Raw genomic sequence first — 144179 nt, 5'->3', positions numbered from 1 at the left:
CTCAGAAAGCTTCTTTCTCTTTGTTATCGGAGGATATTTCCTTTGGCCCTATAGTCTCAAAGGGATCCGAAATACCTGTTCTCAGATTCCACAGAAATAAGGCTAGCAAAGAGATCCACGAAATACAGATGTAACTCTGTGAGATGAATTAACCGAAAACTAAGCATTTTCTCAGAAAGCTTCTTTCCAGATTTCATCTGAGGATATTTCCTTTTTCACCATAGCCCTCTATGGGCTTCCAAATATCACTTTGCCAATTCCACAAGAACTGTCTTAGCGAAAGGCTTCTTGAGGGGAAAGCTGTAACTCTCTGAGATGATTTCACAGAACACAAAGAAGTTTCTCAGAAAGCTTCTTTCTCTTTGTAATCAGAGGACATTTCCTTTGGCTCTATAGTCTTCTGAGGGATCCGAAATATCTGTTCTCAGATTTCACAGAAATAAGGCTAGCAAAGAGATCCACGAAATACAGATGTAACTCTCTGAGATGAATTAACAGAACACCAAGCAGTTTCTCAGAAAGCTTCTTTCCAGATTTCATCTGAGGATATTTCCTTTTTCACCATAGCCCTCTATGGGCTTCCAAATATCACTTTGCCAATTCCACAAGAACTGTCTTAGCGAAAGACTTCTTGAGGGGAACGCTGTAACTCTGTGAGTTGATTTCACAGAACACAAAGTAGTTTCTCAGAAAGTTTCTTTCTCTTTGTCATCGGAGAATATTTCCTTTGGCCCTATAGTCTTCAAAGGGATCCGAAATATCTGTTCTCAGATTCCACAGAAATAAGGCTAGCAAAGAGGTCCACGAAATACAGATATAACACTGTGATATGAAATAACAGAACACCAAGCAGTTTCTCAGAAAGCTTCTTTCCAGATTTCATCTGAGGATATTTCCTTTTTCACCCTAGCCCTCTATGGGCTTCCATATATCACTTTGCCAATTCCACAAGAACTGTCTTATCGAAAGTCTTCTGGAAGGGAAAGCTGTAACTCTGTGAGATGATTTCACAGAACACAAAGAAGTTTCTCAGAAAGTTTCTTTCTCGTTGTTATCGAAGGATATTACCTTTGGCACTATAAACTTCAATGGGATCCGTAATATCTCTTCTCACATTCCACAGAAATAAGGCTAGCAAAGAGATCCACGAAACACAGATGTAACTCTGTGAGATGAATTAAAGAACACTAAGCAGTTTCTCAGAAAGCTTCTTTCCAGATTTCATCTGAGGATATTTCCTTTTTCACCATAGCAATCTAAGGGCTTCCAAATATCACTTTGTAAATAACACAAGAACTGTCGTAGCGAAAGGCTTCTTGAGGGGAAAGCTGTAACTCTGTGAGATGATTTCACAGAACACAAAGAAGTTTCTCAGATAGCTTCTTTCTCTTTGTTATCGAAGGATATTACCTTTGGCACTATAGTCTTCAATGGGATCCGAAATATCTGTTCTCAGATTCCACAGAAATAAGGCTAGCAAAGAGATTACGAAACACAGATGTAACTCTGTGAGATGAATTAACGAACACTAAGCAGTTTCTCAGAAAGCTTCTTTCCAGATTTCATCTGAGGATATTTCCTTTTTCACCATAGCAATCTAAGGGCTTCCAAATATCACTTTGTAAATAACACAAGAACTGTCGTAGCGAAAGGCTTCTTGAGGGGAAAGCAGTAACTCTGTGAGATGATTTCACAGAACACAAAGAAGTTTCCCAGAAAGCTTCTTTCTCTTTGTAATCGGAGGATATTTCCTTTGGACCTATAGTTTTCAAAGGGATCCGAAATATCTGTTCTCAGATTCCACAGAAATAAGGCTAGCAAAGAGATCCACGAAATACAGATGTAACACTGTGAGATGAATTAACAGAACACCAAGCAGTTTCTCAGAAAGCTTCTTTCCAGATTTCATCTGAGGATATTTCCTTTCTCACCGCAGCCCTCTATGGACTTCCAAATATCACTTTGCAAATTCCACAAGAACTGTCTTAGTGAAAGACCTCTTTAGGGGTAAATTGTAACTCTGTGTGATGATTTCACAGAACACAAAGAAATTTCTCAGAAAGCTTCTTTCTCTTTGTTATCGGAGGATATTTCCTTTGGCCCTATAATCTTCAAAGGGATCCGAAATATCTGTTCTGAGATTCCACAGAAATAAGGCTAGCAAAGAGATCCACGAAATACAGATCAAATTTTTTGAGGTGAATTATCCGAACACTAAGCAGTTTCTCAGAAAGCTTCTTTCCAGATTTCATCTGAGGATATTTCCTTTTTCATCATAGCCCTCTACGGGCTTCCAAATATCACTTTGCCAATTCCACAAGAACTGTCTTAGCGAAAGGCTTCTTGAGGGGAAAGCTGTAACTCTGTGAGATGATTTAACAGAACGCCAGGAAGTTTCTCAGAAAGCTTCTTTCTCTTTGTTATCGGAGGATATTTCCTTTGGCCTTATAGTTTTCAAAGGAATCCGAAATATCTGTTCTCAGATTCCACAGAAATAAGGCTAGCAAAGAGATCCACGAAATACAGATGTGACCCTGTGACATGAATTAACAGAACACTATGCAGTTTCTCAGAAAGCTTCTTTCCAGATTTCATCTGAGGATATTTCCTTTTTCACCATAGCCCTCTATGGGCTTCCAAATATCACTTTGCCAATTCCACAAGAACTGTCTTAGCGAAAGGCTTCCTGAGGGGAAAGCTGTAACTCTGTGAGATGATTTCACAGAACGCAAAGAAGTTTCTCAGAAAGCTTCTTTCTCTTTGTTATCGGAGGATATTTCCTTTGGCGCTATTGTCTTCAAAGGGATCCGAAATATCTGTTCTCAGATTCCACAGATATAAGGCTAGGAAAGAGATCCACGAAATACAGATGTAACTCTGTGAGATGAATTAATAGAACACCAAGCAGTTTTTCAGAAATCTTCTTTCCAGATTTCATCTGAGGATATTTCCTTTTTCACCCTAGCCCTCTATGGGCTTCCAAATATCACTTTGCCAATTCCACAAGAACTGTCTTAGCGAAAGGCTTCTTGAGGGGAAAGCTGTAACTCTGTGAGATGATTTCACAGAATGCAAAGAAGTTTCTCAGAAAGCTTCTTTCTCTTTGTTATCGGAGGATATTTCCTTTGGCCCTATAGTCTTCAAAGGGATCCAAAATATCAGTTCTCAGATTCCACAGAAATAAAGCTAGCAAAGAGACCCACGAAATACAGATGTAACTCTGTGAGATGAATTAACCGAAAACTAAGCATTTTCTCAGAAAGCTTCTTTCCAGATTTCATCTGAGGATATTTCCTTTTTGACCATAGCCCTCTATGGGCTTCCAAATATCACTTTGCCAATTCCACAAGAACTGTCTTAGCGAAAGCCTTCTTGAGTGGAAAGCTGTAACTCTGTGAGATGATTTCACAGAACACAAAGAAATTTCTCAGAAAGCTTCTTTCTCTTTGTTATCGTAGGATATTTCCTTTGGCCCTATAGTCTTCAAAGGGATCCGAAATATCTGTTCTCAGATTCCACAGAAATAAGGCTAGCAAAGAGATCCACGAAATACAGATATAACTCTGTGATATGAAATAACAGAACACCAAGCAGTTTCTCAGAAAGCTTCTTTCCAGATTTCATCTGAGGATATTTCCTTTTTCACCCTAGCCCTCTATGGGCTTCCATATATCACTTTCCCAATTCCACAAGAACTGTCTTAGCGAAAGTCTTCTTGAGGGGAAAGCTGTAACTCTGTGAGATGATTTCACAGAACACAAAAAAGTTTCTCAGAAAGTTTCTTTCTCGTTGTTATCGAAGGATATTACCTTTGGCACTATAATCTTCAATGGGATCCGAAATATCTGTTCTCACATTCCACAGAAATAAGGCTAGCAAAGACATCCACGAAACACAGATGTAACTCTGTGAGATGAATTAAAGAACACTAAGCAGTTTCTCAGAAAGCTTCTTTCCAGATTTCATCTGAGGATATTTCCTTTTTCATCATAGCCCTCTACGGGCTTCCAAATATCACTTTGCCAATTCCACAAGAACTGTCTTAGCGAAAGGCTTCTTGAGGGGAAAGCTGTAACTCTGTGAGATGATTTAACAGAACGCCAGGAAGTTTCTCAGAAAGCTTCTTTCTCTTTGTTATCGGAGGATATTTCCTTTGGCCTTATAGTTTTCAAAGGGATCCGAAATATCTGTTCTCAGATTCCACAGAAATAAGGCTAGCAAAGAGATCCACGAAATACAGATGTAACCCTGTGACATGAATTAACAGAACACTATGCAGTTTCTCAGAAAGCTTCTTTCCAGATTTCATCTGAGGATATTTCCTTTTTCACCATAGCCCTCTATGGGCTTCCAAATATCACTTTGCCAATTCCACAAGAACTGTCTTAGCGAAAGGCTTCCTGAGGGGAAAGCTGTAACTCTGTGAGATGATTTCACAGAACGCAAAGAAGTTTCTCAGAAAGCTTCTTTCTCTTTGTTATCGGAGGATATTTCCTTTGGCGCTATTGTCTTCAAAGGGATCCGAAATATCTGTTCTCAGATTCCACAGAAATAAGGCTAGCAAAGAGATCCACGAAATACAGATGAAATTTTTTGAGGTGAATTATCCGAACACTAAGCAGTTTCTCAGAAAGCTTCTTTCCACATTTCATCTGAGGATATTTCCTTTTTCATCATAGCCCTCTACGGGCTTCCAAATATCACTTTGCCAATTCCACAAGAACTGTCTTAGCGAAAGGCTTCTTGAGGGGAAAGCTGTAACTCTGTGCGATGATTTAACAGAACGCCAGGAAGTTTCTCAGAAAGCTTCTTTCTCTTTGTTATCGGAGGATATTTCCTTTGGCCTTATAGTTTTCAAAGGAATCCGAAATATCTGTTCTCAGATTCCACAGAAATAAGGCTAGCAAAGAGATCCACGAAATACAGATGTGACCCTGTGACATGAATTAACAGAACACTATGCAGTTTCTCAGAAAGCTTCTTTCCAGATTTCATCTGAGGATATTTCCTTTTTCACCATAGCCCTCTATGGGCTTCCAAATATCACTTTGCCAATTCCACAAGAACTGTCTTAGCGAAAGGCTTCCTGAGGGGAAAGCTGTAACTCTGTGAGATGATTTCACAGAACGCAAAGAAGTTTCTCAGAAAGCTTCTTTCTCTTTGTTATCGGAGGATATTTCCTTTGGCGCTATTGTCTTAAAAGGGATCCGAAATATCTGTTCTCAGATTCCACAGATATAAGGCTAGGAAAGAGATCCACGAAATACAGATGTAACTCTGTGAGATGAATTAATAGAACACCAAGCAGTTTTTCAGAAATCTTCTTTCCAGATTTCATCTGAGGATATTTCCTTTTTCACCCTAGCCCTCTATGGGCTTCCAAATATCACTTTGCCAATTCCACAAGAACTGTCTTAGCGAAAGGCTTCTTGAGGGGAAAGCTGTAACTCTGTGTGATGATTTCACAGAACACAAAAAAGTTTCTCAGAAAGTTTCTTTCTCGTTGTTATCGAAGGATATTACCTTTGGCACTATAATCTTCAATGGGATCCGAAATATCTGTTCTCACATTCCACAGAAATAAGGCTAGCAAAGACATCCACGAAACACAGATGTAACTCTGTGAGATGAATTAAAGAACACTAAGCAGTTTCTCAGAAAGCTTCTTTCCAGATTTCATCTGAGGATATTTCCTTTTTCATCATAGCCCTCTACGGGCTTCCAAATATCACTTTGCCAATTCCACAAGAACTGTCTTAGCGAAAGGCTTCTTGAGGGGAAAGCTGTAACTCTGTGAGATGATTTAACAGAACGCCAGGAAGTTTCTCAGAAAGCTTCTTTCTCTTTGTTATCGGAGGATATTTCCTTTGGCCTTATAGTTTTCAAAGGGATCCGAAATATCTGTTCTCAGATTCCACAGAAATAAGGCTAGCAAAGAGATCCACGAAATACAGATGTAACCCTGTGACATGAATTAACAGAACACTATGCAGTTTCTCAGAAAGCTTCTTTCCAGATTTCATCTGAGGATATTTCCTTTTTCACCATAGCCCTCTATGGGCTTCCAAATATCACTTTGCCAATTCCACAAGAACTGTCTTAGCGAAAGGCTTCTTGAGGGGAAAGCTGTAACTCTGTGAGATGATTTCACAGAACGCAAAGAAGTTTCTCAGAAAGCTTCTTTCTCTTTGTTATCGGAGGATATTTCCTTTGGCGCTATTGTCTTCAAAGGGATCCGAAATATCTGTTCTCAGATTCCACAGAAATAAGGCTAGGAAAGAGATCCACGAAATACAGATGTAACTCTGTGAGATGAATTAATAGAACACCAAGCAGTTTTTCAGAAATCTTCTTTCCAGATTTCATCTGAGGATATTTCCTTTTTCACCCTAGCCCTCTATGGGCTTCCAAATATCACTTTGCCAATTCCACAAGAACTGTCTTAGCGAAAGGCTTCTTGAGGGGAAAGCTGTAACTCTGTGAGATGATTTCACAGAATGCAAAGAAGTTTCTCAGAAAGCTTCTTTCTCTTTGTTATCGGAGGATATTTCCTTTGGCCCTATAGTCTAAAAAAGGGATCCAAAATATCTGTTCTCAGATTCCACAGAAATAAAGCTAGCAAAGAGACCCACGAAATACAGATGTAACTCTGTGAGATGAATTAACCGAAAACTAAGCATTTTCTCAGAAAGCTTCTTTACAGATTTCATCTGAGGATATTTCCTTTTTCACCATAGCCCTCTATGGGCTTCCAAATATCACTTTGCCAATTCCACAAGAACTGTCTTAGCGAAAGCCTTCTTGAGGGGAAAGCTGTAACTCTGTGAGATGATTTCACAGAACACAAAGAAATTTCTCAGAAAGCTTCTTTCTCTTTTTTATTGGAGGATATTTCCTTTGGCCCTATAGTCTTCAAAGGGATCCGAAATATCTGTTCTCAGATTCCACAGAAATAAGGCTAGCAAAGAGATCCACGAAATACAGATATAACTCTGTGATATGAAATAAGAGAACACCAAGCAGTTTCTCAGAAAGCTTCTTTCCAGATTTCATCTGAGGATATTTCCTTTTTCACCCTAGCCCTCTATGGGCTTCCATATATCACTTTCCCAATTCCACAAGAACTGTCTTAGCGAAAGTCTTCTTGAGGGGAAAGCTGTAACTCTGTGAGATGATTTCACAGAACACAAAAAAGTTTCTCAGAAAGTTTCTTTCTCGTTGTTATCGAAGGATATTACCTTTGGCACTATAATCTTCAATGGGATCCGAAATATCTGTTCTCACATTCCACAGAAATAAGGCTAGCAAAGACATCCACGAAACACAGATGTAACTCTGTGAGATGAATTAAAGAACACTAAGCAGTTTCTCAGAAAGCTTCTTTCCAGATTTCATCTGAGGATAATTCCTTTTTCACCATAGCAATCTAAGGGCTTCCAAATATCACTTTGTAAATAACACAAGATCTGTCTTAGTGAAAGGCTTCTTGAGGGGAAAGCTGTAACTCTGTGAGATGATTTCACAGAACACAAAGAAGTTTCTCAGAAAGCTTCTTTCTCTTTGTTATCGAAGGATATTACCTTTGGCACTATAGTCTTCAATGGGATCCGAAATATCTGTTCTCAGATTCCACAGAAATAAGGCTAGCAAAGAGATCCACCAAACACAGATGTAACTCTGTGAGATGAATTAACGAACACTAAGCAGTTTCCCAGAAAGCTTCTTTCCAGATTTCATCTGAGGATATTTCCTTTTTCACCATAGCAATCTAAGGGCTTCCAAATATCACTTTGTAAATAACACAAGAACTGTCGTAGCGAAAGGCTTCTTGAGGGGAAAGCAGTAACTCTGTGAGATGATTTCACAGAACCCAAAGAAGTTTCTCAGAAAGCTTCTTTCTCTTTGTAATCGGAGGATATTTCCTTTGGACCTATAGTCTTCAAAGGGATCCGAAATATCTGTTCTCAGATTCCACAGAAATAAGGCTAGCAAAGAGATCCACGAAATACAGATGTAACTCTGTGAGATGAATTAACAGAACACCAAGCAGTTTCTCAGAAAGCTTCTTTCCAGATTTCATCTGAGGATATTTCCTTTCTCACCGCAGCCCTCTATGGACTTCCAAATATCACTTTGCAAATTCCACAAGAACTGTCTTAGCGAAAGGCTTCTTTAGGGGTAAATTGTAACTCTGTGTGATGATTTCACAGAACACAAAGAAATTTCTCAGAAAGCTTCTTTCTCTTTTTTATCGGAGGATATTTCCTTTGGCCCTATAATCTTCAAAGGGATCCGAAATATCTGTTCTGAGATTCCACGGAAATAAGGCTAGCAAAGAGATCCACGAAATACAGATGAAATTTTTTGAGGTGAATTATCCGAACACTAAGCAGTTTCTCAGAAAGCTTCTTTCCAGATTTCATCTGAGGATATTTCCTTTTTCATCATAGTCCTCTACGGGCTTCCAAATATCACTTTGCCAATTCCACAAGAACTGTCTTAGCGAAAGGCTTCTTGAGGGGAAAGCTGTAACTCTGTGAGATGATTTAACAGAACGCCAAGAAGTTTCTCAGAAAGCTTCTTTCTCTTTGTTATCGGAGGATATTTCCTTTGGCCTTATAGTCTTCAAAGGGATCCGAAATATCTGTTCTCAGATTCCACAGAAATAAGGCTAGCAAAGAGATCCACGAAATACAGATGTAACCCTGTGACATGAATTAACAGAACACTATGCAGTTTCTCAGAAAGCTTCTTTCCAGATTTCATCTGAGGATATTTCCTTTTTCACCATAGCCCTCTATGGGCTTCCAAATATCACTTTGCCAATTCCACAAGAACTGTCTTAGCGAAAGGCTTCTTGAGGGGAAAGCTGTAACTCTGTGAGATGATTTCACATAACGCAAAGAAGATTCTCAGAAAGCTTCTTTCTCTTTGTTATCGGAGGATATTTCCTTTGGCGCTATTGTCTTCAAAGGGATCCGAAATATCTGTTCTCAGATTCCACAGAAATAAGGCTAGCAAAGAGATCCACGAAATACAGATGTAACTCTGTGAGATGAATTATTAGAACACCAAGCAGTTTTTCAGAAATCTTCTTTCCAGATTTCATCTGAGGATATTTCCTTTTTCACCCTAGCCCTCTATGGGCTTCCAAATATCACTTTGCCAATTCCACAAGAACTGTCTTAGCGAAAGGCTTCTTGAGGGGAAAGCTGTAACTCTGTGAGATGATTTCACGGAATGCAAAGAAGTTTCTCAGAAAGCTTCTTTCTCTTTGTTATCGGAGGATATTTCCTTTGGCCCTATAGTCTTCAAAGGGATCCGAAATATCTGTTCTCAGATTCCACAGAAATAAGGCTAGCAAAGAGATCCACGAAATACAGATGTAACTCTGTGAGATGAATTAACCGAAAACTAAGCATTTTCTCAGAAAGCTTCTTTCCAGATTTCATCTGAGGATATTTCCTTTTTGACCATAGCCCTCTATGGGCTTCCAAATATCACTTTGCCAATTCCACAAGAACTGTCTTAGCGAAAGCCTTCTTGAGGGGAAAGCTGTAACTCTGTGAGATGAATTCAAAGAACACAAAGAAGTTTCTCAGAAAGCTTCTTTCTCTTTGTTATCGGAGGATATTTCCTTTGGCCCTATAGTCTTCAAAGGGATCCGAAATATCTGTTCTCAGATTTCACAGAAATAAGGCTAGCAAAGAGATCCACGAAATACAGATGTAACTCTGTGAGATGAATTAATAGAACACCAAGCAGTTTTTTAGAAATCTTCTTTCCAGATTTCATCTGAGGATATTTCCTTTTTCACCCTAGCCCTCTATGGGCTTCCAAATATCACTTTGCCAATTCCACAAGAACTGTCTTAGCGAAAGGCTTCTTGAGGGGAAAGCTGTAACTCTGTGAGATGATTTCACAGAATGCAAAGAAGTTTCTCAGAAAGCTTCTTTCTCTTTGTTATCGGAGGATATTTCCTTTGGCCCTATAGTCTTCAAAGGGATCCGAAATATCTGTTCTCAGATTCCACAGAAATAAGGCTAGCAAAGAGTTCCACGAAATACAGATGTAACTCTGTGAGATGAATTAACCGAAAACTAAACATTTTCTCAAAAAGCTTCTTTCCAGATTTCATCTGAGGATATTTCCTTTTTGACCATAGCCCTCTATGGGCTTCCAAATATCACTTTGCCAATTCCACAAGAACTGTCTTAGCGAAAGCCTTCTTGAGGGGAAAGCTGTAACTCTGTGAGATGATTTCACAGAACACAAAGAAGTTTCTCAGAAAGCTTCTTTCTCTTTGTAATCAGAGGATATTTCCTTTGGCTCTATAGTCTTCTAAGGGATCCGAAATATCTGTTCTCAGATTTCACAGAAATAAGGCTAGCAAAGAGATCCACGAAACACAGATGTAACTCTGTGAGATGAATTAACAGAACACCAAGCAGTTTCTCAGAAAGCTTCTTTCCAGATTTCATCTGAGGATATTTCCTTTTTCACCATAGCCCTCTATGGGCTTCCAAATATCACTTTGCCAATTCCACAAGAACTGTCTTAGCGAAAGACTTCTTGAGGGGAACGCTGTAACTCTGTGAGATGATTTCACAGAACACAAAGTAGTTTCTCAGAAAGCTTCTTTCTCTTTGTCATCGGAGAATATTTCCTTTGGCACTATAGTCTTCAAAGGGATCCGAAATATCTGTTCTCAGATTCCACAGAAATAAGGCTAGCAAAGAGATCCACGAAATACAGATGTAACTCTGTGACATGAATTAACAGAACACTAAGCAGTTTCTCAGAAAGCTTCTTTCCAGATTTCATCTGAGGATATTTCCTTTTTCACCCTAGCCCTCTATGGGCTTCCATATATCACTTTGCCAATTCCACAAGAACTGTCTTAGCGAAAGTCTTCTTGAGGGGAAAGCTGTAACTCTGTGAGATGATTTCACAGAACACAAAGAAGTTTCTCAGAAAGTTTCTTTCTCTTTTTTATCGAAGGATATTTCCTTTGGCACTATAGTCTTCAATGGGATCCGAAATATCTGTTCTCAGATTCCACAGAAATAAGGCTAGCAAAGAGATCCACGAAACACAGATGTAACTCTGTGAGATGAATTAAAGAACACTAAGCAGTTTCTCAGAAAGCTTCTTTCCAGATTTCATCTGAGGATATTTCCTTTTTCACCATAGCAATCAAAGGTCTTCCAAATATCACTTTGTAAATAACACAAGAACTGTCGTAGTGAAAGGCTTCTTGAGGGGAAAGCTGTAACTCTGTGAGATGATTTCACAGAACACAAAGAAGTTTCTGAGAAAGCTTCTTTCTCTTTGTTATCGAAGTATATTACCTTTGGCACTATAGTCTTCAATGGGATCCGAAATATCTGTTCTCAGATTCCACAGAAATAAGGCTAGCAAAGAGATCCACGAAATACAGATGTAACTCTGTGAGATGAATTAAAGAACACTAAGCAGTTTCTCAGAAAGCTTCTTTCCAGATTTCATCTGAGGATATTTCCTTTTTCACCATAGCAATCTAAGGGCTTCCAAATATCACTTTGTAAATAACACATGAACTGTCGTAGCGAAAGGCTTCTTGAGGGGAAAGCTGTAACTCTGTGAGATGATTTCCCAGAACGCCAAGAAGTTTCTCAGAAAGCTTCTTTCTCTTTGTTATAGTAAGTTATTTCCCCTGGCCTTATAGTCTTAAAAGGGATCAGAAATATCTGTTTTCAGATTCCACAGAAATAAGGCTACAAAGAGATCCACGAAAAACAGATGTAACTCTTTGACATGAATTAACAGAACACTAAGCAGTTACTCAGAAAGATTCTTTCCAGATTTCATTGAGGATATTTCCTTTTTCAACATAGACCACTATGGGCTTCCAAGTATCACTTTGCCAATTCCACAAGAACTGTCTTAGCGAAAGGCTTCTTGAGGGGAAAGCTGTAACTCTGTGAGATGATTTCACAGAACACAAAGAAGTTTCTCAGAAAGCTTCTTTCTCTTTGTTATCAAAGGATATTTCCTTTGGCTCTATAGTCTTCAAAGGGATCCGAAATATCTATTCTCAGATTCCACATAAAAAAGGCTAGCAAAGAGATCCACGAAATACAGATGTAACTCTGTGAGATGAATTAACAGAACACTAAGCAGTTTCTCAGAAAGCTTCTTTACAGATTTCATCTGAGGATATTTCCTTTTCACCATAGCCCTCTATGGGCTTCCAAATATCACTTTGCCAATTCCACAAGAACTGTCTTAGCGAAAGGCTTCTTGAGGGGAAAGCTGTAACTCTGTGAGATGATTTCACAGAACGAAAAGAAGTTTCTCAGAAAGCTTCTTTCTCTTTGTTATCGGAGGATATTACCTTTGGCGCTATTGTCTTCAAAGGGATCCGAAATATCTGTTCTCAGATTCCACAGAAATAAGGCTAGCAAAGAGATCCACGAAATACAGATGTAACTCTGTGAGATGAATTAATAGATCACCAAGCAGTTTTTCAGAAATCTTCTTTCCAGATTTCATCTGAGGATATTTCCTTTTTCACCATAGCCCTCTATGGGCTTCCAAGTATCACTTTGCCAATTCCACAAGAACTGTCTTAGCGAAAGACTTCTTGAGGGGAACGCTGTAACTCTGTGAGTTGATTTCACAGAACACAAAGTAGTTTCTCAGAAAGTTTCTTTCTCTTTGTCATCGGAGAATATTTCCTTTGGCCCTATAGTCTTCAAAGGGATCCGAAATATCTGTTCTCAGATTCCACAGAAATAAGGCTAGCAAAGAGGTCCACGAAATACAGATATAACACTGTGATATGAAATAACAGAACACCAAGCAGTTTCTCAGAAAGCTTCTTTCCAGATTTCATCTGAGGATATTTCCTTTTTCACCCTAGCCCTCTATGGGCTTCCATATATCACTTTGCCAATTCCACAAGAACTGTCTTATCGAAAGTCTTCTGGAAGGGAAAGCTGTAACTCTGTGAGATGATTTCACAGAACACAAAGAAGTTTCTCAGAAAGTTTCTTTCTCGTTGTTATCGAAGGATATTACCTTTGGCACTATAAACTTCAATGGGATCCGTAATATCTCTTCTCACATTCCACAGAAATAAGGCTAGCAAAGACATCCACGAAACACAGATGTAACTCTGTGAGATGAATTAAAGAACACTAAGCAGTTTCTCAGAAAGCTTCTTTCCAGATTTCATCTGAGGATATTTCCTTTTTCACCATAGCAATCTAAGGGCTTCCAAATATCACTTTGTAAATAACACAAGAACTGTCGTAGCGAAAGGCTTCTTGAGGGGAAAGCAGTAACTCTGTGAGATGATTTCACAGAACACAAAGAAGTTTCTCAGAAAGCTTCTTTCTCTTTGTAATCGGAGGATATTTCCTTGGACCTATAGTTTTCAAAGGGATCCGAAATATCTGTTCTCAGATTCCACAGAAATAAGGCTAGCAAAGAGATCCACGAAATACAGATGTAACTCTGTGAGATGAATTAACAGAACACCAAGCAGTTTCTCAGAAAGCTTCTTTCCAGATTTCATCTGAGGATATTTCCTTTCTCACCACAGCCCTCTATGGACTTCCAAATATCACTTTGCAAATTCCACAAGAACTGTCTTAGTGAAAGACTTCTTTAGGGGTAAATTGTAACTCTGTGTGATGATTTCACAGAACACAAAGAAATTTCTCAGAAAGCTTCTTTCTCTTTGTTATCGGAGGATATTTCCTTTGGCCCTATAATCTTCAAAGGGATCCGAAATATCTGTTCTGAGATTCCACAGAAATAAGGCTAGCAAAGAGATCCACGAAATACAGATGAAATTTTTTGAGGTGAATTATCCGAACACTAAGCAGTTTCTCAGAAAGCTTCTTTCCAGATTTCATCTGAGGATATTTCCTTTTTCATCATAGCCCTCTACGGGCTTCCAAATATCACTTTGCCAATTCCACAAGAACTGTCTTAGCGAAAGGCTTCTTGAGGGGAAAGCTGTAACTCTGTGAGATGATTTAACAGAACGCCAGGAAGTTTCTCAGAAAGCTTCTTTCTCTTTGTTATCGGAGGAAATTTCCTTTGGCCTTATAGTCTTCAAAGGGATCCGAAATATCTGTTCTCAGATTCCACAGAAATAAGGCTAGCAAAGAGATCCACGAAATACAGATGTAACCCTGTGACATGAATTAACAGAACACTATGCAGTTTCTCAGAAAGCTTCTTTCCAGATTTCATCTGAGGATATTTCCTTTTTCACCATAGCCCTCTATGGGCTTCCAAATATCACTTTGCCAATTCCACAAGAACTGTCTTAGCGAAAGGTTTCTTGAGGGGAAAGCTGTAACTCTGTGAGATGATTTCACAGAACGCAAAGAAGTTTCTCAGAAAGCTTCTTTCTCTTTGTTATCGGAGGATATTTCCTTTGGCGCTATTGTCTTCAAAGGGATCCGAAATATCTGTTCTCAGATTCCACAGAAATAAGGCTAGGAAAGAGATCCACGAAATACAGATGTAACTCTGTGAGATGAATTAATAGAACACCAAGCAGTTTTTCAGAAATCTTCTTTCCAGATTTCATCTGAGGATATTTCCTTTTTCACCCTAGCCCTCTATGGGCTTCCAAATATCACTTTGCCAATTCCACAAGAACTGTCTTAGCGAAAGGCTTCTTGAGGGGAAAGCTGTAACTCTGTGAGATGATTTCACAGAATGCAAAGAAGTTTCTCAGAAAGCTTCTTTCTCTTTGTTATCGGAGGATATTTCCTTTGGCCCTATAGTCTAAAAAAGGGATCCAAAATATCTGTTCTCAGATTCCACAGAAATAAAGCTAGCAAAGAGACCCACGAAATACAGATGTAACTCTGTGAGATGAATTAACCGAAAACTAAGCATTTTCTCAGAAAGCTTCTTTCCAGATTTCATCTGAGGATATTTCCTTTTTCACCATAGCCCTCTATGGGCTTCCAAATATCACTTTGCCAATTCCACAAGAACTGTCTTAGCGAAAGCCTTCTTGAGGGGAAAGCTGTAACTCTGTGAGATGATTTCACAGAACACAAAGAAATTTCTCAGAAAGCTTCTTTCTCTTTTTTATCGGAGGATATTTCCTTTGGCCCTATAGTCTTCAAAGGGATCCGAAATATCTGTTCTCAGATTCCACAGAAATAAGGCTTGCAAAGAGATCCACGAAATACAGATATAACTCTGTGATATGAAATAACAGAACACCAAGCAGTTTCTCAGAAAGCTTCTTTCCAGATTTCATCTGAGGATATTTCCTTTTTCACCCTAGCCCTCTATGGGCTTCCATATATCACTTTCCCAATTCCACAAGAACTGTCTTAGCGAAAGTCTTCTTGAGGGGAAAGCTGTAACTCTGTGAGATGATTTCACAGAACACAAAAAAGTTTCTCAGAAAGTTTCTTTCTCGTTGTTATCGAAGGATATTACCTTTGGCACTATAATCTTCAAAGGGATCCGAAATATCTGTTCTCACATTCCACAGAAATAAGGCTAGCAAAGACATCCACGAAACACAGATGTAACTCTGTGAGATGAATTAAAGAACACTAAGCAGTTTCTCAGAAAGCTTCTTTCCAGATTTCATCTGAGGATAATTCCTTTTTCACCATAGCAATCTAAGGGCTTCCAAATATCACTTTGTAAATAACACAAGAACTGTCTTAGCGAAAGGCTTCTTGAGGGGAAAGCTGTAACTCTGTGAGATGATTTCACAGAACACAAAGAAGTTTCTCAGAAAGCTTCTTTCTCTTTGTTATCGAAGGATATTACCTTTGGCACTATAGTCTTCAATGGGATCCGAAATATCTGTTCTCAGATTCCACAGAAATAAGGCTAGCAAAGAGATCCACCAAACACAGATGTAACTCTGTGAGATGAATTAACGAACACTAAGCAGTTTCCCAGAAAGCTTCTTTCCAGATTTCATCTGAGGATATTTCCTTTTTCACCATAGCAATCTAAGGGCTTCCAAATATCACTTTGTAAATAACACAAGAACTGTCGTAGCGAAAGGCTTCTTGAGGGGAAAGCAGTAACTCTGTGAGATGATTTCACAGAACACAAAGAAGTTTCTCAGAAAGCTTCTTTCTCTTTGTAATCGGAGGATATTTCCTTTGGACCTATAGTCTTCAAAGGGATCCGAAATATCTGTTCTCAGATTCCACAGAAATAAGGCTAGCAAAGAGATCCACGAAATACAGATGTAACTCTGTGAGATGAATTAACAGAACACCAAGCAGTTTCTCAGAAAGCTTCTTTCCAGATTTCATCTGAGGATATTTCCTTTCTCACCGCAGCCCTCTATGGACTTCCAAATATCACTTTGCAAATTCCACAAGAACTGTCTTAGCGAAAGACTTCTTTAGGGGTAAATTGTAACTCTGTGAGATGAATTAACAGAACACTAAGCAGTTTCTCATAAAGCTTCTTTCCAGATTTCATCTGAGGATATTTCCTTTTTCACCATAGCCCTCTATGGGCTTCCAAATATCACTTTGCCAATTCCACAAGAACTGTCTTAGCGAAAGACTTCTTGAGGGGAACGCTGTAACTCTGTGAAATGATTTCACAGAACACAAAGTAGTTTCTCAGAAAGCTTCTTTCTCTTTGTCATCGGAGAATATTTCCTTTGGCACTATAGTCTTCAAAGGGATCCGAAATATCTGTTCTCAGATTCCACAGAAATAAGGCTAGCAAAGAGATCCAAGAAATACAGATGTAACTCTGTGACATGAATTAACAGAACACTAAGCAGTTTCTCAGAAAGCTTCTTTCCAGATTTCATCTGAGGATATTTCCTTTTTCACCCTAGCCCTCTATGGGCTTCCATATATCACTTTGCCAATTCCACAAGAACTGTCTTAGCGAAAGTCTTCTTGAGGGGAAAGCTGTAACTCTGTGAGATGATTTCACAGAACACAAAGAAGTTTCTCAGAAAGTTTCTTTCTCTTTTTTATCGAAGGATATTTCCTTTGGCACTATAGTCTTCAGTGGGATCCGAAATATCTGTTCTCAGATTCCACAGAAATAAGGCTAGCAAAGAGATCCACGAAACACAGATGTAACTCTGTGAGATGAATTAAAGAACACTAAGCAGTTTCTCAGAAAGCTTCTTTCCAGATTTCATCTGAGGATATTTCCTTTTTCACCATAGCAATCAAAGGTCTTCCAAATATCACTTTGTAAATAACACAAGAACTGTCGTAGTGAAAGGCTTCTTGAGGGGAAAGCTGTAACTCTGTGAGATGATTTCACAGAATACAAAGAAGTTTCTGAGAAAGCTTCTTTCTCTTTGTTATAGAAGTATATTACCTTTGGCACTATAGTCTTCAATGGGATCCGAAATATCTGTTCTCAGATTCCACAGAAATAAGGCTAGCAAAGAGATCCACGAAATACAGATGTAACTCTGTGAGATGAATTAAAGAACACTAAGCAGTTTCTCAGAAAGCTTCTTTCCAGATTTCATCTGAGGATATTTCCTTTTTCACCATAGCAATCTAAGGGCTTCCAAATATCACTTTGTAAATAACACATGAACTGTCGTAGCGAAAGGCTTCTTGAGGGGAAAGCTGTAACTCTGTGAGATGATTTCCCAGAACGCCAAGAAGTTTCTCAGAAAGCTTCTTTCTCTTTGTTATAGTAAGTTATTTCCCCTGGCCTTATAGTCTTAAAAGGGATCCGAAATATCTGTTTTCAGATTCCACAGAAATAAGGCTACAAAGAGATCCACGAAAAACAGATGTAACTCTTTGACATGAATTAACAGAACTCTAAGGAGTTACTCAGAAAGATTCTTTCCAGATTTCATTGAGGATATTTCCTTTTTCAACATAGACCACTATGGGCTTCCAAGTATCACTTTGCCAATTCCACAAGAACTGTCTTAGCGAAAGGCTTCTTGAGGGGAAAGCTGTAACTCTGTGAGATGATTTCTCAGAACGCAAAGAAGTTTCTCAGAAAGCTTCTTTCTCTTTGTTATCAAAGGATATTTCCTTTGGCTCTATAGTCTTCAAAGGGATCCGAAATATCTATTCTCAGATTCCACATAAAAAAGGCTAGAAAAGAGATCCACGAAATACAGATGTAACTCTGTGAGATGAATTAACAGAACACTAAGCAGTTTCTCAGAAAGCTTCTTTCCAGATTTCATCTGAGGATATTTCCTTTTTCACCATAGCCCTCTATGAACTTCCAAATATCACTTTGCAAATTCCACAAGAACTGTCTTAGCGAAAGACTTCTTTAGGGGAAAATTGTAACTCTGTGAGATGATTTCACAGAACACAAAGAAATTTCTCAGAAAGCTTCTTTCTCTTTGTTATCGGAGGATATTTCCTTTGGCCCTATAATCTTCAAAGGGATCCGAAATATCTGTTCTGAGATTCCACAGAAATAAGGCTAGCAAAGAGATCCACGAAATACAGATGTAATTTTTTGGGGTGAATTACCGAACACTAAGCAGTTTCTCAGAAAGCTTCTTTCCAGATTTCATCTGAGGATATTTCCTTTTTCGTCATAGCCCTCTACGGGCTTCCAAATATCACTTTGCCAATTCCTCAAGAAGTGTCTTAGCGAAAGTCTTCTTGAGGGGAAAGCTGTAACTCTGTGAGATGATTTAACAGAACGCCAAGAAGTTTCTAAGAAAGCTTCTTTCTCTTTGTTATCGGAGGATATTTCCTTTGGCCTTATAGTTTTCAAAGGGATCCGAAATATCTGTTCTCAGATTCCACAGAAATAAGGCTAGCAACGAGATCCACGAAATACAGATGTAACCCTGTGACATGAATTAACAGAATACTATGCAGTTTCTCAGAAAGCTTCTTTCCAGATTTCATCTGAGGATATTTCCTTTTTCACCATAGCCCTCTATGGTCTTCCAAATATCACTTTGCCAATTCCACAAGAACTGTCTTAGCGAAAGGCTTCTTGAGGGGAAAGCTGTAACTCTGTGAGATGATTTCACAGAATGCAAAGAAGTTTCTCAGAAAGCTTCTTTCTCTTTGTTATCGGAGGATATTTACTTTGGCCCTATAGTCTTCAAAGGGATCCGAAATATCTGTTCTCAGATTCCACAGAAATAAGGCTAGTAAAGAGATCCACGAAATACAGATGTAACTCTGTGAGATGAATTAAACAAAAACTAAGCAGTTTCTCAGAAAGCTTCTTCCCAGATTTCGTCTGAGGATATTTCCTTTTTCACCATAGCCCTCTATGGGCTTCCAAATATCACTTTGCCAATTCCACAAGAACTGTCTTAGCGAAAGACTTCTTTAGGGGAAAATTGTAACTCTGTGAGATGATTTCACAGAACACAAAGAAATTTCTCAGAAAGCTTCTTTCTCTTTGTTATCGGAGGATATTTCCTTTGGCCCTATAATCTTCAAAGGGATCCGAAATATCTGTTCTGAGATTCCACAGAAATAAGACTAGCAAAGAGATCCACGAAATACAGATGTAATTTTGTGAGATGAATTAACCGAACACTAAGCAGTTTCTCAGAAAGCTTCTTTCCAGATTTCATCTGAGGATATTTCCTTTTTCATCATAGCCCTCTATGGGCTTCCAAATATCACTTTGCCAATTCCACAAGAACTGTCTAAGCGAAAGGCTTCTTGAGGGGAAAGCAGTAAATCTGTGAGATGATTTCACAGAACGCCAAGAAGTTTCTCAGAAAGCTTCTCTCTCTTTTTTATTGGAGGATATTTCCTTTGGCCTTATAGTCTTCAAAGGGATCCGAAATATCTGTTCCCAGATTCCACAGAAATAAGGCTAGCAAAGAGATCCACGAAATACAGATGTAACTCTGTGACATGAATTAACAGAACACTAAGCAGTTTCTCAGAAAGATTCTTTCCAGATTTCATCTGAGGATAGTTCCTTTTTCAACATAGCTCTCTATGGGCTTCCAAATATCACTTTGCCAATTACACAAGAACTGTCTTATCGAAAGGCTTTTGAGGGGAAAGCTGTAACTCTGTGAGATGATTTCACAGAACACAAAGAAGTTCCTCAGAAAGCTTCTTTCTCTTTGTTATCGGAGGATATTTCCTTTGGCCTTATAGTCTTCAAAGGGATCCGAAATATCTGTTCTCAGATTCCACAGAAATAAGACTAGCAACGAGATCCACGAAATACAGATGTAACACTGTGACATGAATTAACAGAACACTATGCAGTTTCTCAGAAAGCTTCTTTCCAGATTTCATCTGAGGATATTTCCTTTTCACCATAGCCCTCTATGGGCTTCCAAATATCACTTTGCCAATTCCTCAAGAAGTGTCTTAGCGAAAGGCTTCTTGAGGGGAAAGCTGTAACTCTGTGAGATGATTTCACAGAACGAAAAGAAGTTTCTCAGAAAGCTTCTTTCTCTTTGTTATCGGAGGATATTACCTTTGGCGCTATTGTCTTCAAAGGGATCCGAAATATCTGTTCTCAGATTCCACAGAAATAAGGCTAGCAAAGAGATCCACGAAATACAGATGTAACTCTGTGAGATGAATTAATAGATCACCAAGCAGTTTTTCAGAAATCTTCTTTCCAGATTTCATCTGAGGATATTTCCTTTTTCACCATAGCCCTCTATGGGCTTCCAAATATCACTTTGCCAATTCCACAAGAACTGTCTTAGCGAAAGGCATCTTGAGGGGAAAGCTGTAACTCTCTGAGATGATTTCACAGAACACAAAGAAGTTTCTCAGAAAGCCTCTTTCTCTTTGTAATCAGAGGATATTTCCTTTGGCTCTATAGTCTTCTAAGGGATCCGAAATATCTGTTCTCAGATTTCACAGAAATAAGGCTAGCAAAGAGATCCACGAAATACAGATGTAACTCTGTGAGATGAATTAACAGAACACTTAGCAGTTTCTCAGAAAGCTTCTTTCCAGATTACATCTGAGGATATTTCCTTTTTCACCATAGCCCTCTATGGGCTTCCAAATATCACTTTGCCAATTCCACAAGAACGGTCTTAGCGAAAGACTTCTTGAGGGGAACGCTGTAACTCTGTGAGATGATTTCACAGAACACAAAGTAGTTTCTCAGAAAGCTTCTTTCTCTTTGTCATCGGAGAATATTTCCTTTGGCACTATAGTCTTCAAAGGGATCCAAAATATCTCTTCTCAGGTTCCACAGAAATAAGGATAGCAAAGAGATCCTCGAAATACAGATGTAACTCTGTGAGATGAATTAACCGAACACTAAGCAGTTTCTCAGAAAGCTTCTTTCCAGATTTCATCTGAGGATATTTCCTTTTTCAACATAGCCCTCTATGGGCTTCCAAATATCACTTTGCCAATTCCACAAGAACTGTCTTAGCGAAAGGCATCTTGAGGGGAAAGCTGTAACTCTCTGAGATGATTTCACAGAACACAAAGAAGTTTCTCAGAAAGCCTCTTTCTCTTTGTAATCAGAGGATATTTCCTTTGGCTCTATAGTCTTCTAAGGGATCCGAAATATCTGTTCTCAGATTTCACAGAAATAAGGCTAGCAAAGAGATCCACGAAATACAGATGTAACTCTGTGAGATGAATTAACAGAACACTTAGCAGTTTCTCAGAAAGCTTCTTTCCAGATTTCATCTGAGGATATTTCCTTTTTCACCATAGCAATCTAAGGGCTTCCAAATATCACTTTGTAAATAACACAAGAACTGTCGTAGCGAAAGGCTTCTTGAGGGGAAAGCTGTAACTCTGTGAGATGATTTCCCAGAACGCCAAGAAGTTTCTCAGAAAGCTTCTTTCTCTTTTTTATCGTAAGTTATTTCCCCTGGCCTTATAGTCTTAAAAGGGATCCGAAATATCTGTTTTCAGATTCCACAGAAAGAAGGCTACAAAGAGATCCACGAAATACAGATGTAACTCTGTGAGATGAATTAACAGAACACTAAGCAGTTACTCAGAAAGATTCTTTCCAGATTTCATTGAGGATATTTCCTTTTTCAACATAGCCCTCTATGGGCTTCCAAATATCACTTTGCCAATTCCACAAGAACTGTCTTAGCGAAAGGCTTCTTGAGGGGAAAGCTGTAACTCTGTGAGATGATTTCACAGAACAAAAAGAAGTTTCTCAGAAAGCTTCTTTCTCTTTGTTATCAGAGGATATTTCCTTTGGCTCTATAGTAATCAAAAAGATCCGAAATATCTATTCTCAGATTCCACATAAAAAAGACTAGAAAAGAGATCCACGAAATACAGATGTAACTCTGTGAGATGAATTAACAGAACACTAAGCAGTTTCTCATAAAGCTTCTTTCCAGATTTCATCTGAGGATATTTCCTTTTTCACCATAGCCCTCTATGGGCTTCCAAATATCACTTTGCCAATTCCACAAGAACCGTCTTAGCGAAAGGCTTCTTGAGGGGAAAGCTGTAACTCTGTGAGATGATTTCACAGAACGCAAAGAAGTTTCTCAGAATGCTTCTTTCTCTTTGTTATCGGAGGATATTATCTTTGGCGCTATTGTATTCAAAGGGATCCGAAATATCTGTTCTCAGATTCCACAGAAATAAGGCTAGCAAAGAGATCCAAGAAATACAGATGTAACTCTGTGAGATGAATTAACAGAACACCAAGCTGTTTTTCAGAAATCTTCTTTCCAGATTTCATCTGAGCATATTTCCTTTTTCACCGTAGCCCTCTATGGGCTTCCAAATATCACTTTGCCAATTCCACAAGAACTGTCTTAGCGAAAGGCTTCTTGAGGGGAAAGCTGTAACTCTGTGAGATGATTTCACAGAATGCAAAGAAGTTTCTCAGAAAGCTTCTTTCTCTTTGTTATCGGAGGATATTTCCTTTGGCCCTATAGTCTTCAAAGGGATCCGAAATATCTGTTCTCAGATTCCACAGAAAGATGGCTAGCAAAGAGATCCATGAAATACAGATGTAATTTTGTGAGATGAATTAACCGAACACTAAGCAGTTTCTCAGAAAGCTTCTTTCCAGATTTCATCTGAGGATATTTCCTTTTTCATCATAGCCCTCTATGGGCTTCCAAATATCACTTTGCCAATTCCACAAGAACTGTCTAAGCGAAAGGCTTCTTGAGGGGATAGCAGTAACTCTGTGAGATGATTTCACAGAACGCCAAGAAGTTTCTCAGAAAGCTTCTCTCTCTTTTTTATTGGAGGATATTTCCTTTGGCCTTATAGTCTTCAAAGGGATCCGAAATATCTGTTCTCAGATTCCACAGAAATAAGGCTAGCAAAGAGATCCACGATATACAGATGTAACTCTGTGACATGAATTAACAGAACACTAAGCAGTTTCTCAGAAAGATTCTTTCCAGATTTCATCTGAGGATAGTTCCTTTTTCAACATAGCTCTCTATGGGCTTCCAAATATCACTTTGCCAATTCCACAAGAACTGTCTTAGCGAAAGCCTTCTCGAGGGGAAAGCTGTAACTCTCTGAGATGATTTCACAGAACACAAAGAAGTTTCTCAGAAAGCTTCTTTCTCTTTGTTATCTGAGGATATTTCCTTTGGCCTTATAGTCTTCAAAGGGATCCGATATATCTGTTCTCAGATTCCACAGAAATAAGGCTAGCAATGAGATCCACGAAATACAGATGTAACCCTGTGACATGAATGAACAGAACACTATGCAGTTTCTCAGAAAGCTTCTTTCCAGATTTCATCTGAGGATATTTCCTTTTTCACCATAGCCCTCTACGGGCTTCCAAATATCACTTTGCCAATTCCACAAGAACTGTCTTAGCGAAAGGCTTCTTGAGGGGAAAGCTGTAACTCTGTGAGATGATTTCACAGAACGCAAAGAAGTTTCTCAGAAAGCTTCTTTCTCTTTGTTATCGGAGGATATTTCCTTTGGCGCTACTGCCTTCAAAGGGATCCGAAATATCTGTTCTCAGATTCCACAGAAATAAGGCTAGCAAAGAGATCCACGAAATACAGATGTAACTCTGTGAGATGAATTAACCAAAAACTAAGCAGTTTCTCAGTAAGCTTCTTTCTAGATTTCGTCTGAGGATATTTCCTTTTTCACCGTAGCCCTCTATGGGCTTCCAAATATCACTTTGCCAATTCCACAAGAACTGTCTTAGCGAAAGACTTCTTTAGGGGAAAATTGTAACTCTGTGAGATGATTTCACAGAACACAAAGAAATTTCTCAGAAAGATTCTTTCTCTTTGTTATCGGAGGATATTTCCTTTGGCCCTATAATCTTCAAAGGCATCCGAAATATCTGTTCTGAGATTCCACAGAAATAAGGCTAGCAAAGTGATCCACGAAATACAGATGTAATTTTGTGAGATGAATTAACGGAAGACTAAGCAGTTTCTCAGAAAGCTTCTTTCCAGATTTCATCCGAGGATATTTCCTTTTTCATCATAGCTCGCTATGGACTTCCAAATATCACTTTGCCAATTCCACAAGAACTGTCTAAGCGAAAGGCTTCTTGAGGGGAAAGCAGTAACTCTGTGAGATGATTTCACAGAACGCCAAGAAGTTTCTCAGAAAGCTTCTCTCTCTTTTTTATTGGAGGATATTTCCTTTGGCCTTATAGTCTTCAAAGGGATCCGAAATATCTGTTCTCAGATTCCACAGAAATAAGGCTAGCAAAGAGATCCACGAAATACAGATGTAACTCCGTGACATGAATTAACAGAACACTAAGCAGTTTCTCAGAAAGATTCTTTCCAGATTTCATCTGAGGATAGTTCCTTTTTCAACATAGCTCTCTATGGGCTTCCAAATATCACTTTGCCAATTCACAAGAACTGTCTTAGCGAAAGCCTTCTCGAGGGGAAAGCTGTAACTCTCTGAGATGATTTCACAGAACACAAAGAAGTTTCTCAGAAAGCTTCTTTGTCTTTGTAATCAGAGGATATTTCCTTTGGCTCTATAGTCTTCTAAGGGATCCGAAATATCTGTTCTCAGATTTCACAGAAATAAGGCTAGCAAAGAGATCCACGAAATACAGATGTAACTCTGTGAGATGAATTAACAGAACACCAAGCAGTTTCTCAGAAAGCTTCTTTCCAGATTTCATCTGAGGTTATTTCCTTTTTCACCATAGCCCTCTATGGGCTTCCAAATATCACTTTGCCAATTCCACAAGAACTGTCTTAGCGAAAGACTTCTTGAGGGGAACGCTGTAACTCTGTGAGATGATTTCACAGAACACAAAGTAGTTTCTCAGAAAGCTTCTTTCTCTTTGTCATCGGAGAATATTTCCTTTGGAACTATAGTCTTCAAAGGGATCCGAAATATCTCTTCTCAGATTCCACAGACATAAGGCTAGCAAAGAGATCCACGAAATACAGATGTAACTCTGTGACATGAATTAACAGAACACTAAGCAGTTTCTCAGAAAGCTTCTTTCCAGATTTCATCTGAGGATATTTCCTTTTTCACCCTAGCCCTCTATGGGCTTCCATATATCACTTTGCCAATTCCACAAGAACTGTCTTAGCGAAAGTCTTCTGGAGGGGAAAGCTGTAACTCTGTGAGATGATTTCACAGAACACAAAGAAGTTTCTCAGAAAGTTTCTTTCTCTTTTTTATCGAAGGATATTACCTTTGGCACTATAGTCTTCAATGGGATCCGAAATATCTGTTCTCAGATTCCACAGAAATAAGGCTAGCAAAGAGATCCACGAAACACAGATGTAACTCTGTGAGATGAATTAAAGAACACTAAGCAGTTTCTCAGAAAGCTTCTTTACAGATTTCATCTGAGGATATTTCCTTTTTCACCATAGCAATCAAAGGGCTTCCAAATATCACTTTGTAAATAACACAAGAACTGTCGAAGCGAAAGGCTTCTTGAGGGGAAAGCTGTAACTCTGTGAGATGATTTCCCAGAACGCCAAGAAGTTTCTCAGAAAGCTTCTTTCTCTTTTTTATCGTAAGTTATTTCCCCTGGCCTTATAGTCTTAAAAGGGATCCGAAATATCTGTTTTCAGATTCCACAGAAAGAAGGCTACAAAGAGATCCACGAAATACAGATGTAACGCTTTGACATGAATTAACAGAACACTAAGCAGTTTCTCAGAAAGATTCTTTCCAGATTTCATTGAGGATATTTCCTTTTTCATCATACACCTCTATGGGCTTCCAAATATCACTTTGCCAATTCCACAAGAACTGTCTTAGCGAAAGGCTTCTTGAGGGGAAAGCTGTAACTCTGTGAGATGATTTCACAGAACACAAATAAGTTTCTCAGAAAGCTTCTTTCTCTTTGTTATCAGAGGATATTTCCTTTGGCTCTATAGTCTTCAAAGGGATCCGAAATATCTATTCTCAGATTCCACATAAAAAAGGCTAGCAAAGAGATCCACGAAATACAGATGTAACTCTGTGAGATGAATTAACAGAACACTAAGCAGTTTCTCAGAAAGCTTCTTTCCAGATTTCATCTGAGGATATTTCCTTTTTCACCATAGCCCTCTATGGGCTTCCAAATATCACTTTGCCAATTCCACAAGAACCGTCTTAGCGAAAGGCTTCTTGAGGGGAAAGCTGTAACTCTCTGAGATGATTTCACAGAACACAAAGAAGTTTCTCAGAAAGCTTCTTTCTCTTTGTTATCTGAGGATATTTCCTTTGGCCTTATAGTCTTCAAAGGGATCCGAAATATCTGTTCTCAGATTCCACAGAAATAAGGCTAGCAACGAGATCCACGAAATACAGATGTAACCCTGTGACATGAATTAACAGAACACTATGCAGTTTCTCAGAAAGCTTCTTTCCAGATTTCATCTGAGGATATTTCCTTTTTCACCATAGCCCTCTATGGGCTTCCAAATATCACTTTGCCAATTCCACAAGAACTGTCTTAGCGAAAGGCTTCTTGAGGGGAAAGCTGTAACTCTGTGAGATGATTTCACAGAACGCAAAGAAGTTTCTCAGAAAGCTTCTTTCTCTTTGTTATCGGAGGATATTTCCTTTGGCGCTATTGTCTTCAAAGGGATCCGAAATATCTGTTCTCAGATTCCACAGAAATAAGGCTAGCAAAGAGATCCACGAAATACAGATGTAACTCTCTGAGAAGAATTAATCGAACACTAAGCAGTTTCTCAGAAAGCTTCTTTCCAGATTTCATCTGAGGATATTTCCTTTTTCACCATAGCCCTCTGTGGGCTTCCAAATATCACTTTACCAATTCCACAAGAACTGTCTTAGCGAAAGGCTTCTTGAGGGGAAAGCTGTAACTCTGTGAGATGATTACACAGAACACAAAGAAGTTTCTCCGAAAGCTTCTTTCTCTGTGTTATCGTAGGATATTTCCTTTGGCCCACTATCTTCAAAGGGATCCGAAATATCTGTTCTCAGATTCCACAGAAATAAGGCTAGCAAAGAGATCCACGAAATACAAATGTAACTCGCTGAGATGAATTAACCGAACACTAAGCAGTTTCTCAGAAAGCTTCTTTGAAGATTTCATCTGAGGATATTTCCTTTTTCACCTTAGCCCTCTAGGGGCTTCCAAATATCACTTTGCCAATTCCACAAGAACAGTCTTAGCGAAAGGCTTCTTGTGGGGAAAGCTGTAACTCTGTGAGATGATTTCACAGAACGCAAAGAGGTTTGTCTGAAAGCTTCTTTCTCTTTGTTATCGGAGGATATTTCCTTTGGCCCTATGGTCTTCAATGGGATCCGAAATATCTGTTCTCAGATTCCACAGAAATAAGGCTAGCAAAGAGATCCACGAAATACAGATGTAACTCTGTGAGATGAATTAACAGAACACTAAGCAGTTTCTCAGAAAGCTTCTTTCCAGATTTCATCTGAGGATATTTCCTTTTTCACCATAGCCCTCTAAGGGCTTCCAAATATCACTTTGCTAATTCCACAAGAACTGAATTAGCGAAAGGCTTCTTGAGGGGAAAGCTGTAACTCTGTGAGATGATTTCACAGAACCCAAAGAAATTTCTCAGAAAGCTTCTTTCTCTTTGTTATCGGAGGATATTTCCTTTGGCCCTATAATCTTCAAAGGGATCCGAAATATCTGTTCTGAGATTCCACAGAAATAAGGCTAGCAAAGAGATCCACGAAATACAGATGAAATTTTTTGAGGTGAATTATCCGAACACTAAGCAGTTTCTCAGAAAGCTTCTTTCCAGATTTCATCTGAGGATATTTCCTTTTTCATCATAGCCCTCTACGGGCTTCCAAATATCACTTTGCCAATTCCACAAGAACTGTCTTAGCGAAAGGCTTCTTGAGGGGAAAGCTGTAACTCTGTGAGATGATTTAACAGAACGCCAAGAAGTTTCTCAGAAAGCTTCTTTCTCTTTGTTATCGGAGGATATTTCCTTTGGCCTTATAGTCTTCAAAGGGATCCGAAATATCTGTTCTCAGATTCCACAGAAATAAGGCTAGCAAAGAGATCCACGAAATACAGATGTAACTCTGTGAGATGAATTATTAGAACACCAAGCAGTTTTTCAGAAATCTTCTTTCCAGATTTCATCTGAGGATATTTCCTTTTTCACCCTAGCCCTCTATGGGCTTCCAAATATCACTTTGCCAATTCCACAAGAACTGTCTTAGCGAAAGGCTTCTTGAGGGGAAAGCTGTAACTCTGTGAGATGATTTCACGGAATGCAAAGAAGTTTCTCAGAAAGCTTCTTTCTCTTTGTTATCGGAGGATATTTCCTTTGGCCCTATAGTCTTCAAAGGGATCCGAAATATCTGTTCTCAGATTCCACAGAAATAAGGCTAGCAACGAGATCCACGAAATACAGATGTAACCCTGTGACATGAATTAACAGAATACTATGCAGTTTCTCAGAAAGCTTCTTTCCAGATTTCATCTGAGGATATTTCCTTTTTCACCATAGCCCTCTATGGTCTTCCAAATATCACTTTGCCAATTCCACAAGAACTGTCTTAGCGAAAGGCTTCTTGAGGGGAAAGCTGTAACTCTGTGAGATGATTTCACAGAATGCAAAGAAGTTTCTCAGAAAGCTTCTTTCTCTTTGTTATCGGAGGATATTTACTTTGGCCCTATAGTCTTCAAAGGGATCCGAAATATCTGTTCTCAGATTCCACAGAAATAAGGCTAGTAAAGAGATCCACGAAATACAGATGTAACTCTGTGAGATGAATTAACCAAAAACTAAGCAGTTTCTCAGAAAGCTTCTTTCCACATTTCGTCTGAGGATATTTCCTTTTTCACCATAGCCCTCTATGGGCTTCCAAATATCACTTTGCCAATTCCACAAGAACTGTCTTAGCGAAAGACTTCTTTAGGGGAAAATTGTAACTCTGTGAGATGATTTCACAGAACACAAAGAAATTTCTCAGAAAGCTTCTTTCTCTTTGTTATCGGAGGATATTTCCTTTGGCCCTATAATCTTCAAAGGGATCCGAAATATCTGTTCTGAGATTCCACAGAAATAAGGCTAGCAAAGAGATCCACGAAATACAGATGTAATTTTGTGAGATGAATTAACCGAACACTAAGCAGTTTCTCAGAAAGCTTCTTTCCAGATTTCATCTGAGGATATTTCCTTTTTCATCATAGCCCTCTATGGGCTTCCAAATATCACTTTGCCAATTCCACAAGAACTGTCTAAGCGAAAGGCTTCTTGAGGGGAAAGCAGTAAATCTGTGAGATGATTTCACAGAACGCCAAGAAGTTTCTCAGAAAGCTTCTCTCTCTTTTTTATTGGAGGATATTTCCTTTGGCCTTATAGTCTTCAAAGGGATCCGAAATATCTGTTCTCAGATTCCACAGAAATAAGGCTAGCAAAGAGATCCACGAAATACAGATGTAACTCTGTGACATGAATTAACAGAACACTAAGCAGTTTCTCAGAAAGATTCTTTCCAGATTTCATCTGAGGATAGTTCCTTTTTCAACATAGCTCTCTATGGGCTTCCAAATATCACTTTGCCAATTCCACAAGAACTGTCTTAGCGAAAGCCTTCTCGAGGGGAAAGCTGTAACTCTCTGAGATGATTTCACAGAACGCCAAGAAGTTTCTAAGAAAGCTTCTTTCTCTTTGTTATCGGAGGATATTTCCTTTGGCCTTATAGTTTTCAAAGGGATCCGAAATATCTGTTCTCAGATTCCACAGAAATAAGGCTAGCAACGAGATCCACGAAATACAGATGTAACCCTGTGACATGAATTAACAGAACACTATGCAGTTTCTCAGAAAGCTTCTTTCCAGATTTCATCTGAGGATATTTTCTTTTTCACAATAGCCCTCTATGGGCTTCCAAATATCACTTTGCCAATTCCACAAGAACTGTCTTAGCGAAAGGCTTCTTGAGGGGAAAGCTTTAACTCTGTGCGATGATTTCACAGAATGCAAAGAAGTTTCTCAGAAAGCTTCTTTCTCTTTGTTAACGGAGGATATTTCCTTTGGCCCTATAGTCTTCAAAGGGATCCGAAATATCTCTTCTCAGATTCCACAGAAATAAGGCTAGTAAAGAGATCCACGAAATACAGATGTAACTCTGTGAGATGAATTAACCAAAAACTAAGCAGTTTCTCAGAAAGATTCTTTCCAGATTTCATCTGAGGATAGTTCCTTTTTCAACATAGCTCTCTATGGGCTTCCAAATATCACTTTGCCAATTCCACAAGAACTGTCTTAGCGAAAGCCTTCTCGAGGGGAACGCTGTAACTCTCTGAGATGATTTCACAGAAGACAAAGAAGTTTCTCAGAAAGCTTCTTTCTCTTTGTAATCAGAGGATATTTCCTTTGGCTCTACAGTCTTCTAAGGGATCCGAAATATCTGTTCTCAGATTTCACAGAAATAAGGCTAGCAAAGAGATCCACGAAACACAGATGTAACTCTGTGAGATGAATTAACAGAACACCAATCAGTTTCTCAGAAAGCTTCTTTCCAGATTTCATCTGAGGATATTTCCTTTTCCACCATAGCCCTCTATGGTCTTCCAAATATCACTTTGCCAATTCCACAAGAACTGTCTTAGCGAAAGGCTTCTTGAGGGGAAAGCTGTAACTCTGTGAGATGATTTCACAGAATGCAAAGAAGTTTCTCAGAAAGCTTCTTTCTCTTTGTTATCGGAGGATATTTACTTTGGCCCTATAGTCTTCAAAGGGATCCGAAATATCTGTTCTCAGATTCCACAGAAATAAGGCTAGTAAAGAGATCCACGAAATACAGATGTAACTCTGTGAGATGAATTAACCAAAAACTAAGCAGTTTCTCAGAAAGCTTCTTTCCAGATTTCGTCTGAGGATATTTCCTTTTTCACCATAGCCCTCTATGGGCTTCCAAATATCACTTTGCCAATTCCACAAGAACTGTCTTAGCGAAAGACTTCTTTAGGGGAAAATTGTAACTCTGTGAGATGATTTCACAGAACACAAAGAAATTTCTCAGAAAGCTTCTTTCTCTTTGTTATCGGAGGATATTTCCTTTGGCCCTATAATCTTCAAAGGGATCCGAAATATCTGTTCTGAGATTCCACAGAAATAAGGCTAGCAAAGAGATCCACGAAATACAGATGTAATTTTGTGAGATGAATTAACCGAACACTAAGCAGTTTCTCAGAAAGCTTCTTTCCAGATTTCATCTGAGGATATTTCCTTTTTCATCATAGCCCTCTATGGGCTTCCAAATATCACTTTGCCAATTCCACAAGAACTGTCTAAGCGAAAGGCTTCTTGAGGGGAAAGCAGTAAATCTGTGAGATGATTTCACAGAACGCCAAGAAGTTTCTCAGAAAGCTTCTCTCTCTTTTTTATTGGAGGATATTTCCTTTGGCCTTATAGCCTTCAAAGGGATCCGAAATATCTGTTCTCAGATTCCACAGAAATAAGGCTAGCAAAGAGATCCACGAAATACAGATGTAACTCTGTGACATGAATTAACAGAACACTAAGCAGTTTCTCAGAAAGATTCTTTCCAGATTTCATCTGAGGATAGTTCCTTTTTCAACATACCTCTCTATGGGCTTCCAAATATCACTTTGCCAATTCCACAAGAACTGTCTTAGCGAAAGGCTTCTTGAGGGGAAAGCTGTAACTCTGTGAGATGATTTCACAGAACGCCAAGAAGTTTCTAAGAAAGCTTCTTTCTCTTTGTTATCGGAGGATATTTCCTTTGGCCTTATAGTTTTCAAAGGGATCCGAAATATCTGTTCTCAGATTCCACAGAAATAAGGCTAGCAACGAGATCCACGAAATACAGATGTAACCCTGTGACATGAATTAACAGAACACTATGCAGTTTCTCAGAAAGCTTCTTTCCAGATTTCATCTGAGGATATTTTCTTTTTCACAATAGCCCTCTATGGGCTTCCAAATATCACTTTGCCAATTCCACAAGAACTGTCTTAGCGAAAGGCTTCTTGAGGGGAAAGCTTTAACTCTGTGCGATGATTTCACAGAATGCAAAGAAGTTTCTCAGAAAGCTTCTTTCTCTTTGTTATCGGAGGATATTTCCTTTGGCCCTATAGTCTTCAAAGGGATCCGAAATATCTCTTCTCAGATTCCACAGAAATAAGGCTAGTAAAGAGATCCACGAAATACAGATGTAACTCTGTGAGATGAATTAACCAAAAACTAAGCAGTTTCTCAGAAAGATTCTTTCCAGATTTCATATGAGGATAGTTCCTTTTTCAACATAGCTCTCTATGGGCTTCCAAATATCACTTTGCCAATTCCACAAGAACTGTCTTAGCGAAAGCCTTCTCGAGGGGAACGCTGTAACTCTCTGAGATGATTTCACAGAAGACAAAGAAGTTTCTCAGAAAGCTTCTTTCTCTTTGTAATCAGAGGATATTTCCTTTGGCTCTATAGTCTTCTAAGGGATCCGAAATATCTGTTCTCAGATTTCACAGAAATAAGGCTAGCAAAGAGATCCACGAAACACAGATGTAACTCTGTGAGATGAATTAACAGAACACCAAGCAGTTTCTCAGAAAGCTTCTTTCCAGATTTCATCTGAGGATATTTCCTTTTTCACCATAGCCCTCTATGGGCTTCCAAATATCACTTTGCCAATTCCACAAGAACTGTCTTAGCGAAAGCCTTCTTGAGGGGAACGCTGTAACTCTGTGAGATGATTTCACAGAACACAAAGTAGTTTCTCAGAAAGCTTCTTTCTCTTTGTCATCGGAGAATATTTCCTTTGGCACTATAGTCTTCAAAGGGATCCGAAATATCTGTTCTCAGATTCCACAGAAATAAGGCTAGCAAAGAGATCCACGAAATACAGATGTAACTCTGTGACATGAATTAACAGAACACTAAGCAGTTTCTCAGAAAGCTTCTTTCCAGATTTCATCTGAGGATATTTCCTTTTTCACCCTAGCCCTCTATGGGCTTCCATATATCACTTTGCCAATTCCACAAGAACTCTCTTAGCGAAAGTCTTCTTGAGGGGAAAGCTGTAACTCTGTGAGATGATTTCACAGAACACAAAGAAGTTTCTCAGAAAGTTTCTTTCTCTTTTTTATCGAAGGATATTTCCTTTGGCACTATAGTCTTCAATGGGATCCGAAATATCTGTTCTCAGATTCCACAGAAATAAGGCTAGCAAAGAGATCCACGAAACACAGATGTAACTCTGTGAGATGAATTAAAGAACACTAAGCAGTTTCTCAGAAAGCTTCTTTCCAGATTTCATCTGAGGATATTTCCTTTTTCACCATAGCAATCAAAGGTCTTCCAAATATCACTTTGTAAATAACACAAGAACTGTCGTAGTGAAAGGCTTCTTGAGGGGAAAGCTGTAACTCTGTGAGATGATTTCACAGAACACAAAGAAGTTTCTGAGAAAGCTTCTTTCTCTTTGTTATCGAAGTATATTACCTTTGGCACTATAGTCTTCAATGGGATCCGAAATATCTGTTCTCAGATTCCACAGAAATAAGGCTAGCAAAGAGATCCACGAAATATAGATGTAACTCTGTGAGATGAATTAAAGAACACTAAGCAGTTTCTCAGAAAGCTTCTTTCCAGATTTCATCTGAGGATATTTCCTTTTTCACCATAGCAATCTAAGGGCTTCCAAATATCACTTTGTAAATAACACATGAACTGTCGTAGCGAAAGGCTTCTTGAGGGGAAAGCTGTAACTCTGTGAGATGATTTCCCAGAACGCCAAGAAGTTTCTCAGAAAGCTTCTTTCTCTTTGTTATAGTAAGTTATTTCCCCTGGCCTTATAGTCTTAAAAGGGTTCCGAAATATCTGTTTTCAGATTCCACAGAAATAAGGCTACAAAGAGATCCACGAAAAACAGATGTAACTCTTTGACATGAATTAACAGAACACTAAGCAGTTACTCAGAAAGATTCTTTCCAGATTTCATTGAGGATATTTCCTTTTTCAACATAGACCACTATGGGCTTCCAAGTATCACTTTGCCAATTCCACAAGAACTGTCTTAGCGAAAGGCTTCTTGAGGGGAAAGCTGTAACTCTGTGAGATGATTTCACAGAACACAAAGAAGTTTCTCAGAAAGCTTCTTTCTCTTTGTTATCAAAGGATATTTCCTTTGGCTCTATAGTCTTCAAAGGGATCCGAAATATCTATTCTCAGATTCCACATAAAAAAGGCTAGCAAAGAGATCCACGAAATACAGATGTAACTCTGTGAGATGAATTAACAGAACACTAAGCAGTTTCTCAGAAAGCTTCTTTCCAGATTTCATCTGAGGATATTTCCTTTTCACCATAGCCCTCTATGGGCTTCCAAATATCACTTTGCCAATTCCACAAGAACTGTCTTAGCGAAAGGCTTCTTGAGGGGAAAGCTGTAACTCTGTGAGATGATTTCACAGAACGAAAAGAAGTTTCTCAGAAAGCTTCTTTCTCTTTGTTATCGGAGGATATTACTTTGGCGCTATTGTCTTCAAAGGGATCCGAAATATCTGTTCTCAGATTCCACAGAAATAAGGCTAGCAAAGAGATCCACGAAATACAGATGTAACTCTGTGAGATGAATTAATAGATCACCAAGCAGTTTTTCAGAAATCTTCTTTCCAGATTTCATCTGAGGATATTTCCTTTTTCACCATAGCCCTCTATGGGCTTCCAAATATCACTTTGCCAATTCCACAAGAACTGTCTTAGCGAAAGGCATCTTGAGGGGAAAGCTGTAACTCTCTGAGATGATTTCACAGAACACAAAGAAGTTTCTCAGAAAGCCTCTTTCTCTTTGTAATCAGAGGATATTTCCTTTGGCTCTATAGTCTTCTAAGGGATCCGAAATATCTGTTCTCAGATTTCACAGAAATAAGGCTAGCAAAGAGATCCACGAAATACAGATGTAACTCTGTGAGATGAATTAACAGAACACTTTGCGGTTTCTCAGAAAGCTTCTTTCCAGATTTCATCTGAGGATATTTCCTTTTTCACCATAGCCCTCTATGGGCTTCCAAATATCACTTTGCCAATTCCACAAGAACTGTCTTAGCGAAAGGCTTCTTGAGGGGAAAGCTGTAACTCTGTGAGATGATTTCACAGAACGCAAAGAAGTTTCTCAGAATGCTTCTTTCTCTTTGTTATCGGAGGATATTATCTTTGGCGCTATTGTCTTCAAAGGCATCCGAAATATCTGTTCTCAGATTCCACAGAACTAAGGCTAGCAAAGAGATCCACGAAATACAGATGTAACTCTGTGAGATGAATTAACAGAACACCAAGCAGTATCTCAGAAAGCTTCTTTCCAGATTTCATCTGAGGATATTTCCTTTCTCACCGCAGCCCTCTATGAACTTCCAAATATCACTTTGCAAATTCCACAAGAACTGTCTTAGCGAAAGACTTCTTTAGGGGAAAATTGTAACTCTGTGAGATGATTTCACAGAACACAAAGAAATTTCTCAGAAAGCTTCTTTCTCTTTGTTATCGGAGGATATTTCCTTTGGCCCTATAATCTTCAAAGGGATCCGAAATATCTGTTCTGAGATTCCACAGAAATAAGGCTAGCAAAGAGATCCACGAAATACAGATGTAATTTTTTGAGGTGAATTACCGAACACTAAGCAGTTTCTCAGAAAGCTTCTTTCCAGATTTCACCTGAGGATATTTCCTTTTTCATCATAGCCCTCTACGGGCTTCCAAATATCACTTTGCCAATTCCTCAAGAAGTGTCTTAGCGAAAGGCTTCTTGAGGGGAAAGCTGTAACTCTGTGAGATGATTTAACAGAACGCCAAGAAGTTTCTAAGAAAGCTTCTTTCTCTTTGTTATCGGAGGATATTTCCTTTGGCCTTATAGTTTTCAAAGGGATCCGAAATATCTGTTCTCAGATTCCACAGAAATAAGGCTAGCAACGAGATCCACGAAATACAGATGTAACCCTGTGACATGAATTAACAGAATACTATGCAGTTTCTCAGAAAGCTTCTTTCCAGATTTCATCTGAGGATATTTCCTTTTTCACCATAGCCCTCTATGGTCTTCCAAATATCACTTTGCCAATTCCACAAGAACTGACTTAGCGAAAGGCTTCTTGAGGGGAAAGCTGTAACTCTGTGAGATGATTTCACAGAATGCAAAGAAGTTTCTCAGAAAGCTTCTTTCTCTTTGTTATCGGAGGATATTTACTTTGGCCCTATAGTCTTCAAAGGGATCCGAAATATCTGTTCTCAGATTCCACAGAAATAAGGCTAGTAAAGAGATCCACGAAATACAGATGTAACTCTGTGAGATGAATTAACCAAAAACTAAGCAGTTTCTCAGAAAGCTTCTTTCCAGATTTCGTCTGAGGATATTTCCTTTTTCACCATAGCCCTCTATGGGCTTCCAAATATCACTTTGCCAATTCCACAAGAACTGTCTTAGCGAAAGACTTCTTTAGGGGAAAATTGTAACTCTGTGAGATGATTTCACAGAACACAAAGAAATTTCTCAGAAAGCTTCTTTCTCTTTGTTATCGGAGGATATTTCCTTTGGCCCTATAATCTTCAAAGGGATCCGAAATATCTGTTCTGAGATTCCACAGAAATAAGGCTAGCAAAGAGATCCACGAAATACAGATGTAATTTTGTGAGATGAATTAACCGAACACTAAGCAGTTTCTCAGAAAGCTTCTTTCCAGATTTCATCTGAGGATATTTCCTTTTTCATCATAGCCCTCTATGGGCTTCCAAATATCACTTTGCCAATTCCACAAGAACTGTCTAAGCGAAAGGCTTCTTGAGGGGAAAGCAGTAAATCTGTGAGATGATTTCACAGAACGCCAAGAAGTTTCTCAGAAAGCTTCTCTCTCTTTTTTATTGGAGGATATTTCCTTTGGCCTTATAGTCTTCAAAGGGATCCGAAATATCTGTTCTCAGATTCCACAGAAATAAGGCTAGCAAAGAGATCCACGAAATACAGATGTAACTCTGTGACATGAATTAACAGAACACTAAGCAGTTTCTCAGAAAGATTCTTTCCAGATTTCATCTGAGGATAGTTCCTTTTTCAACATAGCTCTCTATGGGCTTCCAAATATCACTTTGCCAATTCCACAAGAACTGTCTTAGCGAAAGCCTTCTCGAGGGGAAAGCTGTAACTCTCTGAGATGATTTCACAGAACGAAAAGAAGTTTCTCAGAAAGCTTCTTTCTCTTTGTTATCGGAGGATATTACCTTTGGCGCTATTGTCTTCAAAGGGATCCGAAATATCTGTTCTCAGATTCCACAGAAATAAGGCTAGCAAAGATATCCACGAAATACAGATGTAACTCTGTGAGATGAATTAATAGATCACCAAGCAGTTTTTCAGAAATCTTCTTTCCAGATTTCATCTGAGGATATTTCCTTTTTCACCATAGCCCTCTATGGTCTTCCAAATATCACTTTGCCAATTCCACAAGAACTGACTTAGCGAAAGGCTTCTTGAGGGGAAAGCTGTAACTCTGTGAGATGATTTCACAGAATGCAAAGAAGTTTCTCAGAATGCTTCTTTCTCTTTGTTATCGGAGGATATTATCTTTGGCGCTATTGTCTTCAAAGGCATCCGAAATATCTGTTCTCAGATTCCACAGAACTAAGGCTAGCAAAGAGATCCACGAAATACAGATGTAACTCTGTGAGATGAATTAACAGAACACCAAGCAGTATCTCAGAAAGCTTCTTTCCAGATTTCATCTGAGGATATTTCCTTTCTCACCGCAGCCCTCTATGAACTTCCAAATATCACTTTGCAAATTCCACAAGAGCTGTCTTAGCGAAAGACTTCTTTAGGGGAAAATTGTAACTCTGTGAGATGATTTCACAGAACACAAAGAAATTTCTCAGAAAGCTTCTTTCTCTTTGTTATCGGAGGATATTTCCTTTGGCCCTATAATCTTCAAAGGGATCCGAAATATCTGTTCTGAGATTCCACAGAAATAAGGCTAGCAAAGAGATCCACGAAATACAGATGTAATTTTTTGAGGTGAATTACCGAACACTAAGCAGTTTCTCAGAAAGCTTCTTTCCAGATTTCATCTGAGGATATTTCCTTTTTCATCATAGCCCTCTACGGGCTTCCAAATATCACTTTGCCAATTCCTCAAGAAGTGTCTTAGCGAAAGGCTTCTTGAGGGGAAAGCTGTAACTCTGTGAGATGATTTAACAGAACGCCAAGAAGTTTCTAAGAAAGCTTCTTTCTCTTTGTTATCGGAGGATATTTCCTTTGGCCTTATAGTTTTCAAAGGGATCCGAAATATCTGTTCTCAGATTCCACAGAAATGAGGCTAGCAACGAGATCCACGAAATACAGATGTAACCCTGTGACATGAATTAACAGAATACTATGCAGTTTCTCAGAAAGCTTCTTTCCAGATTTCATCTGAGGATATTTCCTTTTTCACCATAGCCCTCTATGGTCTTCCAAATATCACTTTGCCAATTCCACAAGAACTGACTTAGCGAAAGGCTTCTTGAGGGGAAAGCTGTAACTCTGTGAGATGATTTCACAGAATGCAAAGAAGTTTCTCAGAAAGCTTCTTTCTCTTTGTTATCGGAGGATATTTACTTTGGCCCTATAGTCTTCAAAGGGATCCGAAATATCTGTTCTCAGATTCCACAGAAATAAGGCTAGTAAAGAGATCCACGAAATACAGATGTAACTCTGTGAGATGAATTAACCAAAAACTAAGCAGTTTCTCAGAAAGCTTCTTTCCAGATTTCGTCTGAGGATATTTCCTTTTTCACCATAGCCCTCTATGGGCTTCCAAATATCACTTTGCCAATTCCACAAGAACTGTCTTAGCGAAAGACTTCTTTAGGGGAAAATTGTAACTCTGTGAGATGATTTCACAGAACACAAAGAAATTTCTCAGAAAGCTTCTTTCTCTTTGTTATCGGAGGATATTTCCTTTGGCCCTATAATCTTCAAAGGGATCCGAAATATCTGTTCTGAGATTCCACAGAAATAAGGCTAGCAAAGAGATCCACGAAATACAGATGTAATTTTGTGAGATGAATTAACCGAACACTAAGCAGTTTCTCAGAAAGCTTCTTTCCAGATTTCATCTGAGGATATTTCCTTTTTCATCATAGCCCTCTATGGGCTTCCAAATATCACTTTGCCAATTCCACAAGAACTGTCTAAGCGAAAGGCTTCTTGAGGGGAAAGCAGTAAATCTGTGAGATGATTTCACAGAACGCCAAGAAGTTTCTCAGAAAGCTTCTCTCTCTTTTTTATTGGAGGATATTTCCTTTGGCCTTATAGTCTTCAAAGGGATCCGAAATATCTGTTCTCAGATTCCACAGAAATAAGGCTAGCAAAGAGATCCACGAAATACAGATGTAACTCTGTGACATGTATTAACAGAACACTAAGCAGTTTCTCAGAAAGATTCTTTCCAGATTTCATCTGAGGATAGTTCCTTTTTCAACATAGCTCTCTATGGGCTTCCAAATATCACTTTGCCAATTCCACAAGAACTGTCTTAGCGAAAGGCTTCTTGAGGGGAAAGCTGTAACTCTGTGAGATGATTTCACAGAACGCCAAGAAGTTTCTAAGAAAGCTTCTTTCTCTTTGTTATCAGAGGATATTTCCTTTGGCCTTATAGTTTTCAAAGGGATCCGAAATATCTGTTCTCAGATTCCACAGAAATAAGGCTAGCAACGAGATCCACGAAATACAGATGTAACCCTGTGACATGAATTAACAGAACACTATGCAGTTTCTCAGAAAGCTTCTTTCCAGATTTCATCTGAGGATATTTTCTTTTTCACAATAGCCCTCTATGGGCTTCCAAATATCACTTTGCCAATTCCACAAGAACTGTCTTAGCGAAAGGCTTCTTGAGGGGAAAGCTTTAACTCTGTGCGATGATTTCACAGAATGCAAAGAAGTTTCTCAGAAAGCTTCTTTCTCTTTGTTATCGGAGGATATTTCCTTTGGCCCTATAGTCTTCAAAGGGATCCGAAATATCTCTTCTCAGATTCCACAGAAATAAGGCTAGTAAAGAGATCCACGAAATACAGATGTAACTCTGTGAGATGAATTAACCAAAAACTAAGCAGTTTCTCAGAAAGATTCTTTCCAGATTTCATCTGAGGATAGTTCCTTTTTCAACATAGCTCTCTATGGGCTTCCAAATATCACTTTGCCAATTCCACAAGAACTGTCTTAGCGAAAGCCTTCTCGAGGGGAACGCTGTAACTCTCTGAGATGATTTCACAGAAGACAAAGAAGTTTCTCAGAAAGCTTCTTTCTCTTTGTAATCAGAGGATATTTCCTTTGGCTCTATAGTCTTCTAAGGGATCCGAAATATCTGTTCTCAGATTTCACAGAAATAAGGCTAGCAAAGAGATCCACGAAACACAGATGTAACTCTGTGAGATGAATTAACAGAACACCAAGCAGTTTCTCAGAAAGCTTCTTTCCAGATTTCATCTGAGGATATTTCCTTTTTCACCATAGCCCTCTATGGGCTTCCAAATATCACTTTGCCAATTCCACAAGAACTGTCTTAGCGAAAGCCTTCTTGAGGGGAACGCTGTAACTCTGTGAGATGATTTCACAGAACACAAAGTAGTTTCTCAGAAAGCTTCTTTCTCTTTGTCATCGGAGAATATTTCCTTTGGCACTATAGTCTTCAAAGGGATCCGAAATATCTGTTCTCAGATTCCACAGAAATAAGGCTAGCAAAGAGATCCACGAAATACAGATGTAACTCTGTGACATGAATTAACAGAACACTAAGCAGTTTCTCAGAAAGCTTCTTTCCAGATTTCATCTGAGGATATTTCCTTTTTCACCCTAGCCCTCTATGGGCTTCCATATATCACTTTGCCAATTCCACAAGAACTGTCTTAGCGAAAGTCTTCTTGAGGGGAAAGCTGTAACTCTGTGAGATGATTTCACAGAACACAAAGAAGTTTCTCAGAAAGTTTCTTTCTCTTTTTTATCGAAGGATATTTCCTTTGGCACTATAGTGTTCAATGGGATCCGAAATATCTGTTCTCAGATTCCACAGAAAAAAGGCTAGCAAAGAGATCCACGAAACACAGATGTAACTCTGTGAGATGAATTAAAGAACACTAAGCAGTTTCTCAGAAAGCTTCTTTCCAGATTTCATCTGAGGATATTTCCTTTTTCACCATAGCAATCAAAGGTCTTCCAAATATCACTTTGTAAATAACACAAGAACTGTCGTAGTGAAAGGCTTCTTGAGGGGAAAGCTGTAACTCTGTGAGATGATTTCACAGAACACAAAGAAGTTTCTGAGAAAGCTTCTTTCTCTTTGTTATCGAAGTATATTACCTTTGGCACTATAGTCTTCAATGGGATCCGAAATATCTGTTCTCAGATTCCACAGAAATAAGGCTAGCAAAGAGATCCACGAAATACAGATGTAACTCTGTGAGATGAATTAAAGAACACTAAGCAGTTTCTCAGAAAGCTTCTTTCCAGATTTCATCTGAGGATATTTCCTTTTTCACCATAGCAATCTAAGGGCTTCCAAATATCACTTTGTAAATAACACATGAACTGTCGTAGCGAAAGGCTTCTTGAGGGGAAAGCTGTAACTCTGTGAGATGATTTCCCAGAACGCCAAGAAGTTTCTCAGAAAGCTTCTTTCTCTTTGTTATAGTAAGTTATTTCCCCTGGCCTTATAGTCTTAAAAGGGATCCGAAATATCTGTTTTCAGATTCCACAGAAATAAGGCTACAAAGAGATCCACGAAAAACAGATGTAACTCTTTGACATGAATTAACAGAACACTAAGCAGTTACTCAGAAAGATTCTTTCCAGATTTCATTGAGGATATTTCCTTTTTCAACATAGACCACTATGGGCTTCCAAGTATCACTTTGCCAATTCCACAAGAACTGTCTTAGCGAAAGGCTTCTTGAGGGGAAAGCTGTAACTCTGTGAGATGATTTCACAGAACGAAAAGAAGTTTCTCAGAAAGCTTCTTTCTCTTTGTTATCGGAGGATATTACCTTTGGCGCTATTGTCTTCAAAGGGATCCGAAATATCTGTTCTCAGATTCCACAGAAATAAGGCTAGCAAAGAGATCCACGAAATACAGATGTAACTCTGTGAGATGAATTAATAGATCACCAAGCAGTTTTTCAGAAATCTTCTTTCCAGATTTCATCTGAGGATATTTCCTTTTTCACCATAGCCCTCAATGGGCTTCCAAATATCACTTTGCCAATTCCACAAGAACTGTCTTAGCGAAAGGCATCTTGAGGGGAAAGCTGTAACTCTCTGAGATGATTTCACAGAACACAAAGAAGTTTCTCAGAAAGCCTCTTTCTCTTTGTAATCAGAGGATATTTCCTTTGGCTCTATAGTCTTCTAAGGGATCCGAAATATCTGTTCTCAGATTTCACAGAAATAAGGCTAGCAAAGAGATCCACGAAATACAGATGTAACTCTGTGAGATGAATTAACAGAACACTTTGCAGTTTCTCAGAAAGCTTCTTTCCAGATTTCATCTGAGGATATTTCCTTTTTCACCATAGCCCTCTATGGGCTTCCAAATATCACTTTGCCAATTCCACAAGAACTGTCTTAGCGAAAGGCTTCTTGAGGGGAAAGCTGTAACTCTGTGAGATGATTTCACAGAACGCAAAGAAGTTTCTCAGAATGCTTCTTTCTCTTTGTTATCGGAGGATATTATCTTTGGCGCTATTGTCTTCAAAGGCATCCGAAATATCTGTTCTCAGATTCCACAGAACTAAGGCTAGCAAAGAGATCCACGAAATACAGATGTAACTCTGTGAGATGAATTAACAGAACACCAAGCAGTATCTCAGAAAGCTTCTTTCCAGATTTCATCTGAGGATATTTCCTTTCTCACCGCAGCCCTCTATGAACTTCCAAATATCACTTTGCAAATTCCACAAGAACTGTCTTAGCGAAAGACTTCTTTAGGGGAAAATTGTAACTCTGTGAGATGATTTCACAGAACACAAAGAAATTTCTCAGAAAGCTTCTTTCTCTTTGTTATCGGAGGATATTTCCTTTGGCCCTATAATCTTCAAAGGGATCCGAAATATCTGTTCTGAGATTCCACAGAAATAAGGCTAGCAAAGAGATCCACGAAATACAGATGTAATTTTTTGAGGTGAATTACCGAACACTAAGCAGTTTCTCAGAAAGCTTCTTTCCAGATTTCATCTGAGGATATTTCCTTTTTCATCATAGCCCTCTACGGGCTTCCAAATATCACTTTGCCAATTCCTCAAGAAGTGTCTTAGCGAAAGGCTTCTTGAGGGGAAAGCTGTAACTCTGTGAGATGATTTAACAGAACGCCAAGAAGTTTCTAAGAAAGCTTCTTTCTCTTTGTTATCGGAGGATATTTCCTTTGGCCTTATAGTTTTCAAAGGGATCCGAAATATCTGTTCTCAGATTCCACAGAAATAAGGCTAGCAACGAGATCCACGAAATACAGATGTAACCCTGTGACATGAATTAACAGAATACTATGCAGTTTCTCAGAAAGCTTCTTTCCAGATTTCATCTGAGGATATTTCCTTTTTCACCATAGCCCTCTATGGTCTTCCAAATATCACTTTGCCAATTCCACAAGAACTGACTTAGCGAAAGGCTTCTTGAGGGGAAAGCTGTAACTCTGTGAGATGATTTCACAGAATGCAAAGAAGTTTCTCAGAAAGCTTCTTTCTCTTTGTTATCGGAGGATATTTACTTTGGCCCTATAGTCTTCAAAGGGATCCGAAATATCTGTTCTCAGATTCCACAGAAATAAGGCTAATAAAGAGATCCACGAAATACAGATGTAACTCTGTGAGATGAATTAACCAAAAACTAAGCAGTTTCTCAGAAAGCTTCTTTCCAGATTTCGTCTGAGGATATTTCCTTTTTCACCATAGCCCTCTATGGGCTTCCAAATATCACTTTGCCAATTCCACAAGAACTGTCTTAGCGAAAGACTTCTTTAGGGGAAAATTGTAACTCTGTGAGATGATTTCACAGAACACAAAGAAATTTCTCAGAAAGCTTCTTTCTCTTTGTTATCGGAGGATATTTCCTTTGGCCCTATAATCTTCAAAGGGATCCGAAATATCTGTTCTGAGATTCCACAGAAATAAGGCTAGCAAAGAGATCCACGAAATACAGATGTAATTTTGTGAGATGAATTAACCGAACACTAAGCAGTTTCTCAGAAAGCTTCTTTCCAGATTTCATCTGAGGATATTTCCTTTTTCATCATAGCCCTCTATGGGCTTCCAAATATCACTTTGCCAATTCCACAAGAACTGTCTAAGCGAAAGGCTTCTTGAGGGGAAAGCAGTAAATCTGTGAGATGATTTCACAGAACGCCAAGAAGTTTCTCAGAAAGCTTCTCTCTCTTTTTTATTGGAGGATATTTCCTTTGGCCTTATAGTCTTCAAAGGGATCCGAAATATCTGTTCTCAGATTCCACAGAAATAAGGCTAGCAAAGAGATCCACGAAATACAGATGTAACTCTGTGACATGAATTAACAGAACACTAAGCAGTTTCTCAGAAAGATTCTTTCCAGATTTCATCTGAGGATAGTTCCTTTTTCAACATAGCTCTCTATGGGCTTCCAAATATCACTTTGCCAATTCCACAAGAACTGTCTTAGCGAAAGCCTTCTCGAGGGGAAAGCTGTAACTCTCTGAGATGATTTCACAGAACGAAAAGAAGTTTCTCAGAAAGCTTCTTTCTCTTTGTTATCGGAGGATATTACCTTTGGCGCTATTGTCTTCAAAGGGATCCGAAATATCAGTTCTCAGATTCCACAGAAATAAGGCTAGCAAAGAGATCCACGAAATACAGATGTAACTCTGTGAGATGAATTAATAGATCACCAAGCAGTTTTTCAGAAATCTTCTTTCCAGATTTCATCTGAGGATATTTCCTTTTTCACCATAGCCCTCTATGGGCTTCCAAATATCACTTTGCCAATTCCACAAGAACTGTCTTAGCGAAAGGCATCTTGAGGGGAAAGCTGTAACTCTCTGAGATGATTTCACAGAACACAAAGAAGTTTCTCAGAAAGCCTCTTTCTCTTTGTAATCAGAGGATATTTCCTTTGGCTCTATAGTCTTCTAAGGGATCCGAAATATCTGTTCTCAGATTTCACAGAAATAAGGCTAGCAAAGAGATCCACGAAATACAGATGTAACTCTGTGAGATGAATTAACAGAACACTTTGCAGTTTCTCAGAAAGCTTCTTTCCAGATTTCATCTGAGGATATTTCCTTTTTCACCATAGCCCTCTATGGGCTTCCAAATATCACTTTGCCAATTCCACAAGAACTGTCTTAGCGAAAGACTTCTTGAGGGGAACGCTGTAACTCTGTGAGATGATTTCACAGAACACAAAGTAGTTTCTCAGAAAGCTTCTTTCTCTTTGTCATCGGAGAATATTTCCTTTGGCACTATAGTCTTCAAAGGGATCCGAAATATCTGTTCTCAGATTCCACAGAAATAAGGCTAGCAAAGAGATCCACGAAATACAGATGTAACTCTGTGACATGAATTAACAGAACACTAAGCAGTTTCTCAGAAAGCTTCTTTCCAGATTTCATCTGAGGATATTTCCTTTTTCACCCTAGCCCTCTATGGGCTTCCATATATCACTTTGCCAATTCCACAAGAACTGTCTTAGCGAAAGTCTTCTTGAGGGGAAAGCTGTAACTCTGTGAGATGATTTCACAGAACACAAAGAAGTTTCTCAGAAAGTTTCTTTCTCTTTTTTATCGAAGGATATTACCTTTGGCACTATAGTCTTCAATGGGATCCGAAATATCTGTTCTCAGATTCCACAGAAATAAGGCTAGCAAAGAGATACACGAAACACAGATGTAACTCTGTGAGATGAATTAAAGAACACTAAGCAGTTTTTCAGAAAGCTTCTTTCCAGATTTCATCTGAGGATATTTCCTTTTTCACCGTAGCAATCAAAGGGCTTCCAAATATCGCTTTGTAAATAACACAAGAACTGTCGTAGCGAAAGGCTTCTTGAGGGGAAAGCTGTAATTCTGTGAGATGATTTCACAGACACAAAGAAGTTTTTGAGAAAGCTTCTTTCTCTTTGTTATCGAAGTATATTACCTTTGGCACTATAGTCTTCAATGGGATCCGAAATATCTGTTCTCAGATTCCACAGAAATAAGGCTAGCAAAGAGATCCACGAAATACAGATGTAACACTGTGAGATGAATTAAAGAACACTAAGCAGTTTCTCAGAAAGCTTCTTTCCAGATTTCATCTGAGGATATTTCCTTTTTCACCATAGCAATCTAAGGGCTTCCAAATATCACTTTGTAAATAACACAAGAACTGTCGTAGCGAAAGGCTTCTTGAGGGGAAAGCTGTAACTCGGTGAGATGATTTCCCAGAACGCCAAGAAGTTTCTCAGAAAGCTTCTTTCTCTTTGTTATAGTAAGTTATTTCCCCTGGCCTTATAGTCTTAAAAGGGATCCGAAATATCTGTTTTCAGATTCCACAGAAATAAGGCTACAAAGAGATCCACGAAATACAGATGTAACTCTTTGACATGAATTAACAGAACACTAAGCAGTTACTCAGAAAGATTCTTTCCAGATTTCATTGAGGATATTTCCTTTTTCAACATAGACCTCTATGGGCTTCCAAATATCACTTTGCCAATTCCACAAGAACTGTCTTAGCGAAAGGCTTCTTGAGGGGAAAGCTGTAACTCTGTGAGATGATTTCACAGAACAAAAAGAAGTTTCTCAGAAAGCTTCTTTCTCTTTGTTATCAGAGGATATTTCCTTTGGCTCTATAGTAATCAAAAGGATCCGAAATATCTATTCTCAGATTCCACATAAAAAAGACTAGAAAAGAGATCCACGAAATACAGATGTAACTCTGTGAGATGAATTAACAGAACACTAAGCAGTTTCTCATAAAGCTTCTTTCCAGATTTCATCTGAGGATATTTCCTTTTTCACCATAGCCCTCTATGGGCTTCCAAATATCACTTTGCCAATTCCACAAGAACCGTCTTAGCGAAAGGCTTCTTGAGGGGAAAGTTGTAACTCTGTGAGATGATTTCACAGAACGCAAAGAAGTTTCTCAGAATGCTTCTTTCTCTTTGTTATCGGAGGATATTATCTTTGGCGCTATTGTCTTCAAAGGGATCCGAAATATCTGTTCTCAGATTCCACAGAAATAAGGCTAGTAAAGAGATCCAAGAAATACAGATGTAACTCTGTGAGATGAATTAACAGAACACCAAGCTGTTTTTCAGAAATCTTCTTTCCAGATTTCATCTGAGCATATTTCCTTTTTCACCGTAGCCCTCTATGGGCTTCCAAATATCACTTTGCCAATTCCACAAGAACTGTCTTAGCGAAAGGCTTCTTGAGGGGAAAGCTGTAACTCTGTGAGATGATTTCACAGAATGCAAAGAAGTTTCTCAGAAAGCTTCTTTCTCTTTGTTATTGGAGGATATTTCCTTTGGCCCTATAGTCTTCAAAGGGATCAGAAATATCTGTTCTCAGATTCCACAGAAAGATGGCTAGCAAAGAGATCCGTGAAATACAGATGTAATTTTGTGAGATGAATTAACCGAACACTAAGCAGCTTCTCAGAAAGCTTCTTTCCAGATTTCATCTGAGGATATTTCCTTTTTCATCATAGCCCTCTATGGGCTTCCAAATATCACTTTGCCAATTCCACAAGAACTGTCTAAGCGAAAGGCTTCTTGAGGGGATAGCAGTAACTCTGTGAGATGATTTCACAGAACGCCAAGAAGTTTCTCAGAAAGCTTCTCTCTCTTTTTTATTGGAGGATATTTCCTTTGGCCTTATAGTCTTCAAAGGGATCCGAAATATCTGTTCTCAGATTCCACAGAAATAAGGCTAGCAAAGAGATCCACGATATACAGATGTAACTCTGTGACATGAATTAACAGAACACTAAGCAGTTTCTCAGAAAGATTCTTTCCAGATTTCATCTGAGGATAGTTCCTTTTTCAACATAGCTCTCTATGGGCTTCCAAATATCACTTTGCCAATTCCACAAGAACTGTCTTAGCGAAAGCCTTCTCGAGGGGAAAGCTGTAACTCTCTGAGATGATTTCACAGAACACAAAGAAGTTTCTCAGAAAGCTTCTTTCTCTTTGTTATCTGAGGATATTTCCTTTGGCCTTATAGTCTTCAAAGGGATCCGAAATATCTGTTCTCAGATTCCACAGAAATAAGGCTAGCAACGAGATCCACGAAATACAGATGTAACCCTGTGACATGAATGAACAGAACACTATGCAGTTTCTCAGAAAGCTTCTTTCCAGATTTCATCTGAGGATATTTCCTTTTTCACCATAGCCCTCTACGGGCTTCCAAATATCACTTTGCCAATTCCACAAGAACTGTCTTAGCGAAAGGCTTCTTGAGGGGAAAGCTGTAACTCTGTGAGATGATTTCACAGAACGCAAAGAAGTTTCTCAGAAAGCTTCTTTCTCTTTGTTATCGGAGGATATTTCCTTTGGCGCTACTGTCTTCAAAGGGATCCGAAATATCTGTTCTCAGATTCCACAGAAATAAGGCTAGCAAAGAGATCCACGAAATACAGATGTAACTCTGTGAGATGAATTAACCAAAAACTAAGCAGTTTCTCAGAAAGCTTCTTTCTAGAATTCGTCTGAGGATATTTCCTTTTTCACCGTAGCCCTCTATGGGCTTCCAAATATCACTTTGCCAATTCCACAAGAACTGTCTTAGCGAAAGACTTCTTTAGGGGAAAATTGTAAGTCTGTGAGATGATTTCACAGAACACAAAGAAATTTCTCAGAAAGATTCTTTCTCTTTGTTATCGGAGGATATTTCCTTTGGCCCTATAATCTTCAAAGGCATCCGAAATATCTGTTCTGAGATTCCACAGAAATAAGGCTAGCAAAGTGATCCACGAAATACAGATGTAATTTTGTGAGATGAATTAACGGAAGACTAAGCAGTTTCTCAGAAAGCTTCTTTCCAGATTTCATCCGAGGATATTTCCTTTTTCATCATAGCCCGCTATGGGCTTCCAAATATCACTTTGCCAATTCCACAAGAACTGTCTAAGCGAAAGGCTTCTTGAGGGGAAAGCAGTAACTCTGTGAGATCATTTCACAGAACGCCAAGAAGTTTCTCAGAAAGCTTCTCTCTCTTTTTTATTGGAGGATATTTCCTTTGGCTCTATAGTCTTCTAAGGGATCCGAAATATCTGTTCTCAGATTTCACAGAAATAAGGCTAGCAAAGAGATCCACGAAATACAGATGTAACTCTGTGAGATGAATTAACAGAACACCAAGCAGTTTCTCAGAAAGCTTCTTTCCAGATTTCATCTGAGGATATTTCCTTTTTCACCATAGCCCTCTAAGGGCTTCCAAATATCACTTTGCCAATTCCACAAGAACTGTCTTAGCGATAGACTTCTTGAGGGGAACGCTGTAACTCTGTGAGATGATTTCACAGAACACAAAGTAGTTTCTCAGAAAGCTTCTTTCTCTTTGTCATCGGAGAATATTTCCTTTGGCACTATAGTCTTCAAAGGGATCCGAAATATCTGTTCTCAGATTCCACAGACATAAGGCTAGCAAAGAGATACACGAAATACAGATGTAACTCTATGACATGAATTAACAGAACACTAAGCAGTTTCTCAGAAAGCTTCTTTCCAGATTTCATCTGAAGATATTTCCTTTTTCACCCTAGCCCTCTATGGGCTTCCATATATCACTTTGCCAATTCCACAAGAACTGTCTTAGCGAAAGTCTTCTTGAGGGGAAAGCTGTAACTCTGTGAGATGATTTCACAGAACCCAAAGAAGTTTCTCAGAAAGTTTCTTTCTCTTTTTTATCGAAGGATATTACCTTTGGCACTATAGTCTTCAATGGGATCCGAAATATCTGTTCTCAGATTCCACAGAAATAAGGCTAGCAAAGAGATCCACGAAACACAGATGTAACTCTGTGAGATGAATTAAAGAACACTAAGCAGTTTCTCAGAAAGCTTCTTTCCAGATTTCATCTGCGGATATTTCCTTTTTCACCATAGCAATCAAAGGGCTTCCAAATATCACTTTGTAAATAACACAAGAACTGTCGAAGCGAAAGGCTTCTTGAGGGGAAAGCTGTAACTCTGTGAGATGATTTCCCAGAACGCCAAGAAGTTTCTCAGAAAGCTTCTTTCTCTTTATTATCGTAAGTTATTTCCCCTGGCCTTATAGTCTTAAAAGGGATCCGAAATATCTGTTTTCAGATTCCACAGAAAGAAGGCTACAAAGAGATCCACGAAATACAGATGTAACTCTTTGACATGAATTAACAGAACACTAAGCAGTTTCTCAGAAAGATTCTTTCCAGATTTCATTGAGGATATTTCCTTTTTCATCATACACCTCTATGGGCTTCCAAATATCACATTGCCAATTCCACAAGAACTGTCTTAGCGAAAGGCTTCTTGAGGGGAAAGCTGTAACTCTGTGAGATGATTTCACAGAACACAAAGAAGTTTCTCAGAAAGCTTCTTTCTCTTTCTTATCAGAGGATATTTCCTTTGGCTCTATAGTCTTCAAAGGGATCCGAAATATCTATTCTCAGATTCCACATAAAAAAGGCTAGCAAAGAGATCCACGAAATACAGATGTAACTCTGTGAGATGAATTAACAGAACACTAAGCAGTTTCTCAGAAAGCTTCTTTCCAGATTTCATCTGAGGATATTTCCTTTTTCACCATAGCCCTCTATGGGCTTCCAAATATCACTTTGCCAATTCCACAAGAACCGTCTTAGCGAAAGGCTTCTTGAGGGGAAAGCTGTAACTCTCTGAGATGATTTCACAGAACACAAAGAAGTTTCTCAGAAAGCTTCTTTCTCTTTGTTATCTGAGGATATTTCCTTTGGCCTTATAGTCTTCAAAGGGATCCGAAATATCTGTTCTCAGATTCCACAGAAATAAGGCTAGCAACGAGATCCACGAAATACAGATGTAACCCTGTGACATGAATTAACAGAACACTATGCAGTTTCTCAGAAAGCTTCTTTCCAGATTTCATCTGAGGATATTTCCTTTTTCACCATAGCCCTCTATGGGCTTCCATATATCACTTTGCCAATTCCACAAGAACTGTCTTAGCGAAAGGCTTCTTGAGGGGAAAGCTGTATCTCTGTGAGATGATTTCACAGAACGCAAAGAAGTTTCTCAGAATGCTTCTTTCTCTTTGTTATCGGAGGATATTATCTTTGGCGCTATTGTCTTCAAAGGATCCGAAATATCTGTTCTCAGATTCCACAGAAATAAGGCTAGCAAAGAGATCCAAGAAACACAGATGTAACTCTGTGAGATGAATTAACAGAACACCAAGCTGTTTTTCAGAAATCTTCTTTCCAGATTTCATCTGAGCATATTTCCTTTTTCACCATAGCCCTCTATGGGCTTCCAAATATCACTTTGCCAATTCCACAAGAACTGTCTTAGCGAAAGACTTCTTTAGGGGAAAATTGTAACTCTGTGAGATGATTTCACAGAACACAAAGAAATTTCTCAGAAAGTTTCTTTCTCTTTGTTATCGGAGGATATTTCCTTTGACCCTATAATCTTCAAAGGGATCCGAAGTATCTGCTCTGAGATTTCACAGAAATAAGGCTAGCAAAGAGATCCACGAAATACAGATGTAATTTTGTGAGATGAATTAACCGAACACTGAGCAGTTTCTCAGAAAGCTTCTTTCCAGATTTCATCTGAGGATATTTCCTTTTTCACCATAGCCCTCTATGTTTTTCCAAATATCACTTTGCCAATTCCACAAGAACTGTCTTAGTGAAAGGCTTCTTGAGGGGAAAGCTGTAACTCTGTGAGATGATTTCACAGAACGCCAAGAAGTTTCTCAGAAAGCTTCTTTCTCTTTGTTATCGGAGGATATTTCCTTTGGCCTTATAGTCTTCAAAGGGATCCGAAATATCTGTTCTCAGATACCACAGAAATAAGGCTAGCAAAGAGATCCACGAAATACAGATGTAACTCTGTGACATGAATTAACAGAACACTAAGCAGTTTCTCAGAAAGATTCTTTCGAGATTTCATCTGAGGATATTCCCTTTTTCAACATAGCCCTCTATGGGCTTCCAAATATCACCTTGCCAATTCCACAAGAACTGTCTTAGCGAAAGCCTTCTTGAAGGGAAAGATGTAAATCTGTGAGATGATTTCACAGAACACAAAGAAGTTTCTCAGAAAGCTTCTTTCTCTTTGTTATCAGAGGATATTTCCTTTGGCTCTATAGTCTTCAAAGTGATCCGAAATATCTGTTCTCAAATTCCACAGAAATAAGGCTAGCAAAGAGATCCAAATATACAGATGTAACTCTGTGAGATGAATTAACAGAACTCCAAGCAGTTTCTCAGAAAGCTTCTTTCCAGATTTCATCTGAGGATATTTCCTTTTTCACCATAGCCCTCTATGGGCTTCCAAATATCACTTTGCCAATTCCACAAGAACTGTCTTAGCGAAAGGCTTCTTGAGGAGAAAGCTGTAACTCTGTGAGATGTTTTCACAGAACCAAAGGAGTTTCTGAGAAAGCTTCTTTCTCTTTGTTATCAGAGGATATTTCCTTTGGCCCTTTAATCTTCAAAGGGATCCGAAATATCTGTTCTCAGATTCCACAGAAATAAGGCTAGCAAAGAGATCCACGAAATACAGATATAACTCTGTGATATGAATTAACAGAACACCAAGCAGTTTCTCAGAAAGCTTCTTTCCAGATTTCCTCTGAGGATATTTCCTTTTTCACCCTAGCCCTCTATGGGCTTCGAAATATCACTTTGCCAATTCCACAAGAACTGTCTTAGCGAAAGGCTTCTTGAGGGGAAAGCTGTAACTCTGTGAGATGATTTCACAGAACACAAAGAAGTTTCTCAGAAAGCTTCTTTCTCTTTGTTATCGAAGTATATTTCCTTTGGCCCTATAGTCTTCAATGGGATCCGAAATATCTGTTCTCAGATTCCACAGAAATAAGGCTAGCAAAGAGATCCCCGAAATACAGATGTAACTCTGTGAGATGAATTAACAGAACACTAAGCAGTTTCTCAGAAATCTTCTTTCCAGATTTCATCTGAGGATATTTCCTTTTTCACCATAGCCCTCTAAGGGCTTCCAAATATCACTTTGTAAATAACACAAGAACTGTCGTAGCGAAAGGCTTCTTGAGGGGAAAGCTGTAACTCGGTGAGATGATTTCCCAGAACGCCAAGAAGTTTCTCAGAAAGCTTCTTTCTCTTTGTTATCGAAAGTTATTTCCCCTGGCCTTATAGTCTGAAAAGGGATCCGAAATATCTGTTTTCAGATTCCACAGAAATAAGGCTACAAAGAGATCCACGAAATACAGATGTAACTCTGTGAGATGAATTAACAGAACACTAAGCAGTTTCTCAGAAAGCTTCTTTCCAGATTTCATCTGAGGATATTTCCTTTTTCACCATAGCCCTCTATGGGCTTCCAAATATCACTTTGCCAATTCCACAAGAACTGTCTTAGCGAAAGGCTTCTTGAGGGGAAAGCTGTAACTCTGTGAGATGATTTCACAGAACGCAAAGAAGTTTCTCAGAATGCTTCTTTCTCTTTGTTATCGGAGGATATTATCTTTGGCGCTATTGTCTTCAAAGGGATCCGAAATATCTGTTCTCAGATTCCACAGAAATAAGGCTAGCAAAGAGATTCAAGAAATACAGATGTAACTCTGTGAGATGAATTAACAGAACAACAAGCTGTTTTTCAGAAATCTTCTTTCCAGATTTCATCTGAGCATATTTCCTTTTTCACCATAGCCCTCTATGGGCTTCCAAATATTACTTTGCCAATTCCACAAGAACTGTCTTAGCGAAAGGCTTCTTGAGGGGAAAGCTGTAACTCTGTGAGATGATTTCACAGAATGCAAAGAAGTTTCTCAGTAAGCTTCTCTCTCTTTTTTATTGGAGGATATTTCCTTTGGCCTTATAGTCTTCAAAGGGATCCGAAATATCTGTTCTCAGATTCCACAGAAATAAGGCTAGCAAAGAGATCCACGAAATACAGATGTAACTCTGTGACATGAATTAACAGAACACTAAGCAGTTTCTCTGAAAGCTTCTTTCCAGATTTCATCTGTGGATATTTCCTTTTTCACCATAGCCCTCTATGGGCTTCCAAATATCACTTTGCCAATTCCACAAGAACTGTCTTAGCGAAAGACTTCTTGAGGGGAAAGCTGTAACTCTGTGAGATGATTTCACAGAACGCAAAGAAGTTTCTCAGAATGCTTCTTTCTCTTTGTTATCGGAGGATATTATCTTTGGCGCTATTGTCTTCAAAGGGATCCGAAATATCTGTTCTCAGATTCCACAGAAATAAGGCTAGCAAAGAGATTCAAGAAATACAGATGTAACTCTGTGAGATGAATTAACATAACACCAAGCTGTTTTTCAGAAATCTTCTTTCCAGATTTCATCTGAGCATATTTCCTTTTTCACCATAGCCCTCTATGGGCTTCCAAATATTACTTTGCCAATTCCACAAGAACTGTCTTAGCGAAAGGCTTCTTGAGGGGAAAGCTGTAACTCTGTGAGATGATTTCACAGAATGCAAAGAAGTTTCTCAGTAAGCTTCTCTCTCTTTTTTATTGGAGGATATTTCCTTTGGCCTTATAGTCTTCAAAGGGATCCGAAATATCTGTTCTCAGATTCCACAGAAATAAGGCTAGCAAAGAGATCCACGAAATACAGATGTAACTCTGTGACATGAATTAACAGAACACTAAGCAGTTTCTCAGAAAGATTCTTTCCAGATTTCATCTGAGGATAGTTCCTTTTTCAACATAGCTCTCTATGGGCTTCCAAATATCACTTTGCCAATTCCACAAGAACTGTCTTAGCGAAAGCCTTCTCGAGGGGAAAGCTGTAACTCTCTGAGATGATTTCACAGAACACAAAGAAGTTTCTCAGAAAGCTTCTTTCTCTTTGTAATCAGAGGATATTTCCTTCGGCTCTATAGTCTTCTAAGGGATCCGAAATATCTGTTCTCAGATTTCACAGAAATAAGGCAGCAAAGAAATCCATGAAATACAGATGTAACTCTGTGAGATGAATTAACAGAACACCAAGCAGTTTCTCAGAAAGCTTCTTTCCAGATTTCATCTGAGGATATTTCCTTTTTCACCATAGCCCTCTACGGGCTTCCAAATATCACTTTGCCAATTCCACAAGAACTGTCTTAGCGAAAGACTTTTTGAGGGGAATGCTGTAACTCTGTGAGATGATTTCACAGAACACAAAGTAGTTTCTCAGAAAGCTTCTTTCTCTTTGTCATCGGAGAATATTTCCTTTGGCACTATAGTCTTCAAAGGGATCCGAAATATCTGCTCTCAGATTCCACAGAAATAAGGCTAGCAAAGAGATCCACGAAATACAGATGTAACTCTGTGACATGAATTAACAGAACACTAAGCAGTTTCTCAGAAAGCTTCTTTCCAGATTTCATCTGAGGATATTTCCTTTTTCACCATAGCCCTCTATGGGCTTCCAAATATCACTTTGCCAATTCCACAAGAACTGTCTTAGCGAAAGAGTTCTTGAGGGGAAAGCTGTAACTCTGTGAGATGATTTCACAGAACGCAAAGAAGTTTCTCAGAATGCTTCTTTCTCTTTGTTATCGGAGGATATTATCTTTGGCGCTATTGTCTTCAAAGGGATCCGAAATATCTGTTCTCAGATTCCACAGAAATAAGGCTAGCAAAGAGATTCAAGAAATACAGATGTAAATCTGTGAGATGAATTAACAGAACACAAAGCTGTTTTTCAGAAATCTTCTTTCCAGATTTCATCTGAGCATATTTCCTTTTTCACCATAGCCCTCTATGGGCTTCCAAATATTACTTTGCCAATTACACAAGAACTGTCTTAGCGAAAGGCTTCTTGAGGGGAAAGCTGTAACTCTGTGAGATGATTTCACAGAATGCAAAGAAGTTTCTCAGTAAGCTTCTCTCTCTTTTTTATTGGAGGATATTTCCTTTGGCCTTATAGTCTTCAAAGGGATCCGAAATATCTGTTCTCAGATTCCACAGAAATAAGGCTAGCAAAGAGATCCACGAAATACAGATGTAACTCTGTGACATGAATTAACAGAACACTAAGCAGTTTCTCAGAAAGATTCTTTCCAGATTTCATCTGAGGATAGTTCCTTTTTCAACATAGCTCTCTATGGGCTTCCAAATATCACTTTGCCAATTCCACAAGAACTGTCTTAGCGAAAGCCTTCTCGAGGGGAAAGCTGTAACTCTCTGAGATGATTTCACAGAACACAAAGAAGTTTCTCAGAAAGCTTCTTTCTCTTTGTAATCAGAGGATATTTCCTTTGGCTCTGTAGTCTTCTAAGGGATCCGAAATATCTGTTCTCAGATTTCACAGAAATAAGGCTAGCAAAGAAATACACGAAATACAGATGTAACTCTGTGAGATGAATTAACAGAACACCAAGCAGTTTCTCAGAAAGCTTCTTTCCAGATTTCATCTGAGGATATTTCCTTTTTCACCATAGCCCTCTATGGGCTTCCAAATATCACTTTGCCAATTCCACAAGAACTGTCTTAGCGAAAGACTTTTTGAGGGGAATGCTGTAACTCTGTGAGATGATTTCACAGAACACAAAGTAGTTTCTCAGAAAGCTTCTTTCTCTTTGTCATCGGAGAATATTTCCTTTGGCACTATAGTCTTCAAAGGGATCCGAAATATCTGTTCTCAGATTCCACAGAAATAAGGCTAGCAAAGAGATCCAAGAAATACAGATGTAACTCTGTGACATGAATTAACAGAACACTAAGCAGTTTCTCAGAAAGCTTCTTTCCAGATTTCATCTGAGGATATTTCCTTTTTCACCATAGCCCTCTATGGGCTTCCATATATCACTTTGCCAATTCCACAAGAACTGTCTTAGCGAAAGGCTTCTTGAGGGGAAAGCTGTAACTCTGTGAGATGATTTCACAGAACGCAAAGAAGTTTCTCAGAATGCTTCTTTCTCTTTGTTATCGGAGGATATTATCTTTGGCGCTATTGTCTTCAAAGGATCCGAAATATCTGTTCTCAGATTCCACAGAAATAAGGCTAGCAAAGAGATCCAAGAAATACAGATGTAACTCTGTGAGATGAATTAACAGAACACCAAGCTGTTTTTCAGAAATCTTCTTTCCAGATTTCATCTGAGCATATTTCCTTTTTCACCATAGCCCTCTATGGGCTTCCAAATATCACTTTGCCAATTCCACAAGAACTGTCTTAGCGAAAGGCTTCTTGAGGGGAAAGCTGTAACTCTGTGAGATGATTTCACAGAATGCAAAGAAGTTTCTCAGAAAGCTTCTTTCTCTTTGTTATCGGAGGATATTTCCTTTGGCCCTATAGTCTTCAAAGGGATCCGAAATATCTGTTCTCAGATTCCACAGAAAGATGGCTAGCAAAGATATCCATGAAATACAGATATAACTCTGTGAGATGAATTAACCGAAAACTAAGCAGTTTCTCAGTAAGCTTCTTTCCAGATTTCATCTGAGGATATTTCCTTTTTCACCATATTACTCTCTGGGCTTCCAAATATCACTTTGCCAATTCCACAAGAACTGTCTTAGCGAAAGACTTCTTTAGGGGAAAATTGTAACTCTGTGAGATGATTTCACAGAACACAAAGGAATTTCTCAGAAAGTTTCTTTCTCTTTGTTATCGGAGGATATTTCCTTTGGCCTTATAGTCTTCAAAGGGATCCGAAATATCTGTTCTCAGATACCACAGAAATAAGGCTAGCAAAGAGATCCACGAAATACAGATGTAACACTGTGACATGAATTAACAGAACACTAAGCAGTTTCTCAGAAAGATTCTTTCCAGATTTCATCTGAGGATATTCCCTTTTTCAACATAGCCCTCTATGGGCTTCCAAATATCACCTTGCCAATTCCACAAGAACTGTCTTAGCGAAAGCCTTCTTGAAGGGAAAGATGTAACTCTGTGAGATGATTTCACAGAACACAAAGAAGTTTCTGAGAAAGCTTCTTTCTCTTTGTTATCAGAGGATATTTCCTTTGGCTCTATAGTCTTCAAAGTGATCCGAAATATCTATTCTCAAATTCCACAGAAATAAGGCTAGCAAAGAGATCCACGAAATACAGATGAAATTTTTTGAGGTGAATTATCCGAACACTAAGCAGTTTCTCAGAAAGCTTCTTTCCAGATTTCATCTGAGGATATTTCCTTTTTCATAATAGCCCTCTACGGGCTTCCAAATATCACTTTGCCAATTCCACAAGAACTGTCTTAGCGAAAGGCTTCTTGAGGGGAAAGCTGTAACTCTGTGAGATGATTTAACAGAACGCCAGGAAGTTTCTCAGAAAGCTTCTTTCTCTTTGTTATCGGAGGATATTTCCTTTGGCCTTATAGTCTTCAAAGGGATCCGAAATATCTGTTCTCAGATTCCACAGAAATAAGGCTAGCAAAGAGATCCACGAAATACAGATGTAACCCTGTGACATGAATTAACAGAACACTATGCAGTTTCTCAGAAAGCTTCTTTCCAGATTTCATCTGAGGATATTTCCCTTTTCAGCATAGCCCTCTATGGGCTTCCAAATATCACTTTGCCAATTCCACAAGAACTGTCTTAGCGAAAGGCTTCTTGAGGGGAAAGCTGTAACTCTGTGAGATGATTTCACAGAACGCAAAGAAGTTTCTCAGAAAGCTTCTTTCTCTTTGTTATCGGAGGATATTTCCTTTGGCGCTATTGTCTTCAAAGGGATCCGAAATATCTGTTCTCAGATTCCACAGAAATAAGGCTAGGAAAGAGATCCACGAAATACAGATGTAACTCTGTGAGATGAATTAATAGAACACCAAGCAGTTTTTCAGAAATCTTCTTTCCAGATTTCATCTGAGGATAATTCCTTTTTCACCCTAGCCCTCTATGGGCTTCCAAATATCACTTTGCCAATTCCACAAGAACTGTCTTAGCGAAAGGCTTCTTGAGGGGAAAGCTGTAACTCTGTGAGATGATTTCACAGAATGCAAAGAATTTTCTCAGAAAGCTTCTTTCTCTTTGTTATCGGAGGATATTTCCTTTGGCCCTATAGTCTTCAAAGGGATCCAAAATATCTGTTCTCAGATTCCACAGAAATAAAGCTAGCAAAGAGACCCACGAAATACAGATGTAACTCTGTGAGATGAATTAACCGAAAACTAAGCATTTTCTCAGAAAGCTTCTTTCCAGATTTCATCTGAGGATATTTCCTTTTTCACCATAGCCCTCTATGGGCTTCCAAATATCACTTTGCCAATTCCACAAGAACTGTCTTAGCGAAAGCCTTCTTGAGGGGAAAGCTGTAACTCTGTGAGATGATTTCACAGAACACAAAGAAATTTCTCAGAAAGCTTCTTTCTCTTTGTTATCGGAGGATATTTCCTTTGGCCCTATAGTCTTCAAAGGGATCCGAAATATCTGTTCTCAGATTCCACAGAAATAAGGCTAGCAAAGAGATCCACGAAATACAGATATAACTCTGTGATATGAAATAACAGAACACCAAGCAGTTTCTCAGAAAGCTTCTTTCCAGATTTCATCTGAGGATATTTCCTTTTTCACCCTAGCCCTCTATGGGCTTCCATATATCACTTTCCCAATTCCACAAGAACTGTCTTAGCGAAAGTCTTCTTGAGGGGAAAGCTGTAACTCTGTGAGTTGATTTCACAGAACACAAAAAAGTTTCTCAGAAAGTTTCTTTCTCGTTGTTATCGAAGGATATTACCTTGGGCACTATAATCTTCAATGGGATCCGAAATATCTGTTCTCACATTCCACAGAAATAAAGATAGCAAAGACATCCACGAAACACAGATGTAACTCTGTGAGATGAATTAAAGAACACTAAGCAGTTTCTCAGAAAGCTTCTTTCCAGATTTCATCTGAGGATAATTCCTTTTTCACCATAGCAATCTAAGGGCTTCCAAATATCACTTTGTAAATAACACAAGAACTGTCGTAGCGAAAGGCTTCTTGAGGGGAAAGCTGTAACTCTGTGAGATGATTTCACAGAACACAAAGAAGTTTCTCAGAAAGCTTCTTTCTCTTTGTTATCGAAGGATATTACCTTTGGCACTATAGTCTTCAATGGGATCCGAAATATCTGTTCTCAGATTCCACAGAAATAAGGCTAGCAAAGAGATCCACCAAACACAGATGTAACTCTGTGAGATGAATTAACGAACACTAAGCAGTTTCCCAGAAAGCTTCTTTCCAGATTTCATCTGAGGATATTTCCTTTTTCACCATAGCAATCTAAGGGCTTCCAAATATCACTTTGTAAATAACACAAGAACTGTCGTAGCGAAAGGCTTCTTGAGGGGAAAGCAGTAACTCTGTGAGATGATTTCACAGAACACAAAGAAGTTTCTCAGAAAGCTTCTTTCTCTTTGTAATCGGAGGATATTTCCTTTGGACCTATAGTCTTCAAAGGTATCCGAAATATCTGTTCTCATGTTCCACAGAAATAAGGCTAGCAAAGAGATCCACGAAATACAGATGTAACTCTGTGAGATGAATTAACAGAACACCAAGCGGTTTCTCAGAAAGCTTCTTTCCAGATTTCATCTGAGGATATTTCCTTTCTCACCGCAGCCCTCTATGGACTTCCAAATATCACTTTGCAAATTCCACAAGAACTGTCTTAGCGAAAGACTTCTTTAGGGGTAAATTGTAACTCTGTGTGATGATTTCACAGAACACAAAGAAATTTCTCAGAAAGCTTCTTTCTCTTTGTTATCGGAGGATATTTCCTTTGGCCCTATAATCTTCAAAGGGATCCGAAATATCTGTTCTGAGATTCCACAGAAATAAGGCTAGCAAAGAGATCCACGAAATACAGATGAAATTTTTTGAGGTGAATTATCCGAACACTAAGCAGTTTCTCAGAAAGCTTCTTTCCAGATTTCATCTGAGGATATTTCCTTTTTCATCATAGCCCTCTACGGGCTTCCAAATATCACTTTGCCAATTCCACAAGAACTGTCTTAGCGAAAGGCTTCTTGAGGGGAAAGCTGTAACTCTGTGAGATGATTTAACAGAACGCCAAGAAGTTTCTCAGAAAGCTTCTTTCTCTTTGTTATCGGAGGATATTTCCTTTGGCCTTATAGTCTTCAAAGGGATCCGAAATATCTGTTCTCAGATTCCACAGAAATAAGGCTAGCAAAGAGATCCACGAAATACAGATGTAACCCTGTGACATGAATTAACAGAACACTATGCAGTTTCTCAGAAAGCTTCTTTCCAGATTTCATCTGAGGATATTTCCTTTTTCACCATAGCCCTCTATGGGCTTCCAAATATCACTTTGCCAATTCCACAAGAACTGTCTTAGCGAAAGGCTTCTTGAGGGGAAAGCTGTAACTCTGTGAGATGATTTCACAGAACGCAAAGAAGATTCTCAGAAAGCTTCTTTCTCTTTGTTATCGGAGGATATTTCCTTTGGCGCTATTGTCTTCAAAGGGATCCGAAATATCTGTTCTCAGATTCCACAGAAATAAGGCTAGCAAAGAGATCCACGAAATACAGATGTAACTCTGTGAGATGAATTATTAGAACACCAAGCAGTTTTTCATAAATCTTCTTTCCAGATTTCATCTGAGGATATTTCCTTTTTCACCCTAGCCCTCTATGGGCTTCCAAATATCACTTTGCCAATTCCACAAGAACTGTCTTAGCGAAAGGCTTCTTGAGGGGAAAGCTGTAACTCTGTGAGATGATTTCACAGAATGCAAAGAAGTTTCTCAGAAAGCTTCTTTCTCTTTGTTATCGGAGGATATTTCCTTTGGCCCTATAGTCTTCAAAGGGATCCGAAATATCTGTTCTCAGATTACACAGAAATAAGGCTAGCAAAGAGATCCACGAAATACAGATGTAACTCTGTGAGATGAATTAACCGAAAACTAAGCATTTTCTCAGAAAGCTTCTTTCCAGATTTCATCTGAGGATATTTCCTTTTTGACCATACCCCTCTATGGGCTTCCAAATATCACTTTGCCAATTCCACAAAAACTGTCTTAGCGAAAGCCTTCTTGAGGGGAAAGCTGTAACTCTGTGAGATGAATTCACAGAACACAAAGAAGTTTCTCAGAAAGCTTCTTTCTCTTTGTTATGGGAGGATATTTCCTTTGGCCCTATAGTCTTCAAAGGGATCCGAAATATCTGTTCTCAGATTTCACAGAAATAAGGCTAGCAAAGAGATCCACGAAATACAGATGTAACTCTGTGAGATGAATTAATAGAACACCAAGCAGTTTTTTAGAAATCTTCTTTCCAGATTTCATCTGAGGATATTTCCTTTTTCACACTAGCCCTCTATGGGCTTCCAAATATCACTTTGCCAATTCCACAAGAACTGTCTTAGCGAAAGGCTTCTTGAGGGGAAAGCTGTAACTCTGTGAGATGATTTCACAGAATGCAAAGAAGTTTCTCAGAAAGCTTCTTTCTCTTTGTTATCGGAGGATATTTCCTTTGGCCCTATAGTCTTCAAAGGGATCCGAAATATCTGTTCTCAGATTCCACAGAAATAAGGCTAGCAAAGAGATCCACGAAATACAGATGTAACTCTGTGAGATGAATTAACCGAAAACTAAACATTTTCTCAAAAAGCTTCTTTCCAGATTTCATCTGAGGATATTTCCTTTTTGACCATAGCCCTCTATGGGCTTCCAAATATCACTTTGCCAATTCCACAAGAACTGTCTTAGCGAAAGGCTTCTTGAGGGGAAAGCTGTAACTCTGTGAGATGATTTCACAGAACACAAAGAAGTTTCTCAGAAAGCTTCTTTCTCTTTGTTATCGGAGGATATTTCCTTTGGCACTATAGTCTTCAAAGGGATCCGAAATATCTGTTCTCAGATTCCACAGAAAGAAGGCTAGCAAAGAGATCCACGAAATACAGATATAACTCTGTGATATGAAATAACAGAACACCAAGCAGTTTCTCAGAAAGCTTCTTTCCAGATTTCATCTGAGGATATTTCATTTTTCACCCTAGCCCTCTATGGGCTTCCATATATCACTTTGCCAATTCCACACTAACTGTCTTAGCGAAAGTCTTCTTGAGGGGAAAGCTGTAACTCTGTGAGATGATTTCACAGAACACAAAGAAGTTTCTCAGAAAGTTTCTTTGTCGTTGTTATCGAAGGATATTACCTTTGGCACTATAATCTTCAATGGGATCCGAAATATCTGTTCTCACATTCCACAGAAATAAGGGTAGCAACGACATCCACGAAACACAGATGTAACTCTGTGAGATGAATTAAAGAACACTAAGCAGTTTCTCAGAAAGCTTCTTTCCAGATTTCATCTGAGCATATTTCCTTTTTCACCATAGCAATCTAAGGGCTTCCAAATATCACTTTGTAAATAACACAAGAACTGTCGTAGGGAAAGGCTTCTTGAGGGGAAAGCTGTAACTCTGTGAGATGATTTCACAGAACACAAAGAAGTTTCTCAGAAAGCTTCTTTCTCTTTGTTATCGAAGGATATTACCTTTGGCACTATAGTCTTCAATGGGATCCGAAATATCTGTTCTCAGATTCCACAGAAATAAGGCTAGCAAAGAGATCCACGAAACACAGATGTAACTCTGTGAGATGAATTAAAGAACACTAAGCAGTTTCTCAGAAAGCTTCTTTCCAGATTTCATCTGAGGATATTTCCTTTTTCACCATAGCAATCTAAGGGCTTCCAAATATCACTTTGTAAATAACACAAGAACTGTCGTAGCGAAAGGCTTCTTGAGGGGAAAGCTGTAACTCTGTGAGATGATTTCACAGAACACAAAGAAGTTTCTCAGAAAGCTTCTTTCTCTTTGTAATCGGAGGATATTTCCTTTGGCCCTATAGTCTTCAAAGGGATCCGAAATATCTATTCTCAGATTCCACAGAAATAAGGCTAGCAAAGAGATCCACGAAATACAGATGTAACTCTGTGAGATGAATTAACAGAACACCAAGCAGTTTCTCAGAAAGCTTCTTTCCAGATTTCATCTGAGGATATTTCCTTTCTCACCGCAGCCCTCTATGGACTTCCAAATATCACTTTGCAAATTCCACAAGAACTGTCTTAGCGAAAGACTTCTTTAGGGGAAAATTGTAACTCTGTGAGATGATTTCACAGAACACAAAGAAATTTCTCAGAAAGCTTCTTTCTCTTTGTTATCGGAGGATATTTCCTTTGGCCCTATAATCTTCAAAGGGATCCGAAATATCTGTTCTGAGATTCCACAGAAATAAGGCTAGCAAAGAGATCCACGAAATACAGATGTAATTTTTTGAGGTGAATTACCGAACACTAAGCAGTTTCTCAGAAAGCTTCTTTCCAGATTTCATCTGAGGATATTTCCTTTTTCATCATAGCCCTCTACGGGCTTCCAAATATCACTTTGCCAATTCCTCAAGAACTGTCTTAGCGAAAGGCATCTTGAGGGGAAAGCTGTAACTCTGTGAGATGATTTCACAGAACGCCAAGAAGTTTCTAAGAAAGCTTCTTTCTCTTTGTTATCGGAGGATATTTCCTTTGGCCTTATAGTTTTCAAAGGGATCCGAAATATCTGTTCTCAGATTCCACAGAAATAAGGCTAGCAACGAGATCCACGAAATACAGATGTAACCCTGTGACATGAATTAACAGAACACTATGCAGTTTCTCAGAAAGCTTCTTTCCAGATTTCATCTGAGGATATTTTCTTTTTCACAATAGCCCTCTATGGGATTCCAAATATCACTTTGCCAATTCCACAAGAACTGTCTTAGCGAAAGGCTTCTTGAGGGGAAAGCTTTAACTCTGTGCGATGATTTCACAGAATGCAAAGAAGTTTCTCAGAAAGCTTCTTTCTCTTTGTTATCGGAGGATATTTCCTTTGGCCCTATAGTCTTCAAAGGGATCCGAAATATCTCTTCTCAGATTCCACAGAAATAAGGCTAGTAAAGAGATCCACGAAATACAGATGTAACTCTGTGAGATGAATTAACCAAAAACTAAGCAGTTTCTCAGAAAGATTCTTTCCAGATTTCATCTGAGGATAGTTCCTTTTTCAACATAGCTCTCTATGGGCTTCCAAATATCACTTTGCCAATTCCACAAGAACTGTCTTAGCGAAAGCCTTCTCGAGGGGAACGCTGTAACTCTCTGAGATGATTTCACAGAAGACAAAGAAGTTTCTCAGAAAGCTTCTTTCTCTTTGTAATCAGAGGATATTTCCTTTGGCTCTATAGTCTTCTAAGGGATCCGAAATATCTGTTCTCAGATTTCACAGAAATAAGGCTAGCAAAGAGATCCACGAAACACAGATGTAACTCTGTGAGATGAATTAACAGAACACCAAGCAGTTTCTCAGAAAGCTTCTTTCCAGATTTCATCTGAGGATATTTCCTTTTTCACCATAGCCCTCTACGGGCTTCCAAATATCACTTTGCCAATTCCACAAGAACTGTCTTAGCGAAAGACTTCTTTAGGGGAACGCTGTAACTCTGTGAGATGATTTCACAGAACACAAAGTAGTTTCTCAGAAAGCTTCTTTCTCTTTGTCATCGGAGAATATTTCCTTTGGCACTATAGTCTTCAAAGGGATCCGAAATATCTGTTCTCAGATTCCACAGAAATAAGGCTAGCAAAGAGATCCACGAAATACAGATGTAACTCTGTGACATGAATTAACAGAACACTAATCAGTTTCTCAGAAAGCTTCTTTCCAGATTTCATCTGAGGATATTTCCTTTTTCACCCTAGCCCTCTATGGGCTTCCATATATCACTTTGCCAATTCCACAAGAACTGTCTTAGCGAAAGTCTTCTTGAGGGGAAAGCTGTAACTCTGTGAGATGATTTCACAGAACACAATGAAGTTTCTCAGAAAGTTTCTTTCTCTTTTTTATCGAAGGATATTTCCTTTGGCACTATAGTCTTCAATGGGATCCGAAATATCTGTTCTCAGATTCCACAGAAATAAGGCTAGCAAAGAGATCCACGAAACACAGATGTAACTCTGTGAGATGAATTAAAGAACACTAAGCAGTTTCTCAGAAAGCTTCTTTCCAGATTTCATCTGAGGATATTTCCTTTTTCACCATAGCAATCAAAGGTCTTCCAAATATCACTTTGTAAATAACACAAGAACTGTCGTAGTGAAAGGCTTCTTGAGGGGAAAGCTGTAACTCTGTGAGATGATTTCACAGAACACAAAGAAGTTTCTGAGAAAGCTTCTTTCTCTTTGTTATCGGAGGATATTACCTTTGGCGCTATTGTCTTCAAAGGGATCCGAAATATCTGTTCTCAGATTCCACAGAAATAAGGCTAGCAAAGAGATCCACGAAATACAGATGTAACTCTGTGAGATGAATTAATAGATCACCAAGCAGTTTTTCAGAAATCTTCTTTCCAGATTTCATCTGAGGATATTTCCTTTTTCACCATAGCCCTCTATGGGCTTCCAAATATCACTTTGCCAATTCCACAAGAACTGTCTTAGCGAAAGGCATCTTGAGGGGAAAGCTGTAACTCTCTGAGATGATTTCACAGAACACAAAGAAGTTTCTCAGAAGGCCTCTTTCTCTTTGTAATCAGAGGATATTTCCTTTGGCTCTATAGTCTTCTAAGGGATCCGAAATATCTGTTCTCAGATTTCACAGAAATAAGGCTAGCAAAGAGATCCACGAAATACAGATGTAACTCTGTGAGATGAATTAACAGAACACTTTGCAGTTTCTCAGAAAGCTTCTTTCCAGATTTCATCTGAGGATATTTCCTTTTTCACCATAGCCCTCTATGGGCTTCCAAATATCACTTTGCCAATTCCACAAGAACTGTCTTAGCGAAAGGCTTCTTGAGGGGAAAGCTGTAACTCTGTGAGATGATTTCACAGAACGCAAAGAAGTTTCTCAGAATGCTTCTTTCTCTTTGTTATCGGAGGATATTATCTTTGGCGCTATTGTCTTCAAAGGCATCCGAAATATCTGTTCTCAGATTCCACAGAACTAAGGCTAGCAAAGAGATCCACGAAATACAGATGTAACTCTGTGAGATGAATTAACAGAACACCAAGCAGTATCTCAGAAAGCTTCTTTCCAGATTTCATCTGAGGATATTTCCTTTCTCACCGCAGCCCTCTATGAACTTCCAAATATCACTTTGCAAATTCCACAAGAACTGTCTTAGCGAAAGACTTCTTTAGGGGAAAATTGTAACTCTGTGAGATGATTTCACAGAACACAAAGAAATTTCTCAGAAAGCTTCTTTCTCTTTGTTATCGGAGGATATTTCCTTTGGCCCTATAATCTTCAAAGGGATCCGAAATATCTGTTCTGAGATTCCACAGAAATAAGGCTAGCAAAGAGATCCACGAAATACAGATGTAATTTTTTGAGGTGAATTACCGAACACTAAGCAGTTTCTCAGAAAGCTTCTTTCCAGATTTCATCTGAGGATATTTCCTTTTTCATCATAGCCCTCTACGGGCTTCCAAATATCACTTTGCCAATTCCTCAAGAAGTGTCTTAGCGAAAGGCTTCTTGAGGGGAAAGCTGTAACTCTGTGAGATGATTTAACAGAACGCCAAGAAGTTTCTAAGAAAGCTTCTTTCTCTTTGTTATCGGAGGATATTTCCTTTGGCCTTATAGTTTTCAAAGGGATCCGAAATATCTGTTCTCAGATTCCACAGAAATAAGGCTAGCAACGAGATCCACGAAATACAGATGTAACCCTGTGACATGAATTAACAGAATACTATGCAGTTTCTCAGAAAGCTTCTTTCCAGATTTCATCTGAGGATATTTCCTTTTTCACCATAGCCCTCTATGGTCTTCCAAATATCACTTTGCCAATTCCACAAGAACTGTCTTAGCGAAAGGCTTCTTGAGGGGAAAGCTGTAACTCTGTGAGATGATTTCACAGAATGCAAAGAAGTTTCTCAGAAAGCTTCTTTCTCTTTGTTATCGGAGGATATTTACTTTGGCCCTATAGTCTTCAAAGGGATCCGAAATATCTGTTCTCAGATTCCACAGAAATAAGGCTAGTAAAGAGATCCACGAAATACAGATGTAACTCTGTGAGATGAATTAACCAAAAACTAAGCAGTTTCTCAGAAAGCTTCCTTCCAGATTTCGTCTGAGGATATTTCCTTTTTCACCATAGCCCTCTATGGGCTTCCAAATATCACTTTGCCAATTCCACAAGAACTGTCTTAGCGAAAGACTTCTTTAGGGGAAAATTGTAACTCTGTGAGATGATTTCACAGAACACAAAGAAATTTCTCAGAAAGCTTCTTTCTCTTTGTTATCGGAGGATATTTCCTTTGGCCCTATAATCTTCAAAGGGATCCGAAATATCTGTTCTGAGATTCCACAGAAATAAGGCTAGCAAAGAGATCCACGAAATACAGATGTAATTTTGTGAGATGAATTAACCGAACACTAAGCAGTTTCTCAGAAAGCTTCTTTCCAGATTTCATCTGAGGATATTTCCTTTTTCATCATAGCCCTCTATGGGCTTCCAAATATCACTTTGCCAATTCCACAAGAACTGTCTAAGCGAAAGGCTTCTTGAGGGGAAAGCAGTAAATCTGTGAGATGATTTCACAGAACGCCAAGAAGTTTCTCAGAAAGCTTCTCTCTCTTTTTTATTGGAGGATATTTCCTTTGGCCTTATAGTCTTCAAAGGGATCCGAAATATCTGTTCTCAGATTCCACAGAAATAAGGCTAGCAAAGAGATCCACGAAATACAGATGTAACTCTGTGACATGAATTAACAGAACACTAAGCAGTTTCTCAGAAAGATTCTTTCCAGATTTCATCTGAGGATAGTTCCTTTTTCAACATAGCTCTCTATGGGCTTCCAAATATCACTTTGCCAATTCCACAAGAACTGTCTTAGCGAAAGCCTTCTCGAGGGGAAAGCTGTAACTCTCTGAGATGATTTCACAGAACACAAAGAAGTTCCTCAGAAAGCTTCTTTCTCTTTGTTATCGGAGGATATTTCCTTTGGCCTTATAGTCTTCAAAGGGATCCGAAATATCTGTTCTCAGATTCCACAGAAATAAGACTAGCAACGAGATCCACGAAATACAGATGTAACCCTGTGACATGAATTAACAGAACACTATGCAGTTTCTCAGAAAGCTTCTTTCCAGATTTCATCTGAGGATATTTCCTTTTCACCATAGCCCTCTATGGGCTTCCAAATATCACTTTGCCAATTCCACAACAACTGTCTTAGCGAAAGGCTTCTTGAGGGGAAAGCTGTAACTCTGTGAGATGATTTCACAGAACGAAAAGAAGTTTCTCAGAAAGCTTCTTTCTCTTTGTTATCGGAGGATATTACCTTTGGCGCTATTGTCTTCAAAGGGATCCGAAATATCTGTTCTCAGATTCCACAGAAATAAGGCTAGCAAAGAGATCCACGTAATACAGATGTAACTCTGTGAGATGAATTAATAGATCACCAAGCAGTTTTTCAGAAATCTTCTTTCCAGATTTCATCTGAGGATATTTCCTTTTTCACCATAGCCCTCTATGGGCTTCCAAATATAACTTTGCCAATTCCACAAGAACTGTCTTAGCGAAAGGCATCTTGAGGGGAAAGCTGTAACTCTCTGAGATGATTTCACAGAACACAAAGAAGTTTCTCAGAAAGCCTCTTTCTCTTTGTAATCAGAGGATATTTCCTTTGGCTCTATAGTCTTCTAAGGGATCCGAAATATCTGTTCTCAGATTTCACAGAAATAAGGCTAGCAAAGAGATCCACGAAATACAGATGTAACTCTGTGAGATGAATTAACAGAACACTTTGCAGTTTCTCAGAAAGCTTCTTTCCAGATTTCATCTGAGGATATTTCCTTTTTCACCATAGCCCTCTATGGGCTTCCAAATATCACTTTGCCAATTCCACAAGAACTGTCTTAGCGAATGACTTCTTGAGGGGAACGCTGTAACTCTGTGAGATGATTTCACAGAACACAAAGTAGATTCTCAGAAAGCTTCTTTCTCTTTGTCATCGGAGAATATTTCCTTTGGCACTATAGTCTTCAAAGGGATCCGAAATATCTGTTCTCAGATTCCACAGAAATAAGGCTAGCAAAGATATCCACGAAATACAGATGTAACTCTGTGACATGAATTAACAGAACACTAAGCAGTTTCTCAGAAAGCTTCTTTCCAGATTTCATCTGAGGATATTTCCTTTTTCACCCTAGCCCTCTATGGGCTTCCATATATCACTTTGCCAATTCCACAAGAACTGTCTTAGCGAAAGGCTTCTTGAGGGGAAAGCTGTAACTCTGTGAGATGATTTCACAGAACGCAAAGAAGTTTCTCAGAATGCTTCTTTCTCTTTGTTATCGGAGGATATTATCTTTGGCGCTATTGTCTTCAAAGGGATCCGAAATATCTGTTCTCAGATTCCACAGAAATAAGGCTAGCAAAGAGATCCACGAAATACAGATGTAACTCTGTGACATGAATTAACATAACACTAAGCAGTTTCTCAGAAAGATTCTTTCCAGATTTCATCTGAGGATAGTTCCTTTTTCAACATAGCTCTCTATGGGCTTCCAAATATCACTTTGCCAATTCCACAAGAACTGTCTTAGCGAAAGCCTTCTCTAGGGGAAAGCTGTAACTCTCTGAGATGATTTCACAGAACACAAAGAAGTTTCTCAGAAAGCTTCTTTCTCTTTGTAATCAGAGGATATTTCCTTTGGCTCTATAGTCTTCTAAGGGATCCGAAATATCTGTTCTCAGATTTCACAGAAATAAGGCTAGCAAAGAGATCCACGAAATACAGATGTAACTCTGTGAGATGAATTAACAGAACACCAAGCAGTTTCTCAGAAAGCTTCTTTCCAGATTTCATCCGAGGATATTTCCTTTTTCACCATAGCCCTCTATGGGCTTCCAAATATCACTTTGCCAATTCCACAAGAACTGTCTTAGCGAAAGACTTCTTGAGGGGAAAGCTGTAACTCTGTGAGATGATTTCACAGAACACAAAGTAGTTTCTCAGAAAGCTTCTTTCTCTTTGTCATCGGAGAATATTTCCTTTGGCACTATAGTCTTCAAAGGGATCCGAAATATCTGTTCTCAGATTCCACAGACATAAGGCTAGCAAAGAGATACACGAAATACAGATGTAACTCTGTGACATGAATTAACAGAACACTAAGCAGTTTCTCAGAAAGCTTCTTTCCAGATTTCATCTGAGGATATTTCCTTTTTCACCCTAGCCCTCTATGGGCTTCCATATATCACTTTGCCAATTCCACAAGAACTGTCTTAGCGAAAGTCTTCTTGAGGGGAAAGCTGTAACTCTGTGAGATGATTTCACAGAAAACAAAGAAGTTTCTCAGAAAGTTTCTTTCTCTTTTTTATCGAAGGATATTACCTTTGGCACTATAGTCTTCAATGGGATCCGAAATATCTGTTCTCAGATTCCACAGAAATAAGGCTAGCAAAGAGATCCACGAAACACAGATGTAACTCTGTGAGATGAATTAAAGAACACTAAGCAGTTTCTCAGAAAGCTTCTTTCCAGATTTCATCTGAGGATATTTCCTTTTTCACCATAGCAATCAAAGGGCTTCCAAATATCACTTTGTAAATAACACAAGAACTGTCGAAGCGAAAGGCTTCTTGAGGGGAAAGCTGTAACTCTGTGAGATGATTTCCCAGAACGCCAAGAAGTTTCTCAGAAACCTTCTTTCTCTTTGTTATCGTAAGTTATTTCCCCTGGCCTTATAGTCTTAAAAGGGATCCGAAATATCTGTTTTCAGATTCCACAGAAAGAAGGCTACAAAGAGATCCACGAAATACAGATGTAACTCTTTGACATGAATTAACAGAACACTAAGCAGTTTCTCAGAAAGATTCTTTCCAGATTTCATTGAGGATATTTCCTTTTTCATCATACACCTCTATGGGCTTCCAAATATCACATTGCCAATTCCACAAGAACTGTCTTAGCGAAAGGCTTCTTGAGGGGAAAGCTGTAACTCTGTGAGATGATTTCACAGAACACAAATAAGTTTCTCAGAAAGCTTCTTTCTCTTTCTTATCAGAGGATATTTCCTTTGGCTCTATAGTCTTCAAAGGGATCCGAAATATCTATTCTCAGATTCCACATAAAAAAGGCTAGCAAAGAGATCCACGAAAAACAGATGTAACTCTGTGAGATGAATTAACAGAACACTAAGCAGTTTCTCAGAAAGCTTCTTTCCAGATTTCATCTGAGGATATTTCCTTTTTCACCATAGCCCTCTATGGGCTTCCAAATATCACTTTGCCAATTCCACAAGAACCGTCTTAGCGAAAGGCTTCTTGAGGGGAAAGCTGTAACTCTCTGAGATGATTTCACAGAACACAAAGAAGTTTCTCAGAAAGCTTCTTTCTCTTTGTTATCTGAGGATATTTCCTTTGGCCTTATAGTCTTCAAAGGGATCCGAAATATCTGTTCTCAGATTCCACAGAAATAAGGCTAGCAACGAGATCCACGAAATACAGATGTAACCCTGTGACATGAATTAACAGAACACTATGCAGTTTCTCAGAAAGCTTCTTTCCAGATTTCATCTGAGGATATTTCCTTTTTCACCATAGCCCTCTATGGGCTTCCAAATATCACTTTGCCAATTCCTCAAGAACTGTCTTAGCGAAAGGCTTCTTGAGGGGAAAGCTGTAACTCTGTGAGATGATTTCACAGAACGCAAAGAAGTTTCTCAGAAAGCTTCTTTCTCTTTGTTATCGGAGGATATTTCCTTTGGCGCTATTGTCTTCAAAGGGATCCGAAATATCTGTTCTCAGATTCCACAGAAATAAGGCTAGCAAAGAGATCCACGAAATACAGATGTAACTCTTTGAGATGAATTAATAGAACACCAAGCAGTTTTTCAGAAATCTTCTTTCCAGATTTCATCTGAGGATATTTCCTTTTTCACCATAGCCCTCTATGGGCTTCCAAATATCACTTTGCCAATTCCACAAGAACTGTCTTAGCGAAAGGCTTCTTGAGGGGAAAGCTGTAACTCTGTGAGATGATTTCACAGAACACAAAGAAGTTTCTCAGAAAGCTTCTTTCTCTTTGTTATCGAAGTATATTTCCTTTGGCCCTATAGTCTTCAATGGGATCCGAAATATCTGTTCTCAGATTCCACAGAAATAAGGCTAGCAAAGAGATCCCCGAAATACAGATGTAACTCTGTGAGATGAATTAACAGAACACTAAGCAGTTTCTCAGAAAGCTTCTTTCCAGATTTCATCTGAGGATATTTCCTTTTTCACCCTAGCCCTCTAAGGGCTTCCAAATATCACTTTGTAAATAACACAAGAACTGTCGTAGCGAAAGGCTTCTTGAGGGGAAAGCTGTAACTCTGTGAGATGATTTCCCAGAACGCCAAGAAGTTTCTCAGAAAGCTTCTTTCTCTTTGTTATCGAAAGTTATTTCCCCTGGCCTTATAATCTGAAAAGGGATCCGAAATATCTGTTTTCAGATTCCACAGAAATAAGGCTACAAAGAGATCCACGAAATACTGATGTAACTCTGTGAGATGAATTAACAGAACACTAAGCAGTTTCTCAGAAAGCTTCTTTCCAGATTTCATCTGAGGATATTTCCTTTTTCACCATAGCCCTCTATGGGCTTCCAAATATCACTTTGCCAATTCCACAAGAACTGTCTTAGCGAAAGGCTTCTTGAGGGGAAAGCTGTAACTCTGTGAGATGATTTCACAGAACGCAAAGAAGTTTCTCAGAATGCTTCTTTCTCTTTGTTATCGGAGGATATTATCTTTGGCGCTATTGTCTTCAAAGGGATCCGAAATATCTGTTCTCAGATTCCACAGAAATAAGGCTAGCAAAGAGATTCAAGAAATACAGATGTAACTCTGTGAGATGAATTAACAGAACACCAAGCTGTTTTTCAGAAATCTTCTTTCCAGATTTCATCTGAGCATATTTCCTTTTTCACCATAGCCCTCTATGGGCTTCCAAATATTACTTTGCCAATTCCACAAGAACTGTCTTAGCGAAAGGCTTCTTGAGGGGAAAGCTGTAACTCTGTGAGATGATTTCACAGAATGCAAAGAAGTTTCTCAGTAAGCTTCTCTCTCTTTTTTATTGGAGGATATTTCCGTTGGCCTTATAGTCTTCAAAGGGATCCGAAATATCTGTTCTCAGATTCCACAGAAATAAGGCTAGCAAAGAGATCCACGAAATACAGATGTAACTCTGTGACATGAATTAACAGAACACTAAGCAGTTTCTCAGAAAGCTTCTTTCCAGATTTCATCTGAGGATATTTCCTTTTTCACCATAGCCCTCTATGGGCTTCCAAATATCACTTTGCCAATTCCACAAGAACTGTCTTAGCGAAAGACTTCTTGAGGGGAAAGCTGTAACTCTGTGAGATGATTTCACAGAACGCAAAGAAGTTTCTCAGAATGCTTCTTTCTCTTTGTTATCGGAGGATATTATCTTTGGCGCTATTGTCTTCAAAGGGATCCGAAATATCTGTTCTCAGATTCCACAGAAATAAGGCTAGCAAAGAGATTCAAGAAATACAGATGTAACTCTGTGAGATGAATTAACAGAACACCAAGCTGTTTTTCAGAAATCTTCTTTCCAGATTTCATCTGAGCATATTTCCTTTTTCACCATAGCCCTCTATGGGCTTCCAAATATTACTTTGCCAATTCCACAAGAACTGTCTTAGCGAAAGGCTTCTTGAGGGGAAAGCTGTAACTCTGTGAGATGATTTCACAGAATGCAAAGAAGTTTCTCAGTAAGCTTCTCTCTCTTTTTTATTGGAGGATATTTCCTTTGGCCTTATAGTCTTCAAAGGGATCCGAAATATCTGTTCTCAGATTCCACAGAAATAAGGCTAGCAAAGAGATCCACGAAATACAGATGTAACTCTGTGACATGAATTAACAGAACACTAAGCAGTTTCTCAGAAAGATTCTTTCCAGATTTCATCTGAGGATAGTTCCTTTTTCACCATAGCCCTCTAAGGGCTTCCAAATATCACTTTGTAAATAACACAAGAACTGTCGTAGCGAAAGGCTTCTTGAGGGGAAAGCTGTAACTCTGTGAGATGATTTCCCAGAACGCCAAGAAGTTTCTCAGAAAGCTTCTTTCTCTTTGTTATCGAAAGTTATTTCCCCTGGCCTTATAGTCTGAAAAGGGATCCGAAATATCTGTTTTCAGATTCCACAGAAATAAGGCTACAAAGAGATCCACGAAATACAGATGTAACTCTGTGAGATGAATTAACAGAACACTAAGCAGTTTCTCAGAAAGCTTCTTTCCAGATTTCATCTGAGTATATTTCCTTTTTCACCATAGCCCTCTATGGGCTTCCAAATATCACTTTGCCAATTCCACAAGAACTGTCTTAGCGAAAGGCTTCTTGAGGGGAAAGCTGTAACTCTGTGAGATGATTTCACAGAACGCAAAGAAGTTTCTCAGAATGCTTCTTTCTCTTTGTTATCGGAGGATATTATCTTTGGCGCTATTGTCTTCAAAGGGATCCGAAATATCTGTTCTCAGATTCCACAGAAATAAGGCTAGCAAAGAGATTCAAGAAATACAGATGTAACTCTGTGAGATGAATTAACAGAACACCAAGCTGTTTTTCAGAAATCTTCTTTCCAGATTTCATCTGAGCATATTTCCTTTTTCACCATAGCCCTCTATGGGCTTCCAAATATTACTTTGCCAATTCCACAAGAACTGTCTTAGCGAAAGGCTTCTTGAGGGGAAAGCTGTAACTCTGTGAGATGATTTCACAGAATGCAAAGAAGTTTCTCAGTAAGCTTCTCTCTCTTTTTTATTGGAGGATATTTCCTTTGGCCTTATAGTCTTCAAAGGGATCCGAAATATCTGTTCTCAGATTCCACAGAAATAAGGCTAGCAAAGAGATCCACGAAATACAGATGTAACTCTGTGACATGAATTAACAGAACACTAAGCAGTTTCTCAGAAAGCTTCTTTCCAGATTTCATCTGAGGATATTTCCTTTTTCACCATAGCCCTCTATGGGCTTCCAAATATCACTTTGCCAATTCCACAAGAACTGTCTTAGCGAAAGGCTTCTTGAGGGGAAAGCTGTAACTCTGTGAGATGATTTCACAGAACGCAAAGAAGTTTCTCAGAATGCTTCTTTCTCTTTGTTATCGGAGGATATTATCTTTGGCGCTATTGTCTTCAAAGGATCCGAAATATCTGTTCTCAGATTCCACAGAAATAAGGCTAGCAAAGAGATCCAAGAAATACAGATGTAACTCTGTGAGATGAATTAACAGAACACCAAGCTGTTTTTCAGAAATCTTCTTTCCAGATTTCATCTGAGCATATTTCCTTTTTCACCATAGCCCTCTATGGGCTTCCAAATATCACTTTGCCAATTCCACAAGAACTGTCTTAGCGAAAGGCTTCTTGAGGGGAAAGCTGTAACTCTGTGAGATGATTTCACAGAATGCAAAGAAGTTTCTCAGAAAGCTTCTTTCTCTTTGTTATCGGAGGATATTTCCTTTGGCCCTATAGTCTTCAAAGGGATCCGAAATATCTGTTCTCAGATTCCACAGAAAGATGGCTAGCAAAGAGATCCATGAAATACAGATATAACTCTGTGAGATGAATTAACCGAAAACTAAGCAGTTTCTCAGTAAGCTTCTTTCCAGATTTCATCTGAGGATATTTCCTTTTTCACCATATTACTCTCTGGGCTTCCAAATATCACTTTGCCAATTCCACAAGAACTGTCTTAGCGAAAGACTTCTTTAGGGGAAAATTGTAACTCTGTGAGATGATTTCACAGAACACAAAGAAATTTCTCAGAAAGTTTCTTTCTCTTTGTTATCGGAGGATATTTCCTTTGACCCTATAATCTTCAAAGGGATCCGAAGTATCTGCTCTGAGATTTCACAGAAATAAGGCTAGCAAAGAGATCCACGAAATACAGATGTAATTTTGTGAGATGAATTAACCGAACACCGAGCAGTTTCTCAGAAAGCTTCTTTCCAGATTTCATCTGAGGATATTTCCTTTTTCACCATAGCCCTCTATGGGCTTCCAAATATCACTTTGCCAATTCCACAAGAACTGTCTTAGTGAAAGGCTTCTTGAGGGGAAAGCTGTAACTCTGTGATATGATTTCACAGAACGCCAAGAAGTTTCTCAGAAAGCTTCTTTCTCTTTGTTATCGGAGGATATTTCCTTTGGCCTTATAGTCTTCAAAGGGATCCGAAATATCTGTTCTCAGATACCACAGAAATAAGGCTAGCAAAGAGATCCACGAAATACAGATGTAACTCTGTGACATGAATTAACAGAACACTAAGCAGTTTCTCAGAAAGATTCTTTCCAGATTTCATCTGAGGATATTCCCTTTTTCAACATAGCCCTCTATGGGCTTCCAAATATCACCTTGCCTTTTCCACAAGAACTGTCTTAGCGAAAGCCTCCTTGAAGGGAAAGATGTAACTCTGTGAGATGATTTCACAGAACACAAAGAAGTTTCTCAGAAAGCTTCTTTCTCTTTGTTATCAGAGGATATTTCCTTTGGCTCTATAGTCTTCAAAGTGATCCGAAATATCTGTTCTCAAATTCCACAGAAATAAGGCTAGCTAAGAGATCCACGAAATACAGATGTAACTCTGTGAGATGAATTAACAGAACTCCAAGCAGTTTCTCAGAAAGCTTCTTTCCAGATTTCATCTGAGGATATTTCCTTTTTCACCGTAGCCCTCTATGGGCTTCCAAATATCACTTTGCCAATTCCACAAGAACTGTCTTAGCGAAAGGCTTCTTGAGGAGAAAGCTGTAACTCTGTGAGATGTTTTCACAGAACACAAAGAAGTTTCTGAGAAAGCTTCTTTCTCTTTGTTATCAGAGGATATTTCCTTTGGCCCTTTAATCTTCAAAGGGATCCGAAATATCTGTTCTCAGATTCCACAGAAATAAGGCTAGCAAAGAGATCCACGAAATACAGATATAACTCTGTGATATTTATTAACAGAACACCAAGCAGTTTCTCAGAAAGCTTCTTTCCAGATTTCATCTGAGGATATTTCCTTTTTCACCCTAGCCCTCTATGGGCTTCGAAATATCACTTTGCCAATTCCACAAGAACTGTCTTAGCGAAAGGCTTCTTGAGGGGAAAGCTGTAACTCTGTGAGATGATTTCACAGAACACAAAGAAGTTTCTCAGAAAGCTTCTTTCTCTTTGTTATCGAAGTATATTTAGTTTGGCCCTATAGTCTTCAATGGGACCCGAAATATCTGTTCTCAGATTCCACAGAAATAAGGCTAGCAAAGAGATCCCCGAAATACAGATGTAACTCTGTGAGATGAATTAACAGAACACTAAGCAGTTTCTCAGAAAGCTTCTTTCCAGATTTCATCTGAGGATATTTCCTTTTTCACCATAGCCCTCTAAGGGCTTCCAAATATCACTTTTTCAATAACACAAGAACTGTAGTAGCGAAAGGCTTCTTGAGGGGAAAGCTGTAACTCTGTGAGATGATTTCACAGAATGCAAAGAAGTTTCTCAGTAAGCTTCTCTCTCTTTTTTATTGGAGGATATTTCCTTTGGCCTTATAGTCTTCAAAGGGATCCGAAATATCTGTTCTCAGATACCACAGAAATAAGGCTAGCAAAGAGATCCACGAAATACAGATGTAACTCTGTGACATGAATTAACAGAACACTAAGCAGTTTCTCAAAAGATTCTTTCCAGATTTCATCTGAGGATAGTTCCTTTTTCAACATAGCTCTCTATGGGCTTCCAAATATCACTTTGCCAATTCCACAAGAACTGTCTTAGCGAAAGCCTTCTCGAGGGGAAAGCTGTAACTCTCTGAGATGATTTCACAGAACACAAAGAAGTTTCTCAGAAAGCTTCTTTCTCTTTGTAATCAGAGGATATTTCCTTTGGCTCTATAGTCTTCTAAGGGATCCGAAATATCTGTTCTCAGATTTCACAGAAATAAGGCTAGCAAAGAAATCCACGAAATACAGATGTAACTCTGTGAGATGAATTAACAGAACACGAAGCAGTTTCTCAGAAAGCTTCTTTCCAGATTTCATCTGAGGATATTTCCTTTTTCACCATAGCCCTCTATGGGCTTCCAAATATCACTTTGCCAATTCCACAAGAACTGTCTTAGCGAAAGACTTTTTGAGGGGAATGCTGTAACTCTGTGAGATGATTTCACAGAACACAAAGTAGTTTCTCAGAAAGCTTCTTTCTCTTTGTTATCGGAGGATATTTCCTTTGGCCCTATAGTCTTCAAAGGGATCCGAAATATCTGTTCTCAGATTCCACAGAAATAAGGCTAGCAAAGAGATCCACGAAATACAGATGTAACTCTGTGACATGAATTAACAGAACACTAAGCAGTTTCTCAGAAAGCTTCTTTCCAGATTTCATCTGAGGATATTTCCTTTTTCACCCTAGCCCTCTATGGGCTTCCATATATCACTTTGCCAATTCCACAAGAACTGTCTTAGCGAAAGTCTTCTTGAGGGGAAAGCTGTAACTCTGTGAGATGATTTCACAGAACACAAAGAAGTTTCTCAGAAAGTTTCTTTCTCTTTTTTATCTAAGGATATTACCTTTGGCACTATAGTCTTCAATGGGATCCGAAATATCTGTTCTCAGATTCCACAGAAATAAGGCTATCAAAGAGATCCACGAAACACAGATGTAACTCTGTGAGATGAATTAAAGAACACTAAGCAGTTTCTCAGAAAGCTTCTTTCCAGATTTCATCTGAGGATATTTCCTTTTTCACCATAGCAATCAAAGGGCTTCCAAATATCACTTTGTAAATAAAACAAGAACTGTCGTAGAGAAAGGCTTCTTGAGGGGAAAGCTGTAACTCTGTGAGATGATTTCACAGAACACTAAGAAGTTTCTGAGAAAGCTTCTTTCTCGTTGTTATCGAAGTATATTACCTTTGGCACTATAGTCTTCAATGGGATCCGAAATATCTGTTCTCAGATTCCACAGAAATAAGGCTAGCAAAGAGTTCCACGAAATACAGATGTAACTCTGTGAGATGAATTAAAGAACACTAAGCAGTTTCTCAGAAAGCTTCATTCCAGATTTCATCTGAGGATACTTCCTTTTTCACCATAGCAATCTAAGGGCTTCCAAATATCACTTTGTAAATAACACAAGAACTGTCGTAGCGAAAGTCTTCTTGAGGGGAAAGCTGTAACTCTGTGAGATGATTTCCCAGAACGCCAAGAAGTTTCTCAGAAAGCTTCTTTCTCTTTGTTATCGAAAGTTATTTCCCCTGGCCTTATAGTCTTAAAAGGGATCCGAAATATCTGTTTTCAGATTCCACAGAAATAAGGCTACAAAGAGATGCACGAAATACAGATGTAACTCTGTGAGATGAATTAACAGTACACTAAGCAGTTTCTCAGAAAGCTTCTTTCCAGATTTCATCTGAGGATATTTCCTTTTTCACCATAGACCTCTATGGGCTTCCAAATATCACTTTGCCAATTCCACAAGAACTGTCTTAGCGAAAGGCTTCTTGAGGGGAAAGCTGTAACTCTGTGAGATGATTTTACAGAACGCAAAGAAGTTTCTCAGAATGCTTCTTTCTCTTTGTTATCAGAGGATATTATCTTTGGCGCTATTGTCTTCAAAGGGATCCGAAATATCTGTTCTCAGATTCCACAGAAATAAGGCTAGCAAAGAGATTCAAGAAATACAGATGTAACTCTGTGAGATGAATTAACAGAACACCAAGCTGTTTTTCAGAAATCTTCTTTCCAGATTTCATCTGAGCATATTTCCTTTTTCAACATAGCCCTCTATGGGCTTCCAAATATTACTTTGCCAATTCAACAAGAACTGTCTTAGCGAAAGGCTTCTTGAGGGGAAAGCTGTAACTCTGTGATATGATTTCACAGAACGCCAAGAAGTTTCTCAGAAAGCTTCTTTCTCTTTGTTATCGGAGGATATTTCCTTTGGCCTTATAGTCTTCAAAGGGATCCGAAATATCTGTTCTCAGATACCACAGAAATAAGGCTAGCAAAGAGATCCACGAAATACAGATGTAACTCTGTGACATGAATTAACAGAACACTAAGCAGTTTCTCAGAAAGATTCTTTCCAGATTTCATCTGAGGATATTCCCTTTTTCAACATAGCCCTCTATGGGCTTCCAAATATCACCTTGCCTATTCCACTAGAACTGTCTTAGCGAAAGCCTTCTTGAAGGGAAAGATGTAACTCTGTGAGATGATTTCACAGAACACAAAGAAGTTTCTCAGAAAGCTTCTTTCTCTTTGTTATCAGAGGATATTTCCTTTGGCTCTATAGTCTTCAAAGTGATCCGAAATATCTGTTCTCAAATTCCACAGAAATAAGGCTAGCAAAGAGATCCACGAAATACAGATGTAACTCTGTGAGATGAATTAACAGAACTCCAAGCAGTTTCTCAGAAAGCTTCTTTCCAGATTTCATCTGAGGATATTTCCTTTTTCACCGTAGCCCTCTATGGGCTTCCAAATATCACTTTGCCAATTCCACAAGAACTGTCTTAGCGAAAGGCTTCTTGAGGAGAAAGCTGTAACTCTGTGAGATGTTTTCACAGAACACAAAGATGTTTCTGAGAAAGCTTCTTTCTCTTTGTTATCAGAGGATATTTCCTTTGGCCCTTTAATCTTCAAGGGGATCCGAAATATCTGTTCTCAGATTCCACAGAAATAGGGCTAGCAAAGAGATCCACGAAATACAGATATAACTCTGTGATATGGATTAACAGAACACCAAGCAGTTTCTCAGAAAGCTTCTTTCCAGATTTCATCTGAGGATATTTCCTTTTTCACCCTAGCCCTCTATGGGCTTCGAAATATCACTTTGCCAATTCCACAAGAACTGTCTTAGCGAAAGGCTTCTTGAGGGGAAAGCTGTAACTCTGTGAGATGATTTCACAGAACACAAAGAAGTTTCTCAGAAAGCTTCTTTCTCTTTGTTATCGAAGTATATTTAGTTTGGCCCTATAGTCTTCAATGGGATCCGAAATATCTGTTCTCAGATTCCACAGAAATAAGGCTAGCAAAGAGATCCCCGAAATACAGATGTAACTCTGTGAGATGAATTAACAGAACACTAAGCAGTTTCTCAGAAAGCTTCTTTCCAGATTTCATCTGAGGATATTTCCTTTTTCACCATAGCCCTCTAAGGGCTTCCAAATATCACTTTTTCAATAACACAAGAACTGTAGTAGCGAAAGGCTTCTTGAGGGGAAAGCTGTAACTCTGTGAGATGATTTCACAGAATGCAAAGAAGTTTCTCAGTAAGCTTCTCTCTCTTTTTTATTGGAGGATATTTCCTTTGGCCTTATAGTCTTCAAAGGGATCCGAAATATCTGTTCTCAGATACCACAGAAATAAGGCTAGCAAAGAGATCCACGAAATACAGATGTAACTCTGTGACATGAATTAACAGAACACTAAGCAGTTTCTCAAAAGATTCTTTCCAGATTTCATCTGAGGATAGTTCCTTTTTCAACATAGCTCTCTATGGGCTTCCAAATATCACTTTGCCAATTCCACAAGAACTGTCTTAGCGAAAGCCTTCTCGAGGGGAAAGCTGTAACTCTCTGAGATGATTTCACAGAACACAAAGAAGTTTCTCAGAAAGCTTCTTTCTCTTTGTAATCAGAGGATATTTCCTTTGGCTCTATAGTCTTCTAAGGGATCCGAAATATCTGTTCTCAGATTTCACAGAAATAAGGCTAGCAAAGAAATCCACGAAATACAGATGTAACTCTGTGAGATGAATTAACAGAACACCAAGCAGTTTCTCAGAAAGCTTCTTTCCAGATTTCATCTGAGGATATTTCCTTTTTCACCATAGCCCTCTATGGGCTTCCAAATATCACTTTGCCAATTCCACAAGAACTGTCTTAGCGAAAGACTTTTTGAGGGGAATGCTGGAACTCTGTGAGATGATTTCACAGAACACAAAGTAGTTTCTCAGAAAGCTTCTTTCTCTTTGTCATCGGAGAATATTTCCTTTGGCCCTATAGTCTTCAAAGGGATCCGAAATATCTGTTCTCAGATTCCACAGAAATAAGGCTAGCAAAGAGATCCACGAAATACAGATGTAACTCTGTGACATGAATTAACAGAACACTAAGCAGTTTCTCAGAAAGCTTCTTTCCAGATTTCATCTGAGGATATTTCCTTTTTCACCCTAGCCCTCTATGGGCTTCCATATATCACTTTGCCAATTCCACAAGAACTGTCTTAGCGAAAGTCTTCTTGAGGGGAAAGCTGTAACTCTGTGAGATGATTTCACAGAACACAAAGAAGTTTCTCAGAAAGTTTCTTTCTCTTTTTTATCGAAGGATATTACCTTTGGCACTATAGTCTTCAATGGGATCCGAAATATCTGTTCTCAGATTCCACAGAAATAAGGCTATCAAAGAGATCCACGAAACACAGATGTAACTCTGTGAGATGAATTAAAGAACACTAAGCAGTTTCTCAGAAAGCTTCTTTCCAGATTTCATCTGAGGATATTTCCTTTTTCACCATAGCAATCAAAGGGCTTCCAAATATCACTTTGTAAATAACACAAGAACTGTAGTAGCGAAAGGCTTCTTGAGGGGAAAGCTGTAACTCTGTGAGATGATTTCACAGAATGCAAAGAAGTTTCTCAGTAAGCTTCTCTCTCTTTTTTATTGGAGGATATTTCCTTTGGCCTTATAGTCTTGAAAGGGATCCGAAATATCTGTTCTCAGATACCACAGAAATAAGGCTAGCAAAGAGATCCACGAAATACAGATGTAACTCTGTGACATGAATTAACAGAACACTAAGCAGTTTCTCAAAAGATTCTTTCCAGATTTCATCTGAGGATAGTTCCTTTTTCAACATAGCTCTCTATGGGCTTCCAAATATCACTTTGCCAATTCCACAAGAACTGTCTTAGCGAAAGCCTTCTCGAGGGGAAAGCTGTAACTCTCTGAGATGATTTCACAGAACACAAAGAAGTTTCTCAGAAAGCTTCTTTCTCTTTGTAATCAGAGGATATTTCCTTTGGCTCTATAGTCTTCTAAGGGATCCGAAATATCTGTTCTCAGATTTCACAGAAATAAGGCTAGCAAAGAAATCCACGAAATACAGATGTAACTCTGTGAGATGAATTAACAGAACACCAAGCAGTTTCTCAGAAAGCTTCTTTCCAGATTTCATCTGAGGATATTTCCTTTTTCACCATAGCCCTCTATGGGCTTCCAAATATCACTTTGCCAATTCCACAAGAACTGTCTTAGCGAAAGACTTTTTGAGGGGAATGCTGTAACTCTGTGAGATGATTTCACAGAACACAAAGTAGTTTCTCAGAAAGCTTCTTTCTCTTTGTCATCGGAGAATATTTCCTTTGGCACTATAGTCTTCAAAGGGATCCGAAATATCTGTTCTCAGATTCCACAGAAATAAGGCTAGCAAAGAGATCCACGAAATACAGATGTAACTCTGTGACATGAATTAACAGAACACTAAGCAGTTTCTCAGAAAGCTTCTTTCCAGATTTCATCTGAGGATATTTCCTTTTTCACCCTAGCCCTCTATGGGCTTCCATATATCACTTTGCCAATTCCACAAGAACTGTCTTAGCGAAAGTCTTCTTGAGGGGAAAGCTGTAACTCTGTGAGATGATTTCACAGAACGCAAAGAAGTTTCTCAGAAAGTTTCTTTCTCTTTTTTATCGAAGGATATTACCTTTGGCACTATAGTCTTCAATGGGATCCGAAATATCTGTTCTGAGATTCCACAGAAATAAGGCTATCAAAGAGATCCACGAAACACAGATGTAACTCTGTCAGATGAATTAAAGAACACTAAGCAGTTTCTCAGAAAGCTTCTTTCCAGATTTCATCTGAGGATATTTCCTTTTTCACCATAGCAATCAAAGGGCTTCCAAATATCACTTTGTAAATAACACAAGAACTGTCGTAGAGAAAGGCTTCTTGAGGGGAAAGCTGTAACTCTGTGAGATGATTTCACAGAACACTAAGAAGTTTCTGAGAAAGCTTCTTTCTCGTTGTTATCGAAGTATATTACCTTTGGCACTATAGTCTTCAATGGGATCCGAAATATCTGTTCTCAGATTCCACAGAAATAAGGCTAGCAAAGAGTTCCACGAAATACAGATGTAACTCTGTGAGATGAATTAAAGAACACTAAGCAGTTTCTCAGAAAGCTTCTTTCCAGATTTCATCTGAGGATACTTCCTTTTTCACCATAGCAATCTAAGGGCTTCCAAATATCACTTTGTAAATAACACAAGAACTGTCGTAGCGAAAGCCTTCTTGAGGGGAAAGCTGTAACTCTGTGAGATGATTTCCCAGAACGCCAAGAAGTTTCTCAGAAAGCTTCTTTCTCTTTGTTATCGAAAGTTATTTCCCCTGGCCTTATAGTCTTAAAAGGGATCCGAAATATCTGTTTTCAGATTCCACAGAAATAAGGCTACAAAGAGATCCACGAAATACAGATGTAACTCTGTGAGATGAATTAACAGAACACTAAGCAGTTTCTCAGAAAGCTTCTTTCCAGATTTCATCTGAGGATATTTCCTTTTTCACCATAGACCTCTATGGGCTTCCAAATATCACTTTGCCAATTCCACAAGAACTGTCTTAGCGAAAGGCTTCTTGAGGGGAAAGCTGTAACTCTGTGAGATGATTTTACAGAACGCAAAGAAGTTTCTCAGAATGCTTCTTTCTCTTTGTTATCAGAGGATGTTATCTTTGGCGCTATTGTCTTCAAAGGGATCCGAAATATCTGTTCTCAGATTCCACAGAAATAAGGCTAGCAAAGAGATTCAAGAAATACAGATGTAACTCTGTGAGATGAATTAACAGAACACCAAGCTGTTTTTCAGAAATCTTCTTTCCAGATTTCATCTGAGCATATTTCCTTTTTCAACATAGCCCTCTATGGGCTTCCAAATATTACTTTGCCAATTCCACAAGAACTGTCTTAGCGAAAGGCTTCTTGAGGGGAAAGCTGTAACTCTGTGAGATGATTTCACAGAATGCAAAGACGTTTCTCAGAAAGCTTCTTTCTCTTTGTTATCAGAGGATATTTCCTTTGGCCCTATAGTCTTCAAAGGGATCTGAAATATCTGTTCTCAGATTCCACAGAAAGATGGCTAGCAAAGAGATCCATGAAATACAGATGTAACTCTGTGAGATGAATTAACCGAAAACAAAGCAGTTTCTCAGAAAGCTTCTTTCCAGATTTTATCTGAGGATATTTCCTTTTTCACCATAGAACTCTCTGGGCTTCCAAATATCACTTTGCCAATTCCACAAGAACTGTCTTAGCGAAAGACTTCTTTAGGGGAAAATTGTAACTCTGTGAGATGATTTCACAGAACACAAAGAAATTTCTCAGAAAGCTTCTTTCTCTTTGTTATCGGAGGATATTTCCTTTGACCCTATAATCTTCAAAGGGATCCGAAATATCTGCTCTGAGATTTCACAGAAATAAGGCTAGAAAAGAGATCCACGAAATACAGATGTAATTTTGTGAGATGAATTAACCGAACACTAAGCAGTTTCTCAGAAAGCTTCTTTCCAGATTTCATCTGAGGATATTTCCTTTTTCACCATAGCCCTCTATGGGCTTCCAAATATCACTATGCCAAGTCCACAAGAACTGTCTTAGTGAAAGGCTTCTTGAGGGGAAAGCTGTAACTCTGTGAGATGATTTCACAGAACGCCAAGAAGTTTCTCAGAAAGCTTCTTTCTCTTTGTTATCGGAGGATATTTCCTTTGGCCTTATAGTCTTCAAAGGGATCCGAAATATCTGTTCTCAGATACCACAGAAATAAGGCTAGCAAAGAGATCCACGAAATACAGATGTAACTCTGTGACATGAATTAACAGAACACTAAGCAGTTTCTCAGAAAGATTCTTTCCAGATTTCATCTGAGGATATTTCCTTTTTCAACATAGCCCTCTATGGGCTTCCAAATATCACTTTGCCAATTCCACAAGAACTGTCTTAGCGAAAGCCTTCTTGAAGGGAAAGATGTAACTCTGTGAGATGATTTCACAGAACACAAAGAAGTTTCTCAGAAAGCTTCTTTCTCTTTGTTATCAGAGGATATTTACTCTGGCTCTATAGTCTTCAAAGGGATCCGAAATATCTGTTCTCAGATTTCACAGAAATAAGGCTAGCAAAGAAATCCACGAAATACAGATGTAACTCTGTGAGATGAATTAACAGAACACCAAGCAGTTTCTCAGAAAGCTTCTTTCCAGATTTCATCTGAGGATATTTCCTTTTTCACCATAGCCCTCTATGGGCTTCCAAATATCACTTTGCCAATTCCACAAGAACTGTCTTAGCGAAAGACTTTTTGAGGGGAATGCTGTAACTCTGTGAGATGATTTCACAGAACACAAAGTAGTTTCTCAGAAAGCTTCTTTCTCTTTGTCATCGGAGAATATTTCCTTTGGCACTATAGTCTTCAAAGGGATCCGAAATATCTGTTCTCAGATTCCACAGAAATAAGGCTAGCAAAGAGATCCACGAAATACAGATGTAACTCTGTGACATGAATTAACAGAACACTAAGCAGTTTCTCAGAAAGCTTCTTTCCAGATTTCATCTGAGGATATTTCCTTTTTCACCATAGCCCTCTATGGGCTTCCATATATCACTTTGCCAATTCCACAAGAACTGTCTTAGCGAAAGGCTTCTTGAGGGGAAAGCTGTAACTCTGTGAGATGATTTCACAGAACGCAAAGAAGTTTCTCAGAATGCTTCTTTCTCTTTGTTATCGGAGGATATTATCTTTGGCGCTATTGTCTTCAAAGGATCCGAAATATCTGTTCTCAGATTCCACAGAAATAAGGCTAGCAAAGAGATCCAAGAAATACAGATGTAACTCTGTGAGATGAATTAACAGAACACCAAGCTGTTTTTCAGAAATCTTCTTTCCAGATTTCATCTGAGCATATTTCCTTTTTCACCATAGCCCTCTATGGGCTTCCAAATATCACTTTGCCAATTCCACAAGAACTGCCTTAGCGAAAGGCTTCTTGAGGGAAAAGCTGTAACTCTGTGAGATGATTTCACAGAATGCAAAGAAGTTTCTCAGAAAGCTTCTTTCTCTTTGTTATCGGAGGATATTTCCTTTGGCCCTATAGTCTTCAAAGGGATCCGAAATATCTGTTCTCAGATTCCACAGAAAGATGGCTAGCAAAGAGATCCATGAAATACAGATATAACTCTGTGAGATGAATTAACCGAAAACTAAGCAGTTTCTCAGTAAGCTTCTTTCCAGATTTCATCTGAGGATATTTCCTTTTTCACCATAGAACTCTCTGGGCTTCCAAATATCACTTTGCCAATTCCACAAGAACTGTCTTAGCGAAAGACTTCTTTAGGGGAAAATTGTAACTCTGTGAGATGATTTCACAAAACACAAAGAAATTTCTCAGAAAGTTTCTTTCTCTTTGTTATCGGAGGATATTTCCTTTGACCCTATAATCTTCAAAGGGATCCGAAGTATCTGCTCTGAGATTTCACAGAAATAAGGCTAGCAAAGAGATCCACGAAATACAGATGTAATTTTGTGAGATGAATTAACCGAACACTGAGCGGTTTCTCAGAAAGCTTCTTTCCAGATTTCATCTGAGGATATTTCCTTTTTCACCATAGCCCTCTATGGGCTTCCAAATATCACTTTGCCAATTCCACAAGAACTGTCTTAGTGAAAGGCTTCTTGAGGGGAAAGCTGTAACTCTGTGAGATGATTTCACAGAACGCCAAGAAGTTTCTCAGAAAGCTTCTTTCTCTTTGTTATCGGAGGATATTTCCTTTGGCCTTATAGTCTTCAAAGGGATCCGAAATATCTGTTCTCAGATACCACAGAAATAAGGCTAGCAAAGAGATCCACGAAATAGAGATGTAACTCTGTGACATGAATTAACAGAACACTAAGCAGGTTCTCAGAAAGATTCTTTCCAGATTTCATCTGAGGATATTCCCTTTTTCAACATAGCCCTCTATGGGCTTCCAAATATCACCTTGCCAATTCCACAAGAACTGTCTTAGCGAAAGCCTTCTTGAAGGGAAAGATGTAACTCTGTGAGATGATTTCACAGAACACAAAGAAGTTTCTCAGAAAGCTTCTTTCTCTTTGTTATCAGAGGATATTTCCTTTGGCTCTATAGTCTTCAAAGTGATCCGAAATATCTGTTCTCAAATTCCACAGAAATAAGGCTAGCAAAGAGATCCACGAAATACAGATGTAACTCTGTGAGATGAATTAACAGAACTCCAAGCAGTTTCTCAGAAAGCTTCTTTCCAGATTTCAGCTGAGGATATTTCCTTTTTCACCATAGCCCTCTATGGGCTTCCAAATATCACTTTGCCAATTCCACAAGAACTGTCTTAGCGAAAGGCTTCTTGAGGAGAAAGCTGTAACTCTGTGAGATGTTTTCACAGAACACAAAGAAGTTTCTGAGAAAGCTTCTTTCTCTTTGTTATCAGAGGATATTTCCTTTGGCCCTTTAATCTTCAAAGGGATCCGAAATATCTGTTCTCAGATTCCACAGAAATAAGGCTAGCAAAGAGATCCACGAAATACAGATATAACTCTGTGATTTGAATTAACAGAACACCAAGCAGTTTCTCAGAAAGCTTCTTTCCAGATTTCATCTGAGGATATTTCCTTTTTCACCCTAGCCCTCTATGGGCTTCGAAATATCACTTTGCCAATTCCACAAGAACTGTCTTAGCGAAAGGCTTCTTGAGGGGAAAGCTGTAACTCTGTGAGATGATTTCACAGAACACAAAGAAGTTTCTCAGAAAGCTTCTTTCTCTTTGTTATCGATGTATATTTCCTTTGGCCCTATAGTCTTCAATGGGATCCGAAATATCTGTTCTCAGATTCCACAGAAATAAGGCTAGCAAAGAGATTCCGGAAATACAGATGTAACTCTGTGAGATGAATTAACAGAACACTAAGCAGTTTCTCAGAAAGCTTCTTTCCAGATTTCATCTGAGGATATTTCCTTTTTCACCATAGCCCTCTAAGGGCTTCCAAATATCACTTTTTCAATAACACAAGAACTGTAGTAGCGAAAGGCTCCTTGAGGGGAAATTTGTAACTCTGTGAGATGATTTCACAGAATGCAAAGAAGTTTCTCAGAAAGCTTCTTTCTCTTTGTTATCAGAGGATATTTCCTTTGGCCCTATAGGCTTCAATGGGATCCGAAATATCTGTTCTCAGATTCCACAGAAATAAGGCTAGCAAAGAGATCCACGAAACACAGATGTAACTCTGTGAGATGAATTAAAGAACACTAAGCAGTTTCTCAGAAAGCTTCTTTCCAGATTTCATCTGAGGATATTTCCTTTTTCACCATAGCCCTCTATGGGCTTCCAAATATCACTATGCCAATTCCACAAGAACTGTCTTAGTGAAAGGCTTCTTGAGGGGAAAGCTGTAACTCTGTGAGATGATTTCACAGAACGCCAAGAAGTTTCTCAGAAAGCTTCTTTCTCTTTGTTATCAGAGGATATTTACTCTGGCTCTATAGTCTTCAAAGGGATCCGAAATATCTGTTCTCAGATTCCACAGAAATAAGGCTAGCAAAGAAATCCACGAAATACAGATGTAACTCTGTGACATGAATTAACAGAACACTAAGCAGTTTCTCAGAAAGCTTCTTTCCAGATTTCAGCTGAGGATATTTCCTTTTTCAACATAGCACTCTATGGGCTTCCAAATATCACTTTGCAAATTCCACAAGAACTGTCTTATCGAAAGGCTTCTTGAGGGGAAAGCTGTAACTCTGTGAGATGATTTCACAGAACACAAAGAAGTTTCTCAGTAAGATTCTTTCTCTTTTTTATCAGAGGATATTTCCTTTGGCTCTATAGTCTTCAAAGGGATCCGAAATATCTGTTCTCAGATTCCACAGAAATAAGGCTAGCAAAGAGATCCACGAAATACAGATGTCACTCTGGGAGATGAATTAACAGAACTCCAAGCAGTTTCTCAGAAAGCTTCTTTCCAGATTTCATCTGAGGATATTTCCTTTTTCACCATAGCCCTCTATCGGCTTCCAAATATCACTTTGCCAATTCCATAAGAACTGTCTTAGCGAAAGGCTTCTTGAGGGGAAAGCTGTAACTCTGTCAGATGTTTTCACAGAACACAAAGAAGTTTCTGAGAAAGCTTCTTTCTCTTTGTTATCAGAGGATATTTCCTTTGGCCCTATACTCTTCAAAGGGATCCGAATTATCTGTTCTCAGATTCCACAGAAATAAGGCTAGCAAAGAGATCCACGAAAAACAGATATAACTCTGTGATATGAATTAACAGAACACCAAGCAGTTTCTCAGAAAGCTTCTTTCCAGATTTCATCTGAGGATATTTCCTTTTTCACACTAGCCCTCTATGGGCTTCGAAATATCACTTTGCCAATTCCACAAGAACTGTCTTAGCGAAAGGCTTCTTGAGGGGAAAGCTGTAACTCTGTGAGATGATTTCACAGAACACAAAGAAGTTTCTCAGAAAGCTTCTTTCTCTTTGTTATCGAAGGATATTTCCTTTGGCCCTATAGTCTTCAATGGGATCCGAAATATCTGTTCTCAGATTCCACAGAAATAAGGCTAGCAAAGAGATCCACGAAATACAGATGTAACTCTGTTAGATGAATTAACAGAACACTAAGCAGTTTCTCAGAAAGCTTCTTTCCAGATTTCATCTGAGGATATTTCCTTTTTCACCATAGCCCTCTAAGGGTTTCCAAATATCACTTTTTCAATAACACAAGAAGTGTAGTAGCGAAAGGCTCCTTGAGGGGAAATCTGTAACTCTGTGAGATGATTTCACAGAATGCAAAGAAGTTTCTCAGAAAGCTTCTTTCTCTTTGTTATCAGAGGATATTTCCTTTGGCCCTATAGGCTTCAATGGGATCCGAAATATCTGTTCTCAGATTCCACAGAAATAAGGCTAGCAAAGAGATCCACGAAATACAGATGTAACTCTGTGAGATGAATTAACAGAACACTAAGCAGTTTCTCAGAAAGCTTCTTTCCAGATTTCATCTGAGGATATTTCCTTTTTCACCATAGCCCTCTATGGGCTTCCAAATATCACTTCGCCAATTCCACAAGAACCGTCTTAGCGAAAGGCTTCTTGAGGGGAAAGCTGTAACTCTGTGAGGTGATTTCACAGAACGCAAAGAAGTTTCTCAGAAAGCTTCTTTCTCTTTGTTATCGGAGGATATTTCCTTTGGCCTTATATTCTTCAATGGGATCCGAAATATCTGTTCTCAGATTCCACAGAAATAAGGCTAGCAAAGAGATCCAGGAAATACAGATGAAACTCTGTGACATGAATTAAGAACCCTGAGCAGTTTCTAAGAAAGATTCTTTCCAGTTTTCATCTGAGGATATTTCCTTTTTCAACATAGCCCTCTATGGGCTTCCAAATATCACTTTGCCAATTCCACAAGAACTGTCTTAGCGAAAGGCTTCTTGAGGGGAAAGCTGTAACTCTGTGAGATGATTTCACAGAACACAAAGAAGCTTCTCAGAAAGCTTCTTTCTCTTTGTTATCAGAGGATATTTCCTTTGGCTCTATAGTCTTCAAAGGGATCCGAAATATCTGTTCACAGATTCCACATAAAAAAGGCTAGCAAAGAGATCCACGAAATACAGATGTAACTCTGTGAGATGAATTAACAGAACACTAAGCAGTTTCTCAGAAAGCTTCTTTCCAGATTTCATCTGAGGATATTTCCTTTTTCACCATAGCCCTCTATGGGCTTCCAAATATCACTTTGCCAATTCCACAAGAACTGTCTTAGCGAAAGGCTTCCTGAGGGGAAAGCTGTAACTCTGTGAGATGATTTCACAGAAAGCAAAGAAGTTTCTCAGAATGCTTCTTTCTCTTTGTTATCGGAGGATATTATCTTTGGCGCTATTGTCTTCAAAGGGATCCGAAATATCTGTTCTCAGATTCCACAGAAATAAGGCTAGCAAAGAGATCCAAGAAATACAGATGTAACTCTGTGAGATGAATTAACAGAACAATAAGCAGTTTCTCAGAAAGCTTCTTTCCAGATTTCATCTGAGGATATTTCCTTTTTCACCATAGCCCTATGTGGGCATCCAAATATCACTTTGCCAATTCCACAAGAACTGTCTTAGCGAAAGGATTCTTGAGGGGAAAGCTGTAACTCTGTGAGATGATTTCACAGAACGCAAAGAAGTTTCTCAGAAAGCTTCTTTCTCTTTGTTATCGGAGGACATTTCCTTTGGCGCTATTGTGTTCAAAGGGATCCGAAATATCTGTTCTCTGATTCCACAGAAATAAGACTATCAAAGACATCCACGAAGTACAGATGTAACACTGTGAGATGAATTAACAGAACACCAAGCAGTTTTTCAGAAATCTTCTTTCCAGATTTCATCTGAGGATATTTCCTTTTTCACCATAGCCCTCTATGGGCTTCCAAATACCACTTTGCCAATTCCACAAGAACTGTCTTAGCGACAGGCTTCTTGAGGGGAAAGCTGTAACTCTGTGAGATGATTTCACAGAACACAAAGAAGTTTCTCATAAAGCTTCTTTCTCTTTGTTAACGAAGGATATTTCCTTTAGCCCTATATTCTTCAATGGGATCCGAAATATCTGTTCTCAGATTCCACAGAAATAAGGCTAGCAAAGAGATCCACGAAATACAGATGTAACTCTGTGAGATGAATTAACAGAACACTAAGCAGTTTCTCAGAAAGCTTCTTTCCAGATTTCATCTGAGGATATTTCCTTTTTCACCATAGCCCTCTAAGGGCATTCAAATATCACTTTTTCAATAACACAAGAACTGTGGTAGCGAAAGGCTTCTTGAGGGGAAATCTGTAACTCTGTGAGATGATTTCACAGAATGCAAAGAAGTTTCTCAGAAAGCTTCTTTCTCTTTGTTATCAGAGGATATTTCCTTTGGCCCTATAGGCTTCAATGGGATCCGAAATATCTGTTCTCAGATTCCACAGAAATAAGGCTAGCAAAGAGATCCACGAAATACAGATGTAACTCTGTGAGATGAATTATCAGAACACTAAGCAGTTTCTCAGAAAGCTTCTTTCCAGATTTCATCTGAGGATATTTCCATTTTCACCATAGCCCTCTACGGGCTTCCAAATATCACTTCGCCAATTCCACAAGAACTCTCTTAGCGAAAGTCTTCTTGAGGGGAAAGCTGTAACTCTGTGAGATGATTTCACAGAACGCAAAGAAGTTTCTCAGAAAGCTTCTTTCTCTTTGTTATCGGAGGACATTTCCTTTGGCGCTATTGTGTTCAAAGGGATCCGAAATATCTGTTCTCTGATTCCACAGAAATAAGACTATCAAAGACATCCACGAAGTACAGATGTAACTCTGTGAGATGAATTAACAGAACACCAAGCAGTTTTTCAGAAATCTTCTTTCCAGATTTCATCCGAGGATATTTCCTTTTTCACCATAGCCCTCTATGGGCTTCCAAATATCACTTTGCCAATTCCACAAGAACTGTCTTAGCGAAAGGCTTCTTGAGGGGAAAGCTGTAACTCTGTGAGTTGATTTCACAGAATGCAAAGAAGTTTCTCAGAAAGCTTCTTTCTCTTTGTTATCGGAGGATATTTCCTTTGGTCCTATAGTCTTCAAAGGGATCCGAAATATCTATTCTCAGATTCCACAGAAATAAGGCTAGCAAAGAGATCCACGAAATACAGATGTAACTCTGTGAGATGGATTAACAGAACACTAAGCGGTTTCTCGGAAAGCTGCTTTCCAGATTTCATCTGAGGATATTTCCTTTTTCACCATAGCCCTCTATGGGCTTCCCAATATCACTTTGCCAATTCCACAAGAACTGTCTTAGCGAAAGGCTTCTTGAGGGGAAAGCTGTAACTCTGTCAGACGATTTCACAGAACACAAAGAAGTTTCCAAGAAAGCTTCTTTCTCTTTTTTATCGGAGGATATTTCCTTTGCCCCTATAGTCTTCAAAGGGATCCGAAATATCTGTTCTCAGATTCCACAGAAATACGGCTAGCAAAGAGATCCACGAAATACAGATGTAACTCTGTGAGATGAATTAACAGAACACTAAGCAGTTTCTCAGAAAGCTTCTTTCCATATTTCACCTGAGGATATTTCCTTTTTCACCCTAGCCCTCGATGGGCTTCCAAATATCACTTTGCCAATTCCACAAGAACTGTCTTAGCGAAAGGCTTCTTGAGGGGAAAGCTGTAACTCTGTGAGATGATTTCACAGAACACAAAGAAGCTTCTCAGAAAGCTTCTTTCTCTTTGTTATCAGAGGATATTTCCTTTGGCTCTATAGTCTTCAAAGGGATCCGAAATATCTCTTCACAGATTCCACATAAAAAAGGCTAGCAAAGAGATCCACGAAATACAGATGTAACTCTGTGAGATGAATTAACAGAACACTAAGCATTTTCTCAGAAAGCTTCTTTCCAGATTTCATCTGAGGATATTTCCTTTTTCACCATAGCCCTCTATGGGCTTCCAAATATCACTTTGCCAATTCCACAAGAACTGTCTTAGCGAAAGGCTTCCTGAGGGGAAAGCTGTAACTCTGTGAGATGATTTCACAGAACGCAAAGAAGTTTCTCAGAAAGCTTCTTTCTCTTTGTTATCGGAGGACATTTCCTTTGGCGCTATTGTGTTCAAAGGGATCCGAAATATCTGTTCTCTGATTCCACAGAAATAAGACTATCAAAGACATCCACGAAGTACAGATGTAACACTGTGAGATGAATTAACAGAACACCAAGCAGTTTTTCAGAAATCTTCTTTCCAGATTTCATCTGAGGATATTTCCTTTTTCACCATAGCCCTCTATGGGCTTCCAAATACCACTTTGCCAATTCCACAAGAACTGTCTTAGCGACAGGCTTCTTGAGGGGAAAGCTGTAACTCTGTGAGATGATTTCACAGAACACAAAGAAGTTTCTCATAAAGCTTCTTTCTCTTTGTTAACGAAGGATATTTCCTTTAGCCCTATATTCTTCAATGGGATCCGAAATATCTGTTCTCAGATTCCACAGAAATAAGGCTAGCAAAGAGATCCACGAAATACAGATGTAACTCTGTGAGATGAATTAACAGAACACTAAGCAGTTTCTCAGAAAGCTTCTTTCCAGATTTCATCTGAGGATATTTCCTTTTTCACCATAGCCCTCTAAGGGCATTCAAATATCACTTTTTCAATAACACAAGAACTGTGGTAGCGAAAGGCTTCTTGAGGGGAAATCTGTAACTCTGTGAGATGATTTCACAGAATGCAAAGAAGTTTCTCAGAAAGCTTCTTTCTCTTTGTTATCAGAGGATATTTCCTTTGGCCCTATAGGCTTCAATGGGATCCGAAATATCTGTTCTCAGATTCCACAGAAATAAGGCTAGCAAAGAGATCCACGAAATACAGATGTAACTCTGTGAGATGAATTATCAGAACACTAAGCAGTTTCTCAGAAAGCTTCTTTCCAGATTTCATCTGAGGATATTTCCATTTTCACCATAGCCCTCTACGGGCTTCCAAATATCACTTCGCCAATTCCACAAGAACTCTCTTAGCGAAAGTCTTCTTGAGGGGAAAGCTGTAACTCTGTGAGATGATTTCACAGAACGCAAAGAAGTTTCTCAGAAAGCTTCTTTCTCTTTGTTATCGGAGGACATTTCCTTTGTCGCTATTGTGTTCAAAGGGATCCGAAATATCTGTTCTCTGATTCCACAGAAATAAGACTATCAAAGACATCCACGAAGTACAGATGTAACTCTGTGAGATGAATTAACAGAACACCAAGCAGTTTTTCAGAAATCTTCTTTCCAGATTTCATCCGAGGATATTTCCTTTTTCACCATAGCCCTCTATGGGCTTCCAAATATCACTTTGCCAATTCCACAAGAACTGTCTTAGCGAAAGGCTTCTTGAGGGGAAAGCTGTAACTCTGTGAGTTGATTTCACAGAATGCAAAGAAGTTTCTCAGAAAGCTTCTTTCTCTTTGTTATCGGAGGATATTTCCTTTGGTCCTATAGTCTTCAAAGGGATCCGAAATATCTATTCTCAGATTCCACAGAAATAAGGCTAGCAAAGAGATCCACGAAATACAGATGTAACTCTGTGAGATGGATTAACAGAACACTAAGCGGTTTCTCGGAAAGCTGCTTTCCAGATTTCATCTGAGGATATTTCCTTTTTCACCATAGCCCTCTATGGGCTTCCCAATATCACTTTGCCAATTCCACAAGAACTGTCTTAGCGAAAGGCTTCTTGAGGGGAAAGCTGTAACTCTGTCAGACGATTTCACAGAACACAAAGAAGTTTCCAAGAAAGCTTCTTTCTCTTTTTTATCGGAGGATATTTCCTTTGCCCCTATAGTCTTCAAAGGGATCCGAAATATCTGTTCTCAGATTCCACAGAAATACGGCTAGCAAAGAGATCCACGAAATACAGATGTAACTCTGTGAGATGAATTAACAGAACACTAAGCAGTTTCTCAGAAAGCTTCTTTCCATATTTCACCTGAGGATATTTCCTTTTTCACCCTAGCCCTCTATGGGCTTCCAAATATCACTTTGCCAATTCCACAAGAACTGTCTTAGTGAAAGGCTTCTTGAGGGGAAAGCTGTAACTCTGTGAGATGATTTCACAGAACACAAAGAAGCTTCTCAGAAAGCTTCTTTCTCTTTGTTATCAGAGGATATTTCCTTTGGCTCTATAGTCTTCAAAGGGATCCGAAATATCTCTTCACAGATTCCACATAAAAAAGGCTAGCAAAGAGATCCACGAAATACAGATGTAACTCTGTGAGATGAATTAACAGAACACTAAGCAGTTTCTCAGAAAGCTTCTTTCCAGATTTCATCTGAGGATATTTCCTTTTTCACCATAGCCCTCTATGGGCTTCCAAATATCACTTTGCCAATTCCACAAGAACTGTCTTAGCGAAAGGCTTCCTGAGGGGAAAGCTGTAACTCTGTGAGATGATTTCACAGAACGCAAAGAAGTTTCTCAGAAAGCTTCTTTCTCTTTGTTATCGGAGGACATTTCCTTTGGCGCTATTGTGTTCAAAGGGATCCGAAATATCTGTTCTCTGATTCCACAGAAATAAGACTATCAAAGACATCCACGAAGTACAGATGTAACACTGTGAGATGAATTAACAGAACACCAAGCAGTTTTTCAGAAATCTTCTTTCCAGATTTCATCTGAGGATATTTCCTTTTTCACCATAGCCCTCTATGGGCTTCCAAATACCACTTTGCCAATTCCACAAGAACTGTCTTAGCGACAGGCTTCTTGAGGGGAAAGCTGTAACTCTGTGAGATGATTTCACAGAACACAAAGAAGTTTCTCATAAAGCTTCTTTCTCTTTGTTAACGAAGGATATTTCCTTTGGCCCTATATTCTTCAAAGGGATCCGAAATATCTGTTCTCAGATTCCACAGAAATAAGGCTAGCAAAGAGATCCACGAAATACAGATGTAACTCTGTGAGATGAATTAACAGAACACTAAGCAGTTTCTCAGAAAGCTTCTTTCCAGATTTCATCTGAGGATATTTCCTTTTTCACCATAGCCCTCTAAGGGCATTCAAATATCACTTTTTCAATAACACAAGAACTGTGGTAGCGAAAGGCTTCTTGAGGGGAAATCTGTAACTCTGTGAGATGATTTCACAGAATGCAAAGAAGTTTCTCAGAAAGCTTCTTTCTCTTTGTTATCAGAGGATATTTCCTTTGGCCCTATAGGCTTCAATGGGATCCGAAATATCTGTTCTCAGATTCCACAGAAATAAGGCTAGCAAAGAGATCCACGAAATACAGATGTAACTCTGTGAGATGAATTATCAGAACACTAAGCAGTTTCTCAGAAAGCTTCTTTCCAGATTTCATCTGAGGATATTTCCTTTTTCACCATAGCCCTCTACGGGCTTCCAAATATCACTTCGCCAATTCCACAAGAACTCTCTTAGCGAAAGTCTTCTTGAGGGGAAAGCTGTAACTCTGTGAGATGATTTCACAGAACGCAAAGAAGTTTCTCAGAAAGCTTCTTTCTCTTTGTTATCGGAGGACATTTCCTTTGGCGCTATTGTGTTCAAAGGGATCCGAAATATCTGTTCTCTGATTCCACAGAAATAAGACTATCAAAGACATCCACGAAGTACAGATGTAACTCTGTGAGATGAATTAACAGAACACCAAGCAGTTTTTCAGAAATCTTCTTTCCAGATTTCATCCGAGGATATTTCCTTTTTCACCATAGCCCTCTATGGGCTTCCAAATATCACTTTGCCAATTCCACAAGAACTGTCTTAGCGAAAGGCTTCTTGAGGGGAAAGCTGTAACTCTGTGAGATGATTTCACAGAATGCAAAGAAGTTTCTCAGAAAGCTTCTTTCTCTTTGTTATCGGAGGATATTTCCTTTGGTCCTATAGTCTTCAAAGGGATCCGAAATATCTATTCTCAGATTCCACAGAAATAAGGCTAGCAAAGAGATCCACGAAATACAGATGTAACTCTGTGAGATGGATTAACAGAACACTAAGCGGTTTCTCGGAAAGCTGCTTTCCAGATTTCATCTGAGGATATTTCCTTTTTCACCATAGCCCTCTATGGGCTTCCCAATATCACTTTGCCAATTCCACAAGAACTGTCTTAGCGAAAGGCTTCTTGAGGGGAAAGCTGTAACTCTGTCAGACGATTTCACAGAACACAAAGAAGTTTCCAAGAAAGCTTCTTTCTCTTTTTTATCGGAGGATATTTCCTTTGCCCCTATAGTCTTCAAAGGGATCCGAAATATCTGTTCTCAGATTCCACAGAAATAAGGCTAGCAAAGAGATCCACGAAATACAGATGTAACTCTGTGAGATGAATTAACAGAACACTAAGCAGTTTCTCAGAAAGCTTCTTTCCATATTTCACCTGAGGATATTTCCTTTTTCACCCTAGCCCTCTATGGGCTTCCAAATATCACTTTGCCAATTCCACAAGAACTGTCTTAGCGAAAGGCTCCTTGAGGGGAAAGCTGTAACTCTGTGAGATGATTTCACAGAACACAAAGAAGCTTCTCAGAAAGCTTCTTTCTCTTTGTTATCAGAGGATATTTCCTTTGGCTCTATAGTCTTCAAAGGGATCCGAAATATCTCTTCACAGATTCCACATAAAAAAGGCTAGCAAAGAGATCCACGAAATACAGATGTAACTCTGTGAGATGAATTAACAGAACACTAAGCAGTTTCTCAGAAAGCTTCTTTCCAGATTTCATCTGAGGATATTTCCTTTTTCACCATAGCCCTCTATGGGCTTCCAAATATCACTTTGCCAATTCCACAAGAACTGTCTTAGCGAAAGGCTTCCTGAGGGGAAAGCTGTAACTCTGTGAGATGATTTCACAGAAAGCAAAGAAGTTTCTCAGAATGCTTCTTTCTCTTTGTTATCGGAGGACATTTCCTTTGGCGCTATTGTGTTCAAAGGGATCCGAAATATCTGTTCTCTGATTCCACAGAAATAAGACTATCAAAGACATCCACGAAGTACAGATGTAACACTGTTAGATGAATTAACAGAACACCAAGCAGTTTTTCAGAAATCTTCTTTCCAGATTTCATCTGAGGATATTTCCTTTTTCACCATAGCCCTCTATGGGCTTCCAAATACCACTTTGCCAATACCACAAGAACTGTCTTAGCGACAGGCTTCTTGAGGGGAAAGCTGTAACTCTGTGAGATGATTTCACAGAACACAAAGAAGTTTCTCATAAAGCTTCTTTCTCTTTGTTAACGAAGGATATTTCCTTTGGCCCTATATTCTTCAAAGGGATCCGAAATATCTGTTCTCAGATTCCACAGAAATAAGGCTAGCAAAGAGATCCACGAAATACAGATGTAACTCTGTGAGATGAATTAACAGAACACTAAGCAGTTTCTCAGAAAGCTTCTTTCCAGATTTCATCTGAGGATATTTCCTTTTTCACCATAGCCCTCTAAGGGCATCCAAATATCACTTTTTCAATAACACAAGAACTGTGGTAGCGAAAGGCTTCTTGAGGGGAAATCTGTAACTCTGTGAGATGATTTCTCAGAATGCAAAGAAGTTTCTCAGAAAGCTTCTTTCTCTTTGTTATCAGAGGATATTTCCTTTGGCCCTATAGGCTTCAATGGGATCCGAAATATCTGTTCTCAGATTCCACAGAAATAAGGCTAGGAAAGAGATCCACGAAATACAGATGTAACTCTGTGAGATGAATTATCAGAACACTAAGCAGTTTCTCAGAAAGCTTCTTTCCAGATTTCATCTGAGGATATTTCCTTTTTCACCATAGCCCTCTAAGGGCTTCCAAATATCACTTCGCCAATTCCACAAGAACTCTCTTAGCGAAAGTCTTCTTGAGGGGAAAGCTGTAACTCTCTGAGATGATTTCACAGAACACAAAGAAGTTTCTCAGAAAGCTTCTTTCTCTTTGTTATCGGAGGACATTTCCTTTGGCGCTATTGTGTTCAAAGGGATCCGAAATATCTGTTCTCTGATTCCACAGAAATAAGACTATCAAAGACATCCACGAAGTACAGATGTAACTCTGTGAGATGAATTAACAGAACACCAAGCAGTTTTTCAGAAATCTTCTTTCCAGATTTCATCTGAGGATATTTCCTTTTTCACCATAGCCCTCTATGGGCTTCCAAATATCACTTTGCCAATTCCACAAGAACTGTCTTAGCGAAAGGCTTCTTGAGGGGAAAGCTGTAACTCTGTGAGATGATTTCACAGAATGCAAAGAAGTTTCTCAGAAAGCTTCTTTCTCTTTGTTATCGGAGGATATTTCCTTTGGTCCTATAGTCTTCAAAGGGATCCGAAATATCTATTCTCAGATTCCACAGAAATAAGGCTAGCAAAGAGATCCACGAAATACAGATGTAACTCTGTGAGATGGATTAACAGAACACTAAGCGGTTTCTCGGAAAGCTGCTTTCCAGATTTCATCTGAGGATATTTCCTTTTTCACCATAGCCCTCTATGGGCTTCCCAATATCACTTTGCCAATTCCACAAGAACTGTCTTAGCGAAAGGCTTCTTGAGGGGAAAGCTGTAACTCTGTCAGACGATTTCACAGAACACAAAGAAGTTTCCAAGAAAGCTTCTTTCTCTTTTTTATCGGAGGATATTTCCTTTGCCCCTATAGTCTTCAAAGGGATCCGAAATATCTGTTCTCAGATTCCACAGAAATAAGGCTAGCAAAGAGATCCACGAAATACAGATGTAACTCTGTGAGATGAATTAACAGAACACTAAGCAGTTTCTCAGAAAGCTTCTTTCCATATTTCACCTGAGGATATTTCCTTTTTCACCCTAGCCCTCTATGGGCTTCCAAATATCACTTTGCCAATTCCACAAGAACTGTCTTAGCGAAAGGCTTCTTGAGGGGAAAGCTGTAACTCTGTGAGATGATTTCACAGAACACAAAGAAGTTTCTCATAAAGCTTCTTTCTCTTTGTTAACGATGGATATTTCCTTTGGCCCTATAGTCTTCAAAGGGATCCGAAATATCTATTCTCAGATTCCACAGAAATAAGGCTAGCAAAGAGATCCACGAAATACAGATGTAACTCTGTGAGATGAACTAATAGAACACTAAGCAGTTTCTCAGAAAGCTTCTTTCCAGATTTCATCTGAGGATATTTCCTTTTTCACCATAGTCCTCTAAGGGCTTCCAAATATCACTTTTTCAAAAACACAAGAACTGTCGTAGCGAAAGGCTTCTTGAGGGGAAATCTGTAACTCTGTGAGATGATTTCACAGAATGCAAAGAAGTTTCTCAGAAAGCTTCTTTCTCTTTGTTATCAGAGGATATTTCCTTTGGCCCTATAGGCTTCAAAGGAATCCGAAATATCTGTTCTTAGATTCCACAGAAATAAGGCTAGCAAAGAGATCCACGAATTACAGATGTAACTCTGTGAGATGAATTAACAGAACACTAAGCAGTTTCTCAGAAAGCTTCTTTCCAGATTTCATCTGAGGATATTTCCTTTTTCACCATAGCCCTCTATGGGCTTCCAAATATCACTTCGCCAATTCCACAAGAAGTGTCTTAGCGAAAGGCTTCTTGAGGGGAAAGCTGTAACTCTGTGAGATGATTTCACAGAACGCAAAGAAGTTTCTCAGAAAGCTTCTTTCTCTTTGTTATCGGAGGATATTTCTTTTGGCCCAATAGTCTTCAATGGGATCCGAAATATCTGTTCACAGATTCCACAGAAATAAGGCTAGCAAAGAGATCCAGGAAATACAGATGCAACTCTGTGACATTAATTAAGAACCCTGAGCAGTTTCTCAGAAAGATTCTTTCCAGTTTTCATCTGAGGATATTTCCTTTTTCAACATAGCCCTCTATGGGCTTCCAAATATCACTTTGCCAATTCCACAAGAAATGTCTTAGCGAAAGGCTTCTTGAGGGGAAAGCTGTAACTCTGTGAGATGATTTCACAGAACACAAAGAAGCTTCTCAGAAAGCTTCTTTCTCTTTGTTATCAGAGGATATTTCCTTTGGCTCTATAGTCTTCAAAGGGATCCGAAATATCTCTTCACAGATTCCACATAAAAAAGGCTAGCAAAGAGATCCACGAAATACAGATGTAACTCTGTGAGATGAATTAACAGAACACTAAGCAGTTTCTCAGAAAGCTTCTTTCCAGATTTCATCTGAGGATATTTCCTTTTTCACCATAGCCCTCTATGGGCTTCCAAATATCACTTTGCCAATTCCACAAGAACTGTCTTAGCGAAAGGCTTCCTGAGGGGAAAGCTGTAACTCTGTGAGATGATTTCACAGAAAGCAAAGAAGTTTCTCAGAATGCTTCTTTCTCTTTGTTATCGGAGGACATTTCCTTTGGCGCTATTGTGTTCAAAGGGATCCGAAATATCTGTTCTCTGATTCCACAGAAATAAGACTATCAAAGACATCCACGAAGTACAGATGTAACACTGTTAGATGAATTAACAGAACACCAAGCAGTTTTTCAGAAATCTTCTTTCCAGATTTCATCTGAGGATATTTCCTTTTTCACCATAGCCCTCTATGGGCTTCCAAATATCACTTTGCCAATTCCACAAGAACTGTCTTAGCGAAAGGCTTCTTGAGGTGAAAGCTGTAACTCTGTGAGATGATTTCACAGAACACAAAGAAGTTTCTCAGAAAGCTTCTTTCTCTTTGTTATCGAAGGATATTTCCTTTGGCCTTATAGTCTTCAATGGGATCCGAAATATCTGTTCTCAGATTCCACAGAAATAAGGCTAGCAAAGAGATCCACGAAATACAGATGTAACTCTGTGAGATGAACTAACAGAACACTAAGCAGTTTCTCAGAAAGCTTCTTTCCACATTTCATCTGAGGATATTTCCTTTTTCACCATAGCCCTCTATGGGCTTCCAAATATCACTTTGCCAATTCCACAAGAACTGTCTTAGCGAAAGGCTTCTTGAGGGGAAAGCTGTAACTCTGTGAGATGATTTCACAGAACACAAAGAAGTTTCTCAGAAAGCTTCTTTCTCTTTGTTATCGGAGGATATTTACTTGGCCCTATAGTCTTCAAAGGGATCCGAAGTATCTGTTCTCAGATTCCACAGAAATAAGGCTAGCCAAGAGATCCACGAAATAGAGATGTAACTCTGTGAGATGAATTAAGAGAACACTAAGCAGTTAATCAGGAAGCTTCTTTCCATATTTCATCTGAGGATATTTCCTTTTTCACCATAGCCCTCTATGGGCTTCCAAATATCACTTTGCCAATTCCACAAGAACTGTCTTAGCGAAAGGCTTCTTGAGGGCAAAGCTGTAACTCTGTGAGAAGATTTCACAGAACACAAAGAAGTCTCTAAGAAAGCTTCTTTCTCTTTGTAATCGGAGGATATTTCCTTTGGCCCTATAGTCTTCAAAGGGATCCAAAGTATCTGTTCTTAGATTCCACTGAAATAAGGCTAGCAAAGAGATCCACGAAATACAGATGTAACTCTGTGAGATGAATTAAACGAACACTAAGCAGTTTCTCAGAAAGCTTCTTTCCAGATTTCATCTGAGGATATTTCCTTTTTCACCATAGCCCTCTAAGGGCTTCCAAATATCACTTTGCCAATTCCACAAGAACTGTCTTAGCGAAAGGCTTCTTGAGGGGAAAGCTGTAACTCTGTGAGATGATTTCACAGAACACAAAGAAGTTTCTCAGAAAGCTTCTTTCCAGATTTCATGTGAGGATATTTCCTTTTTTACCATACGCCTCTATGGGCTTCCAAATATCACTTTCCCAATTCCACAAGAACTGTCTTAGCGAATGGCTTCTTGAGGGAAAAGCTGTAACTCTGTGAGATGATTTCACAGAACACAAAGTAGTTTCTCAGAAAGCTTCTTTCTCTTTGTTATCGGAGGATATTTTCTTTGGCCCTATAGTCTTCAAAGGGATCCGAAATATCTGTTCTCAGATTCCACAGAAATAAGGCTAGCAAAGAGATCCACGAAATACAGATGTAACTCTGTGAGATGAATTAACCGAACACTAAGCAGTTTCTCAGAAAGCTTCTTTCCAGATTTCATCTGAGGATATATCATTTTTCACCATAGCCCTCTATGGGCTTCCAAATATCACTTTGCGAATTCCACAAGAACTGTCTTAGCGAAAGGCTTCTTGAGGGGAAAGCTGTAACTCTGTGAGATGATTTCACAGAACACAAAGAAGTTTCTCAGAAAGCTTCTTTCTCTTTGTTATCGGAGGATATTTCCTTTGGCCCTATAGTCTTCAAAGGGATCCAAAATATCTCTTCTCAGGTTCCACAGAAATAAGGATAGCAAAGAGATCCTCGAAATACAGATGTAACTCTGTGAGATGAATTAACCGAACACTAAGCAGTTTCTCAGAAAGCTTCTTTCCAGATTTCATCTGAGGATATTTCCTTTTTCACCATAGCCCTCTATGGGCTTCCAAATATCACTTTGCCAATTCCACAAGAACTGTCTTAGTGAAAGCCTTCTTGAGGGGAAAGCTGTAACTCTGTGAGATGATTTCACAGAACACAAAGAAGTTTCTCAGAAAGCTTCTTTCTCTTTGTTATCGGAGGATATTTCCTTTGGCCCTATAGTCTTGAAAGGGATCCGAATTATCTTTTCTCAGATTCCACAGAAATAAGGCTAGCAAAGAGATCCAGGAAATACAGATGTAACTCTGTGAGATGAATTAACAGAACACTAAGCAGTTTCTCAGAAAGCTTCTTTCCAGATTTCATCTGAGGATATTTCCTTTTTCAACATAGCCCTCTATCGGCTTCAAAATATCACTTTGACAATTCCACAAGAACTGTCTTATCGAAAGGCTTCTTGAGGGAAAAGCTGTAACTCTGTGAGATGATTTCACAGAACGCAAAGAAGTTTCTCAGAAAGCTTCTTTCTCTTTGTTATCGGAGGATATATCCTTTGGCCCTATAGTCTTCAATGGGATCCGAAATATCAGTTCTCAAATTCCACAGAAATAAGGCTAGCAAAGAGATCCACGAAATACAGTTGTAACTCTGTGAGATGAATTAACAGAACACTAAGCAGTTTCTCAGAAAGCTTCTTTCCAGATTTCATCTGAGGATATTTCCTTTTTCACCATAGCCCTTTAAGGGCTTCCAAATATCACTTTGCCAATTCCACAAGAACTGTCTTAGCGCATGGCTTCTTGAGAGGAAAGCTGTAACTCTGTGAGATGATTTCACAGAACGCAAAGAAGTTTCTCAGAAAGCTTCTTTCTCTTTGTTATCGGAGGATATTTCCTTTGGCCCTATAGTCTTCAAAGGGATCCAAAATATCTCTTCTCAGGTTCCACAGAAATAAGGATAGCAAAGAGATCCTCGAAATACAGATGTAACTCTGTGAGATGAATGAACAGATCACTAAGCAGTTTCTCAGAAAGCTTCTTTCCAGATTTCATCTGAGGATATTTCCTTTTTCACCATAGCCCTCCATGGGCTTCCAAATATCACTTTGCCAATTCCACAAGAACTGTCATAGCTAAAGCCTTCTTGAGGGGAAAGCTGTAACTCTGTGAGATGATTTCACAGAACACAAAGAAGTCTCTAAGAAAGCTTCTTTCTCTTTTTAATCGGAGGATATTTCCTTTGGCCCTATTGTCTTCAAAGGGATCCGAAATATCTGTTCTCAGATTCCACAGAAATAAGGCTAGCAAAGAGATCCAGGAAATACAGATGTAACTCTGTGAGATGAATTAAACGAACACTAAGCAGTTTCTCAGAAAGCTTCTTTCCAGATTTCATCTGAGGATATTTCCTTTTTCACCGTAGCCCTCTATGGGCTTCCAAATATCACATTGCCAATTCCACAAGAACTGTCTTAGCGAAAGGCTTCTTGAGGGGAAAGCTGTAACTCTCTGAGATGATTTCACAGAACACAAAGAAGTTTCTCAGAAATCTTCTTTCTCTTTGTTATCGGAGGATATTTCCTTTGGCCCTATAGTCTTCAAAGGGATCCGAAATATCTGTTCTCAGATTCCACAGAAATAAGGCTAGCAAAGAGATCCACGAAATACAGATGTAACTCTGTGAGATGAATGAACACATCACTAAGCAGTTTCTCAGAAAGCTTCTTTCTAGATTTCATCTGAGGATATTTCCTTTTTCACCATAGCCCACTATGGGCTTCCAAATAACACTTTGCAAATTCCACAAGAACTGTCTTAGCGAAGGCTTCTTGAGGGGAAAGCTGTAACTCTGTGAGATGATTTCACAGAACGCAAAGTAGTTTCTCAGAAAGCTTCTTTCTCTTTGTTATCGGAGGATATTTTCTTTGGCCCTATAGTCTTCAAAGGGATCCGAAATATCTGTTTTCACATTCCACAGAAATAAGGCTAGCAAAGAGATCCACGAAATACAGATGTAACTCTGTGAGATGAATTAACCGAACACTAAGCAGTTTCTCAGAAAGCTTCTTTCCAGATTTCATCTGAGGATATATCCTTTTTCACCATAGCCCTCTGTGGGCTTCCAAATATCACTTTGCCAATTCCACAAGAACTGTCTTAGCGAAAGGCTTCTTGAGGGGAAAGCTGTAACTCTGTGAGATGATTTCACAGAACACAAAGAAGTCTCTAAGAAAGCTTCTTTCTCTTTGTAATCGGAGGATATTTCCTTTGGCCCTATAGTCTTCAAAGGGATCCGAAATATCTGTTCTCAGATTCCACAGAAATAAGGCTAGCAAAGAGATCCACGAAATACAGATGTAACTCTGTGAGATGAATTAAACGAACACTAAGCAGTTTCTCAGAAAGCTTCTTTCCAGATTTCATCTGAGGATATTTCCTTTTTCACCATAGCCCTCTATGGGCTTCCAAATATCACTTTGCCAATTCCACAAGAACTGTCTTAGCGAAAGGCTTCTTGAGGGGAAAGCTGTAACTCTGTGAGATGATTTCACAGAACACAAAGAAGTTTCTCAGAAAGCTTCTTTCTCTTTGTTATCGGAGGATATTTCCTTTGGCCCTATAGTCTTCAAAGGGATCCGAAATATCTGTTCGCAGATTCCACAGAAATAAGGCTAACAAAGAGATCCACGAAACACAGATGTAACTCTGTGAGATGAATGAACAGATCACTAAGCAGTTTCTCAGAAAGCTTCTTTCCAGATTTCATCTGAGGATATTTCCTTTTTCACCATAGCCCTCTATGGGCTTCCAAATATCACTTTGCCAATTCCACAAGAACTGTCTTAGCGAAAGGCTTCTTGAGAAGAAAGCTGTAACTCTGTGAGATGATTTCACAGAACGCAAAGAAGTTTCTCAGAAAGCTTCTTTCTGTTTGTAATCGGAAGATATTTCCTTTGGCCCTATAGTCTTCATTGGGATCCGAATATCTGTTCTCAGATTCCACAGAAATAAGGCTAGCAAAGAGATCCACGAAATACAGATGTAACTCTATGAGATGAATTAACAGAACACTAAGCAGTTTCTCAGAAAGCTTCTTTCCAGATTTCATGTGAGGATATTTCCTTTTTTACCATACCCCTCTATGGGCTTCCAAATATCACTTTGCCAATTCCACAAGAACTGTCTTAGCGAATGGCTTCTTGAGCGGAAAGCTGTAACTCTGTGAGATGATTTCACAGAACACAAAGTAGTTTCTCAGAAAGCTTCTTTCTCTTTGTTATCGGAGGATATTTTCTTTGGCCCTATAGTCTTCAAAGGGATCCGAAATATCTGTTCTCAGATTCCACAGAAATAAGGCTAACAAAGAGATCCACGAAATACAGATGTAACACTGTGAGATGAATTAACCAAACACTAAGCAGTTTCTCAGAAAGCTTCTTTCCAGATTTCATCTGAGGAGATATCATTTTTCACCATAGCCCTCTATGGGCTTCCAAATATCACTTTGCCAATTCCACAAGAACTGTCTTAGCGAAAGTCTTCTTGAGGGGAAAGCTGTAACTCTCTGAGATGATTTCACAGAACACAAAGAAGTTTCTCAGAAAGCTTCTTTCTCTTTGTTATCGTAGGATATTTCCTTTGGCCCTATAGTCTTCAAAGGGATCCGAAATATCTGTTCTCAGATTCCACAGAAATAAGGCTAGCAAAGAGATCCACGAAATACAGATGTAACTCTGTGAGATGAATGAACACATCACTAAGCAGTTTCTCAGAAAGCTTCTTTCTAGAATTCATCTGAGGATATTTCCTTTTTCACCATAGCCCTCTATGGGCTTCCAAATATCACTTTGCCAATTCCACAAGAACTGTCTTAGCGAAGGCTTCTTGAGGGGAAAGCTGTAACTCTGTGAGATGATTTCACAGAACGCAAAGTAGTTTCTCAGAAAGCTTCTTTCTCTTTGTTATCGGAGGATATTTTCTTTGGCCCTATAGTCTTCAAAGGGATCCGAAATATCTGTTTTCACATTCCACAGAAATAAGGCTAGCAAAGAGATCCACGAAATACAGATGTAACTCTGTGAGATGAATTAACCGAACACTAAGCAGTTTCTCAGAAAGCTTCTTTCCAGATTTCATCTGAGGATATATCCTTTTTCACCATAGCCCTCTGTGGGCTGCCAAATATCACTTTGCCAATTCCACAAGAACTGTCTTAGCGAAAGGCTTCTTGAGGGGAAAGCTGTAACTCTGTGAGATGATTTCACAAAACACAAAGAAGTGTCTCAGAAAGCTTCTTTCTCTTTGTTATGGGAGGATATTTCCTTTGGCCCTATAGTCTTCAAAGGGATCCGAAATATCTGTTCTCAGATTCCACAGAAATAAGGCTAGCAAAGAGAACCACGAAACACAGATGTAACTCTGTGAGATGAATTAACAGAACACTAAGCAGTTTCTCAGAAAGCTTCTTTCCAGATTTCATCTGAGGATATTTCCTTTTTCAACATAGCCCTCTATGGTCTTCCAAATATCACTTTGCCAATTCCACAAGAACTGTCTTAGCGAAAGGCTTCTTGAGGGGAAAGCTGTAACTCTGTGAGATGATTTCACAGAACACAAAGAAGTTGCTCAGAAAGCTTCTTTCTGTTTGTAATCGGAGGATATTTCCTTTGGCCCTGTAGTCTTCAATGGGATCCGAAATACCTGTTCTCAGATTCCACAGAAATAAGGCTAGCAAAGAGATCCACGAAATACAGATGTAACTCTGTGAGATGAATTAACAGAACACTAGGCAGTTTCTCAGAAAGCTTCTTTCCAGATTTCATCTGAGGATATTTCCTTTTTCACCATATCCCTCTATGGGCTTCCAAATATCACTTTGCCAATTCAACAAGAACTGTCTTAGCGAATGGCTTCTTGAGGGGAAAGCAGTAACTCTGTGAGATGATTTCACAGAACGCAAAGTAGTTTCTCAGAAAGCTTCTTTCTCTTTGTTATCGGAGGATATTTTCTTTGGCCCTATTGTCTTCAAAGGGATCCGAAATATCTGTTCTCAGATTCCACAGAAATAAGGCTAGCAAAGAGATCCACGAAATACAGATGTAACTCTGTGAGATGAATTTACCGAACACTAAGCAGTTTCTCAGAAAGCTTCTTTCCAGATTTCATCTGAGGATATATCCTTTTTCACCTTAGCCCTCTGTGGGCTTCCAAATATCACTTTGCCAATTCCACAAGAACTGTCTTAGCGAAAGGCTCCTTGAGGCGAAAGCTGTAAATCTGGGAGATGATTTCACAGAACACAAAGAAGTTGCTCAGAAAGCTTCTTTCTCTTTGTTACCGGAGGATATTTCCTTTGGCACTGTAGTCTTCAAAGGGATCTGAAATACCTGTTCTCAGATTCCACAGAAATAAGGCTAGCAAAGAGATCCACGAAATACAACAGTAACTCTGTGAAATGAATGAACGGAACACTAAGCAGTTTCTCAGAAAGCTTCTTTCCAGATTTCATCTGATGATATTTCCTTTTTCACCGTAGCCTCTATGGGCTTCCAAATATAACTTTGCCAATTCCACAAGAACTGTCTTAGCTAAAGGCTTCTTGACGGGAAAGCTGTAACTCTGTGAGATGATTTCACAGAACACAAAGAAGTTTCTCAGAAAGCTTCTTTCTCTTTGTAATCGGAGGATATTTCCTTTGGCCCTATACTCTTCAATGGGATCTGAAATACCTGTTCTCAGATTCCACAGAAATGAGGCTAGCAAAGAGATCCACGAAATACAGATGTAACTCTTTGAGATGAATTAAGAGAACACCAAGCAGTTTCTCAGAAAGCTTTTTTCCAGATTTCATCTGAGGATATTTCCTTTTTCACCATAGCCCTCTATGGGCTTCCAAATATCACTTTGCCAATTCCACAAGAAGTGTCTTAGCGAAAGGCTTCTTGAGGGGAAAGCTGTAACTCTGTGAGATGATTTCACAGAACACAAAGAAGTCTCTAAGAAAGCTTCTTTCTCTTTTTAATCGGAGGATATTTCCTTTGGCCCTATAGTCTTCAAAGGGATCCGAAATATCTGTTCTCAGATTCCACAGAAATAAGGCTAGCAAAGAGATCCACGAAATACAGATGTAACTCTGTGAGATGAATTAAGAGATCACTAAGCAGTTTCTCAGAAAGCTTCCTTCCAGATTTCATCTGAGGATATTTCCTTTTTCACCATAGCCCTCTATGGGCTTCCAAATATCACTTTTCCAATTCCACAAGAACTGTCTTAGCGAAAGGCTTCTTGAGGGGAAAGCTGTAACTCTGTGAGATGATTTCACAGAACACAAAGAAGTGTCTCAGAAAGCTTCTTTCTCTTTGTTATGGGAGGATATTTCCTTTGGCCCTATAGTCTTCAAAGGGATCCGAAATATCTGTTCTCAGATTCCACAGAAGTAAGGCTAGCAAAGAGAACCACGAAACACAGATGTAACTCTGTGAGATGAATTAACAGAACACTAAGCAGTTTCTCAGAAAGCTTCTTTCCAGATTTCATCTGAGGATATTTCCTTTTTCAACATAGCCCTCTATGGGCTTCCAAATATCACTTTGCCAATTCCACAAGAACTGTCTTAGCGAAAGGCTTCTTGAGGGTAAAGCTGTAACTCTGTGAGATGATTTCACAAAACACAAGGAAGTTGCTCAGAAAGCTTCTTACTCTTTGTTATCGGAGGACATTTCCTTTGGCCCTGTAGTCTTCAATGGGATCTGAAATACCTCTTCTCAGATTCCACAGAAATAAGGCCAGCAAAGAGATCCACGAAATCAAAAGTAACTCTGTGAAATGAATGAACGGAACACTAAGCAGTTTCTCAGAAAGCTTCTTTCCAGATTTCATCTGATGATATTTCCTTTTTCACCATAGCCTCTATGGGCTCCCAGATATCACTTTGCCAATCCACAAGAACTGTCTTAGCTAAAGGCTTCTTGACGGGAATGCTGTAACTCTGTGAGATGATTTCACAGAACACAAAAAAGTTTCTCAAAACGCTTCTTTCTCTTTATTATCGGAGGATATTTCCTTTGTCCCTATATTCTTCAAAGGGATCCGAAATATCTGTTCTCAGATTCCACAGAAATAAGGCTAGCAAAGAGATCCACGAAATACAGATGTAACTCTGTGAGATGAATTAACAGAACACTAAGCAGTTTCTCAGAAAGCTTCTTTCCAGATTTCATCTGATGATATTTCCTTTTACACCATAGCCCTCTATGGGCTTCCAAATATCACTTTGCCAATTCCACTAGAATTGTCTTAGCGAAATGCTTCTTGAGGGGAAAGCTGTAACTCTGTGAGATGATTTCACAGACCACAAAGAAGTTTCTACGAAAGCTTCTATCTCTTTGTAATCGGAGGATATTTCCTTTGGGCTATAGTCTTCAATGGGATCTGAAATACCTGTTCTCAGATTCCACAGAAATAAGGCTAGGAAAGAGATCCACGAAATACAGATGTAACTCTTTGAGATGAATTAAGAGAACACTAAGCAGTTTCTCAGAAAGCTTCTTTCCAGATTTCATCTGAGGATATTTCCTTTTTCACCATAGCCCTCTATGGGCTTCCAAATATCACTTTGCCAATTCCACAAGAACTGTCTTAGCGAAAGGCTTCTTGAGGGGAAAGCTGTAACTCTGTGAGATGATTTCACAGAACACAAAGAAGTTTCTCAGAAAGCTTCTTTCTCTTTGTTATCGGAGGATATTTCCTTTGGCCCTATAGTCTTCAAAGGGATCCGAAATATCTGTTCTCAGATTCCACAGAAATAAGGCTAGCAAAGAGATCCACGAAATACAGATGTAACACTGTGAGATGAATTAACCGAACACTAAGCAGTTTCTCAGAAAGCTTCCTTCCAGATTTCATCTGAGGATATATCCTTTTTCACCATAGCCCTCTGTGGGCTTCCAAATATCACTTTGCCAATTCCACAAGAACTGTCTTAGCGAAAGGCTTCTTGAGGGGAAAGCTGTAACTCTGTGAGATGATTTCACAAAACACAAAGAAGTGTCTCAGAAAGCTTCTTTCTCTTTGTTATGGGAGGATATTTCCTTTGGCCCTGTAGTCTTTAATGGGATCCGAAATACCTGTTCTCAGATTCCACAGAAATAAGGCTAGCAAAGAGATCCACGAAATACAGATGTAACTCTGTGAGATGAATTAACAGAACACTAGGCAGTTTCTCAGAAAGCTTCTTTCCAGATTTCATCTGAGGATATTTCCTTTTTCACCATATCCCTCTATGGGCTTCCAAATATCACTTTGCCAATTCCACAAGAACTGTCTTAGCGAATGGCTTCTTGAGGGGAAAGCTGTAACTCTGTGAGATGATTTCACAGAACGCAAAGTAGTTTCTCAGAAAGCTTCTTTCTCTTTGTTATCGGAGGATATTTTCTTTGGCCCTATTGTCTTCAAAGGGATCCGAAATATCTGTTCTCAGATTCCACAGAAATAAGGCTAGCAAAGAGATCCACGAAATACAGATGTAACTCTGTGAGATGAATTTACCGAACACTAAGCAGTTTCTCAGAAAGCTTCTTTCCAGATTTCATCTGAGGATATATCCTTTTTCACCTTAGCCCTCTGTGGGCTTCCAAATATCACTTTGCCAATTCCACAAGAACTGTCTTAGCGAAAGGCTTCTTGAGGGGAAAGCTGTAAATCTTGGAGATGATTTCACAGAACACAAAGAAGTTTCTCAGAAAGCTTCTTTCTCTTTGTTATCGGAGGATATTTCCTTTGGCCCTATAGTCTTCAAAGGGATCCGAAATATCTGTTCTCAGATTCCACAGAAATAAGGCTAGCAAAGAGAACCACGAAACACAGATGTAACTCTGTGAGATGAATTAACAGAACACTAAGCAGTTTCTCAGAAAGCTTCTTTCCAGATTTCATCTGAGGATATTTCCTTTTTCACCATAGCCCTCTATGGGCTTCCAAATATCACTTTGCCAATTCCACAAGAACTGTCTTAGCGAAAGGCTTCTTGAGGGTAAAGCTGTAACTCTGTGAGATGATTTCACAGAACACAAAGAAGTTGCTCAGAAAGCTTATTTCTCTTTGTTTCCGGAGGATATTTCCTTTGGCCCTGTAGTCTTCAATGGGATCTGAAATACCTGTTCTCAGATTCCACAGAAATAAGGCTAGCAAAGAGATCCACGAAATACAAAAGTAACTCCGTGAAATGAATGAACGGAACACTAAGCAGTTTCTCAGAAAGCTTCTTTCCAGATTTCATCTGATGATATTTCCTTTTTCTCCATAGCCTCTATGGGCTTCCAAATATCACTTTGCCAATTCCACAAGAACTGTCTTAGCTAAAGGCTTCTTGACGGGAAAGCTGTAACTCTGTGAGATGATTTCACAGAACACAAAGAAGTTTCTCAGAAAGCTTCTTTCTCTTTGTTATCGGAGGATATTTCCTTTGTCCCTATATTCTTCAAAGGGATCCGAAATATCTGTTCTCAGATTCCACAGAAATAAGGCTAGCAAAGAGATCCACGAAATACAGATGTAACTCTGTGAGATGAATTAACAGAACACTAAGCAGTTTCTCAGAAAGCTTCTTTCCAGATTTCATCTGATGATATTTCCTTTTACACCATAGCCCTCTATGGCCTTCCAAATATCACTTTGCCAATTCCACTAGAATTGTCTTAGCGAAAGGCTTCTTGAAGGGAAAGCTGTAACTCTGTTAGATGATTTCACAGACCACAAAGAAGTTTCTAAAAAGGCTTCTTTCTCTTTGTAATCGGAGGATATTTCCTTTGGCCCTATAGTCTTCAATGGGATCTGAAATACCTGTTCTCAGATTCCACAGAAATGAGGCTAGCAAAGAGATCCACGAAATACAGATGTAACTCTTTGAGATGAATTAAGAGAACACCAAGCAGTTTCTCAGAAAGCTTTTTTCCAGATTTCATCTGAGGATATTTCCTTTTTCACCATAGCCCTCTAAGGGCTTCCAAATATCACTTTGCCAATTCCACAAGAACTGTCTTAGCGAAAGCCTTCTCGAGGGGAAAGCTGTAACTCTCTGAGATGATTTCACAGAACACAAAGAAGTTTCTCAGAAAGCTTCTTTCTCTTTGTAATCAGAGGATATTTCCTTTGGCTCTATAGTCTTCTAAGGGATCCGAAATATCTGTTCTCAGATTTCACAGAAATAAGGCTAGCAAAGAAATCCACGAAATACAGATGTAACTCTGTGAGATGAATTAACAGAACACCAAGCAGTTTCTCAGAAAGCTTCTTTCCAGATTTCATCTGAGGATATTTCCTTTTTCACCATAGCCCTCTATGGGCTTCCTAATATCACTTTGCCAATTCCACAAGAACTGTCTTAGCGAAAGACTTTTTGAGGGGAATGCTGTAACTCTGTGAGATGATTTCACAGAACACAAAGTAGTTTCTCAGAAAGCTTCTTTCTCTTTGTCATCGGAGAATATTTCCTTTGGCACTATAGTCTTCAAAGGGATCCGAAATATCTGTTCTCAGATTCCACAGAAATAAGGCTAGCAAAGAGATCCACGAAATACAGATGTAACTCTGTGAGATGAATTAACAGAACACTAAGCAGTTTCTCAGAAAGCTTCTTTCCAGATTTCATCTGAGGATATTTCCTTTTTCACCCTAGCCCTCTATGGGCTTCCATATATCACTTTGCCAATTCCACAAGAACTGTCTTAGCGAAAGTCTTCTTGAGGGGAAAGCTGTAACTCTGTGAGATGATTTCACAGAACGCAAAGAAGTTTCTCAGAAAGTTTCTTTCTCTTTTTTATCGAAGGATATTACCTTTGGCACTATAGTCTTCAATGGGATCCGAAATATCTGTTCTCAGATTCCACAGAAATAAGGCTATCAAAGAGATCCACGAAACACAGATGTAACTCTGTCAGATGAATTAAAGAACACTAAGCAGTTTCTCAGAAAGCTTCTTTCCAGATTTCATCTGAGGATATTTCCTTTTTCACCATAGCAATCAAAGGGCTTCCAAATATCACTTTGTAAATAACACAAGAACTGTCGTAGAGAAAGGCTTCTTGAGGGGAAAGCTGTAACTCTGTGAGATGATTTCACAGAACACTAAGAAGTTTCTGAGAAAGCTTCTTTCTCGTTGTTATCGAAGTATATTACCTTTGGCACTATAGTCTTCAATGGGATCCGAAATATCTGTTCTCAGATTCCACAGAAATAAGGCTAGCAAAGAGTTCCACGAAATACAGATGTAACTCTGTGAGATGAATTAAAGAACACTAAGCAGTTTCTCAGAAAGCTTCTTTCCATATTTCATCTGAGGATACTTCCTTTTTCACCATAGCAATCTAAGGGCTTCCAAATATCACTTTGTAAATAACACAAGAACTGTCGTAGCGAAAGCCTTCTTGAGGGGAAAGCTGTAACTCTGTGAGATGATTTCCCAGAACGCCAAGAAGTTTCTCAGAAAGCTTCTTTCTCTTTGTTATCGAAAGTTATTTCCCCTGGCCTTATAGTCTTAAAAGGGATCCGAAATATCTGTTTTCAGATTCCACAGAAATAAGGCTACAAAGAGATCCACGAAATACAGATGTAACTCTGTGAGATGAATTAACAGAACACTAAGCAGTTTCTCAGAAAGCTTCTTTCCAGATTTCATCTGAGGATATTTCCTTTTTCACCATAGACCTCTATGGGCTTCCAAATATCACTTTGCCAATTCCACAAGAACTGTCTTAGCGAAAGGCTTCTTGAGGGGAAAGCTGTAACTCTGTGAGATGATTTTACAGAACGCAAAGAAGTTTCTCAGAATGCTTCTTTCTCTTTGTTATCAGAGGATATTATCTTTGGCGCTATTGTCTTCAAAGGGATCCGAAATATCTGTTCTCAGATTCCACAGAAATAAGGCTAGCAAAGAGATTCAAGAAATACAGATGTAACTCTGTGAGATGAATTAACAGAACACCAAGCTGTTTTTCAGAAATCTTCTTTCCAGATTTCATCTGAGCATATTTCCTTTTTCAACATAGCCCTCTATGGGCTTCCAAATATTACTTTGCCAATTCCACAAGAACTGTCTTAGCGAAAGGCTTCTTGAGGGGAAAGCTGTAACTCTGTGAGATGATTTCACAGAATGCAAAGAAGTTTCTCAGAAAGCTTCTTTCTCTTTGTTATCAGAGGATATTTCCTTTGGCCCTATAGTCTTCAAAGGGATCTGAAATATCTGTTCTCAGATTCCACAGAAAGATGGCTAGCAAAGAGATCCATGAAATACAGATGTAACTCTGTGAGATGAATTAACCGAAAACAAAGCAGTTTCTCAGAAAGCTTCTTTCCAGATTTTATCTGAGGATATTTCCTTTTTCACCATAGAACTCTCTGGGCTTCCAAATATCACTTTGCCAATTCCACAAGAACTGTCTTAGCGAAAGACTTCTTTAGGGGAAAATTGTAACTCTGTGAGATGATTTCACAGAACACAAAGAAATTTCTCAGAAAGCTTCTTTCTCTTTGTTATCGGAGGATATTACCTTTGACCCTATAATCTTCAAAGGGATCCGAAATATCTGCTCTGAGAATTCACAGAAATAAGGCTAGAAAAGAGATCCACGAAATACAGATGTAATTTTGTGAGATGAATTAACCGAACACTAAGCAGTTTCTCAGAAAGCTTCTTTCCAGATTTCATCTGAGGATATTTCCTTTTTCACCATAGCCCTCTATGGGCTTCCAAATATCACTATGCCAAGTCCACAAGAACTGTCTTAGTGAAAGGCTTCTTGAGGGGAAAGCTGTAACTCTGTGAGATGATTTCACAGAACGCCAAGAAGTTTCTCAGAAAGCTTCTTTCTCTTTGTTATCGGAGGATATTTCCTTTGGCCTTATAGTCTTCAAAGGGATCCGAAATATCTGTTCTCAGATACCACAGAAATAAGGCTAGCAAAGAGATCCACGAAATACAGATGTAACTCTGTGACATGAATTAACAGAACACTAAGCAGTTTCTCAGAAAGATTCTTTCCAGATTTCATCTGAGGATATTTCCTTTTTCAACATAGCCCTCTATGGGCTTCCAAATATCACTTTGCCAATTCCACAAGAACTGTCTTAGCGAAAGCCTTCTTGAAGGGAAAGATGTAACTCTGTGAGATGATTTCACAGAACACAAAGAAGTTTCTCAGAAAGCTTCTTTCTCTTTGTTATCAGAGGATATTTACTCTGGCTCTATAGTCTTCAAAGGGATCCGAAATATCTGTTCTCAGATTTCACAGAAATAAGGCTAGCAAAGAAATCCACGAAATACAGATGTAACTCTGTGAGATGAATTAACAGAACACCAAGCAGTTTCTCAGAAAGCTTCTTTCCAGATTTCATCTGAGGATATTTCCTTTTTCACCATAGCCCTCTATGGGCTTCCAAATATCACTTTGCCAATTCCACAAGAACTGTCTTAGCGAAAGACTTTTTGAGGGGAATGCTGTAACTCTGTGAGATGATTTCACAGAACACAAAGTAGTTTCTCAGAAAGCTTCTTTCTCTTTGTCATCGGAGAATATTTCCTTTGGCACTATAGTCTTCAAAGGGATCCGAAATATCTGTTCTCAGATTCCACAGAAATAAGGCTAGCAAAGAGATCCACGAAATACAGATGTAACTCTGTGACATGAATTAACAGAACACTAAGCAGTTTCTCAGAAAGCTTCTTTCCAGATTTCATCTGAGGATATTTCCTTTTTCACCATAGCCCTCTATGGGCTTCCATATATCACTTTGCCAATTCCACAAGAACTGTCTTAGCGAAAGGCTTCTTGAGGGGAAAGCTGTAACTCTGTGAGATGATTTCACAGAACGCAAAGAAGTTTCTCAGAATGCTTCTTTCTCTTTGTTATCGGAGGATATTATCTTTGGCGCTATTGTCTTCAAAGGATCCGAAATATCTGTTCTCAGATTCCACAGAAATAAGGCTAGCAAAGAGATCCAACAAATACAGATGTAACTCTGTGAGATGAATTAACAGAACACCAAGCTGTTTTTCAGAAATCTTCTTTCCAGATTTCATCTGAGCATATTTCCTTTTTCACCATAGCCCTCTATGGGCTTCCAAATATCACTTTGCCAATTCCACAAGAACTGCCTTAGCGAAAGGCTTCTTGAGGGGAAAGCTGTAACTCTGTGAGATGATTTCACAGAATGCAAAGAAGTTTCTCAGAAAGCTTCTTTCTCTTTGTTATCGGAGGATATTTCCTTTGGCCCTATAGTCTTCAAAGGGATCCGAAATATCTGTTCTCAGATTCCACAGAAAGATGGCTAGCAAAGAGATCCATGAAATACAGATATAACTCTGTGAGATGAATTAACCGAAAACTAAGCAGTTTCTCTGTAAGCTTCTTTCCAGATTTCATCTGAGGATATTTCCTTTTTCACCATAGAACTCTCTGGGCTTCCAAATATCACTTTGCCAATTCCACAAGAACTGTCTTAGCGAAAGACTTCTTTAGGGGAAAATTGTAACTCTGTGAGATGATTTCACAAAACACAAAGAAATTTCTCAGAAAGTTTCTTTCTCTTTGTTATCGGAGGATATTTCCTTTGACCCTATAATCTTCAAAGGGATCCGAAGTATCTGCTCTGAGATTTCACAGAAATAAGGCTAGCAAAGAGATCCACGAAATACAGATGTAATTTTGTGAGATGAATTAACCGAACACTGAGCAGTTTCTCAGAAAGCTTCTTTCCAGATTTCATCTGAGGATATTTCCTTTTTCACCATAGCCCTCTATGGGCTTCCAAATATCACTTTGCCAATTCCACAAGAACTGTCTTAGTGAAAGGCTTCTTGAGGGGAAAGCTGTAACTCTGTGAGATGATTTCACAGAACGCCAAGAAGTTTCTCAGAAAGCTTCTTTCTCTTTGTTATCGGAGGATATTTCCTTTGGCCTTATAGTCTTCAAAGGGATCCGAAATATCTGTTCTCAGATACCACAGAAATAAGGCTAGCAAAGAGATCCACGAAATACAGATGTAACTCTGTGACATGAATTAACAGAACACTAAGCAGGTTCTCAGAAAGATTCTTTCCAGATTTCATCTGAGGATATTCCCTTTTTCAACATAGCCCTCTATGGGCTTCCAAATATCACCTTGCCAATTCCACAAGAACTGTCTTAGCGAAAGCCTTCTTGAAGGGAAAGATGTAACTCTGTGAGATGATTTCACAGAACACAAAGAAGTTTCTCAGAAAGCTTCTTTCTCTTTGTTATCAGAGGATATTTCCTTTGGCTCTATAGTCTTCAAAGTGATCCGAAATATCTGTTCTCAAATTCCACAGAAATAAGGCTAGCAAAGAGATCCACGAAATACAGATGTAACTCTGTGAGATGAATTAACAGAACTCCAAGCAGTTTCTCAGAAAGCTTCTTTCCAGATTTCAGCTGAGGATATTTCCTTTTTCACCATAGCCCTCTATGGGCTTCCAAATATCACTTTGCCAATTCCACAAGAACTGTCTTAGCGAAAGGCTTCTTGAGGAGAAAGCTGTAACTCTGTGAGATGTTTTCACAGAACACAAAGAAGTTTCTGAGAAAGCTTCTTTCTCTTTGTTATCGGAGGATATTTCCTTTGGCCCTTTAATCTTCAAAGGGATCCGAAATATCTGTTCTCAGATTCCACAGAAATAAGGCTAGCAAAGAGATCCACGAAATACAGATATAACTCTGTGATTTGAATTAACAGAACACCAAGCAGTTTCTCAGAAAGCTTCTTTCCAGATTTCAGCTGAGGATATTTCCTTTTTCACCCTAGCCCTCTATGGGCTTCGAAATATCACTTTGCCAATTCCACAAGAACTGTCTTAGCGAAAGGCTTCTTGAGGGGAAAGCTGTAACTCTGTGAGATGATTTCACAGAACACAAAGAAGTTTCTCAGAAAGCTTCTTTCTCTTTGTTATCGATGTATATTTCCTTTGGCCCTATAGTCTTCAATGGGATCCGAAATATCTGTTCTCAGATTCCACAGAAATAAGGCTAGCAAAGAGATTCCCGAAATACAGATGTAACTCTGTGAGATGAATTAACAGAACACTAAGCAGTTTCTCAGAAAGCTTCTTTCCAGATTTCATCTGAGGATATTTCCTTTTTCACCATAGCCCTCTAAGGGCTTCCAAATATCACTTTTTCAATAACACAAGAACTGTAGTAGCGAAAGGCTCCTTGAGGGGAAATTTGTAATTCTGTGAGATGATTTCACAGAATGCAAAGAAGTTTCTCAGAAAGCTTCTTTCTCTTTGTTATCAGAGGATATTTCCTTTGGCCCTATAGGCTTCAATGGGATCCGAAATATCTGTTCTCAGATTCCACAGAAATAAGGCTAGCAAAGAGATCCACGAAACACAGATATAACTCTGTGAGATGAATTAAAGAACACTAAGCAGTTTCTCAGAAAGCTTCTTTCCAGATTTCATCTGAGGATATTTCCTTTTTCACCATAGCCCTCTATGGGCTTCCAAATATCACTATGCCAATTCCACAAGAACTGTCTTAGTGAAAGGCTTCTTGAGGGGAAAGCTGTAACTCTGTGAGATGATTTCACAGAACGCCAAGAAGTTTCTCAGAAAGCTTCTTTCTCTTTGTTATCAGAGGATATTTACTCTGGCTCTATAGTCTTCAAAGGGATCCGAAATATCTGTTCTCAGATTCCACAGAAATAAGGCTAGCAAAGAAATCCACGAAATACAGATGTAACTCTGTGACATGAATTAACAGAACACTAAGCAGTTTCTCAGAAAGCTTCTTTCCAGATTTCAGCTGAGGATATTTCCTTTTTCAACATAGCACTCTATGGGCTTCCAAATATCACTTTGCAAATTCCACAAGAACTGTCTTATCGAAAGGCTTCTTGAGGGGAAAGCTGTAACTCTGTGAGATGATTTCACAGAACACAAAGAAGTTTCTCAGTAAGCTTCTTTCTCTTTTTTATCAGAGGATATTTCCTTTGGCTCTATAGTCTTCAAAGGGATCCGAAATATCTGTTCTCAGATTCCACAGAAATAAGGCTAGCAAAGAGATCCACGAAATACAGATGTCACTCTGGGAGATGAATTAACAGAACTCCAAGCAGTTTCTCAGAAAGCTTCTTTCCAGATTTCATCTGAGGATATTTCCTTTTTCACCATAGCCCTCTATCGGCTTCCAAATATCACTTTGCCAATTCCACAAGAACTGTCTTAGCGAAAGGCTTCTTGAGGGGAAAGCTGTAACTCTGTCAGATGTTTTCACAGAACACAAAGAAGTTTCTGAGAAAGCTTCTTTCTCTTTGTTATCAGAGGATATTTCCTTTGGCCCTATACTCTTCAAAGGGATCCGAATTATCTGTTCTCAGATTCCACAGAAATAAGGCTAGCAAAGAGATCCACGAAAAACAGATATAACTCTGTGATATGAATTAACAGAACACCAAGCAGTTTCTCAGAAAGCTTCTTTCCAGATTTCATCTGAGGATATTTCTTTTTTCACCCTAGCCCTCTATGGGCTTCGAAATATCACTTTGCCAATTCCACAAGAACTGTCTTAGCGAAAGGCTTCTTGAGGGGAAAGCTGTATCTCTGTGAGATGATTTCACAGAACACAAAGAAGTTTCTCAGAAAGCTTCTTTCTCTTTGTTATCGAAGGATATTTCCTTTGGCCCTATAGTCTTCAATGGGATCCGAAATATCTGTTCTCAGATTCCACAGAAATAAGGCTAGCAAAGAGATCCACGAAATACAGATGTAACTCTGTTAGATGAATTAACAGAACACTAAGCAGTTTCTCAGAAAGCTTCTTTCCAGATTTCATCTGAGGATATTTCCTTTTTCACCATAGCCCTCTAAGGGTTTCCAAATATCACTTTTTCAATAACACAAGAAGTGTAGTAGCGAAAGGCTCCTTGAGGGGAAATCTGTAACTCTGTGAGATGATTTCACAGAATGCAAAGAAGTTTCTCAGATAGCTTCTTTCTCTTTGTTATCAGAGGATATTTCCTTTGGCCCTATAGGCTTCAATGGGATCCGAAATATCTGTTCTCAGATTCCACAGAAATAAGGCTAGCAAAGAGATCCACGAAATACAGATGTAACTCTGTGAGATGAATTAACAGAACACTAAGCAGTTTCTCAGAAAGCTTCTTTCCAGATTTCATCTGAGGATATTTCCTTTTTCACCATAGCCCTCTATGGGCTTCCAAATATCACTTCGCCAATTCCACAAGAACCGTCTTAGCGAAAGGCTTCTTGAGGGGAAAGCTGTAACTCTGTGAGGTGATTTCACAGAACGCAAAGAAGTTTCTCAGAAAGCTTCTTTCTCTTTGTCATCGGAGGATATTTCCTTTGGCCTTATATTCTTCAATGGGATCCGAAATATCTGTTCTCAGATTCCACAGAAATAAGGCTAGCAAAGAGATCCAGGAAATACAGATGAAGCTCTGTGACATGAATTAAGAACCCTGAGCAGTTTCTAAGAAAGATTCTTTCCAGTTTTCATCTGAGGATATTTCCTTTTTCAACATAGCCCTCTATGGGCTTCCAAATATCACTTTGCCAATTCCACAAGAACTGTCTTAGCGAAAGGCTTCTTGAGGGGAAAGCTGTAACTCTGTGAGATGATTTCACAGAACACAAAGAAGCTTCTCAGAAAGCTTCTTTCTCTTTGTTATCAGAGGATATTTCCTTTGGCTCTATAGTCTTCAAAGGGATCCGAAATATCTGTTCACAGATTCCACATAAAAAAGGCTAGCAAAGAGATCCACGAAATACAGATGTAACTCTGTGAGATGAATTAACAGAACACTAAGCAGTTTCTCAGAAAGCTTCTTTCCAGATTTCATCTGAGGATATTTCCTTTTTCACCATAGCCCTCTATGGGCTTCCAAATATCACTTTGCCAATTCCACAAGAACTGTCTTAGCGAAAGGCTTCCTGAGGGGAAAGCTGTAACTCTGTGAGATGATTTCACAGAAAGCAAAGAAGTTTCTCAGAATGCTTCTTTCTCTTTGTTATCGGAGGATATTATCTTTGGCGCTATTGTCTTCAAAGGGATCCGAAATATCTGTTCTCAGATTCCACAGAAATAAGGCTAGCAAAGAGATCCAAGAAATACAGATGTAACTCTGTGAGATGAATTAACAGAACAATAAGCAGTTTCTCAGAAAGCTTCTTTCCAGATTTCATCTGAGGATATTTCCTTTTTCACCGTAGCCCTATGTGGGCATCCAAATATCACTTTGCCAATTCCACAAGAACTGTCTTAGCGAAAGGATTCTTGAGGGGAAAGCTGTAACTCTGTGAGATGATTTCACAGAACGCAAAGAAGTTTCTCAGAAAGCTTCTTTCTCTTTGTTATCGGAGGACATTTCCTTTGGCGCTATTGTGTTCAAAGGGATCCGAAATATCTGTTCTCTGATTCCACAGAAATAAGACTATCAAAGACATCCACGAAGTACAGATGTAACACTGTGAGATGAATTAACAGAACACCAAGCAGTTTTTCAGAAATCTTCTTTCCAGATTTCATCTGAGGATATTTCCTTTTTCACCATAGCCCTCTATGGGCTTCCAAATACCACTTTGCCAATTCCACAAGAACTGTCTTAGCGACAGGCTTCTTCGGGGGAAAGCTGTAACTCTGTGAGATGATTTCACAGAACACAAAGAAGTTTCTCATAAAGCTTCTTTCTCTTTGTTAACGAAGGATATTTCCTTTAGCCCTATATTCTTCAATGGGATCCGAAATATCTGTTCTCAGATTCCACAGAAATAAGGCTAGCAAAGAGATCCACGAAATACAGATGTAACTCTGTGAGATGAATTAACAGAACACTAAGCAGTTTCTCAGAAAGCTTCTTTCCAGATTTCATCTGAGGATATTTCCTTTTTCACCATAGCCCTCTAGGGGCATTCAAATATCACTTTTTCAATAACACAAGAACTGTGGTAGCGAAAGGCTTCTTGAGGGGAAATCTGTAACTCTGTGAGATGATTTCACAGAATGCAAAGAAGTTTCTCAGAAAGCTTCTTTCTCTTTGTTATCAGAGGATATTTCCTTTGGCCCTATAGGCTTCAATGGGATCCGAAATATCTGTTCTCAGATTCCACAGAAATAAGGCTAGCAAAGAGATCCACGAAATACAGATGTAACTCTGTGAGATGAATTATCAGAACACTAAGCAGTTTCTCAGAAAGCTTCTTTCCAGATTTCATCTGAGGATATTTCCTTTTTCACCATAGCCCTCTACGGGCTTCCAAATATCACTTCGCCAATTCCACAAGAACTCTCTTAGCGAAAGTCTTCTTGAGGGGAAAGCTGTAACTCTGTGAGATGATTTCACAGAACGCAAAGAAGTTTCTCAGAAAGCTTCTTTCTCTTTGTTATCGGAGGACATTTCCTTTGGCGCTATTGTGTTCAAAGGGATCCGAAATATCTGTTCTCTGATTCCACAGAAATAAGACTATCAAAGACATCCACGAAGTACAGATGTAACTCTGTGAGATGAATTAACAGAACACCAAGCAGTTTTTCAGAAATCTTCTTTCCAGATTTCATCCGAGGATATTTCCTTTTTCACCATAGCCCTCTATGGGCTTCCAAATATCACTTTGCCAATTCCACAAGAACTGTCTTAGCGAAAGGCTTCTTGAGGGGAAAGCTGTAACTCTGTGAGATGATTTCACAGAATGCAAAGAAGTTTCTCAGAAAGCTTCTTTCTCTTTGTTATCGGAGGATATTTCCTTTGGTCCTATAGTCTTCAAAGGGATCCGAAATATCTATTCTCAGATTCCACAGAAATAAGGCTAGCAAAGAGATCCACGAAATACAGATGTAACTCTGTGAGATGGATTAACAGAACACTAAGCGGTTTCTCGGAAAGCTGCTTTCCAGATTTCATCTGAGGATATTTCCTTTTTCACCATAGCCCTCTATGGGCTTCCAAATATCACTTTGCCAATTCCACAAGAACTGTCTTAGCGAAAGGCTTCTTGAGGGGAAAGCTGTAACTCTGTCAGACGATTTCACAGAACACAAAGAAGTTTCCAAGAAAGCTTCTTTCTCTTTTTTATCGGAGGATATTTCCTTTGCCCCTATAGTCTTCAAAGGGATCCGAAATATCTGTTCTCAGATTCCACAGAAATAAGGCTAGCAAAGAGATCCACGAAATACAGATGTAACTCTGTGAGATGAATTAACAGAACACTAAGCAGTTTCTCAGAAAGCTTCTTTCCATATTTCACCTGAGGATATTTCCTTTTTCACCCTAGCCCTCTATGGGCTTCCAAATATCACTTTGCCAATTCCACAAGAACTGTCTTAGCGAAAGGCTTCTTGAGGGGAAAGCTGTAACTCTGTGAGATGATTTCACAGAACACAAAGAAGCTTCTCAGAAAGCTTCTTTCTCTTTGTTATCAGAGGATATTTCCTTTGGCTCTATAGTCTTCAAAGGGATCCGAAATATCTCTTCACAGATTCCACATAAAAAAGGCTAGCAAAGAGATCCACGAAATACAGATGTAACTCTGTGAGATGAATGAACAGAACACTAAGCAGTTTCTCAGAAAGCTTCTTTCCAGATTTCATCTGAGGATATTTCCTTTTTCACCATAGCCCTCTATGGGCTTCCAAATATCACTTTGCCAATTCCACAAGAACTGTCTTAGCGAAAGGCTTCCTGAGGGGAAAGCTGTAACTCTGTGAGATGATTTCACAGAACGCAAAGAAGTTTCTCAGAAAGCTTCTTTCTCTTTGTTATCGGAGGACATTTCCTTTGGCGCTATTGTGTTCAAAGGGATCCGAAATATCTGTTCTCTGATTCCACAGAAATAAGACTATCAAAGACATCCACGAAGTACAGATGTAACACTGTGAGATGAATTAACAGAACACCAAGCAGTTTTTCAGAAATCTTCTTTCCAGATTTCATCTGAGGATATTTCCTTTTTCACCATAGCCCTCTATGGGCTTCCAAATACCACTTTGCCAATTCCACAAGAACTGTCTTAGCGACAGGCTTCTTGAGGGGAAAGCTGTAACTCTGTGAGATGATTTCACAGAACACAAAGAAGTTTCTCATAAAGCTTCTTTCTCTTTGTTAACGAAGGATATTTCCTTTGGCCCTATATTCTTCAATGGGATCCGAAATATCTGTTCTCAGATTCCACAGAAATAAGGCTAGCAAAGAGATCCACGAAATACAGATGTAACTCTGTGAGATGAATTAACAGAACACTAAGCAGTTTCTCAGAAAGCTTCTTTCCAGATTTCATCTGAGGATATTTCCTTTTTCACCATAGCCCTCTAAGGGCATTCAAATATCACTTTTTCAATAACACAAGAACTGTGGTAGCGAAAGGCTTCTTGAGGGGAAATCTGTAACTCTGTGAGATGATTTCACAGAATGCAAAGAAGTTTCTCAGAAAGCTTCTTTCTCTTTGTTATCAGAGGATATTTCCTTTGGCCCTATAGGCTTCAATGGGATCCGAAATATCTGTTCTCAGATTCCACAGAAATAAGGCTAGCAAAGAGATCCACGAAATACAGATGTAACTCTGTGAGATGAATTATCAGAACACTAAGCAGTTTCTCAGAAAGCTTCTTTCCAGATTTCATCTGAGGATATTTCCTTTTTCACCATAGCCCTCTACGGGCTTCCAAATATCACTTCGCCAATTCCACAAGAACTCTCTTAGCGAAAGTCTTCTTGAGGGGAAAGCTGTAACTCTGTGAGATGATTTCACAGAACGCAAAGAAGTTTCTCAGAAAGCTTCTTTCTCTTTGTTATCGGAGGACATTTCCTTTGGCGCTATTGTGTTCAAAGGGATCCGAAATATCTGTTCTCTGATTCCACAGAAATAAGACTATCAAAGACATCCACGAAGTACAGATGTAACTCTGTGAGATGAATTAACAGAACACCAAGCAGTTTTTCAGAAATCTTCTTTCCAGATTTCATCCGAGGATATTTCCTTTTTCACCATAGCCCTCTATGGGCTTCCAAATATCACTTTGCCAATTCCACAAGAACTGTCTTAGCGAAAGGCTTCTTGAGGGGAAAGCTGTAACTCTGTGAGATGATTTCACAGAATGCAAAGAAGTTTCTCAGAAAGCTTCTTTCTCTTTGTTATCGGAGGATATTTCCTTTGGTCCTATAGTCTTCAAAGGGATCCGAAATATCTATTCTCAGATTCCACAGAAATAAGGCTAGCAAAGAGATCCACGAAATACAGATGTAACTCTGTGAGATGGATTAACAGAACACTAAGCGGTTTCTCGGAAAGCTGCTTTCCAGATTTCATCTGAGGATATTTCCTTTTTCACCATAGCCCTCTATGGGCTTCCCAATATCACTTTGCCAATTCCACAAGAACTGTCTTAGCGAAAGGCTTCTTGAGGGGAAAGCTGTAACTCTGTCAGACGATTTCACAGAACACAAAGAAGTTTCCAAGAAAGCTTCTTTCTCTTTTTTATCGGAGGATATTTCCTTTGCCCCTATAGTCTTCAAAGGGATCCGAAATATCTGTTCTCAGATTCCACAGAAATAAGGCTAGCAAAGAGATCCACGAAATACAGATGTAACTCTGTGAGATGAATTAACAGAACACTAAGCAGTTTCTCAGAAAGCTTCTTTCCATATTTCACCTGAGGTTATTTCATTTTTCACCCTAGCCCTCTATGGGCTTCCAAATATCACTTTGCCAATTCCACAAGAACTGTCTTAGCGAAAGGCTCCTTGAGGGGAAAGCTGTAACTCTGTGAGATGATTTCACAGAACACAAAGAAGCTTCTCAGAAAGCTTCTTTCTCTTTGTTATCAGAGGATATTTCCTTTGGCTCTATAGTCTTCAAAGGGATCCGAAATATCTCTTCACAGATTCCACATAAAAAAGGCTAGCAAAGAGATCCACGAAATACAGATGTAACTCTGTGAGATGAATTAACAGAACACTAAGCAGTTTCTCAGAAAGCTTCTTTCCAGATTTCATCTGAGGATATTTCCTTTTTCACCATAGCCCTCTATGGGCTTCCAAATATCACTTTGCCAATTCCACAAGAACTGTCTTAGCGAAAGGCTTCCTGAGGGGAAAGCTGTAACTCTGTGAGATGATTTCACAGAAAGCAAAGAAGTTTCTCAGAATGCTTCTTTCTCTTTGTTATCGGAGGACATTTCCTTTGGCGCTATTGTGTTCAAAGGGATCCGAAATATCTGTTCTCTGATTCCACAGAAATAAGACTATCAAAGACATCCACGAAGTACAGATGTAACACTGTTAGATGAATTAACAGAACACCAAGCAGTTTTTCAGAAATCTTCTTTCCAGATTTCATCTGAGGATATTTCCTTTTTCACCATAGCCCTCTATGGGCTTCCAAATACCACTTTGCCAATTCCACAAGAACTGTCTTAGCGACAGGCTTCTTGAGGGGAAAGCTGTAACTCTGTGAGATGATTTCACAGAACACAAAGAAGTTTCTCATAAAGCTTCTTTCTCTTTGTTAACGAAGGATATTTCCTTTGGCCCTATATTCTTCAAAGGGATCCGAAATATCTGTTCTCAGATTCCACAGAAATAAGGCTAGCAAAGAGATCCACGAAATACAGATGTAACTCTGTGAGGTGAATTAACAGAACACTAAGCAGTTTCTCAGAAAGCTTCTTTCCAGATTTCATCTGAGGATATTTCCTTTTTCACCATAGCCCTCTAAGGGCATCCAAATATCACTTTTTCAATAACACAAGAACTGTGGTAGCGAAAGGCTTCTTGAGGGGAAATCTGTAACTCTGTGAGATGATTTCTCAGAATGCAAAGAAGTTTCTCAGAAAGCTTCTTTCTCTTTGTTATCAGAGGATATTTCCTTTGGCCCTATAGGCTTCAATGGGATCCGAAATATCTGTTCTCAGATTCCACAGAAATAAGGCTAGCAAAGAGATCCACGAAATACAGATGTAACTCTGTGAGATGAATTATCAGAACACTAAGCAGTTTCTCAGAAAGCTTCTTTCCAGATTTCATCTGAGGATATTTCCTTTTTCACCATAGCCCTCTACGGGCTTCCAAATATCACTTCGCCAATTCCACAAGAACTCTCTTAGCGAAAGTCTTCTTGAGGGGAAAGCTGTAACTCTCTGAGATGATTTCACAGAACACAAAGAAGTTTCTAAGAAAGCTTCTTTCTCTTTGTTATCGGAGGACATTTCCTTTGGCGCTATTGTGTTCAAAGGGATCCGAAATATCTGTTCTCTGATTCCACAGAAATAAGACTATCAAAGACATCCACGAAGTACAGATGTAACTCTGTGAGATGAATTAACAGAACACCAAGCAGTTTTTCAGAAATCTTCTTTCCAGATTTCATCTGAGGATATTTCCTTTTTCACCATAGCCCTCTATGGGCTTCCAAATATCACTTTGCCAATTCCACAAGAACTGTCTTAGCGAAAGGCTTCTTGAGGGGAAAGCTGTAACTCTGTGAGATGATTTCACAGAATGCAAAGAAGTTTCTCAGAAAGCTTCTTTCTCTTTGTTATCGGAGGATATTTCCTTTGGTCCTATAGTCTTCAAAGGGATCCGAAATATCTATTCTCAGATTCCACAGAAATAAGGCTAGCAAAGAGATCCACGAAATACAGATGTAACTCTGTGAGATGGATTAACAGAACACTAAGCGGTTTCTCGGAAAGCTGCTTTCCAGATTTCATCTGAGGATATTTCCTTTTTCACCATAGCCCTCTATGGGCTTCCCAATATCACTTTGCCAATTCCACAAGAACTGTCTTAGCGAAAGGCTTCTTGAGGGGAAAGCTGTAACTCTGTCAGACGATTTCACAGAACACAAAGAAGTTTCCAAGAAAGCTTCTTTCTCTTTTTTATCGGAGGATATTTCCTTTGCCCCTATAGTCTTCAAAGGGATCCGAAATATCTGTTCTCAGATTCCACAGAAATAAGGCTAGCAAAGAGATCCACGAAATACAGATGTAACTCTGTGAGATGAATTAACAGAACACTAAGCAGTTTCTCAGAAAGCTTCTTTCCATATTTCACCTGAGGATATTTCCTTTTTCACCCTAGCCCTCTATGGGCTTCCAAATATCACTTTGCCAATTCCACAAGAACTGTCTTAGCGAAAGGCTTCTTGAGGGGAAAGCTGTAACTCTGTGAGATGATTTCACAGAACACAAAGAAGTTTCTCATAAAGCTTCTTTCTCTTTGTTAACGATGGATATTTCCTTTGGCCCTATAGTCTTCAAAGGGATCCGAAATATCTATTCTCAGATTCCACAGAAATAAGGCTAGCAAAGAGATCCACGAAATACAGATGTAACTCTGTGAGATGAACTAATAGAACACTAAGCAGTTTCTCAGAAAGCTTCTTTCCAGATTTCATCTGAGGATATTTCCTTTTTCACCATAGTCCTCTAAGGGCTTCCAAATATCACTTTTTCAAAAACACAAGAACTGTCGTAGCGAAAGGCTTCTTGAGGGGAAATCTGTAACTCTGTGAGATGATTTCACAGAATGCAAAGAAGTTTCTCAGAAAGCTTCTTTCTCTTTGTTATCAGAGGATATTTCCTTTGGCCCTATAGGCTTCAAAGGAATCCGAAATATCTGTTCTTAGATTCCACAGAAATAAGGCTAGCAAAGAGATCCACGAATTACAGATGTAACTCTGTGAGATGAATTAACAGAACACTAAGCAGTTTTTCAGAAAGCTTCTTTCCAGATTTCATCTGAGGATATTTCCTTTTTCACCATAGCCCTCTATGGGCTTCCAAATATCACTTCGCCAATTCCACAAGAAGTGTCTTAGCGAAAGGCTTCTTGAGGGGAAAGCTGTAACTCTGTGAGATGATTTCACAGAACGCAAAGAAGTTTCTCAGAAAGCTTCTTTCTCTTTGTTATCGGAGGATATTTCTTTTGGCCCAATAGTCTTCAATGGGATCCGAAATATCTGTTCACAGATTCCACAGAAATAAGGCTAGCAAAGAGATCCAGGAAATACAGATGCAACTCTGTGACATGAATTAAGAACCCTGAGCAGTTTCTCAGAAAGATTCTTTCCAGTTTTCATCTGAGGATATTTCCTTTTTCAACATAGCCCTCTATGGGCTTCCAAATATCACTTTGCCAATTCCACAAGAAATGTCTTAGCGAAAGGCTTCTTGAGGGGAAAGCTGTAACTCTGTGAGATGATTTCACAGAACACAAAGAAGCTTCTCAGAAAGCTTCTTTCTCTTTGTTATCAGAGGATATTTCCTTTGGCTCTATAGTCTTCAAAGGGATCCGAAATATCTCTTCACAGATTCCACATAAAAAAGGCTAGCAAAGAGATCCACGAAATACAGATGTAACTCTGTGAGATGAATTAACAGAACACTAAGCAGTTTCTCAGAAAGCTTCTTTCCAGATTTCATCTGAGGATATTTCCTTTTTCACCATAGCCCTCTATGGGCTTCCAAATATCACTTTGCCAATTCCACAAGAACTGTCTTAGCGAAAGGCTTCCTGAGGGGAAAGCTGTAACTCTGTGAGATGATTTCACAGAAAGCAAAGAAGTTTCTCAGAATGCTTCTTTCTCTTTGTTATCGGAGGACATTTCCTTTGGCGCTATTGTGTTCAAAGGGATCCGAAATATCTGTTCTCTGATTCCACAGAAATAAGACTATCAAAGACATCCACGAAGTACAGATGTAACACTGTTAGATGAATTAACAGAACACCAAGCAGTTTTTCAGAAATCTTCTTTCCAGATTTCATCTGAGGATATTTCCTTTTTCACCATAGCCCTCTATGGGCTTCCAAATATCACTTTGCCAATTCCACAAGAACTGTCTTAGCGAAAGGCTTCTTGAGGTGAAAGCTGTAACTCTGTGAGATGATTTCACAGAACACAAAGAAGTTTCTCAGAAAGCTTCTTTCTCTTTGTTATCGAAGGATATTTCCTTTGGCCTTATAGTCTTCAATGGGATCCGAAATATCTGTTCTCAGATTCCACAGAAATAAGGCTAGCAAAGAGATCCACGAAATACAGATGTAACTCTGTGAGATGAACCTACAGAACACTAAGCAGTTTCTCAGAAAGCTTCTTTCCACATTTCATCTGAGGATATTTCCTTTTTCACCATAGCCCTCTATGGGCTTCCAAATATCACTTCGCCAATTCCACAAGAACTGTCTTAGCGAAAGGCTTCTTGAGGGGAAAGCTGTAACTCTGTGAGATGATTTCACAGAACACAAAGAAGTTTCTCAGAAAGCTTCTTTCTCTTTGTTATCGGAGGACATTTCCTTTGGCGCTATTGTGTTCAAAGGGATCCGAAATATCTGTTCTCTGATTCCACAGAAATAAGACTATCAAAGACATCCACGAAGTACAGATGTAACTCTGTGAGATGAATTAACAGAACACCAAGCAGTTTTTCAGAAATCTTCTTTCCAGATTTCATCTGAGCATATTTCCTTTTTCACCATAGCCCTCTATGGGCTTCCAAATATCACTTTGCCAATTCCACAAGAACTGTCTTAGCGAAAGGCTTCTTGAGGGGAAAGCTGTAACTCTGTGAGATGATTTCACAGAATGCAAAGAAGTTTCTCAGAAAGCTTCTTTCTCTTTGTTATCGGAGGATATTTCCTTTGGCCCTATAGTCTTCAAAGGGATCCGAAATATCTATTCCCAGATTCCACAGAAATAAGGCTAGCAAAGAGATCCACGAAATACAAATGTAACTCTGTGAGGTGAATTAACAGAACACTAAGCGGTTTCTCAGAAAGCTTCTTTCCAGATTTCATCTGAGGATATTTCCTTTTACCCCTTAGCCCTCTATGGGCTTCCAAATATCACTTTGCCAATTCCACAAGAACTGTCTTAGCGAAAGGCTTCTTGAGGGGAAAGCTGTAACTCGGTGAGATGATTTCACAGAAGGCCAAGAAGTTTCTCAGAAAGTTTCTTTCTCTTTGTTATCGGAGGATATTTCCTTTGGCCCTATAGTCTTCAAAGGGATCCAAAATATCTGTTCTCAGATTCCACAGAAATAAGGCTAGCAAAGAGATCCACGAAATACAGATGTAACTCTGTGAGATGAATTAAACGAACACTAAGCAGTTTCTCAGAAAGCTTCTTTCCAGATTTCATCTGAGGATATTTCCTTTTTCACCATAGCCCTCTATGGGCTTCCAAATATCACTTTGCCAATTCCACAAGAACTGTCTTAGCGAAAGGCTTCTTGAGGGGAAAGCTGTAACTCTGTGAGATGATTTCACAGAACACAAAGAAGTTTCTCAGAAAGCTTCTTTCTCTTTGTTATCGGAGGATATTTACTTGGCCCTATAGTCTTCAAAGGGATCCGAAGTATCTGTTCTCAGATTCCACAGAAATAAGGCTAGCCAAGAGATCCACGAAATAGAGATGTAACTCTGTGAGATGAATTAAGAGAACACTAAGCAGTTAATCAGGAAGCTTCTTTCCATATTTCATCTGAGGATATTTCCTTTTTCACCATAGCCCTCTATGGGCTTCCAAATATCACTTTGCCAATTCCACAAGAACTGTCTTAGCGAAAGGCTTCTTGAGGGCAAAGCTGTAACTCTGTGAGAAGATTTCACAGAACACAAAGAAGTCTCTAAGAAAGCTTCTTTCTCTTTGTAATCGGAGGATATTTCCTTTGGCCCTATAGTCTTCAAAGGGATCCAAAGTATCTGTTCTCAGATTCCACTGAAATAAGGCTAGCAAAGAGATCCACGAAATACAGATGTAACTCTGTGAGATGAATTAAACGAACACTAAGCAGTTTCTCAGAAAGCTTCTTTCCAGATTTCATCTGAGGATATTTCCTTTTTCACCATAGCCCTCTAAGGGCTTCCAAATATCACTTTGCCAATTCCACAAGAACTGTCTTAGCGAAAGGCTTCTTGAGGGGAAAGCTGTAACTCTGTGAGATGATTTCACAGAACACAAAGAAGTTTCTCAGAAAGCTTCTTTCCAGATTTCATGTGAGGATATTTCCTTTTTTACCATACGCCTCTATGGGCTTCCAAATATCACTTTCCCAATTCCACAAGAACTGTCTTAGCGAATGGCTTCTTGAGGGAAAAGCTGTAACTCTGTGAGATGATTTCACAGAACACAAAGTAGTTTCTCAGAAAGCTTCTTTCTCTTTGTTATCGGAGGATATTTTCTTTGGCCCTATAGTCTTCAAAGGGATCCGAAATATCTGTTCTCAGATTCCACAGAAATAAGGCTAGCAAAGAGATCCACGAAATACAGATGTAACTCTGTGAGATGAATTAACCGAACACTAAGCAGTTTCTCAGAAAGCTTCTTTCCAGATTTCATCTGAGGATATATCATTTTTCACCATAGCCCTCTATGGGCTTCCAAATATCACTTTGCGAATTCCACAAGAACTGTCTTAGCGAAAGGCTTCTTGAGGGGAAAGCTGTAACTCTGTGAGATGATTTCACAGAACACAAAGAAGTTTCTCAGAAAGCTTCTTTCTCTTTGTTATCGGAGGATATTTCCTTTGGCCCTATAGTCTTCAAAGGGATCCAAAATATCTCTTCTCAGGTTCCACAGAAATAAGGATAGCAAAGAGATCCTCGAAATACAGATGTAACTCTGTGAGATGAATTAACCGAACACTAAGCAGTTTCTCAGAAAGCTTCTTTCCAGATTTCATCTGAGGATATTTCCTTTTTCACCATAGCCCTCTATGGGCTTCCAAATATCACTTTGCCAATTCCACAAGAACTGTCTTAGCGAAAGCCTTCTTGAGGGGAAAGCTGTAACTCTGTGAGATGATTTCACAGAACACAAAGAAGTTTCTCAGAAAGCTTCTTTCTCTTTGTTATCGGAGGATATTTCCTTTGGCCCTATAGTCTTGAAAGGGATCCGAAATATCTTTTCTCAGATTCCACAGAAATAAGGCTAGCAAAGAGATCCAGGAAATACAGATGTAACTCTGTGAGATGAATTAACAGAACACTAAGCAGTTTCTCAGAAAGCTTCTTTCCAGATTTCATCTGAGGATATTTCCTTTTTCAACATAGCCCTCTATCGGCTTCAAAATATCACTTTGACAATTCCACAAGAACTGTCTTATCGAAAGGCTTCTTGAGGGAAAAGCTGTAACTCTGTGAGATGATTTCACAGAACGCAAAGAAGTTTCTCAGAAAGCTTCTTTCTCTTTGTTATCGGAGGATATATCCTTTGGCCCTATAGTCTTCAATGGGATCTGAAATATCAGTTCTCAAATTCCACAGAAATAAGGCTAGCAAAGAGATCCACGAAATACAGTTGTAACTCTGTGAGATGAATTAACAGAACACTAAGCAGTTTCTCAGAAAGCTTCTTTCCAGATTTCATCTGAGGATATTTCCTTTTTCACCATAGCCCTCTAAGGGCATCCAAATATCACTTTTTCAATAACACAAGAACTGTGGTAGCGAAAGGCTTCTTGAGGGGAAATCTGTAACTCTGTGAGATGATTTCTCAGAATGCAAAGAAGTTTCTCAGAAAGCTTCTTTCTCTTTGTTATCAGAGGATATTTCCTTTGGCCCTATAGGCTTCAATGGGATCCGAAATATCTGTTCTCAGATTCCACAGAAATAAGGCTAGCAAAGAGATCCACGAAATACAGATGTAACTCTGTGAGATGAATTATCAGAACACTAAGCAGTTTCTCAGAAAGCTTCTTTCCAGATTTCATCTGAGGATATTTCCTTTTTCACCATAGCCCTCTACGGGCTTCCAAATATCACTTCGCCAATTCCACAAGAACTCTCTTAGCGAAAGTCTTCTTTAGGGGAAAGCTGTAACTCTCTGAGATGATTTCACAGAACACAAAGAAGTTTCTAAGAAAGCTTCTTTCTCTTTGTTATCGGAGGACATTTCCTTTGGCGCTATTGTGTTCAAAGGGATCCGAAATATCTGTTCTCTGATTCCACAGAAATAAGACTATCAAAGACATCCACGAAGTACAGATGTAACTCTGTGAGATGAATTAACAGAACACCAAGCAGTTTTTCAGAAATCTTCTTTCCAGATTTCATCTGAGGATATTTCCTTTTTCACCATAGCCCTCTATGGGCTTCCAAATATCACTTTGCCAATTCCACAAGAACTGTCTTAGCGAAAGGCTTCTTGAGGGGAAAGCTGTAACTCTGTGAGATGATTTCACAGAATGCAAAGAAGTTTCTCAGAAAGCTTCTTTCTCTTTGTTATCGGAGGATATTTCCTTTGGTCCTATAGTCTTCAAAGGGATCCGAAATATCTATTCTCAGATTCCACAGAAATAAGGCTAGCAAAGAGATCCACGAAATACAGATGTAACTCTGTGAGATGGATTAACAGAACACTAAGCGGTTTCTCGGAAAGCTGCTTTCCAGATTTCATCTGAGGATATTTCCTTTTTCACCATAGCCCTCTATGGGCTTCCCAATATCACTTTGCCAATTCCACAAGAACTGTCTTAGCGAAAGGCTTCTTGAGGGGAAAGCTGTAACTCTGTCAGACGATTTCACAGAACACAAAGAAGTTTCCAAGAAAGCTTCTTTCTCTTTTTTATCGGAGGATATTTCCTTTGCCCCTATAGTCTTCAAAGGGATCCGAAATATCTGTTCTCAGATTCCACAGAAATAAGGCTAGCAAAGAGATCCACGAAATACAGATGTAACTCTGTGAGATGAATTAACAGAACACTAAGCAGTTTCTCAGAAAGCTTCTTTCCATATTTCACCTGAGGATATTTCCTTTTTCACCCTAGCCCTCTATGGGCTTCCAAATATCACTTTGCCAATTCCACAAGAACTGTCTTAGCGAAAGGCTTCTTGAGGGGAAAGCTGTAACTCTGTGAGATGATTTCACAGAACACAAAGAAGTTTCTCATAAAGCTTCTTTCTCTTTGTTAACGATGGATATTTCCTTTGGCCCTATAGTCTTCAAAGGGATCCGAAATATCTATTCTCAGATTCCACAGAAATAAGGCTAGCAAAGAGATCCACGAAATACAGATGTAACTCTGTGAGATGAACTAATAGAACACTAAGCAGTTTCTCAGAAAGCTTCTTTCCAGATTTCATCTGAGGATATTTCCTTTTTCACCATAGTCCTCTAAGGGCTTCCAAATATCACTTTTTCAAAAACACAAGAACTGTCGTAGCGAAAGGCTTCTTGAGGGGAAATCTGTAACTCTGTGAGATGATTTCACAGAATGCAAAGAAGTTTCTCAGAAAGCTTCTTTCTCTTTGTTATCAGAGGATATTTCCTTTGGCCCTATAGGCTTCAAAGGAATCCGAAATATCTGTTCTTAGATTCCACAGAAATAAGGCTAGCAAAGAGATCCACGAATTACAGATGTAACTCTGTGAGATGAATTAACAGAACACTAAGCAGTTTTTCAGAAAGCTTCTTTCCAGATTTCATCTGAGGATATTTCCTTTTTCACCATAGCCCTCTATGGGCTTCCAAATATCACTTCGCCAATTCCACAAGAAGTGTCTTAGCGAAAGGCTTCTTGAGGGGAAAGCTGTAACTCTGTGAGATGATTTCACAGAACGCAAAGAAGTTTCTCAGAAAGCTTCTTTCTCTTTGTTATCGGAGGATATTTCTTTTGGCCCAATAGTCTTCAATGGGATCCGAAATATCTGTTCACAGATTCCACAGAAATAAGGCTAGCAAAGAGATCCAGGAAATACAGATGCAACTCTGTGACATGAATTAAGAACCCTGAGCAGTTTCTCAGAAAGATTCTTTCCAGTTTTCATCTGAGGATATTTCCTTTTTCAACATAGCCCTCTATGGGCTTCCAAATATCACTTTGCCAATTCCACAAGAAATGTCTTAGCGAAAGGCTTCTTGAGGGGAAAGCTGTAACTCTGTGAGATGATTTCACAGAACACAAAGAAGCTTCTCAGAAAGCTTCTTTCTCTTTGTTATCAGAGGATATTTCCTTTGGCTCTATAGTCTTCAAAGGGATCCGAAATATCTCTTCACAGATTCCACATAAAAAAGGCTAGCAAAGAGATCCACGAAATACAGATGTAACTCTGTGAGATGAATTAACAGAACACTAAGCAGTTTCTCAGAAAGCTTCTTTCCAGATTTCATCTGAGGATATTTCCTTTTTCACCATAGCCCTCTATGGGCTTCCAAATATCACTTTGCCAATTCCACAAGAACTGTCTTAGCGAAAGGCTTCCTGAGGGGAAAGCTGTAACTCTGTGAGATGATTTCACAGAAAGCAAAGAAGTTTCTCAGAATGCTTCTTTCTCTTTGTTATCGGAGGACATTTCCTTTGGCGCTATTGTGTTCAAAGGGATCCGAAATATCTGTTCTCTGATTCCACAGAAATAAGACTATCAAAGACATCCACGAAGTACAGATGTAACACTGTTAGATGAATTAACAGAACACCAAGCAGTTTTTCAGAAATCTTCTTTCCAGATTTCATCTGAGGATATTTCCTTTTTCACCATAGCCCTCTATGGGCTTCCAAATATCACTTTGCCAATTCCACAAGAACTGTCTTAGCGAAAGGCTTCTTGAGGTGAAAGCTGTAACTCTGTGAGATGATTTCACAGAACACAAAGAAGTTTCTCAGAAAGCTTCTTTCTCTTTGTTATCGAAGGATATTTCCTTTGGCCTTATAGTCTTCAATGGGATCCGAAATATCTGTTCTCAGATTCCACAGAAATAAGGCTAGCAAAGAGATCCACGAAATACAGATGTAACTCTGTGAGATGAACCTACAGAACACTAAGCAGTTTCTCAGAAAGCTTCTTTCCACATTTCATCTGAGGATATTTCCTTTTTCACCATAGCCCTCTATGGGCTTCCAAATATCACTTCGCCAATTCCACAAGAACTGTCTTAGCGAAAGGCTTCTTGAGGGGAAAGCTGTAACTCTGTGAGATGATTTCACAGAACACAAAGAAGTTTCTCAGAAAGCTTCTTTCTCTTTGTTATCGGAGGACATTTCCTTTGGCGCTATTGTGTTCAAAGGGATCCGAAATATCTGTTCTCTGATTCCACAGAAATAAGACTATCAAAGACATCCACGAAGTACAGATGTAACTCTGTGAGATGAATTAACAGAACACCAAGCAGTTTTTCAGAAATCTTCTTTCCAGATTTCATCTGAGCATATTTCCTTTTTCACCATAGCCCTCTATGGGCTTCCAAATATCACTTTGCCAATTCCACAAGAACTGTCTTAGCGAAAGGCTTCTTGAGGGGAAAGCTGTAACTCTGTGAGATGATTTCACAGAATGCAAAGAAGTTTCTCAGAAAGCTTCTTTCTCTTTGTTATCGGAGGATATTTCCTTTGGCCCTATAGTCTTCAAAGGGATCCGAAATATCTATTCCCAGATTCCACAGAAATAAGGCTAGCAAAGAGATCCACGAAATACAAATGTAACTCTGTGAGGTGAATTAACAGAACACTAAGCGGTTTCTCAGAAAGCTTCTTTCCAGATTTCATCTGAGGATATTTCCTTTTACCCCTTAGCCCTCTATGGGCTTCCAAATATCACTTTGCCAATTCCACAAGAACTGTCTTAGCGAAAGGCTTCTTGAGGGGAAAGCTGTAACTCGGTGAGATGATTTCACAGAAGGCCAAGAAGTTTCTCAGAAAGTTTCTTTCTCTTTGTTATCGGAGGATATTTCCTTTGGCCCTATAGTCTTCAAAGGGATCCAAAATATCTGTTCTCAGATTCCACAGAAATAAGGCTAGCAAAGAGATCCACGAAATACAGATGTAACTCTGTGAGATGAATTAAACGAACACTAAGCAGTTTCTCAGAAAGCTTCTTTCCAGATTTCATCTGAGGATATTTCCTTTTTCACCATAGCCCTCTATGGGCTTCCAAATATCACTTTGCCAATTCCACAAGAACTGTCTTAGCGAAAGGCTTCTTGAGGGGAAAGCTGTAACTCTGTGAGATGATTTCACAGAACACAAAGAAGTTTCTCAGAAAGCTTCTTTCTCTTTGTTATCGGAGGATATTTACTTGGCCCTATAGTCTTCAAAGGGATCCGAAGTATCTGTTCTCAGATTCCACAGAAATAAGGCTAGCCAAGAGATCCACGAAATAGAGATGTAACTCTGTGAGATGAATTAAGAGAACACTAAGCAGTTAATCAGGAAGCTTCTTTCCATATTTCATCTGAGGATATTTCCTTTTTCACCATAGCCCTCTATGGGCTTCCAAATATCACTTTGCCAATTCCACAAGAACTGTCTTAGCGAAAGGCTTCTTGAGGGCAAAGCTGTAACTCTGTGAGAAGATTTCACAGAACACAAAGAAGTCTCTAAGAAAGCTTCTTTCTCTTTGTAATCGGAGGATATTTCCTTTGGCCCTATAGTCTTCAAAGGGATCCAAAGTATCTGTTCTCAGATCCCACTGAAATAAGGCTAGCAAAGAGATCCACGAAATACAGATGTAACTCTGTGAGATGAATTAAACGAACACTAAGCAGTTTCTCAGAAAGCTTCTTTCCAGATTTCATCTGAGGATATTTCCTTTTTCACCATAGCCCTCTAAGGGCTTCCAAATATCACTTTGCCAATTCCACAAGAACTGTCTTAGCGAAAGGCTTCTTGAGGGGAATGCTGTAACTCTGTGAGATGATTTCACAGAACACAAAGAAGTTTCTCAGAAAGCTTCTTTCCAGATTTCATGTGAGGATATTTCCTTTTTTACCATACGCCTCTATGGGCTTCCAAATATCACTTTCCCAATTCCACAAGAACTGTCTTAGCGAATGGCTTCTTGAGGGAAAAGCTGTAACTCTGTGAGATGATTTCACAGAACACAAAGTAGTTTCTCAGAAAGCTTCTTTCTCTTTGTTATCGGAGGATATTTTCTTTGGCCCTATAGTCTTCAAAGGGATCCGAAATATCTGTTCTCAGATTCCACAGAAATAAGGCTAGCAAAGAGATCCACGAAATACAGATGTAACTCTGTGAGATGAATTAACCGAACACTAAGCAGTTTCTCAGAAAGCTTCTTTCCAGATTTCATCTGAGGATATATCATTTTTCACCATAGCCCTCTATGGGCTTCCAAATATCACTTTGCGAATTCCACAAGAACTGTCTTAGCGAAAGGCTTCTTGAGGGGAAAGCTGTAACTCTGTGAGATGATTTCACAGAACACAAAGAAGTTTCTCAGAAAGCTTCTTTCTCTTTGTTATCGGAGGATATTTCCTTTGGCCCTATAGTCTTCAAAGGGATCCAAAATATCTCTTCTCAGGTTCCACAGAAATAAGGATAGCAAAGAGATCCTCGAAATACAGATGTAACTCTGTGAGATGAATTAACCGAACACTAAGCAGTTTCTCAGAAAGCTTCTTTCCAGATTTCATCTGAGGATATTTCCTTTTTCACCATAGCCCTCTATGGGCTTCCAAATATCACTTTGCCAATTCCACAAGAACTGTCTTAGCGAAAGCCTTCTTGAGGGGAAAGCTGTAACTCTGTGAGATGATTTCACAGAACACAAAGAAGTTTCTCAGAAAGCTTCTTTCTCTTTGTTATCGGAGGATATTTCCTTTGGCCCTATAGTCTTGAAAGGGATCCGAAATATCTTTTCTCATATTCCACAGAAATAAGGCTAGCAAAGAGATCCAGGAAATACAGATGTAACTCTGTGAGATGAATTAACAGAACACTAAGCAGTTTCTCAGAAAGCTTCTTTCCAGATTTCATCTGAGGATATTTCCTTTTTCAACATAGC

This window comes from Macaca nemestrina, chromosome 15 (assembly GCF_043159975.1).
Source record: "Macaca nemestrina isolate mMacNem1 chromosome 15, mMacNem.hap1, whole genome shotgun sequence".
Lineage (NCBI taxonomy): Eukaryota > Metazoa > Chordata > Mammalia > Primates > Cercopithecidae > Macaca > Macaca nemestrina.
Note: the sequence above shows the minus strand (reverse complement) of the source record.